The 144,179-nt window shown below is 36.4% G+C and overlaps 1 protein-coding gene across 1 annotated transcript; it reads left to right on the top strand.

The window, feature by feature from the left end:
• The first annotated feature begins 52,626 nt into the window (after positions 1 to 52,626).
• Positions 52,627 to 132,856, top strand: TUSC3 (tumor suppressor candidate 3). Its single transcript, XM_075709103.1, has 8 exons — positions 52,627 to 52,796; positions 64,067 to 64,184; positions 66,587 to 66,727; positions 67,321 to 67,461; positions 77,321 to 77,410; positions 113,052 to 113,115; positions 130,325 to 130,399; positions 132,762 to 132,856. The coding sequence occupies exons 1-8, from the start codon at positions 52,657 to 52,659 to the stop codon at positions 132,854 to 132,856; spliced, it is 864 nt and encodes a 287-aa protein (XP_075565218.1). The 5' UTR covers positions 52,627 to 52,656.
• Positions 132,857 to 144,179: the final 11,323 nt, after the last annotated feature.

Genomic DNA, 144,179 nt, shown 5'->3' with positions numbered 1-144,179 from the left:
GTCTTTCTTCTGGTGTCTGGTGACAGGGCTCGAGGGAATGGCTTAAAGCTGGGAAGTTCAGATTGGATATTAGGAAAAAGTTTTTCACTGAGAGGGTGGTCAAGCACTGGAACAAGCTCCCCAGAGAAGTGGTCATGGCCTCAAGCCTGTTGGTATTAAGAAGTGCTTGGACAACGGTCTTGGATTTAACTTTTAGGTTGCCCTATGTGGAGCCAGGGGCTGGACTTGATGATCCTCGTGTGTCCCTTCCAACTCAGGGATATTCTATGTTCTAAAAGCCCAAAGTTAATATGTTATATCCTTATTTAAGTATCTCAATAGTGGTCTGACTTTGTGGTCTTACCAAGTTAAATAATAGTTTGATCATTGAAATAAATCCCTTGGGCATCAATGTAAAAAACAAACACCTTCACTCTCGGCATTCTCTTTTTCCCTCTTTCTGGAAAGAGTAGGCATTAATGTGTTGCTCTTCTGCTGCTATAATTAACTTCTTTTCAAAACTTTAACTTATTAGGGTTTGGGTTTTTTTTAATAAAACGTGTTTAATGTTTGACACTCTGGATTCTCTCTTGCTGTGATGTGCTGGCATTGCAACTTTTGTTGACACTTTCATGTGGAGTGCCAGCTGTGCTACTAAGATAGCTGAAATAATCTTTATTTCTTTTTAAATGGAATCCTTTCCTAACAAGTAAATAATGGCAAATTAAAATGGACATCTACGATTACTTTCTATAAAGTTTCCCAGTTCTACTGCAGAAGTTGTACATAACAGGATTGGAGTGGATATATTTTGCCTAGCCATTCGATATTACAGTTCAAGCTGTTTTTTCTCCTTTGTACAGCTTGTTATTCATTTTTTTCCTTTTTAACTGATTTAATTGATTAACTAACACTTCTCAGTCTTCTACATCTTTTACCTCCCTTCTTCATTCCTGTTTAATATTTTTCTGTTAATGCAATGGACTAAATACTGCTCACACAGACAAAATACTGGGTTTATGTAGGCATACTGTATCTACAACTGCATCTTTACAGAAACTAGTGCAACATTGTAAGTGCTTGCTTCACTTCAAATGCAAGCTTAAAGGAAAGTGTAATTTACTGGTTTCCAGGGTTTTATACATTGTATGTATGTTTTGAATATTGCTTTGTATTTGTCAGTGTTGTATATGTTACAGCTAAAGTCTGGCTCCTATTCTTGCCCTACTAACCTCATGTTGAAAACTATAATAGTTTGCCCAGTATATATGGGGGATAAACATCTGTATGCGAAAGATGAAACTTTAACTTGCTTATAGTAAGCAGTTTGGAAATAACATTTTTAAAGTGTTCTGAGGAAAATTACATTAATTGAAAGAGCACAGGATCTTGTGCTGTGGGAGGTTCCTGTTCACAGTACTGTCCAGAAGCACAGCGGTGAAAGGCAAAGATGGAGGAGTTTAAATGTGTAAAGTGAACCTGTTTTTCTATACAGAGACTGATAAGATTGCCATAGCTTTTATGGAAGTTGGGAAAATGGTTGAACATACAGTGAACTGTTTCAAAGTGAATACTGCAAGAGAGAAATTAATGTAGTAGGGTTAAAATATATATCTCATGAAATGAAGTCACATCTCAGTTTCCTCTTTCCTACTTGCTTTGTGTGTGTCTGTTGCGGTGATTGTATGGAAAAAGAGGCTAAGGACTAGAGAAGGAAACTTCTTTCCCGATCAACTTTTTTGAAAACCTTGAGTCCTTGAAAAGTACTTCAAAATGAGGAGAACTTGCGATGTTGGAATTGGAGCTTAAGGAAGGAAAGTATCCTTGGTGAAGACAGTGATTTTTCTTTTTTCTTTTTCTTTTAATGTATTGACTACATAGAAGAGTATGCATAACGTCTGAATGATTAGAGGTGTCTGGATTGGTTGTATGAACCTGGAAGATGGAAATAATGACTTTGCAGAAAGGACAGGGCAGAGTTAAGGTTTTAGATGTTTTTCAAGGACTTATTGCTAGCAGAGAAAGATGAATGGGTAAACTAGAGAACATTGGCATAACTTTCTGTGTTGATTGTGAAGTACTGTTATAGCTGTTTAGAGTGGAAAATATGTAAGTTTGTAAATTACTAAAATGCATTGTCCTATGCAGTAAAACATTCTTAATGATAACAAAAGAAACTTTCTTCTGTGGCAAGTTACTGAAAAGTGCTGAGGTCCATCTTAACTTTGATTAAATTTGTAAAAATTTTAAAAAAACCTATTAGAGCATGGATTTGCATTAGTTGATAATTAGTCCTCTGGTGTCATGGAAGCTATTTCTAGAATGGCAGCATGAATATGTAAACATACAAACATTCCTATTGCTTCTCTTTAATCCTGCTCTTCACTTTTCTGTATTGTGACACCCATGACAGCCTTTGCCATTGAGGAGATAAATAGAAAACATTGGACTGTCTTAAAATGGCCACAGATAAAATGTAGTAATTTGGAAATTAGATTGAGAGCAACACCATAACTTTCTTCTATGGCTCACACATAAGGGCTAGCTAGATTTGAAAAGACTGCTTTTATGATTTTAATTCTGGTGCTGAACAGTACCTTTAAATAAAGTGAAGTAAAAAAAAAAAAGTTCCTGGTTATGGAAATAGCAGCAAGTAACTGAAGAAGGACTGTTCTCTTGGAAACTCTATTCATAATGGGAGAAAATAATAATTGACTGTTTCCACAGTGTCTGAGATAAATATATTTGTATTAACATACATGCATTTTCAGTAAGGCAGGTTCCCAATCCTTTTGATGCTTTCTATATATCTTGTAAAAATTCTAAGCAGGTAAAACTATTAAAAATTAAATGCAATCAGAATGAGAATATTGCGCTTTGAAATATACCGCTTAGCTTTTTATTACAAATTGGTTTGCATGAGCAATTTATATTATATTTATGTAGATAAATAAGATTTTTTTTTGACTGAAATGCATAGGAGGAGAATGTTGGTTTCGCAGTATTAAAAGCATTTCTCATAGAGGGTAAAGTTTATTTTTGAGCTTTCAGGTGGATGATTCAGAAGCTTAGTTAAACCACTGATATAGAATTGCAGAAGCTATTTTTCTGTAGGCAAGTTTGTCATTAGTGCTAAATCTGGCACCGGGAAGCTGTCTGTGTAGACCAACATTTGTTCAAGTGGAAGTATCTTATTGAGCTTAAATCTACTCAGAAAGACACTGCTGACGTGTAACAACACTGTAGTAGTCTTCTGTAATGCAAGCTTCTGTAATGTCTTATTTTTCCTGAGTATTTTTGAAGTATTTCAAGACTGGTATCCCTGTCACTATTCCTTATTATTTCCTCCCTGTGTCTCTCACCCTTTCCCCAAATGGGTGTGTAAGTTGCAGCAATTGTGAGAAACTGTAGAAGATAGGGTTGGAAGGACAATCTAATTGATCCATTATCCCAAAGCTCAGTTATGCTTTTATTGTTCCTGACAAACGTCTGTCTGATGTGCCCTTAGAAGCCTTTAGGGGTGGTGACTCTACAACTTCCTTAGGTTACCTATTACTGTGTCTTTCTGCTAAAAGGATTTTTTTTCCTAAAGATCTAACCTAAATTTCTGTGTGTTCAATCCCCACATTTTTTAGCCTGTTATTTCTTGTCCTCATCGTGACTGTAAAGAACAGATTATTCTTTGATGCATAGTCTTTTCCATTTAGACAGGGACTGAAGGTAGCATTTGACAGTTTTTTCCAGTTGTTTTTTGTTTGTTCAGGGTTTTTTTCTTATAAATAGAATGAGTATTTTTTTTTTTAAGGCTTTGAGTATTAAATGTGATAATTTTCCTGAGAGACCCTTCAGTCCTGAACGTATTTTCCTCTGTTTTATGTGAAATTAACTGGGATAGATTGGCAGGATCGTCTTGTTTCTGTACCATGTGTTCTTGTTTTCCTGTTGGGTTTACCTATTGAGTCCATCTTGTTTATTCAAGGTTATTGATGGTTATTACCATGTTCCTTCCCTTGCAGACCGGATGGTACCTTCTGCTTTAAAATTCCTTTCCTAGTCTCATTCGTGGTGGTGTTTTACCATAAATGTAGCAATTCTCACCCTTCCAGAGCTAGGGCCCGCAAAACGTGCAGCAAAGCCTGCAGCCCTTGGTCTCTGTTGCTCCAAAATGGAAAGGGCACTACTTAGTTTCTTCCTCTGTTTCCTGATGCTGTTTTCAATGATCTGTAGCATTCTTTCCTTCTGATCAATGTTCTGCCTGCATATTTAATTTAAAGAAAGAAATTGTGAGAAACGTGGTAGAGTGAGTGGAGAAAAAGAAAAAAAGATGTATGATGAATGAGGAGTGTTCAGCATAGGTTCAGTGGCACGTGTAGTATAAGAGACAGCTTCTTGATCTCTCGGGATCCCTGATACTATTTCAACAAAATAGTGATAATTAAAACTTAAGTTTCTTCACTTTATCTCTTGAAATTTTGTTTAATATTAAACTTGAATATGAAACATTTTTGGTCTTCTAATCATTAAAATCTTGGGTTTGGTATCCAGGCTGTGGAGCACGGAACGTTCTTGCTTTTAAAACAGCATGCAGGAAAATGTTTGGCAGTTATACAAATATAGACTCCTCTTTAGAAAGTTTATGAAAAATTGAGGTGTGGCAAAGGTTGAATCTTTGAAGGGAAACTTGGTCCTGACTATAGATTCAGCTTCAAGCAATTTTAAAGATGTATTTTAAGTGGAGGGTTTATATCCATTTGTGTAACTTGGCATTTTATCTATTGTTGCAGTAGAGAGAGAAGAGGGTTTTTTCAATCAATGTTTAAAGTTTTAAAATAAATGTCCTGGGTTTGAAGTGAAATAACAGCGATAATCATGCCTGAAAATGTAAAATTCTTTAAATACAATTCTAAATGTTTTTCTCTACTCTGTCCTAAAAAGAATGGGAGAAAAGTGTTTGCAAGAATTCTTTATTTTCTGCTGATTTTTACAAGCAGCAAAAACCTTTATGTCCCTTCCTCTTCTATTCCTAATTAACTAAAGATTTGGAGAAACTTGACAAAATTAACTAGCAGTTCTTATTTTAAACAAATATGTATAGAAAACCTTGATGTCTCCAGTGATTGCATACAATAAGTGAAATAAAGGATGTTTACAGCAGCCTGATAGCATTTTGTAGTTGGATTACTGAAACTTTTCTGTCCCAGATGTCTCTGTTTGGCATCCTTGCTGTCATAAGACAGATCAGTGGTGTAATTGATCTTTTCCCCTGTTCTGTTCTATAACCATTTATACAGCACATCCTGTGCAACCACATGGAAAATACAGATTGTATCTGCTTGAGTTCTAAGTGCTCTGGAAAAATCAGTCAGTGCAATTAGAGTAGGAAAGCATTGGGGGTTTTTGATATTGTTTTGGATCTTCAGATTTATTCTCTTCATTTTTAAAAGTATTTTGAAGGTCACATTTTATTGGCTAAGCTGATGATCAGAACTAAAAAAGGAACTTTACCTGGTATTTGTTTTAGGCGTCTTGCTCTAATAAATCTAAAAGCAGGCATAATAAAGAAGTATTATTATCTTTTCATCTAGTGCTATGAGATATTGTAATATATGTAAAATAATATCTTCTTTAATGTTTGGTCTGTATATCAAATGTAATAAACATTCTTTTTTTTTTTTTTTTTTTACTTTTTTTAGAACTGTCAATAATGAGGGATTGCCATGAAATAATTGAAAGATATTTTATAGTGATCCTCAAAGCTGCATTTCAGGTAGAGAAACTCATATTTGTATATGCTATTATCACAAGTTCTTCACATTCTAAGAAAGATAAGTGAATTGATACTTGCATTGAATGAGTTGCTTCTGTTATGACAGAATTAAAAAATAAAAAAAGAAAACTGGCAATATTTTGGTGACAGAAAATAATCGCAGAAACTTGAGATGGAAAAGATTTTCACCCTTGCCAGTGCAGACTTCTTCGGGACAACACTCTTCTTCATGATTGCTAAAGTGGTGGCAGGACTTTTATCATTTCTCTGGGGAGACTGTTCTCTCGCCTAATAGGATTTACTGTTAGGATTTTATTTTCTTCTATTGATTGTATCTGACAATACCATTTTGGAATACCCCAAGTTCTTAATTTTCCTCTTAAGCAGTTGCTGTCCTTAGCCTGATTATGCCATTCCGACTTTTTCTTGTTCTTTTCTTCTGAATCTAAAGCAACTTAATTTTGAATTTCAGACATACTGGTTGTTAAGCTTAGCAGAGTTTGGCTATGTTGCATAAAAATTTATATATCAAGTTTATAACATAAGTGGTAATTACAGTTGTGCAGTCCCTTTGTGGAATGACATTTTGAGCTCACAGAGTTGCTCAAGGTTATAGGCTACATCATCTGCTGCTTGAAGGATAACAACTATTTTCTGCTCTACTTCTAGTTTGGCTTTTTAATTATTTCATATCACTGCTGCTGTCTCTTCTACTATTACAAAATTAGCATGTTCAGTTATTTTCCTTATCTAGTTGCCTTACATAGGCCAACTAAGGGTCTAATCCTGACTCTTGCATTACATTTCATGTTAACTTTCCTAGATTTTGATGTGTATGTGTTCATGTCTGAGCCATGTAAAATCTTCAGTGACGATTTTTGAGCTTGCAAAGCAAAAGTGTAGGTAATGTAGTAAAAAAAACCTACTTAAAGTATAAGGTTCATTTCTGGGTTTTGTTTTATAACTTCTGCTAAATGTTTTTGTAAGCTTGATTGTTTTATGAAGTCCTTTGACACTTAGGCTGTTTTTCATGACTCATGAAAAAAATTGACAGTTGTTCAGCTAATTAATTAGCTAATTCCCTTAATACTGCATATTATCAGGTCCTGCTGACTACACATTCAGGCTTTTTCACATATTTTGGTTCTTAGATCTTGTCAGTGGCAGAGGTGCATTCTGAATCTGAAGTTAAGCCTTTAACTCAGAATTGTACTATCCTCCAAGAGTCTGTTTGTTTAGAATAATGAATTGTTATATTTATATTGCAGTGTTTTTTCTTCACTATGCTGAAGAATATGGTTATTTTAACAATAAAGTGTGAGAGGTATCTTTTTGGTTGGTGCTGCTTAAATTTTTCTTGGTAATTGTAGCTGCTTTGTCTTCGTTTACTTCAGTGGTTCAAATTATTGCTTAAAACATATTGTTCTTTTTCCTTCTTTTAGTTATCATCAACTCCATACGACCCTCCTCTACTTTTAGCAGTAAACTAGAGTGAAATCTAAATTGCATTTAATCCATAATTGCTAAATTCACTGAGGTACTAATATACTAAAAATACGAAATTTAAAATAATTTTTATTTTTAATCCTATTATTTTAATGTGAATCTTCATCTTTCTATAAAAGACATAACTAGAGACTCAGATTCTGCAAAGGAGATTAATGTAAGGGATGGTAAAACTGAGCAGACAGGATGCTTTGAAATACAGCTTCATTCTATACTCTATTTTTTCAAGATTATCTAACAGTACAAAGAAGGTATTTGAATACAAATAGAAATCTGTTTTGACTGACAGAGGTAATATATATTTTTCTAGATACCCTAACAGTTGCAGGGCTAGGGCTACATACAGTGAAGGAATAAATTAGCTATACCAATATATGTTTAGGTGTTTCTCCAAAGAGAGGAATTCAAGCTACAATTAGGTGAGGCAATCATAGAACAACTTTGTAACGGAAGGAGTAGGGCACTTATGGTTTAGCCCCAGCCAGCAACTAAGCACCACGCAGCTGCTCGCTCACTCCCCCTGCCCCGGTGGGATGGGGGAGGGAATTGGAGGAGTAACAGTGAAAAAACACTCCTGGGTTGCGATAAGAACAATTTAATAATTGAAATAAAGTAAAATAGTAATGATAATAATAATAACAATATAATAATAATAATAATATACAAAGCAAGTGATGCACAATGCAATTGCTCACCACCCACCGACCGATACCCAGACAGCTCCCGAGCAGCGATCGCTGCCCCCCGGCCAACCCCCCCCAGTTTCTATACTGAGCATGATGTCATATGGTATGGAATAGCCCTTTGGTCAGTTTGGATCAACTATTCTGGCTGTGCCCCCTCCCAGTTTCTTGTGCACCTGGCAGAGCATGGGAAGCTGAAAAGTCCTTGACTAGCATAAGCAGTACTTAGCAACAACTAAAAACATCAGTGTGTTATCAACATTCTTCTCCTACTAAATCCAAACCACAGCACTGTGCCTTCTACTAGGAAGAAAATTAACTCTATCCCAGCCGAAACTAGGACAGCACTTCATCATAGGTTGCAGTACTAGCACTCTGTACTGTCAGTGATACTGAACCAGGGAATAAGAAATGAAAAAGGATGTTTCTGAAATCTGGTTCTTCTCTAGAGTTTGGATGCTGAAGTCAGAACTGTAAGGCTGTGCTGTCCACTCTGTGCTGTCCAGAATTTGGTATAATTCCCTAATGTAGAAGACATCTTGGTAAAGTATTGCACAGACTTCAGCTACAGGAGGAGACAGTGGTGATGACTGTATACTGATTCTTCAATGAGGACTATGTACATGGTCCTTAAAAATGATAACAGTAAAAAAAGTAAAATAAGAATGCAATCACTCAATTAGAGTATTGCTTTCTTTTTTTCTTTCTCCACATGGTGATGCATTTATGGTTAAGGTGGTATATACTCTGGTTTCTATTCAGATCGTGTAAGGTGGTGCAAGCATGCCCATTGATTGAGGTTTATAGCATATGGTATCAGGGATTTCTCCTGAGACATGGGACTTGAATACATCCAGGTTGAAGAAGATCACATTGAAGCCACTTCTTACTTGGCCAAACACTAAAATTTAGAAGAGTGCACAAATGCACACAGCAGTAAGTGGGTTTTGTTTTCAAGCATGTTTTTAAAGTAAATCCTCTGTGATGTCTTTTACTGAGATGTTTTTGGGTATTAATTAGATATTCTCAGATTGTGCTTAAGATCAGATGCCTAGCGGAATTAATGTACTTGCTGCCTACTTTATCAGTCTTTTTAGTGGAGCTGTGCACTTCATCTCACTGCAAAGTCTGGCATGTTCAAGTGTAGGGCATGTTCAGAGGCCTAGAGAGCATTGAGAATTCTTCCTTCTTTACGACTGTGCTTGAGTATTTTTTTTATATGCAGGCTACGTAACTTGGTAGTTGGATATGAAGTAGAATTACTACAAGTTGCAGACACCTGTGGTTAATCAACTTTATTACCTTCTATCCACGGATCTAGCCAGTGAAAACCAGATTATCTAAACATGCAAACCTCATGTCCAGTGTAACATTACACATCCTGGTGACTTAAATGGAAATCCTATCATGTGTTTCCCTGAAGAGTGTGTTTTGGAAAACAAAGATGACTTGCTGAAGTTAACTTCTTTGATAAAGCTGGGTTTTTTTTATTATTATTGGGCTGGAGGATAGAAAAAGTACATACAGGAAAATAGAAACTATTAAAACCTGTCTTGAAATGAAGAGGGCATGAATTGCCACGGATTTATGTTTATTCTAGCTTTATTGTATTCAGTGATCTCTTTGAGATGCTACCTTGCCTTACTTTTTTGAAATAGTCCTAGAAGATTTTTTTTTTTTACTACAATAACTAGACTAGCAGAATTAATGGGATATATAAATAGGTTAAAATAACACTAAACACAATGTTTTACTGTAAAAGCATGAAGAAGTGAGACTTTTTATTTGGTCTTATGCTTGTACCTTTCTGTCCTCATTTCCAAAAAATGGTTTAGATTTTCATCGACCATGAATGTTGCCATTACACTGTAAGAAGGCTTTCAGGCTATCTATGAATCTAGTAGTAGAGTATTGCAAAAATCAGTTCAAAGTGGATCAGTCTTTATGGTGATGGATGCCTGAAGTTGATAAGATTTCTTCTTGTCAGCTACCAGCCATATGCCTTAAATGGAATTGCTGTTACTGGCACATAAAACTTTGTTAGTAGCCAGATTCCTCCTGCGTGTTCTCTCAGCAAGTCTTGGATTCTTCTAACTTATCTCATGCCGAAATGTGACTGGCTCAATGAGTGGCCTGATCAGGTAGCTGAATCTGATCAACTTTTTCTCTTCTATGAGCAGAACGCCTGTGAAATATGATGCCGCAAAAATGGCATGTAAATATATTAAAAAGCACACAGTAAACATGCATTTCTTAAAAAGACAAGTTGTGATCATCCAAACAAATACTGTTTTGATCTGGCAGCAATATTTTGGTCACGCTATTTAGATGTGTCCTTTTATTACAATTGTCCTGGTTTCGGCTGGGATAGAGTTAATTTTCTTCCTAACAGCAGGCATAGTGCTGTGTTTTGGATTTAGTAGCAGAAGAATGTTGATAACATGCTGATGTTTTTAGTTGTTGCTAAGTACTGCTTATGCTAGTAAAGGACTTTTTCAGCTTCCCATGCTCTGCCAGGCGCACAAGAAACTGGGAGGGGGCACAGCCAGAATAGTTGATCCAAACTGACCAGAGGGCTATTCCATACCATATGACGTCATGCTCAGTATATAAACTGGGGCGGGGGGGGGGGTGGCCAGGGAGCAGCGATCGCTGCTCGGGAACTGTCTGGGTATCGGTCGGCGGGTGGTGAGCAATTGCATTGTGCATCACTTGCTTCGTGTATCATTATTATTATTATCATTATTATACTGTTACTATTATCATTACTATTTTACTTTATTTCAATTATTAAACTGTTCTTATCTCAACCCAGGAGTGTTTCTCACTCTTACTCGTCCGATTCTCTCCCCCATCCCATCGGGGTAGGGGGAGTGAGCGAGCGGCTGCGTGGTGCTTAGTTGCTGGCTGGGGCTAAACCACGACACAATTAAACAGTAATTGTTATCACAAAATCCAGATGGTGGTATTTGGCAATTTCGTTCAGGAAATCATTCTAACAGTATTCTTTTTCTTTAAGGAAACATGACATGACCATGCATTAAAAGACAGTAAAAATGTTTACCAGGTTTAACTATTTAAGATTTAAGAGAAGCCGAGTGCAATGATAAAATGTATACAGAAGTGAGGGTCCTTAAATCTTTTAGAAATCTGTTAGAGGATAGAAAGTGGTAGTGCTAATTTGTCCGAATTGTATATTATTTTTGCATCACACTTCTAAATATTTTAGTCATAGTTTGTACTCTTGTTAACCATATGATGGCTCAGGTTTAATGCATTTCACTGGGAACTGTTTCATCTTTCAGTTCTATGCCTGATTTCTACCAAAGCTTCTAACTGAAGTGGAAAGTGAATGGCAGAATTTTAATTGGAATTTCAAGGAGGATGTCAGTCTTAGGAAGCTTAATCCAAATTCAAGACATAGGATTGTTATGCCTCTTATTTGTCCACAGCAGGTGGATTCAGTTATTGACAATGTGACAGTGCTTTGAGTGGGTGAGGCAGAAATTGTTAAGAAGTTGACAGGAATGGTGCATACTAATGCTGAACTGAAGTTGCTGTGTAAATGTTTTCCTTCTGTTGTGCCACACTTTCTGTTCTAAGCTAGGTGTGGATAGAAGCTCTTGCCTATATTTGTAAGTTTTCTTCAAATCTCTGTTTATTGATAGCAGTGCACTAACTTCTTTAGTGGGTAATTTGTTTAGAAACTAAGATAAAACATTATTAATATCCTCTGGACAGGGTCCAGTTATTATGATTGTTTTTCATTTCCTTTATGCTTTTTTGGTTTGGGGTATTGCTAATAATTTTCCACTTAAAATGCATGGTAGGCTTTCTCATTTTTCTATTTGTTTCCTCTAAGGTGGATAAATCAGTCAATACAGATAGATTTTTTTTTTAAAATATATTTATATATTTGTACGCACAAACATGAGTACACACATGCACTGGTTTGCCCTGGTCTATATGAAATAGCATTTACCTTTGTGTTGACAGCTGTGAGTCTTTGTCGTCTTATAACTCTAAACCTAGATCCTATAAATGATCAAAGTGCTTTAACCAGATTTCATGGATAATGTAGCTTTCAGAGTAAAATTTTCATTTAAAATGCTCTTGTGTAGCTGCATATTGGTTCTGGAGGCTGCCAACATTATTCAATTTCTTTAAAAGTAATTGGCTCTTGAAGTTCTGCTTTTGTACATACAGAGGACAATCCTCATCTGATTTGGTGTCTTGTATTTCAGTCCAGTCTGTGCATGGACACTAGGCATTCTTAAGTCATTGTTTGCTATGAACTTGTAACGTTCACAGTAAGATTTAATTTGTCAATGAAATGTGACATCTTAACCTTTTATACAGTAGTGTTTGTGGTTAGAGCACGTCTGGGAAACTAAAAGAGTGGGAGCTGTTGATATTCGTTTGATTTCTGGGAAATGATACTGTGCTTCACATAACCCTGAAGACTTGGCTGTGTGCTGCTCTGGATGCTTAGATCCTTTTAAGGTGTCCTGGATTATTGGTTTAATTCAAAAAGCAGGCTCCTGTTCTGAAGTGAATCAGTTGTTTTCCCCCTGCAATGCATTGTTTGTGCTCTGAAATGGTCTCTTGAGTGTGTGAACTGGATTCTATTTCTGAAATTAAAGTGAAGCATGCACTCCAGAAATGCAGGTAATGCACTCGAATTGCTAATCCACATTCAGTCCTTGAAACCAGTTTAGAATTAGTTTGAAGCAAAATCCTGCAGTGTGTGGGTATTAAGGTTTCAGCACCAGCTATTTTGTTCTACAGACATATTTGTTCTCGCTCTACTACTTGCTGATATTGATATAGTCAAACTGTCCTCTTGCACAGGCACAGAGCTTCAGAGAAGGTTGCAGGATTCACTGGGCCACAACGGAGCAACAAGAGGGAAGATGATTTTCTAGCTCAATGATGATCACTTGGAAGAGGGGAGTCCCAGGTTCCCACAACTATTTATACGTTTAATCTAATAACTGTTTAGTGTAAAACATTGTAATACAATCTGTTCAAGTAGATTTACTTGTCGACCATCTGGACGTGAATGCTGCCTGCCAAACCTTTAAGTTGGGGACCACATGGAGGGCAGTGAAAGAAATCAAGGTTACTTTTAAGTAGTAAGAGTCAGGATAACCTCTGTGCACTCACTTTCTCCATTTAAGCTGCTATCACCTTCTTGGTTGTAACTGCCTTTGTCAGTGCAGGTGGCTGAAGGAAGTAAGTGTGGAGTGCACTATGTCCAGTGCTCGAAGTGCCAGCTCCTGAATATTTAGAAGTAATGGGACCCTTGCTGGGAACATAAAGATGCTAAAATAAGCATTTTTATTTTGCTGTTCTAGACTTTCTATATTACAAGAGTGTGGAGGAGGGGGAGATTACACAAAATCTGAGCTATAAGTACCCAGCGGCAGGCAGGAGAAGGCTGTTTAAATCTGGAGTTTCTAGCTCTGGTCTCAGTTCCTGTTTGTTGTAGATTGAGATTCCTCAGTTAACTGCCTCTTTGTGGCTCAGTTAAACTAAGTACAGTGTTACACCTACAGATACCAAGCAAAAGAGAGTATAGCACAAGATTATAGCTGTGTTTGATTTAGTTTATAGGTGGTCAAATACCACCATATTTGACTTGATTTTAATGGAATGCTAGGTGGGGGAGAGGCACTAAAGTTGAGAAGTTTATTTTAGTGCAAAATATTTTATACTGTAGAAAACATATTAGTAAGTGGGCTACACCAGAAAACAATGAGGCCTGAAGTCATGCCACTCTGGGCTTTTTGTTGAGATACTGTTACTGGAGGTTTAGCAACCTTTAGTACCATCAGTGGTGGTACTGATGGAGATGGTTCCACCTATATAAGAACTGAATGATATTGCCATCCTCAGCCTCTTAATAAATTTAGGACAAATAAGATGATGCCTTAGGTGAGCTATGTTGGCAAGATTGTAAGTCCACGTATATACTGCATATTCAGATGACATGTAGTTTCATAGAAAGTAGAACCTTCATCTTTAATTGCATTTTTCTTGTCCCTCTGCGTGCAAGTGATATAATTATGGTTGTGTAAGTGTATTAGTCTATTGGCATGTGTCTTAAGTGATTCAAAAATCTAGCTGAAGCTGTTCAGTTATAGGAACATCAATTTTTTGAGCAATGAATGCATTGTGCTCTCATGCAGAACTCATGCTCGCTTGGCTGTGAGAGAGAAAATTACAAGTTCGTTAGCTGATACAGCAGCTTTGTTTTCCAAAGTAATTTCAAGTCTGTACTTCTCCCAAGAAATGAAAATGGAACTTTTCCTGAATTTAATTAACTGTTTTGATACTAAAAATGTTCTGGAAGAAACGTATTTTTACTCAAGTCATTACAGTGAATCTTGAGTCTACAAAGAGTTAAAAGAGTGTGCCTCAAAAATGAGCTTAGGGAGACACTTTCAGCTGGTTTTCGTCATTAAATCTATAGTCACTTTTTCTAAGAGTGAAAAACACATAGACCTTTAATAATTTGATTTCAGGTTAATTTTGGAAGTTCATTTCAGAAGGTCAAAATTTAGATTTCATGGTATGTCTGTGTATTTATGAGAACACAAAGTTATTTTAGTAAACACTCACATCAAATTTTTACTTTTCTAATGTAGATATTAATTCCACTTCCAATTTCCTCAGTGTGAGTTATTGAGTTATCCACTCTAAAGTACCTGAAGTTTTAATATTCAACACAGAAATTAATGAGCAATATGGGTGTTTTAAACAGCTGTTTCTTAACATATTTAAACCATTAGGTTTTGCATTAAAGCTTCCTGACCACTTGTACAGTCTTGATTTAACATTCAATAATGAACTTCTGCTTTAGTCTTATTAATTGCACTTTTTTTTATTTAGGTCAAAATTATGTGCTGGCATCTATGAATAGTCTTTCCTTAAACTGCTCAGAAATAGATCTGAAACTACAAAGTAATTATTTTATGTTAGAAGGATTAAGGGCTTTTTCTATCACTAGAGATTGTCTACCTCCTGTTGCACCACAGAATCGTTTCATTAATTTAGCACCATGCTGTGTCATTTGTCTTCTAATGAATGACTTACCAGTGTAGGTAGTATTCCGATGAAGGGAACTCCTGTTCAAGGAACTGCATAATAGTTCTGTCCGTTAATGTACTGGTAATTTCAAGTATGCAAGAACTTAATCTGGCTGGCTGACAGAGGAAAAAGGAAAGCTTTGTAAAAGGTTTTGTTGCTTGAAAATGTTGAGGTACTAGTTACAGAGAAGAATGCTAAATTTAATGGTTCTGTCATATTTTTGTGTGGTTTTTTTCCTCCCGAGAAGTAGAAATTGCTAGGAAACTCTGACAATAAAGTGACCAATAAAAGGATGGCATAATAGAATAAAACTATGGAGAATAAATGTCAGAGTTTGCAAAGAATGTATGAGTAACTATTAGTAATAAAATGACTGTGAAATAATGTAAGTGAGGATAGATGAAGATTTTTCTCACACGATCATTAGTCATGATCAAAACAAGTTTGAAAAAAGTATTAGGAGACATACTACTCTGAAACATACATTAACACAGGGGTAATGGGTACAATAGACAAATTGCCTAATTTTTAAAAGTGGAGCTTACACTCAATTAATTTTGATGCTTTCAAGACTTTATTGCCTAGTATTTCTGACTTTGTTTAATTGCTTGCAGAATCTTTCTACTGAAATGTTTTACTGAAAGAAAAAGAAGAAAAAGGATTGCTTTGCATATGATGAAAGGAGAGAAAGAAAAATCAGCAGTCTGAACTTGCATCCAAACTTTGTGATTAGGTCATTGTGTCATCTGAACCCTTCTGTATTACAATTTGTCATTTCTAGCAAAGGAGAAAATTGTGAATTTTCCTTTATATGAAGTAGGATTTTTATTAATTTGTTTGGGGTTTTTTTGGTTTGTTTTTTTTTTTTTTTTTTAGATGGCAAGTCATGCAAAGCAATGCTGTGCTTTGGAACCTTTCCTTTCCTGTTTAACAGTAGATTGTCCATTAAATTGACTATAGATAATGTTGCTGCTGTTATCCATGAAAAGTGCTGTAGATATTTGTGATTGTATTGCATAGGTATTGTTAATGCCCTTAAGATGCATGTCTGTTCAGAGAGGCAGGTTGACTGATATTTGGGGGAAAAAAAAGAAAGCTCATAATTAATTTCTTCACCCTGAGAACAATTTGACCTTGAAACTGAAGTGAGCTTTCACTAATTTCAAGTGAAGTAATGAAACAAGGTACTACTTTCTAATACCCTCTTAGAAAAAGGAAATTTGCTATCTTACCTTCTCTACTTGAGAGAGAGTCATTGCTAAGGCTGACCCTAAATGTTATAGCATCATCTGGAGACTTGAGGTATTTGAACTCAATTGTTAGTTGTGTAACTGGTTTCCTGTGTAACTGCCCAATCTTCTTTTGTTACTTGTCCATTTTGTAAAATGGAAAGGTCACTACTTCCCTTTGTTCCTGCTTTTTCCTCTTCATAGCCAAGAAAAGGATGTGTTGAGCAAATAAATTCCTTCTTTTGTTTTTGAGGTATGGCAGCCCAAATTATTTTTAATTCTTTTTGGAAAAAGTAACAGTCCTTTTTTTGGTATGTGCTCTGTGCTATGTAATTCTTCTCTAAATTCAGAAGCTTTAGAAGCTGTCAGTTTAAAAACAAACAAACAAACAAAACTACTTGAAAAGCCCACCTTTTGGCCAGTTCAGCTTGCTAATGTTAATGACTTTGATATTTTAATGCCTTTCGTAGTAGCATGCAATAAGTGTCAAGTTAATTTAATTTTGAAAAAAAAAAAGTGAGAATCAAATTTTTGAGTCAGATTTTGCTTCCATCTCAGTTATGGCTTTGTTGGAGTTCAGTTTCAACAAATGTTAATTTTTCTTTCCTGCTCATCTGTTTGAAAGCGCAGGAGCAGGCTGTCCCCATGTGCCCTAAGACAAACCGGCGGGGAAGACAACCGTCCTGGCTGAACAGGGAGCTTTTCCTGGGACTCAGGAAAAAAAGGAGAGTTTACCACTTTTGAAAGAAGGGGCAGGCCACTCAAGAAGAGTACAGGGATCTCGTTAGGTCATGCAAAGAGAAAATTAGAAAGGCAAAAGCCCAGCTAGAACTTAATCTGGCCACTGTTGTAAGAGAAGATAATGTGTCTACAAATATATTAACAACAAAAAGAGAGCCAAAGAGAATCTCCATCCTTTATTGGATGTGAGGGGAACATTGCCACCAAGGATGAGGAAAAGGCTGAGGTGTTTAATGCCTTCTTTGCCTCAGTCTTTAATAGCCAGACCAGTTGTCCCCAGGGTATTCAACCCCCTGAGCTGGAAGACAGGGATGGGGAGCAGAGTGAAGGAGGTTGTTAATGACCTGCTATGCCACCTGGACACTCACAAGTCTATGGGGCCGGATGGGATCCACCCGAGAGTACTGAGGGAGCTGGCAGAGGAGCTTTCCAAGCCACTTTCCATCATCTATCAGCAGTCCTGGTTAACAGGGGAGGTCCCTGATGACTGGAGGCTTGCCAATGTGACGCCCATCTACAAGAAGGGCCGAAAGGAGGATCCAGGGAACTACAGGCCTGCCAGCCTGACCTCGGTACTGGGGAAGATTATGGAGTGGTTCATATCGAGTAAGCTCAGAAGGCATGTGCAGGTCAACCAGGGGATCAGGCCCAGGCTGCAAGGGTTCATGAAAGGCAGGTCCTGCTTGACCAACCTGATCTCCTTCTATGACCTGGTGACCCATCTGGTGGATGGAGGAAAGGCTGTGGATGCCACCTTCCTGGACTTTAGTAAAGCCTTTGACACCGTCTCCCATAGCATTCTCCTAGGGAAGCTGGCAGCTTATGGCTTAGGCAGGTGTACCCTTTGCTGGGTAAAGAACTGGGTGGATGGCCAAGCCCAGAGAGTTGTGGTGAATGGACTTAAATCCAGTTGGCGACTGGTCACGAGTGGTGTTCCCCAGCACTCTGTTTTGGGGCCAGTTCTGTTTAAAATCTTTATCAATGATCTGGATGAGGGGATTGAGTGCACCCTCAGTAAGTTTGCAGATGACACCAAACTGGGTGGGAATGTCAATCTGCTGGAGGGTAGGATGTCCCTGCAGAGGGACCTGGACAGGCTGGATCGATGGGCCGAGGCCAACTGTATGAGGTTCAACAAGGCCAAGTGCCAGGTCCTGCACTTTGGTCACAACAACCCCATGCAACGCTACAGACTTGGGGAAGAGTGGATGGAAAGATGCCTGGCTGAAAAGGACCTGGGGGTGCTGGTTGGCAAGCTGCCTGAACATGAGCGAGCGGTGTGCCCAGGTGTCCAAGAAGGCCAACAGCATCCTGGCTTGTATCAGGAATAGTGTGGCCAGCAGGAGCAGGGAGGTGATTGTCTCCCTGTACTCGGCACTGGTGAGGCCGCACCTGGAATACTGTGTCCAGTTTTGGGCCCCTCAATACATGAAAGACATTGAGGTGCTGGAGTATGTCCAGAGAAGGGCAACAAGGCTGGTGAAGGGTCTGGAGCACAGGTCTTATGAGGAGCCGCTGAAGGAACTGGGATTGTTTAGTGTGGAGAAGAGGAGGCTGAGGGGAGACCTTCTTGCTTTCTACAACCACCTGAAAGGAGGTTGTTAGTGAGGTGGGTGTTGGTCTCTTTTCCGAAGTAATTAGCGATCGGACAAGAGGAAATGGGCTCAAGCTGTGGCAGGGGAGGTTTAGATTGGATAGTAGGAAAAATTTCTTCATGGAAAGGGTGGTCAAGCATTGGAACAGGCTGCCCAGAGAGGTGGTGGAGTCACCATCCCTGGAGGTGTTCAAAAAACAGCAGACGTGGCACTTTGGGACATGGTTTAGTGGGCATGGTGGTGTTGGGTTGATGGTTGGACTGATGATCTTAGAGATCCTTTCCAACCTTAGTGATTCCTAGTTTTACTTTCATTAAAAAATGATCCAGCCACCAATCCAGGAAACATGAAATTAAGTATTACTCTACCCTTAGTTGGTTTAGTGGTGGAGTTGGTAGTGTTAGGCTAATGGTTGGACTGGATGATCTTAAAGGTCTTTTCCAACCTAAACAATTCTGTGATTCTAAGTGGAAAAAATAATGTGCAGAATGTAAACTTTGACACTATCAGATTATTTCATATGGTCTCCAAAATGTATTGATGCGAGGATGCTTATTTTTGTATTTCTATCTAACTCTAACCATAGTGTTCACTTTCTTTTATAACATGGTTTACATGTAGTCTAAGCCACTTATTGGAATCTCTTTGGGCTACGTAGTATATCATCTCTTGATTAGTCAATTCAATTATATGAAGTAGATTACCGGGGGAGTTCACCATAATGGAGAATTCATGTACCAATATAAGCCCAGTGGATTTTGACTGCATATCTGCCATGGGTCAAATATGGTTATGTTCCTGATAAGCATATGGATGAAAGAGGAGGGAAATACTTGTTATTTCTACCAACTATCCGTCTTGCCTAGAGGGCTGCTGCCAGAGATGTGAACAAGAAAATTGAAATGATGCTTGAAAAGTAGGAAGTGGTATGTTTTCCAAATTAAAAAAAAAAAAAAAGAAAATGCTGATGTAGGACTGAAGAATGATTGCCTGTCCAAATCGTACCCACTATCTCACCCTGCCTTTCAAAGTGACCAGACTAATTTGCGACCTCCTTTCGAAGCATTATTATTTCTCAGAGCTAGGAATAGAATCTAGGCTTTCTGACTATCAATATTCTCCTTTCAATAGCAAAGAAAGGGGGGGGGGGGGGGAAGTAACTTAAGAGAAATGTTTCATTTCCTCTGGAGGCTGGGCTGTGTAGAAATGGCTACTTACAACTTGTGTTGCTCAATAGCATCTAACATTTAGGGGTTTTTTTATCTAGGTCATTCATATTGAGGTCAAGATATTCAAGACTTCGCAGTTATGAAGTTAGAATTATGATTTGAATCTGTGTGGAAGTGTGGAATTCACTCAGTGCAAGATAAAAGAACATGTTTTTGTTTTCATCACAGGCTTTTTAGGACAGTTCATTGGTTGATGCTTTTAACACAATTTATGGGTATAGAGTATACAACAGATCTCAAGATTAGAACTGTCTGATTAGCAAAAAGCTGTAAGGGTTGAGCCTTTAATTGTGAATTTGAGTGATGGCCAAAATACAGCTGTCCCATATACATAAATGTGCATTGTCAACATAAGATACATTTTCCCCTTTTTTACATACTAGTATTGATGGAAAGTATACCATGCTTGTCCTAGGCAGACTTTTACATCAGCAGCTGCTGCTTTCCAGATATCTATGAGTGGTGTTTTAGAAAGTGAAGATATAGTAACAGTCAAACTCCACTTGGTCAGTGGCATCATATTTTCTAATTACATGAGTTTAATTTTACTGTCATTAATTTCTCATTCAAAGGTCAATACTGGTATTATTATAATTCATACTATAGAATACAAATATTATAAGAAAAGTGTCTCAGCATTCTTCAAAAGTTTGGTGTAATGCCAGGAATAACTTTTCTCTTTAATTCCACTGCAGGTGTAGATTTTTATGAATTTCTTCTTCAGCTAGAAATACTGCTACACTGCAGTACTGAATTTTTATTTAAATGAATAACAGTAGGTTTTTTTTGTCTTTATGTTCACAAGAGGATGTTATGTTTACACAGATTCTTATCAGTATAAATATAGATGAGCAGAAAGGTGTGAGTGCTCTCTTCCAATTTCATATGGCCTGTATTTTTCCTTGTTTCCGTTATTTTCAAGTTTGGCATAGATGCCAAGTCTTGTGTCAGTAGAAATAACTGCTGTATATAGTGTGCCTCCAGAAGTCATAAGGTAGTCATATAAACAGCCATAACCAATAGCAAAAAGTCATTCTGAGCTGTAAGCTCTGTTATAGACAGCTTAGACAAGGTTTCTACACTTCACTGATGCATATTTTTGGGAATGCATCTATTGCAGTCCTGTCCCAAAAACTATGGTTGGTGGGTGGATAGCCATGAGTTTTCCACTTAATATTATATAAAAAAATTCTCAGATACTCAATGCATCCCCCCTTAAACAAAAGTGCACCCTTGAGTTTCTGTTTTTAGAAGGTATATGCTAGGCTGTTTCAAATTTCTCTTTGTAAATGTTTTAGTATTCATAGCTGTATTGAGTTGGCTGAGAATTTCAGCAAAACGATTCTGAAACAAGATGAGAAATTCTCCAAACCTCTCAACATTCAGTTTACTCTGTGATGTATTTTACTGTTGTCTTAGGTCAAGGGCTGCTGTTTGTTCCTTTTCCTCTGCATTTCCAATGTCTTCCTGGTTGGATTTTTGGATACACTCCAAATGCATATTATTTAGCTTACCACTGTGCATTCCTGGTTGTTGATTTGCCTCTTTCCCTGGTAACTCTGCATGCTGAGCAACGGTGTCTGTGTGTCTTGCAGCTGCCCTTGCTACAGAGCAGGCAGCCAGCTTACACTTGACTGCATTGGAAATAATTTCTCCTTTTAATTTCTTTGTCCATAAAAATATGGCCATCATTTTACAAGACCCTTGAGGTAGCATGTGCACCAAAATTAGAGAGTTATTTCTTTCAGATTCAGCTGTTTGAGTGCATGGACTATGTATATTTAACCCTGAAAAATGGATTAAAGTCTTCAGTCTTGCACACTTATACACTGATGAAAATAATGTGCAAATTGTTGCTGTAGCAGTATGAGGACTATAAAATTACAATGCAAAACCTAAAATACACAATTTGTAAAAATTGTACAATTTGATAATTTAGGTGAAGGCTTCTAATTCATTGAAATTTGTGGGGTCATAAATTACATTAGCAGATCACTTCTGAACTCTTGTAGGAATTTTGAAGTCCAGTTCTTCATAAAATTATAATCAAATCATTTTTGCTGGAAAGTACTGTATGTTGTAAAACTAATGACGATACATATAGCTCTAGGTGTTTATTATTAACAAGACACTATGTATTATATCTGGCAAAGAGCTAATCTGCTAAAGTCATACACCAAAATGTAAATGGGTTGGTCCAGATCATTGCCTTCAATACTCTGTTCACTTTGGTGATGGCAGATATCTAGAAACCAATAAAGTTGTCAAAATAGTGCAGTGTGAACAGATCTAGGGTATCATGCTGTATTTGGTTTGTGTGGCAAGGTTTTGGTAGCAGGGGGGCTACAGGGGTGGCTTCTGTGGGAAGCTGCTAGAAGCTTCCCCAATGTCCAATAGAGCCAATGCCAGCCGGCTCCAAGATAGACCCACCGCTGGCCAAGGCCAAACCAATCAGTGACAGTGGTAGCGCCTCTGTAATAACATATTTAAGAAGGGAAAAAGATAAACCCTAAAACACAGGGACACAAAGTGCAGCTGGAGTGAGGAGTGAGAATACGTGAGAGGAACGACTCTGCAGACGCCAAGGTCACTGAAGAAGGAGGGGCAGGAGGTGCTCCAGGCACCAGAGCAGAGATTCTCCTACAGCCTGTGGTGAAGACCATGGTGAAGCACAGTATCCCCCTGCAGCACATGGAGGTCCCACAGTGGAGCAGATATCCACCTACAGCCCATGGAAAACCCCACGCCTGAGCAGGTGGGTGCACCTGATGGGGGCTGTGACCCTGTGGGAAGCCCATGCCAGAGCAGGCTCCTGGCAGGACCCATGGAGAGAGGAGCCCACGCTGGAGCAGGTTTGCTGGCAGGACTTGTGACCCCATGGGTCACCCATGCTGGAGCAGTCCGCTCCTGAAGGACCCATGCTGGAGAAGTTTGTGAAGAACTGTAGCCTGTGGGAAGGACCCACGTTGGAGAAGTTCGTGAAGAACTGTCTCTTGTGGGAGGGACCCCATGCTGGAGCAGGGTAAGAGTGTGAGGAGTCCTCCCCTGAGGAGGAAGGAGACGATGAGTGGTGAACTGACTGCAGCCCCCATTCCCCATACCCCTGCGCTGCTTGGGGAGGGAGGAGGTGGAGAAACACTGTGAGTGAAGTTGAGCCCGGGAGGAAGGGAGGGGTGTGGGGAAGGTGTTGTAAGATTTGGTTTTATTTCTCATTACCCTACTCAGTTTTGATTGGCAAAAAATTAAACTGATTTTCCCCAAGTCCTGTTTTGCCCGTGATGGTAATTGGCGAGTGATCTCCTTGTCCTTATCTCGACCCATGAGCTTTTTCATTATATTTTCTCTCCCCTGTCCAGTTTAGAAGGGGAGTGATGGAGCGGCTTTGGTGGGCACTTGGCATCCAGCCAGGGTCAAACCACCACACGTGCAGTTATGCAGGCTACCTTTTTATTCTTAAGAGTTTCTCAGGGAAAAGCAGCATCACTTTTACATTAAGGTTACTGGGTGCTGAAATGGTCTCTTGGTGATAAAGAGTTAGACATCCTGTGTTTTGCAGGCTGAATCTGACCTGTTAGAACAAATCCATCCAGTTCCACTGGCACTATCTCCATTAGCCTTTCTTGCAGTTCCTATGACTCTACTATACTGTGCTCAGATGTCTTTATACTGCTGAAATGCACATCTTGCCACATGAAAGGTAAGCTGGATCGCATAACAAGTATTTGAAATAATTTAACCTAAACTTGCTGTTTACGAAAACTTACCAAATTAGGTAGCACAGTGGTATTAATTTTTGAGTATATGACAATAATATGTGTGTTAGGTATGTGCAGTAGATATATACCTACCTGAAACAATATGTTATAATGTTCTTTCAGTAACGGGTGACAAAACTAGTGCGCTATTACTGGTTCATGTAAAGAATGCTCTTTTCAAGGAAAATTAATCCTGTGCTTCAATTTTGGACTTCTGAGAACAACTGTCTAAACTAAAAGAAATATTCTTTATGGCTTCCCCACTTGGTGTCTCCCAGAAAGACTGCCATCTTAGGTGTAGTCAGCTACATTATACTTAGCATTTTCCACAAAAAAAATCTTTTATAAGGCAGATATGAAATGGAAATAAACCAATTATAATCTCTCCCTCATATTTCAGGTTGGCTTCTTTTGCATTCGGGGTATATCCTTGTCCTTTCCTTGCTTTAGTCTCTCTAGTCATCCCTTTCTCCTGTTAAAACTGTATGAAAGTTTTAGTTTCTTAACCATCGTCTCTTGGGTTAATTTTTCAAAAAGGGTGAGTAGTTTTCTAAGGGTTCTCCTATTTTTTTTTTTTAATTACTATGTAGAAAGGGGAAATTTAGACCACTGAGAATATTGCTTAGGAATATGTCTGTGTATCTTCCAGAGAGAGATGGCCTAACAGTTACCCACATAACACTATGCATTTGATAGGGAGAGAAGATGTGCCTTATTTTTAATGGCACCATACGGACAGCAAAAAGCAGCACTATATAGTGAGGGTTCCCAAGGAAGCCTGAATAAAATGGGTGTGGGGTGGGGTTTTTTTGTCTGATTTTCTCTTAACCTGCTACACATCCTTGCATAGTCTCAATTATTGGATGATCATTCTTAATAAACAAATTAAGGAATCATCCAATTAGTAGGTTACTCCTGTGGTAACTAAAGTAACTTAAGTGGAACTGGAGGTATGTAATGAGTGCATCTTAGATGTTTTTCTGTGATACAGAATGGCATTTCCAAGTTCAAGTTACTTCATCCTCTAGGAAAGATTTAGATCTTTTAATAAATTTGCCATCTCAGCAGATACTCTTCTTCGTGTATCCAGTAGTCATCCTGACCTGTCATTTCTCCTTGAAATTCCCCTATGTACTCAGAATAAATTCTTTCCTGAATTTATGATAGGGAATGCAGCTATTTTATAATAGCTGTTGCTTGTTGCATTGGCTTTAAATGGCTTCAGATCAGAAAAGTATTTATCTTTTCAGTATTTGGACCGTTTTTATTTGCTATCTTCCTTTTGTTTGTGGTATCCCTTTCTTTGTAATTCTCTTGGGGAGCAGTTTAGTATCCGTGTTGTCCTTTGATATTTGTATATAAAACCTGTAAATAAGTAAAAAGCGTAATAGTAGGTCAGTCTCTTATAACCTTATTTTTTCCTCTGATATGAATTTTGCAGATATTTGACATTTCTAGAAATAACTTTCAACTCTTCTAATACAGTTCTCTATTGCCTTTTTTCCCTGTTTTTTCTTTTGTTTTTCAAGGTATAGCTTGTCTTCCAAACCCTCAGAGATTCTACAAAATGCACAGTCATCAGCTGCAGTCTCAAGTCATCACAGAAAAAGTTACTTTTTCCTTCCTGTGACTATACTCATATTCTGCTTAATCAAAAAGTCTACTTATTTCCTTCCTGTATCCTAACTGGTGTGGGGTTTTTGTGTCTGGATTGCTTCCTACCATTTAGTTCCTCTTTCTTTTATTTTTTGTTATTATCTTAGTTATTTTGTTTTCTCTAGAAATTGAATATTCACATATTATGATGGACACGTGATGCCCGCTCAACTCAGAGAGCAAACTCCATCCTGGAACAATTGTGGCTGCCCTGGGGAAAGTTACTCTTGTATTTTCTGCCAAAAATTGTTCTCTAGGTCTGTTCAAAGTCAAATTTCAGACTGCCTCCATTCACTTCCTGTGTTATGTTGTATTTTTCTTCCCTTTAGTGTTAGAGTGTATTATTTTCCTTCCATTCTGTTTCTTCATGTTATAACTTCCAATGGTTCTACTTTTTTCTTCATATGATGTTTTTCCTTTGTATGTTTTTTGTCATTATACTTCTTGCTTACTGTCACATTTTTGTGATTATCTGGATATTTTTCCTTATAGGCTTTGGTTTCATCTTTCCTATGTTTTTCTGGAATATTTTCAATGTTTTCTCAAGAATTTTAATCTTTTTTCCTTTTTGATATTTTGCTTTTCTTGGTATGTACAGATGGATTTTAAAAGTCATTCCCACAATCTGTTTTGTATCTGTTGTTCTAAGATAGATTGTCACATTTTGCTCTCCTTTAAGGAGAGAACTGAATGAAATAACAAGGTACGATGAGTCAAATGTTGATGTACCTGAAGAAATCTGTATTGTTTGGAATTTTTTCTTTTTTTCTTTCCCCCAAAATCTCTGTATCAACCCTCTGGATTTGTTTGGAGTGAGGGAGGAGGGCACATCTGTAATCATTATGGTATCTGGAGACAAATGTGGCAAGGAATCAAGGGTTTGATTTCATTATTTGGTACTCTTCTTTTCTCTCACCCTCTGATTTGCATGATCTATTCTAAGATCAGAGACCATGTGCACATTAGTGCTGGTATGTATGCAAATACATCCTGTCGGTCAGGACCCAAACAGGGTCAGTTTACAGCATTCAGGAAAGAGTAGCTCACGTTATATCGTTCTGCTGGTTTCCATCAGCAGATGCCTGCCGCTATTTGAGTTACTCCCCATTGCTGAGTTGACGCTGAATGTTGCATTGTCTCTTACTTCTGTTATTTGTTTCTGCCTCACATCAGCTTTCCTTCAAAGTCCATACCCCTTGCAAGTGAAGACAGAAGTTTAAGGATTCTTTCTTTTTTTATTTATTTCTGGGCTTTTAAGGAGTCAACTTTCCCTAAAATCAACACATCCATTTGCTTCTAGGTTGATCAAATCATCATCTTAGAAAGCTAGCTTGCGGCTTGCACTGCAGAAAGAAATACTCAAAATCTGCTTTCCAGTTGCTATCTGGTGTGATTCAGGTTTACTCTGTGAAAATTCCTTGTAATACTAAGCTGATTGTTAGCATATGCTTGTGTGTCATGTGCTCTCCTGGTGTTTCCAAACACTGCAAAGTCAGAAAAAGGATAAATCCTTCAAGTACCACTATTACTGTCTCTAACTGTAAGATACTAAAGGACTTTTAGCTTTACAGATAGTCGACTGAGATTGTTAATCTGGAAGATAAAATGGTTTGTTAATTCTGTTGGACCAGGCTTTTCTAATCATGACATAAAGTTCTCAGAGTTTCGGCACAATTCTGTTTCTCTGTGACCTATATACTTCTGTCTTCAAGATTTGTTAGGTTCCTCATTTTTGGCTTGAATGTCTTCATTGTGACTCACAGGTCTTGAGTTTGTATTTCTTCCCTGAAAATTCAAAGTAGGCTGCACGAATTAGCTCTATAAACTCTTTTTTCTTTGCTATACTTGGAGAATAAAAATAACTGGGATGACATGGTGTGAAATGCTATCAAAATAAATGTGATCTTTGTTAGATGCTTTTATTTTTCCCTCTTCAGTCCTTGTTGCAGTTCCCTGATATGCGCAAGGCTAGTAATGGATTCTGATCTCATCATGATCACTTGCTGCACTAATCTATAAAAGGGATGATTCTCATTCATTAAGTTCTAATCGCTGCCTCTCGTGTTACCCATCTATTGACAGGAGCCCTCAGGGAAGTGATTTTTGTCCTGTTGCTGTGTTCTGTTGAGTGAAAATGGCTCAGATGGTATCTCTTTCCAGAACAGCAAACTGTGCGCCATATTGTGATAATCAGAAGAAATCTTTTCTTTTGCTTCCTTCCTGAGCAGTGGTGAAAAACTACCTTGTGCGTTGAATATTTTATAACATCAAATCAGCTAGGATCTCAATACAAGATGGATAAGAATGGCTTAATTCATTCAGGCTGAGTTCACCTATTCCCAATATTGCTTTCTCAAACAACTTCTGCAAATGGATGTCTAGGGGGGAAGCATTACCCCCTCACCAACCCATAATCTCCCATCCTTTAGCTGTTTTCAGCTCTGGTTTTCTTGAGTCTAATATTTTCAACTAATGGATTTCTCTATGAGAAATGCTCAGTCATGATTAATTCAGTAATCCTAGATGTCACACCTTTCTCTCTATGCTTTACAGAATGAGGCTGTTAAGGAATCTAGATCTGTAGTTACAACTGTATCTGGAGAGGATTGACCTGGCCCCAAACTGAGAGTATTTTATCAGATGTAAATTCTGCCGTTGTGTGCCTTCTGCTTCAGGAATGTGGTGTTCTTAATCCAGAGATTGGTAAAACCATGCGCGAAATAGTTTGTTTAGTTTTTATGTTCATTCAGCAGCTCTCAGATGCTAACACAAAGAAACTCAATTTCAAATCTTACAAGCTTGTCTGAGGAGCTCAGGCAAGTCTTCTGGCTCACGCCTTGTAATTTTACTACTCTGTCTTTGCCAAGTATTTTGGTGTCAAAGAAAGTGAGTGCTTTGCTTTTCTCCTACCATCTAGGGTAGGATTGTCCATTAGACATCCCTCTGAATTTACTGAATAGAGTTATGGTTCAAAACACCTTACAGCTACCTTGCTCCATAGCTAATTTGTTATTTACAAGAACCTGTTCTGGCAGGAAGTAGGGTTTCATTTCTTCTCTCTCTCTTAGCCTGGAGTACTGAATGAAGTGAAACTGCCAAATCAGCCTGGACTCAAACTTGTGTTTTACCATGCACAAATTTGATTGCAATGATGACTTTACCACCTCTGTTGAGGGCGTTTGTTGACATCTTTAGAATACTTGCTTTCACATCTTAATCAGTGTTGCATGGAAATATATTCTTCACAGAAAAGGTATTGTCCACAGAGAGTCAGCGTTCGTAAGAGTAAGGTTCTTTTTCCACTATACACTGCACCAAGACTCTACCAAAAGGTTGGCCTCTCTACTTAAGATGCAAAAGAGCCCATTCTCTTGCTGAAGGGTATATTTCTTTCAGGATAATTGGGTTGATATTTGGACCTTTTATTGATGATGTTCTTAGACTGTGAACACAGTCTTTCAGCTTTCTAGGACTGAGAGTAAATAAGTAAGATTGAGCTGGGAATAAATTCGTGGTCATTTGGCCTTTGAATTGGGCACTGCCCTTTTGTCTTGACATAGATTCAAAATTGCAAAACTCAACTGCATTTTACTGTTATGATAAAGGTATGTTTGGTTCTTTCTGTGCAATATACTGACATACAGATAGCTGATATGGCATGTCAGACTCAGCCAGTTTTTCAGACGGTGTAAGTTTTATACCATACATGCTCTGAGCAGGGATTCTTCCCTCCTGTGGATAGCTGTCCTTCTGCAAGTCATGCAGTTTCTGAATTGGTGAATGATCAGAACTTTTAATTCTTTTTTTCTTTTTTCTTATTTTTTTCTGAAGAAACGTGAGGTATGGACATGTTATCCATTATCTAGTAGTTTGCATAGTGAAAGGACAAGCAGTGAGGGCCACAAGAAGGAAATTTTCACTGGATGTTGAAGGGAAAAAAGAATTCATAATGAAGAGTATGCCCAGAGAGGTTGCAGAATCTTCATCCTTGGGGTCTTTCAAAACTCTGCTGGACAAGGCCCTCAGCAACCCAGTGTAACTCCTGAAGTTAGCCATTATTTGAGGAGGAAGTTGAATGGGATGACCTCTGGTGATCCCTTCCTACCACATTTTTTACCATGATTATATAATAAATAGGATAATCTTGGTTCTTAAGGAAAGATTGAGCTACTTATACTCATTTTCAATAATGAGTACTTTATGCAAAGAGGAGGATTTTGTTTTATGAGTATTAAAGATAAGATAGGTTTTGTTTTTCAACATTGCAACTATATGACTAAAATTAATTCTTCTTACAACTTAAATGAAAGTCATTACTTACCACAAAAACTTTTAATGAGAATAACTGAATAAAAATTTTATGCATTTGAAAAGCATGATATATTCTGATATATTAAATACTGATACATTGACTTTTTTGAAGAAGGAATAACACCCTCCCTCAGCCTGCCTGTGGTGCTGTTCCTACTGCAGGACAGGATGCTGCTTTGCCACTAGGGCTCATTGCTGGCTCAGTGTTCAATTTGTTGTCTGCCAGGACCTCCAGATCCTTTTCTTTCCAGCTGGTGGTCCCGTAGGATATGCTGAGGCATGGGGGTTTTTCCTCCCCAGATTTAGAAGTGTGCATTTTCCATTGTTGAACTTGAGATTTCTGTTGGCCCATTTCTCCAGCCTGTTGAAGTTCTTCTGATGGGCAGCACAATCATCTGGTGTATCAACTACTCCTCTGAGTCTTGTGTCATCTGGAGTTTTTGTTCTCAAAGTTCAAGATTTTCTGTAGCAAGTGTCCTGGTTTTGGCTGGGATAGAGTTAATTTTCTTCCTAGTAGCAGGCCCAAACTGACCAAGGGGCTGTTCCATACCATATGACATCATGCTCAGTGTATAAACTGGGGGGAGTTGGCTGGGGGGCAGCGATCGCTGCTCAGGAACTGTCTGGGTATTGGTTGGTGGGTGGTGAGCAATTGCATTGTGCATCACTTGCTTTGTATATTATTATTACTGTTATTATTATATTGTTATTATTATTACTACTATTGTACTTTATTTTATTTCAATTCTTAAACTGTTCTTATCTCAACCCAGGAGTGTTTCTCACTCTCAATCTTCCGATTCTCTCCCCCATCCCATTGGGGCAGGGGGAGTAGAGCGAGTGGCTGCATGGTGCTTAGTTGCTGGCTGGGGTTAAACCACAACACAAATATGAGATTCTTAAAAAAATCACAATATAAAACTTATAATCATAATACCAAACCTATGCTTATTTTTCTTGATTCTGAATTGACCATTTCTGTTTGCATGGCTCTTATGCATTTTTTTCCAAGACTTTTATAAGATAGTGCTGGATTACTGTGGCTATGGGGGAAAAATAATCAGATAATAAGAATATAAGGAGACAAGATATAATATTTGATAATATGTACTCCTGTGAAGTGTATGTCTGTGTAGAACACTGCAGTTTGTATCTATCAGAACATTAGCACTCTAACAGTTGATTTAAACCTAATTAGCAGATGTGTTCTAATGATAAAAATCATAATGACTGCATTCCCTGAATAGATTATCTGTGATACACTTCTTAATTTTAGATGGACTTTTCATTTGCTTGTAAACTGAAGAGAGGCCATTTTCATTTCACATTTTTTATAACTGTGTAAAAGTGTACTTTCTAGATGCAGTACTGCAGTACAGTTATTCATTAGAAATTCCATACTGAACGTATATGCAATGGATATATGAACCGTGCATTGGATCTGTGTATGCTAAGTGAATGTACCTGGGATTCCAGGTTGTATTGAGTAGTTCTGAAGGGTCCAAAATGTAAATAAATGTGAAAAATCCTCAATCTACCTGGACCAAATTTCCAGGAAAAAACATTTTTGGAGAAATGTCACTGTTTTGTGGTTTTTGTCCAAAAGCTGTTAAGTGCACAACTGTATACTTTAATAGGTAACCATGAAGGAACTGTAGCAGAAAGTGCCTGATAGGAGTGACTTAAATATATGGGGGGGGGACGGGGGGGAAATTAAGCCTAATATGGTCAATTGGTAAAGAGATGACAGTTGTCACTTACAAGGTAATCACCTGCCATCTGTTGTGAAGCTTTATTAAAAAAAAAAAATACAGTTCCTTGACCAAGCAGCAAGATATGATCTTTGTTTTGCCTGTACAGTCACAGTACATTTTATTGTTTAGGATGGCCTGTGTGAGGGCATGAGATACTGCTTTCAATGGTAGTCCTTCGAATGTGGAATGAACTTGTGATGGAGATCAACCCAGTATAAAAACCTGACTGCTTTTGAAGTACATTAGCAGTTTTTCTTGAAAAATTGAACTAAACCCATGATCATATAACAGTAGTTTACATTAACAACAACACAAAATATGGTTTTATGTTTTGAATGGGAGAACCTTGTCCTGGTTCCCAAATCATAATTTAGCTCTGAACCTGCCTTAGTAACAAAAATGAACTTTAATTATTTTGAAGTAGTAGTTCTCTATATTGTATTTTTATTAAAGATGAAGTCTTGGAGTAGAAAAAAAACATGTGGAGTAGGTCTTACACATCCAGAGGAAAGATGCTGACTATCAGAGGCACGAAACTCAAAGTATCATTCCTTGTGTAAAATCTCCACCATGACAACAGATCAAGTGAAACACCAAGAACAGTACAAATGAGAAGGTCCAACTCAAAGTTCGTGGCACTCGTGGTTAACATTGTAGAAGCAATAAGTATCAAGAACATATGATTTTTAAAAAGCATTGTATTTGAATCTATATTACATCTTGATAGAAGGGATGGTGCTGTGGTGAGTGGTAGGCTACACAGGTCATAACATCTTGAAGTAGCTAAGAAAAAGAAATGCTAATTTCACATTACTGTTTTGAATGAGATGATTCTAGAAGTCTTTTTTCAGTCTAATATATTGGTCATCTTCCATCAGTCATTTGGAGAGAGACAGGTAGGTTTATACATGACATGGGCTGTTTCCTGTGATTAAAAACTAACTGGGCAGTAGTTTTCGTTGAACTCACCCACCTGATTGCTCTGTGTGACTGGGAACAAAGTATGAAGGTCGCTTGCACAAGATGGTCCTGGAATACTGTGGCAATGGGAAGGGGGGTGGAAATAATGTCAGCCATTTGAAAGTGAATACCAATTCTAAGCTGTTGTGGAGAGGGCAAGTATGATTTCTGAATAAACAGGTGAGGAAATAATTACCTGATTATATTATTGCATATGCATATAGTACTGGCATGGATGAGACCATTGATAGGGTATTGTAGCCAGTTCTGATATCAATGCCAAAGAATATGTTTGACAAATAGTGAAGTATTTAGGAAAGAATTACAACAAATATTTGTAATCTGGCTGGAAGGGAAAGGCTTGAATTCAGTCCTTGGCTAAAACCAAGCATTAAGGTTGGCCTTGACCACAATCTAAAACTACGTATATGAAGAAAGATCTGTTAAGAAAGGTGTCTGTCTTCTATCAGAAAATTTCATATTTGGTTTGACAGCTGAAAGCTGAAGCTCAAGCAAAGTGAGGTAAGAGATTAGGTGCAAATTTTGTATTGTAAGATACTTCATTAACTTCTTGTTAATTTACTTGGGGATTTAATTTATTTTGTATTTTTTGTCATCTAGATTTAGCGATTGTAACGCTTCTTTTTGGCTTAAGCTATGAAAGCTACCTATAACCAACACAATTTATGTAACTGATTTTTGTTTTGTGGTTCATTATGTATGCTGCGTTGTCTTTCTGTATGCCACATACTTGTATCAACAAAGTATAACTGCACTGCTGAGTGACAAACTAGATATACTGTTATCTTTGTTAATCATCGGGTTTTGGGTATTTGAAAGTTGGTTGGATACAGTTTGTTAGAATACTAGCTGAATGTTTTTATCAGAGTACTCAGCACTGAAGCTAAGTGCTGACATTCTAAATGCCGAAAGTCAGAGCAGATGAATAATGCAAGTCATTCTTTCATAGCTGTTGAGTTTTCCACAACCTGAGGAAATCAACAGTGCGCTGATGTCTAATCAATCAATTCATTTGTAGGGTTTTCATCACAAGCCTTAGAGCTGGAATTAAGATTGGGTTTGGGGTTTTTTTTGTTAAAAAAGTTAATATAATTTCTCAAAAACCAGTGCAGTTTTTCACTTCTTTAGAACATTTCAACATTGTTTTGTCCTGTCTGCTCCTCCCTCCTCCTTTGTCCCCCGGATGACTTGAATATGCTAGTATTATGTGAAAGTAACATTTGCTTGTTAGGACAAGTTTACTTGCATATATGCAACCCTCAGTATTCAGTTCAGTGATCTGTCATATCTATCTTACCATCTTTGCTTGTCAAAAGAGGTCTAATGAATTACCTGAAGTAAATTTATTGGATTAAGTATTTTTAGAAATTGCATTTACACTATCACCAGTTTCAACGTGAGATCTCATATCTATATGGTGGTAACACCACTTGAATGTCATTGCTAACTTCCTCAATGATCTTAGGCTACTTTATATGCTAGTGTTTGAGCAAGAATATGACAACAAGGCTGTCCACTTGCTGAGGGTGGGTAGATTTCATGCTTAATTTCACACAATGATTAGAACAGCATTATTTTAATCAATTACCTGAGGAAGTGATCAGCTGTGATTTAAGCTGTAGGGATGATACTGAGTTCTGGAGACTATATCCAGACAGTATTTAGTAATAAGGTCCCTGTCATGAGAACTAACAGATGGAATTACTACAAGAAAATAAATTGGCAGGTAAACTGAAATAAATTTTTTCCATACCATTAATTTGGGGAGAAATGCTTTAGGGTTTGCAGAAATTTAATAAATATGCATAAGGTGATATTTTGTGTTCCACATTCTTTACATTTATACTGGCTTATTAAAGATTTAATTAAGTTTTCTAAAAAGGGAGAGGATGCAGTCTTGCAAAAAAATGTAGATGACAGTGTGGGTTCAGAATAATTAGGGCTTCGGGGATAAAATAAAGGGTCTCTACAGTTAATGAATATTAAAACAACATCTGCTTTGAAACCTTACAAAAATGACAGCGTTTTACTTACCACATCTGCCTTCTGTTTGTATTGTAGCCCTGGTCCTTCAATATTTGTGACAAATGACATACCATTTACTTCTGCAGCTATGGATAGTAAACAAAAATTACAGAAGATATTTTGCTTTACTCTTTTTTTATGCGTAAGCAATTTTTTTTTTTTACCAACTTGCTACTCTTCATTATCCTGCAGTGTTGTTGTTGTCCATCCATTTAAATCTTAAATGAGTATCTCTGGATGAAATTTATTAAAATTTTCCTATTGAAACAGCACCTCACAAAGCATTGCAAACAATTCTGTTCTTTTAAATCCCTCTTTAAGTCTGTTTAGCTGTAAAGGTTCTAAATCCTTGACAGTGGCTAGACAATAAATGTGGTTTAAATTTAAAAGAATCATAGAATCTTTTAGGTTGGAAAAGACCTTTAATATCATCCAGTCTAACCATTAACTCAGCATTACCAAGTCCACCACCAAACCAACCAAGGGTAGAGTAGCAACCTCGTGCCTCACCATCCCTGGAGGTGTTCAAAAAACGGGTAGACGTGGCACTTTGGGACATGGTTTAGTCTAGTCTACCCTTAATTAGTTTAGTGTGGACTTGGTAATGTTAGGTTAATGGTTGGACTGGATGATCTTAAAGGTCTTTTCCAACCTAAACGATTCTATGATTCTATGAAAGGACCTCTAAGATCATCAGTCCTACCATCAACCCAACACCACCATGTCCACTAAACCATGTTCTGCAGTTTAAAAGGTGTGTTCAGTTGTGAGTTCAATACAGCTGCCACGGATTCTTTTACAGGTTTTTGTTTAAGGCCTTGAATGTTAACTTCTTGCTTCTTTACACTGTATAGTACGTATTCAAGTATACTATTCAACCATATGATGTGGGTATGGCAGAAGCTTGCATCCTTTATGCTTATACCTTCTTGACCATTTTCCAGGTCTGCTTTCCTCCTTCTATTCTTCAGGACAAGGAGTAATGGATTTAAACTAAAGAAGTATAGATTTAGACTAGACATAAGAAAGACATTTTTTACCATGAGGGTGGTCAAGCACTGGAACAGGTTGCCCAGAGAGGTAGTGGAGGCCCCATCCCTAGAAACATTCAAGGTCAGGTTGGATGGGGCTCTGAGCAACCTGATCTGGTTAAAGCTGTCCCTGCTCACTGCAGGGGGGTTGGGCCAGATGACCTCTAAAGGTCCCTTCCAACACAAAGCATTCTATGATTCTATTGTTGTTGATCCTGTGTTACTTTTAGAATATCTTCTGGAGATCTTATGGATCTTGTCTTTCTAGAAGAAGAAATTCAATAGCTTTCTGAATCTTTCTTTTCTTGTTCTCTGTGCTCCACTTAAAATTCTGGTGGCCCAATCTGCTGGCAGTAAGTCAGTCAGTAGTCCTTTCTTCTCATTCATTTCCGTGAGAAAAGGCGGTACTTTCATGTCAATGAGTGATGGAAAAGAGAAAAAGGAGCTGTTAAAGGTAGTATGGACTGTGAGGAAAGATCAGCAGGTAGTGGAGCTTTCTCTAAGTGGTTTCCACAGTTGATACAGGAGCTGAATTCTCTCCAGCACAATGTTCCTTTAAAATCCGCAGCCTCTGTGAAAGCATTGGCTTGCCTCTGGTACCTAGCTTTTTGCATTAATGTTTTCAAAATATACCCTTTCCTGAAATTTCTTGTGTGTGTTTGAAATTTGCAGTTTTAATTATCTGAACACTGCTTTATTTGCATCTTGTTACTTCTCCCTGCCAGTCTATTTAAATGCCATTTAGAAGTAACAGTAGAGTAAATTTTCCTCTTATGTTAACTGTTAAGTGGAAACTGTTACATGCCTCAAACAGGGTATTTGTTTTTGTATAAATATGAAGTTTTATTTTAGTGTTACAGATTCTGGTAACTTACCCTGAAGACAGAACTGTGTATATGCAAAGTGACTTAGTCACACCACAGATTACTTCTCCCCACCCCCTTTTACAAAGAGCTGGTAAAAAGCCATCTGGCCCACAAGCCATGTCTGTTCTCTTTTATGGGATCTTTAAATACTGGCATTTCTGTACTCTTATTTGTCTTTTGAACCATATGTTTGCATAGCTTTTGTCAAAGCAGTATTTTTTCAGAAAAATATTGTCTCTTCCCATCTTGTACCACAAAACATTAAATTATTGGATATTTGGCCAAACCCAGAGAGCCAAACTAAAAATATGTCAGTTAGGCAATCAGGTGATTTCAGTCAAGTCAGAATGCTCTCTGGATTGTGTGTATAAAGCAACCCATTTGTATGGTTGATTAGTATTCATCCAGTTTCGGTCCTGAATATGTAACTCCATGTCTATATATAGAGCAGAATATTTAACTACATTATTTTTAATTTTTATATTCATTGTGTCCTATATACATTTCATAATTTTATACATTTTATAAATGTTTTTGTTATTAGAATTGTATTGTTCTGCAGAGTAAATTCAATTCAGTTGAACTATGTTCTTGGGAGTGGGAGATAAGTACTTATGTACTAGGAAAGTAAATTGTAAAGTAATGCCTCGTACTTATTTTTAAATGTGATTCAGACCTAAAAGTTTATAGCAAATCATGTGGTATTCTTGTAAAAGGGTAGGTTTCTGTCAAACGGAGATAAAGTATATTCTCTGTCTTTGTGTCTGTAGGGATTAGGACAGTAATTGCATCTAATTTCTGGTGATGCTTTCCCCTCCCTGTGGTCACTGATGTATTATTTCACTGAAAATGAAGGAGGAGTTGAAGTGTCTGCAGTGGATTTCTTAAATCTGAATGTAATTCCTGTTACTTTACGTTTCATCTCTAGGCTTGTCAGAATGAGAGTTTTTTTTCCTATAATTGTTTTCTTCTAAATATAGAGGGGGAAAAATTGATTGTGTTAGTTGAGAATTTTATTTAGGGATGTCCACATGTGTAAGGCTCATATTGATCTTTCTCCCCTCCCTCCCCACCCCCCCAAAGTGGGAAGGAAATTTTGTCACAATAAATAGTAGAGTTCTGTAGGAAATATATTTTTTCTGTGTCCAGTTCATGAAATAGGAAACCCTGACTCCCTTGAACAACATGGAGTGTAAACTGTGCCAGACTAAAACTGGAATGAGCTGATAGGTGGTATCTACTTTTTCTCTGACATCTTTTTAAGACTGCAATAAGTTTCAATGATGAAAATCTCCTTAATTGACTATATTTAAAGTAGTGCAACTGATGTGAATATTCCTGATTGGCATTTTTCCTCTTAGTGAGGTGATTTATTGTTTATTCTTGCATGTTCAATGGATATCCACCAATTTTGTTGCTAAACATATTGATAAGCTTTGCATTTATTTATCAGATCTTAGAATTGTTTTCAGGCCTCTGTAATCTTCCTCTCAATAGCAATTATTGTTAATCTATCAAAGGTATCAACCTCTTACTCCCCTCCTGCTCCCTAAAGTAGAGAAAGCTTATCAAAGATTTTTTTTTCTTACTTGATCTTTGACTAGTTAGTTAACTCATGTCTTAGGTCATCTTTGTAAATGAGTTTGTAATGTTAAATTGAAAAATGAATAGATCAGAACTGTTCTGTGCTTTTTGGTCAGTTACTGCTTCAGTTTTCATGGGTTTTCCTTCCAATAGGAAAGTATGACTATTCTAGCTTAGACCATTGTGCTATTGTAAAAAATAATGATGGCAACGTATCCTATCTTTTAACTAAAATTATTTAGTTTCACTTCCTGTCTGGATCTATTGGTTAGCTAACTTTGCTAGTTCATTATCATGGCAAATGGAATAGCATTTGTGGGGGAACCAGGGAAGTGTATCAGGAATAGTGTGGCCAGCAGGAGCAGGGAGGTGATTATCCCCCTGTACTCGGTGCTGGTGAGGCCGCACATGGAATACTGTGTCCACTTTTGGGCCCCTCAACACAAGAAAAACATTGAGGTGCTGGAGCGTGTTCAGAGAATGGCAACAAAGCTGGTGAAGGGTCTGGAGCACAGGCCTTATGAAGAGCGGCTGAGGGAATTGGGATTGTTTAGTCTGGAGAAGAGGAGGCTGAGGGGAGACCTTATCACTCTCTACAACTACCTGACAGAAGGTTGTAGTGAGGTGGGTGTTGGTCTCTTCTCCCACGTAATTAGCGATCGGACAAGAGTAAATGGACTCAAGCTGTGCCAGGGGAGGTTTAGGTTGCAAATTAGGAAAAATTTCTTCATGGAAAGGGTAGTCAAGCATTGGAACAGGCTGCCCAGAGAGGTGGTGGAGTCCCCATCCCTGGAGGTGTTCAAAAAACAGGTAGATGTGGCACTTCGGGACATGGTTTAGTCTAGTCTAGCCTTGATTGGTTTAGTGTGGACTTGGTAGTGTAGGTTAATGGTTGGACTGGATGATCTCAAAGGTCTTTTCCAACCTAAACGATTCTATGATTCTAAGTAGCTGTCTTAACGGTTGCATGGGAGAAAGTGCAATACTGAAGACCTTCTCACTCATAAAGGCAAACTTTCTGTAGGGAAACTGTTTATGCAGATTCCTCAGGCTATAAAATAGGGTTTCTGAGGTGCATTTTTTTTTTTTTTCCCCCATGCTGATTTTTAAAAACTAGGTTGAGTGGGAGGTGAAAGTCACATACTGGAAGGTGGCGTGGTTAACTAGTGTACTAATATTGGCCTTAAAGGGTGCAGATTTCAAAACTAGAATATTTAAATGTGAGATAATAAGTTGAATTAGCTGGAGTGTATCTTTTCAGCTGGCTGCGAACCAGGACAAGACAAGAAGCTGCATGAATTTTATTTATATATGAACGGATGTGTTCTTTAAAGATAATGCAGCCTTTGACTTCAGTAATTTTTCAGTGTTTATCCTTTGTGGAGTTATTTTAAATACAAAGAAAGCATTTCCTACCTCAGGATGTCCCTGAGATGCGAATGGGGAAGGCTGGGAGAATATCTGCTAGGATATATAATATGTTTGCTCACTTCCCACAATGTTTTGTAGGAGTCCGCTATTGGATTTGGACTAGGCTGACTTTTGGCCTGAGCAGGTACAGCCTCTGTTAAGTCCTTATGGTGACTTGGAATCTACAGAGGACTTAAAAATATATCTGAGTGCATTTAGGTAATCAGGAACAGTGATGTCTCTTCTTCAGCTGAAAAAAAAAAATAGGGAAAATGCTTCACAGAATTATTCTTCTAATTGCTTTGAAAATAAATCTCTCTGATAGGTCTGTGGAACATCAAATTTTACAGTCATGCTTCTTTTCTCCCTTTATATTTTTCATTTTTCTACATCAACAAGCTTCTTAAAATCAACCGCAAAAACCAAACTGCCAAATAATTTTTTTCTTTCCCTTTCTACTCTGTCTTTAAACACCTTACACTTCAAAAGCACAAGTATTCTTTCTATTTTCCTTAACTGTAGATGCAGAATAATCACTGGTCTGTACTGGGTCTGTTACAGAATTGAAACAATATTTCTTGACTTGTTTCAGTCTTGAAATTGGCATTTTCCTCTTTAGCAAAAGAATAATCTAGTATTTTTTGTGGAAAATGCACAGTTACTTTTAACCTTCATAACTCCAGACTTAGCATGTGTAAGAGCTATCATTTTTGTGTAGTGAGAATAGTAATGATATTTTATGTAACATATTTCTCTTCTACCATGTTTGTACATTGGAGGCTTAATCATATGAGTAGTTGGGTTTGAGTAAAACATGAAGAACACCTGGAATTTTAAGGACAAAATGCAACTCGTATGTGTGGTAGGTAGTTAAAAGATGTTTCAGTGTCTTTGGTAATAATAATAACAACTTTTTCTACTGTAAAGATTGATAACTATTTTGCCTGCAACTTTTTGATTATAATCTTTGAAAGTCTTAATTTGTACATGGACTAGTTTGTGCATAGTTAGTTATCTTATTTCAGAAAGTACCTAATTGGCTTGTCTCAAGATAGAAAGTGTTTATTGCTTATGACCACCACATCTTTCCTCTGCCATTAGTCTTTTAATTTGCTTATTATTCAGTTGCTGTGAAGAAGCAGATGAGAAATTTAATTCTATTTTTTAGTTTCCCAGTGTACTAATCAGCAAGGTAACCTTTCTTATTAATAGTACAGGTGCCTATAAGGAATAGGTACTTGAGAATCCTGTCGGTAATACCAAAAAGGCAAATCCATGACCTCTGCCTATGTGGTGTGGTTTGGTTTTTTTGAGGGGATTTTTTTGGTTGTTTTGTTTTAAGTTTTGGGAGATGAAGTAGCCAGAGTACACATACCCAGAATGCTTTTCAACTAGATGCTTTATGTGGCCTCTAGATCAACTTAACTGGTCTTTCTATGCTTGTCTGGAGCAACTTATAAGAACTCTGCTGATTTGTTGATTTAGTTAAAGGTCACTTAGCTTCCTCTAAAATTCTTTTATGTTATATACCTTCATTTTAACTGTCTGTTATATAATAACAAAGTAAGGTAAAGTACTGTTATATTCCTTGATGGAGCAATTTAAAAGAAAATAAAATTTTTTCATTCATTATTCTTAAGGGGGTTCTGTCAAAATTATTTTAGTATGTTTGATTGAGGTCTCATTGTTTCCCTGCTCAAGCAGTTATATTTCTGATTACCAAACAGCGCTTAAGTGGCCTTATAACAATTTAATTTCTGCCCTTTCATTCTTCTTCATTCCCGTGTGTTTTCACTCATTTATAGAACCAAAATATCTCTGATTTGTATTGTATTTAAAGTGCATTTTAAATGGTTGTTGAATTCATTTGTTCTTAGCATTCTTCCTTTTAACAGGACATGCTCCTGCCCCTTCCCAGTCTTCCTTTATAATCTAATTCACTGTAAAGTCTTGGCGCTTTTTCCATAGCTAGCAGTTCATAAGCTTCTTTTTTTAAATAAAACTTGTTTTTATTGTAGCAGTTTAGTCATCTATTCTGTACATCCAGTGATTGAAAATATAGCATCTGTATTTTAACCTGGTGTTTGAAATAGCTTAGAAAATTGAAGAGGAGGAAGAAAGTTCTTTTTTTAACATTACCCATAGTTTGGTTGTCTGGCTTCATTGCTGGGTAATTCTTCAGTGGTAGTACAGTACTTCAGAGCTTTGAGGGATTAGTCTCTATGTGGTGATTCCACAGCGAAGAGAACTCAGATATCAATGGCTTTGTAAAACGTCTCTCTAGAATCCCTGTTTACAGAGAGCAAAAAGATCCAGATGCCATTTAATTCTTCTAAATTTTCAGAGAGAAAATCCAGTAATACCCTGAACTTTTGTTGCTCTTTTGGCTTTTTGCCCCCTTTCAAATTGTGATTTGTTGCCAGCATTCCACCAAACAAAGCAACCTCAAATTTCTAAAGTGATTTACTTCTATGTGGTGTTACCATCGTCATTGCTATATCAACTTTCAACATAAAATCTTGTTGTTCCACAGGTACGTGGAGGAATGTGCAGGTAAGGAGTGTGGTGGGAAGAGGAGTGGCAGTACACTAATTCAACAGCACTGTGTACATATCACTAGGAAAGGAAGGGTCTTTCCAGTAATGAGAATTTCTGAATTGCTCTATCATGAAACAGGGAACAAATACACTTTGAACAAAAGGGCAATTTTGTTGGTGTCTATGCTAGTTCAAGTCCCCTTTGCTCCATGCTTGTTCAAGTCCCCTTTCCTCTAGATGCTGCTTGCTCTATAGAGTAGAACTTGGTTTACACTCACGAAGAACAAAAAATAGAGTGGAACTACCATTTACTAAAGCGATGTCTTGTCATGCACATCCTTTAAATATCATGCTTTCCATCTAATGTTCTGAAATTGAAAATGTTCTGAGGAAGGGCTGGAAGAGCTGGACTGTTTACCCTAGAGAAGGCTCAGGAGGGATCTTACCGATGTATATAAATACCTGAAGGGTAAAATGTAAAGACAGAGCCAGACTCTTTTCAGTGGTGCCCACTGACAGGGCCAGAGGCAATTGGCACACACTGAAACACAGGAGGTTCTGTCTGAACAGCAGGAAACACTTTTTCACTGTGAAGATGACTGAGCACTAGCAAGGGTTGCCCAGGGAGGTTGTGGAGTCTTCCTCCTTGGAAATATTCAAAAGCTGTCTGGATGTGGTCCTGGGCCACCAGCTCTAGGTGGCCCTGCTTGAGCACTCAGGTTAGACTAGGTGACTTCCAGATCTCCCTTCCAATCTCAACCATTCAGTGATTCTGTGAAATTGCTCTAGAGTTGTAAACTGAACCTACAACCAGACTAGATAAGAAATGCAGACTGTTTTCTTCATGTTCAGACTTGAAATCAGTATTCTGGTAGCCTGTATTGTATGCCAGAGAAACAGCAAATTCAAGTTAATGTCTTTTTTATTTTCTTCCAGTCTTTCTCTTATGGATACAGAAAGTATTACAGGACAAATTACTCAGAAGAGTTTTTTTTAAAAGGATCATACTATGTAAGTTACTTGCATTTCTCCCTATGCAGCATCTCCTCATTCTATATAAAGTACATGAGCTACCTGCTCTGATATGTACAAAACTATTTAGTATATGAGCAACCTGATCCTGGATTACTGGGTTCTTATGGCTTGCTCTGTAATGCTATTTTTTTTTAATAGATCTTTTATTTTAAAGAGATTCAGCTGAACAAAATAATTTGCAATAAAGTTGACAGGGTATTGTTGGTTATGTAGCACTGTTTGGAGAAATGTTCAACTTATCTTCACAAATAGTGCTTGAGAGTAGTTAAACAGGTATATAATTCAAGAAAGAGAGACCTCACTTTCATGTTTTCAAAGACACTTTGGACTCTAGCTTCAGAAAACAACAGAAAAATGACATTTTGGGGAAAAAGGGAGAAATGGCTTGTGTCTTTCTGTACTGTTGAGCTTTTGCTTTTAGTAGAGTAATGCCATTTCTTCAAATGATCTAGATAGTTTAAATAAGGCTGCCTACTGATTTCAGCAAACACTAAAGAAGTGAAGGGAAAAGAATGGGATCAAAAGTTACTTATTTTTAAAAATAAGCACAATGTTAATAATATGTCCGAGAAGTCAATATTTTTTGTAACAAGGGAGAGGTACACAAAGTATATAATAGTCCTTGAATGGCTTTCAGTAGTTAATTTATAATTCTCCACTGTAAATCCAGTCAGGCTGCTGAATGCTTTGCAATGAGTATTGCAGGAAGCTGAACTTAATAAAAAAATCCTGGGGGATGTGTGGAAGAATTTCTGAAACTCAGAATGGCAATATAAAGAGCAATTAGTTTAAAAGGCTGTCTTAGCTAAGTTTAGTCTTACCTAAAAGTCAGAAATATTTGAAAATAGCAGGCTGAATGGGTATATTAATGTCACAAATGCCTTGATAATCTGTAACTGTGAGATGTGTTCCTTGATTTAGAAAGAGTTTTTATTTGTGAAACAATTGTTCATAGAATCAACTTGAAGTATCTGCTTAAAAATCATAGACCTACGTAATCTAAAAGGTATGGTCATGTCCAGTTCCCAAGAATCTGAAGGTTCTGAATACTGAAAAAATTAGTCATTTAGAATTAGGAGGTCGATCATCTTACTATTGAATTGAAATGATTCAAAATGCAGAGTGATGTTAGGTTTTAACTTTTTTGCATCATTTTAATATTTTGCTAAGGATTTTTTCCCATCTTTTAATCAAGAACTTTAGCAATATTTTTGCTAGGTGACCCTGAAGTGTTTTCCACTGAGAATAAATGGAACTTTTTTAGCATTTCTGTATAACAAGTACTCTCGGAATCATCCTGGTTGTCCTATATTATGCTCTCCCGAGACTAATATCCTTTCACTGTAAAGGTGACCTAAGCAAAATGTACTTTGAGGTTTAGCTGATGCTTTTGTTGTAGTATCTTTTCTCTAATTCGTAATTCATCCTTTTGATATTTCTCATTATGTTTTTAATTACTTCCATGCTTGTAAAAAAATAGTAAAAATAAAACAATAGGCAAAAAGCCTGTAGTTGTATAAGGCATCCTACCTAGGCTTATTTCTATAAACTCTTAAATGGTTTAACTTGTGTTTATTTCATGCAGTACAGTAGGGATTCTCTTTCCTGAAGTAAACTGTGTGCTTGTTTACAGTACTGGAGTCCTACTCTGTAATTAATATTGTTGACTTTACAGACTTTATTTAAATTAGGTGAACTTTGTGAATAGTTACATTCATTAAAAAATAAAACTTCTGACAAATTATGACAATTTTGAAGTGTTAATTACAAAAAAGTATGAATTTCCTATATTTTGAAAGAAATTGTCGATTGTACTCCATGGAAATTAAGGATCTTTTTTAAGTCAATGGGACAAAATAGATCTATAGAAACCATTACGCAGGTTACTTTCTATCTTGTGTTTTCTACATTGGGAAAAATATTAATGTTATTACTTTCTTGTACAATGATCAGAAAATGACAGCTCTGTGTAATAGGAAATCAACCAGATTTTTCTCAAATTGCTAATAGAGTAACTTACGGGCTACAATAAAAACCTCAGTACTTTTAGTTCTCTGTTCATTTATCTACTCAGCCTTAAAAGGACATTTTTAGGCTTAATACCACAAAATGTAGGCTGTTTTGCATAAAGATGAAAATCGGTGTCTGATTCCAAGAGGCAAATCCTCAGTCACAGCTAAATGACTTCAAGTCAATGGAGCATAATATCAAGTCAGTCATGCTGTGCCAGCTTACATGGCTTCTCAGTTATGTTCAGGCAATGGCTTTTTGTAAATAAATAAATTCTCTGAAAGGGAAAAATGTATCCTAACAGATTTCTTATATACTAGTGGTTAGTAATATTTGCATTAACTCATGCTCTTTTTTTTGTTTTGGGTTTCTTTGTTAAATTAAAGAAGCAGCCTTTGAAAGATCATGGAAAGCTACAGAAGAGAGGACAGGGAAGGAAATATTTGCAGTACTGATACAGCCATTCTCAACAGAAGAATTAGTTTATGACCTTATGACTTCTAGAACAGATTGTACTGTGCTTCCAGTCCCTCCAGAATTTGATGTAAATGTTGCTAATTTCTGCTGCAGAAAAGTATGTTGCTCACTGGAATATCTAGATACTTAATCCTGGAGTTCCCCATTAGACCTAGGGTTTCTTGTGTTGTGAATCAAGAAATTACATTTAACAAAGCTTGTAAATTTGACATGACCTGTGGTTTCTATTCCTGATTATAGACAAGTTCAAAATAGGAAATAAATCTTTTGGATAAAGCTACTGATGCTGCATGTCTTACTTTGAAGAGGAATAAACTTTTATTAAAGTGAAATAGGTTTAAATTTTTTGCCAGGTTCCAGAATAACCTAGGAAATGTTGGGGAGAAGAGGGAAGATCTAGACAGATCAGAGAAATTAGTCTTTAGCACCTTCAAGTCCATGAGCTATGTGAGGTCTTGTTTAGAAGGCTTGTGCAGGAAAGTAGTCATCTATCTTCTCCCTTTTTAGCGTGTAGGGAATGATATAAGTGCATAAAGTTAACCTGAGTATATGCAAGTCTTGTTTGTCAAGGTTTACAAATGCTAAAACTATTTTTCGTATGTTCAAGGATACTGATATATTGGTAGCATAAATTACATTTATGTGCAGGCATCAGGTGAACAAGGGACAACAGGAGGAATGAATGACTGTAAATTTAAATAGGTGGTAACAACACTTATGTTAATTCCATTGTCTTTCTGCCATTAATGTAATGGAGTCAGTAATTACATATCTGTGAATATTTATCAGACATTTTTAGACGAGTTAACTATTCTTACAACATACTGCTGAAATGCATTTATTAGTTCAGTTAGTTTCTCTATATTATTATTCTTAGTGTAACTAAAGACTAAAAAAGAAGATTGTAAACAAGTTGGAGTTTAAGCCATATACATCAGATTGAGCAATTTATGAGGTACTTTACATGCCTTATGAGCGCAACCTTGTGTTTTTTTACAATGAGTGTTGTCCTGAAAAAATTACGTACAAAGCTAATGTTTCTTGGGGATTTGATGCACCTAAGTGAACAAAGCAGGGTCTTCATCAAGGGTGGTCATTCAGTCTACATTAACTGGTTTTAGTAAGATACACATAAAGGAAACACGGAACTCAAGCCACCTCAATTTTTTATTATTTGCAACATCATAATTTAAGAAATACACAACAAAATCTGTAGTTAATTTACCTCCAGTAGCAAATATAGTATCAAATCATTAATTAGAAACTTCTTGCTTTATTTCTTTCACTACAGAAGCTGTGAAATTTGAGCTACTGGACTGAATTTGAGTTTTTCATTAGGAAAGGAGAATGGCTTGGTAATAACCAATGCCTCAGCCTTACTAGTAGTTTACAGTAGATTGAGTCCCTGCATAATTTTTTTGAGGACTTTTCCTAGTACCTGTTATCTCATGTTTATAGATTTTGACCTCACCTTTCTAGAGCTGAGGTCTTCCATGTTCATATATCTAGTAGTATTCAGGAGGCACCCTCTCACATCAGAAAGAGCTGAAACCTCTTCTGAAACCTGAAAGAAGCAAATTGGTAGACCCAGTGTGTTTCAAATAAAAGGAGGCTAGTTTAGACACTGAAACATTGAGTAGCGTCGTTGGGACTTTGGTTTTTTTAATAGCCCTTTATGCCTTAAGTTACCTGTGTGGTGATGTTCTGACTGAAGGCAAAGTAAATGAAAGGAGGTCCAAAGAAGAAACTTAATCCAAAATACATTTTCAGTAATGTAAACCATTGAAATATGTTTATATGATAAAGACAATCTGATAATTTTTTTTTTGTGAGAACCAAGGAGAAACTTCCCTTTGCCATATTCCAGCTATTTTGCTATGAAGTATATTTCCCAGGTCAACAAATCTAAATCAACGAGTATTTAAATCTTAATCTTTTTTTGTTTTGTTCTAAAAATAAGAGGTTTGTTTTGAAAATGTCAGTGCCATCCATTGGACAGAGAGAGCAAGCAGCATTTAGGAAAATCTGGGTGGGTGGGGTTTTTTTTGTTTGTGGTGTGTTCGTGTGTGTGTGTCCCCCGCCTTCCAGAGAGGTACTGTTTTATTTGGACCAAAAGAAATGCAGAAAATCTGGCCAAGCAAGATTAACAGTCAAGTGAGGCAAAATGTGTGTATACAGGGTGGTTGTTATTGTTGTTTATGCTTTGTCTTCTAGGCACTGTGTCTTGGGAGAGTGAATAAATAAAGCTCTCTTTTGAGTAGCTAATCTGCTAGTCACAGAGTATGAAAGGGAAGGCTTGTAGATGCCATGCTCTGTTGGGTTAAGAAGCAGAGAGGAGATATGGGGGATCACTGGGAAGCAATCCCTAATGGGGAATTGCTTCAGGTGCATATGCCAGACGCTGGGCCTGCCAGTGTCTTCTGTTTCATAACTTGTCACAGTTTGCCTACATTTTTGATAGCTGGCGTAGTTGTTCCCTCACATCAATGGAAACAGATCTGTAATAGATGAACTTTATTCTTTTGCTTTGTTCTTGATTCAATGATAAGGACAACTGCAAATGGAAAAATCTTTTGCTAACGATAGGGACAAAAGCAGTATTATTTAGAATTGCTGTCCCAGGCAGCTTATTTCAGTGGGAACTGCTCATCTGCTTAGCAGGATTGAGGCCAAAATACCATTGACTCTGCCCCTGCTCCAGCAACAAAAATAATTTTCATAGGTGATCTCTTTATGGAGAAATCCCTGTCCTAAATAAAGAACTGCTTTCGTTGTTGCATCAGAAAATTCCTGGATTCTGAATTTTCTCAGTTATCTTTTTAAGGGTTATTTAGTTTTGAAAAAATGCTGTTGTGGTATTTTCACTTATTGCAAAATAGTGTAGGAACAGCAAGTAATATTACAGTTCTGTTTGTTTTACAGATATTAGCATTCATGTTGTTTCCACACATAGATCATACATGTTGTTTTATTCTGCTTGCGACATCAGCTAATGAAAATAAATAAATTATACATGGCTGCCTTTTCACTACATTTAAATGTTCTCTATGCTTTTATCAGTAGACTGTTATCTGTTGACCCTTTTGTAGTTATTTGCACCAAAAAAACTGCAATTTTCTTCGTAAAGGAAGAATTTCCCTTCTCAGATTTATGCTTGTGTTTTTTTTTTTCTTCCCTGTGTTTCAACTAAAACAGTCCCCTTGAATTACCAGCATAAAGCTAGTAAATGCTCAGAGGAATTCTGTAAACAGGTTTAAACAAATGTAGGGTCTTTTACCGGTATAGACTGTGGAGCGGAGCAGAAAATGAGCAGTTTAGAGCAAAAATGAGATGGTGTCTCTCATTTTCTGGACATGAGTAGCAATTATTCATGTGTCTCATTCATCACTGGATGTGTTTTGTCTAGTGGGTCTAATTTAGCCATTCTCTCCTATTTCTAGATTTTCTCTGGCAGAAAAGTTTCCCCAGGGGGTGGAAAGAGGCGAGTTAATAAAATTTTTGCAAATGTCTAGAATCCTAAGGGGGATTCACTTTGGTGACAGTTTTATGTATGGTTTGTATAGTTGGATGGTAACTGGTACAATAAAAATACTGGAGGACATGTTCAGTTTTAGTACCTTCATGGCAAGAATAATTTGGGATAGATCATTGTTTTTTCTAACAATGCTTTCCTGGGTATTAATAGATTATTATTTTTATTATTATTCCATTAGGGTAATAGGGAAAATGCTGCGTTTTGTTTCTAAATGTTTTCTGTCAAATTTTCTTCACTTTTCAACACTGGTTTTTTACAAAGGGGAACTGGAGTGCCTCATGCAAAACTAGTGAATCTTTTGAAATGAACAGAAAGACTTAATCGAGGCACTGCTAATCCAAGAAAATCTTACAAATGAATAGGCTTCATTTCTATGTAATTTGCTTTATGATTCTTTTTAAAGAAAACAACTTACATAATATCTTTTTGAAGCAAAACTACCAAAAACTTAGTATGTCTTTTACCGTAAGAGAAAGTGTACTATTAATTGATTCATTGCTATTCTCATGATAAACAGAGTTGTAATCTCTCCTTCACATTTGTGGTTACAAATCTCAGCTAAATTCTGAGAATAGGAATGAAAATCTAAAGGCTTTTTATTTTTTAAAAGGCTTTATAGGGTCAAATAAATGTGGCTATCTTGAAACTGTTCATGATTTACACTGATCAAAGCTTCTTTAGGACTCAAAACTTCTGATGACTAGCTGTGCCTTATAAAGAGCTCCAAGGGGCATCTTCTGCTAATTTTTAAGTTGGAAGATCTGACAAGCAAAATGTAATTTTCCTTTATCATTGTAGTTCACTCTTTCCCTCCCCTCGTATATCTGTCTCTACTCTTCTTTATAGCCTTACTGATTTGTCAAAATGTGACTAGATGAGCTAATTTTTCTATTTCATTCTGGGTTTTGTTAAATTCCTAGAAAAGCCACCTTGTCTCCTTACTCAGTTGTTCCTGCACAGTATTTGAGTTTTATCCTTGTCTTGCCTGTCTTTGTGTTCTCTTTTCTCAGAGCATCCCTATTTCAATATGTTTTCTTCAAGCTAGTTTTTTCTTCCCTTCCACAGTGGACCCCCATCAGTGTGTATACCCTTTCACTAACTCATGCATATTTTATCAGAGGTCTCATACCTTCCAGTTTTCTGAAATTTGTTTCTCTTTTGTTTAGTGCTCCTTCTTCCTTTTCTGTCTCTGTTTCTGTCTGTCCTCCTCTGTCCTTCCCACCTTCTCTTAGCACTCAGCTTCTGTGCAAGTAATCATTTTCTAGTTTTCTCCACATTTTTTAGCTCTTATTTGATATAGGCAGCTTCCACAGTGTCTGTGAGCAGGGAACTGAAGACTTAAAACAAGATGGATTGTTGCATTGATCCTGATACGCTGTAGGTGTAACAATCCACCTAGAGCATGGTCCTTGAAACCTCACTGAAACCAGGTAACTTAGGAGACTAAAAAGTATCTGCTGAGCATGTGTGACATCAGGCTTACTTGATTAAAAAAAAAAATCAAAATAGATTTTCATAGGAATAGTTAGATGAATGTATTTAACTTTAGAGCCATCTCCTAATATGTCTCATATCCTGCTTTTAAATCATTCATGTGATGGAATGCTTTCATGCAAAAGAAAAGCCACACACAAGTAATTTTTTTTTTTCTTATACACTTACAGTTCAGCCAAAATATTTTGGGGTTCTCAATCTTGAAAGCAACTAAAAATGTTGATCTCATAACAGAATGTACCTAGTCGGGTTTATAAGACAGTGCGCTCCTGTCTGTATCAAAATATAAAACAGATTAATTTAAATTCAATATGATACATATTGGTAAGGAAATTCTGAACATAATAACTATTTCTCTCTCTTTGTAGCTACATTTTTCTTTCATCTTAATATTTGAGGGACTGACAATATCCTGCTGTGATTTTTACTGAACAGAATAAATATAATGCTGCATTTTCTAAAGCTTCCAATTTTTAATGGAAGTTTAATGACTGCTGTACTGGTATCTTATATTTAGACATTCAGCCTTATTCTACTCCTTTGCCTTCAGTAGCAACCTGTTTGATTTCATTTTACGTATCCTTTCTGTTTAAGACCACACTGAGTTATTTTTTTTAAATACTTAAAATCTACTTGTTTACGTAGAAGACAAATTGTGCTATAAGCTATATAGATGTGCCCCCAACCGCCCGCTTAAGTCCATAGGAGCCCTGAGGATGCAAAGGCAGAATATAGAATAGAATCATAGAATTGTTTAGGTTGGAAAAGACCTTTAAGATCATCAAGTCCAACTATTAACCTACCACTGCCAAGTCCACCACTAAACCATGCCCCTAAGCACCTCATCTACATGTCTGTTAAATACCTCCAGGGACTGGGACTCAAACACTTCTCTCGGCAGCGTGTTCCAATGCTTGACAACTCTTTTGGTGAAGAAATTTCTCCTAATATCCAATCTAAACCTCCCCTGGTTACACGTGAGGCCATTTCCTCTTGTCCTATCACTTGTTACTTGGGAGATGAAACCAACATCCACCTCGCTACAACCTACTGTCAGGTAGTTGTAAAGAGCGAGAAGGTCTCCCCTCAGCCTCCTCTTCTCCACACTAAACAATCCCAGTTCCCTCAGCCACTCCTCACAAGACTTGCTCTCTAGACCCTTCACCAGCTTTGTTGCCCTTCTCTGGACATGCTCCAGCAACTCAATGTCTCTCTTGTAGTGAGGGGTCCAAAACTGGACACAGTATTCCAGGTGCAGCCTCACCAGTGCCAAGTACAGGGGACAATCAATTCCCTGCTCCTGCTGGCCACACTATTCCTGATACAAGCCAGGATGCTGTTGGCCTTCTTGGCCACCTGGGCACACCGCTCGCTCATGTTCAGGCAGCTTGCCAACCAGCACCCCCAGGTCCTTTTCAGCCAGGCATCTTTCCATCCACTCTTCCCCAAGCCTGTAGCGTTGCATGGGGTGGTTGTGATGCAAGTGCAGGACCTGGCACTTGGCCTTGTTGAACCTCATACAGTTGGCCTCGGCCCATCGATCCAGCCTGTCCAGGTCCCTCTGCAGGGACATCCTACCCTCCAGCAGATTGACACTCCCACCCAGTTTGGTGTCATCTGCAAACTTACTGAGGGTGCACTCAATCCCCTCATCCAGATCATTGATAAAGATTTTAAACAGAACTGGCCCCAAAACAGAGCCCTGGGGAACACCACTTGTGACCAGTCGCCAACTGGATTTAAGTCCGTTCACCACAACTCTCTGGGCTTGGCCATCCACCCAGTTCTTTACCCAGCAAAGGGTACACCTGCCTAAGCCATAAGCTGCCAGCTTCCCTAGGAGAATGCTATGGGAGACGGTGTCAAAGGCTTTACTAAAGTCCAGGAAGGTGACATCCACAGCCTTTCCCTCATCCACTAGGTGGGTCGGCAGGTCATAGAGATCAGGTTGGTCAAGCAGGACCTGCCCTTCATAAACCCTTGCAGCCTGGGCCTGATCCCCTCGTTGTCCTGTACATGTCACGTGATGGCACTCAAGATGATCTGCTCCATTGCCTTCCCTGGTACTGAGGTCAGACTGACAGGCCTGTAGTTCCCTGGATCCTCCTTCGAGCCCTTCTTGTAGATCGGCATCATATTTGCTAACCTCCAGTCAACTGGGACGTTACCGGTTAGCCAGGACTGCTGATAAATGATTGAAAGTGGCTTGGTGAGCACTTCTGCCAGCTCCTTCAGTACCCTTGGGTGGATCCTTTCTGGCCCCATAGACTTGTGTGTGTCAATATAGGTACAAAGTACCTGAAGTTTAAGCTTAAACATTCCTCATCCTTGTCCTCTATTACAGAATCTTTTGGCTGAGAAGGTGGAACAGTTGATGGAGTGGAGCTCAAGGCGCTCAGTCATCCGCATGAATGGAGACAAATTCCGAAGATTTGTGAAGGCTCCACCTCGTAACTACTCTGTGATAGTGATGTTCACTGCTCTCCAGCCACAGCGGCAGTGCTCTGTTTGCAGGTAATTTATACCTTAGTGATCTTTTTCATCTTCCTTACCACAGTTTTCAAGTGAATGTTTTAATCAGTGTGCAATATACACTGAGTAGGGTTGTTCTTTGCATGGAATAGATGCTTACTATTTAAAAGGCTCATGTGTTTGTTACAGCATCTATTCAACGGCCTTTTAATTTATATGTTAAATTTAGAAGTCTTCCTAGTTTTGGGTTTTATTAAATTACAGTTGAATAAAATGTACGCAACTGAGGAAGACTTCTCTTTATGAAATTGGCTTTGCTTTATTATCAGTTGACCGTGGTGTTTCCAAAGACATTTTGTGACAGAAGTGATTCATTACCATTTAATAATATGACACTTCACTGATTTCTTCAGTTAAGAGATGTCCAAGGCTCTGATGCAGATGTCAGTTACCCTGTGATTTCACAGCTTTCGACAGTTCTTACATGCAAGCACCTGTTCCACAAGGGCATGCTTATTGTGGAATACTGTCTGGCACTGCACTTGGATATGTTCTGGTGGCTCCTTTTAGAATATGTATTAGAGTGGCTCTGGTATTATTCTAAGTTCAAGATCTTTCTCTGCAAGTTCCTAGTTCAATAAGTTAATCCAAAAATGACTAATGATAGACATGGAAATAGAACCAAGGGACTGAAAGGTAGTCATGTACTTAATTACCTTGCTAAATCAGAAACTGAGCTAATAAAACCTTCTTCAGCCAAAATATGCATTAGAAATTACTGTGTTTAGTAATAGATGGGATTATTGTGGAGGGAGTTCTAAACAGTATTTAAATAGGCAGCAAAATACTCTGTAGAACTATGAAATACACAAGTTGTATATGAAGAAATATTAATTCTTTGTTTTAAATAGGTGCACTTTAAACAGTACAGAAAGTTGTTAAATGTAGCAGCTTGTTAGATTTCTTAGGTTTTGGAATGCAACATTTACAATAGAAACTTTAACTTGTGTACCTGTAGTCATATGCGGGTTTTATTAGATTTTTTTTTTAGATTAATTTTTTTTGTCATTGGAGTCAGTTGGCCAATTTTGACAGAGAGAATATAAATTGCATTCCAGTGAGTTCACCCTCCACATCTGAACTGTGAAGGTGAAGGAGTAGGTACAGAAGCTTTCCAACATTCTGAAGGCAAAGGAATTTTTTCTTTAAAACTTCCAGCACTTGGTTGCTATTATTTCTTCTTTGTGTTGCCAGAGTTCAAATTTAGGACACGAAATAGGAGTTGAAAGTTTACCATATTGTTTTAAATCATTCCTTGTTTTCCTACCCAGTAGGTAAAGCTACAGGAGATGCACTAAGTTCAGCTTTATAAGGGTCAGTGTATTCATCATTATAATGGCCAGAGCAAATTATTTCCCCGCGTTATGTACAGCTTTTTTGTAGGGCATATGAAAACAACATAAATATTGCCGTTATTAAGGAAGTTAATTTTGCTTACAACTGTATATTGTTTACTATACTGAAAAAGAGCTTATAAACTTCATCCTGTAATATGCCAGGCTAGCCATTTGTGTAGAGAAGCAACTGAAAATCTTTAAGCATAAAATGAAGGAAAAAATCAACATACTGCTTTCAGTTGGGTTTGTTTAAATAAATGTGAAGTTGAGATCCACTTTTTCATGTGAAATAAAAGGAATTTAATGAGGTTGATCATACTGCACATAAAACCATTATCAGGAAAATCGACATTTTCAAATCAATGGCTAATTAATGGACAGGAGCACTGAAAGGATATACAGAACTGAAATGCAGGCATTACTTTGTTGTTAGCTATTCACTAGCCACTTTGCCTAAAGGAAAAATAGATTTTTAACTTAATCTGTAATGTTCTGTGAGGATGCTTTTGTCCAAGACTTAAGTTAACTGTTGCTCATCAGAATATTTTCAGAACAATTGCATACAAAAAATCAATGTTATATTTCAAATACAAAAATGCACATAGACTGAAATCTTTGACTTTGAATAACTTTGTCACAAGTATTAGTACTTTTTTTCTCCCCCCCTTGATTTGAACCTGGTTAGTTCATGCATCACAGGATTTTTTTTTTTTTTTAGAAAAAAAGGTTTTGTCTTTTCCCTTTGGTGGCTAGATTTGACATTTCAGTATTTTATCTCTTCTAAATGTCCAGCTTATAAAGAACAGAGGTGTATTATTTCAAAAGGGAAGAAAAGATGTTTGTGCTGCTGTTGCATAGAGCTACATCAAATGCTAAGCATGAAAAATACATCATTATGCAAAAAAAAAAAAAAGATAAATAACAGGACAGGGAGCAGTGGTAGGAAGTGGGGTCCTCTTCTGGAGAAGAGCAGTGAAAGCTGATCATCATTAGAGCAGGCCTTTGCAGATTTGCACTTTTGAGGCCAGAAGGGATCATGTGTGTCCTATGTTGTTAAAATAAACTATATTCTTTGTGTATGTGATCTTACATTTTGTTATATTTAGAATTTTTGTTGTTAAAATGAGCCCCTGCTTACATTAAAATCAGTATGACTTTTCTGGCAGGTGTTTTGAATGATTGTGCCACCAAAGATGGAGAGGTAGTTTCTTGCATTCAGAAAGCTAGTGTCACATTTGGCACTCTTCAAAGTGAATGCAAAGTCAGTTTGGTTGTCCAAGTTCTCTACCAGACTAAGGACTGTTGTGCGTGTCCATTGCTGAAAAGTGCTCTAGTTTGAAGGTTGTCTAGAAAGGTATGCAGGAAGGATTCTCCCCCTGCTGCTTCCCTCCTCTCCCCATCCTTTTTAACACTGGTGGGCTTCCAAATTTTGATAAACCTTGGTTGAGGTGATCTTAGCCAGGTCTTAAAGCGCTTGGGGGCATGATATTTAAGCATTTTTAAAAAGTCTTACCTATCCATATAGCAAGGACCTACATGTGGAAAGCTGACCAAATTTGTCTCAGAAAATCCAAGGCTTTTCTGTGCATGGCAAGGAGGACATTGTAGCACCAATTATGTAAATCACTGTCCTGGTTTCAGCTGGGATAGAGTTAATTTTCTTCCTAGTAGCAGGCATAGTGCTGTGGTTTGGATTTAGTAGGAGAAGAACGTTGATAACACGCTGATGTTTTTAGTTGTTGCTAAGTACTGCTTATGCTAGTCAAGGACTTTTCAGCTTCCCATGCTCTGCCAGGTGCACAAGAAACTGGGAGGGGGCACAGCCAGAATAGTTGATCCAAACTGACCGAAGGGCTATTCCATACCATATGATGTCATGCTCAGTATAGAAACTGGGGGGGGTTGGCCGGGGAGCAGCGATCGCTTCTTGGGAGCTGTCTGGGTATCGGTTGGCGGGTGGTGAGCAATTGCATTGTGCATCACTTGCTTTGTATATTATTATTATTATCATTATTATATTGTTATTATTATCATTACTATTTCACTTCATCTCAATTCTTAAACTGTTCTTATCTCAACCCAGGAGTGTTTTTTCAGTCTTACTCCTCCGAATCTCTCCCCCATGCCATTGGGGTAGGGGGAATGAGTGAGCAGCTGTGTGGTGCTTAGTTGCTGGCTGGGGCTAAACCACGGCAATCACTTAACAGTTAATGACTTGTGGAAGGATATGGAAATAGTACCAACTTACTCTTAAAATGCCACATACAAAGAAGTCTCTGGGACTCCAGATATTTAGATGAAACTTTTGTATGCAAAAAATATCCTTTCAGTCAAAGGAGCTGATCTTTTTTCAGTAAAACCAAAGCATATTGTGTGTTTTGTAGGTATACTCTAGCAAAAGTTACTTAACATAAGATCTTTTTTTCCAGTGAAATGAGAAGGGTTTCTTTATGTATTCAGCTCCTGCAATGATAATCTTATGTATCGTCTTGAAAAGGATTAATCAGAAATTTTTTTTTAATACTTTGCCAATTTTTTGAAACTTACCTGGTCATCCAATGCGAGGCTTGTTTGTTCCTGATATACATTATATCATTGTATTTAATGCTTTCCCTTTACTTAATTCTGTTTGTTTTGTTTTGACATTATCTATTTTCAATACATACTTTTAAAAGTTAGAAATCATATGTCTGCATTACTGATTGGAACTTATTCTGTGCCTAGAACAAATTAGGTGGATTTGTAGGTGTTTCTAAAAGACAACTACCAGTTTGTTGTCTTTGAGACAGAGACTGGTTCTGTGTTCCTCTTAATGAAATATTTTCACAGATTGTGGACTGGAAAATATATCCGTAGGCTACCTGAATCAATCCAGTCCTAACACATGAAGGCTTCTGTAAACCAGCAGCTCTGTATACATGTTTGTAGTGCCTCTAGTCATGGCTATAGAGTGTTTTTCAAGGAAATTCTGTCTTTATCTTAAAGCAGGGTTTGGAGTACAACATTTCCATCTAGCTTTGTGGACAAGAAAGTTTCAATTTTCTGGTCCAAAACACTATTGAAAGCCATCAGATGCCTTCAGAACTGTGTAAGTGGTAGCATAAATGTCAGTTTTCCTGTTGACACAATTGTTTAGGCTCAATATGACATAGCTGGTATTGAGAGATGAATTAACCATATCAGATTAGATATCCTATGTGCTCTTGAATGTGAAGTCATCGATGGGAGTGGGATGTGTTTCTAAAAATTGAAGATGTGGGGTTTTTTCCATCATGTTTGGAAATGTGTTTGATTAAACAATTTTGGTCTCAGGAAATTAAACTTGGTTAGTCTTAATTGACTTTACATGTTATTACTATTCTTGGTTTATATACTCTGCAACAGCACATTGGAAGCAGATACTAAAGGGCTCTTTGATGCACTGTGATAATGAATTAGTGTCAGGGTTTAACCCTAGCCAGCAACTAAACACCACACAGCCTCTTGCTCACTCCCCAAGCCCTGGTGGGGGAGAGAATAGGAAAAGTAAAAGCGAGAAAACTCATGGGTTGAGATAAGAATGGTTTAATAATTGAAATAAAATAAAGTAAAATAATAGTAGTAATAACAGTAGTATACAAAGCAAGTGATGCACCATGCAATTGCTCACCACCCGACAACCAATGCCCATCCAGTCCCTGAGCAGCGATTGCTGCCCCCTGGCCCACTCCCCCCCAGCTTATATACTGAGCATGGCATCATATGGTATGGAATATCCCTGTAGCCAGTTTGGGTCAGCTGTCCTGGCTGTGCCCGCTCATAGCTTCTTGGTGGCAGGGCACAAGAAGCTGAAAAATCCTTGACTCGTGTAAGCACTAGTTTAGCAACAACTAAAACATCAGTGTGTTATCAACATTATTCTCGTGCTAAATCCAAAACACAGCACTATGCCAGCTACTAGGAAGAAAATTAACTTTATCCCAGCTGAAACCAGGACAATCAGTTTGGATTTTTTTGATTTGGATAAACAGTCAGAAAGAATCTAACTCTAAACAGTGACTCCTCAGGATGTAAGACCAGCTTCCATTTTCACTTTGTGCTTAGGTATTCACTCAACTAGATAGTTTCAGTCATGCTACTGAAAAAAACTACTTATGTATGTAAGGAGAACGGAAGAACAGTCACTCTGACAACAGCATCTTCATAGAGATGAAGGGAGTGTTTCTCAGCCTGTACTTTGTATTGCATCCAGGCAAATGGTAACTACTACCCTGACTTGAATGCATTTTGGGGTGAAAATTCTCTTCCAGCTTCTCTGCTCTTCATTTTCTTGCCTCTTGCAATCTGTTCCCCATTCTATTATCACTATGTTTTCCCAAAGGGATCAGCACCATTTTATCAACCATACTTCAATGACTCCCCCCGCTCCACTTGATTATTAGTGCTTTGATTTTCAGCTGCACATGGGCTTTAGCTCTAGCCTGCTGAAACCATCACTGACTGCTCCTTTGCATCTTTCATTGCTATCATTAACTCATTCTTTTTTGCTTGTTGCTGTACCATCTAATCACCCCGTAAGCAAATTATAGGCAGTCTTTTATTTTACTTTGTAGCTCTGCTTCTGTCATCTCAGTGGCAGAAGCAACCATCTCTGCTTTGCAGACAGGTGCATATCAGAGATGTCTTGTCTGTTGTCAAACAGTTCACATTTTTCACATTCATTGCTGGGTAATGTTCATTTAGAAGGGGATATCTGGGTCAGAGAAATTAAATTGATCACCTGAGTTTTTTTTTCCCCAACAGCTGAAACCCATCAGCAAGAAGATGCATATTTTGTTTCCTTAGTGTAGTGTTCCTTCAAAAGATCAGAGCAGTGTCACAGGCTAAAGATACTGAGTTTCAGTGGATAGGGTCTATACCTTGACCTGTGCCACTAGTTTGCTATGTGATAATGGTTAGAACATGTAAATTAGATATGTACAACTCTCTGTGAATTTCAAGCTACATGAAATAAATGGATTTTGTTTTGCATACTTTCTACTCTGCTTGTTTATGCCTGTGAATTCCCAAATGTTTCTTTTAAAGATGTAACTGAGCCTATTTGAATCATTGCAAATCAAGATTAAAGCCTAGAATTAGCATCATAAATGATCAGAAGAAAAATGGGGAAATGCAACAGAGGAAGACGATAGTAATGGTAGGCAACCACTTGTAGAGACAAACTTGTAAACTGCAAATTGTGTTGTTCCAGTCCTGGATGATGTTTAATAGTGTTTTGCTGTGGAAGTAACAAACCTGCTTCCAGATTCTTGGAAAACACAGTTTTGCAAAGACAGTATTTATGAAGACAAAGCTAGAAATGGCTGGTAATGCAAACGAGTGTGTGTAGCCAATAGTTTTCTTCACCCTCATGTTAACCAGAGTATTGCATTTTTAAAAGTGTGAGAAGTTTCATTATATGGAAAGGAGCACTGTTTACTCGCATTAGCTGAAGCTGTGTGTGTGACTATAAATACATATGTGTGTGTAAATATACATACAAAGTATATACATAAAATATGTATGTAGGACATGAGGGAGATGGGTCTATTTTGCAGGTGTTGCACATGTTTTCTAAAGACTTGCTTTGTTTCATTTGAGTGACAAGGCTGAATTCTGTCAGAAATTATTAATGGCATCTATTGGAACAAACTTGTAGTTACTGCAAAAAGCCTGCTGCAGAATAAGCTCAAAGTCAAACTGCTTAAGTTATTCCTTCTGTATTTCTTACAGGATTATATAAAAGGTAAGTTATAATTTGACATGTAGTTCATGTATTTTTAAGTTTTGGACTTAATGTAGTATGTGTTTCATAAAGGGCTCTGAATGTAGCTGCCTTCTGCTGTTGACTCAATGTACAGAAGGAAATGACAAAATACATGAGACAAGAGATTCCACATAATTTTATTAACATCTACCCTACCAATGAGACCTCCAAGAGGAGTTTTTTAATCTAGAAAAGAGAGGAGTTCTATTGGTTTCCCTGTTCAAGAAGATATCTCAGAAAATTGTTTTCAAGTAGCCGATCAAAGAGTAGGTCAACAGCAAAAAGAATTCTGACAGTCAAGGAGGTGTCATCAGAAAGAAAAAACAGGATCCTCTGCCTTTCAGGTTTTGCTGGTTTATCAGCAACGGGTAGTGAGAAAATAATTGACAGGTCTCTTAACTGTACTGAGAGGGAATTATCTTTTGAACTTTTGTTCAAAGAAGGAACACGAAATCTGGAAGGAGCTGTTGCAAGTTCTGCGATTGCTTTTCCAGTGCACTTAAGGATCTTGATAGAAGTATTGATGAGTCCTGTTTAACAGGGCAGTTATTTTATACTTAGATCATAGGAGAATCCTTATTTTTCCTGTGGTCACAAATGTTGTGGTTTGGTTTTTTTTTATTTATTACTTTGCAACTTCTACAAAGTATGATCTCACAGCTTCTTTTCATCTGCAGAATATTGGAAATTTCATGGGATGCTGTAAATCTCATGGATTTTAGCTTGCTTTCTTCTATTATCTAGATTGCATAAGCAGTGTAGTTTTCAACTAGTGTCTATACTCTCTTCATTTCATCATGTGGTGAATTTTCTGGACACATTTGTAGATTTTTCAGCGCTTTTCATTGTGACATTGAGTCACCCTAAACAAAAATAAAAGCAAATAAGCATTCTGAATATATTGTCTTCTCGATACTGAGAAGTCATCAAAATAGGCACTTAGTCCTTTTTCTTCATTTTGGGAAAACAATTCCAAATAAAACCCAAAAGTTGTTTTGGAGGTAAATTGCAGCACTGATCACAGTTTACTTTAAACAGATGGATAAGAACGGGTAGGTGACCTGCTACTGCATTCTTTGCCAATTGTACATTTGTAAGTGTTTTGTACAGTCCATAGTGTGCCAAAAAAATAATGCTTTACTGCTTTCTTTGGCAAATAATTCCACAGTGTCTTTTATTCTTTTCCTAATATTCCATTTGTGTTTTCCTTGCTGTAATGTTGGACTAATAGACTAAAATTAATCTAATTTCATACAGCTCAAGCTATACAAATCTGATTATCTGCCATAGACACCCACATAATTAATCTTTTTAAATACAACTTTTAATATTTCATGAGTACCTCTTGCGTAATGGAAGAAATTTTTGTAGAGCATTTGCTTAGCATCTTACTTTTTGGTATGTTGAATTTTCTAGGTAAAGCTAATAGTAGCATTCCCTTTTGATCTGGCTACTATTTTCTAGTAGCTGGTTAATATTACTGTTGTTGCTAGTTCCTGTGTTGCTGTTATGATGAAATTCTTAAGAGATGACTGTAGCAGCAATAACATTCAAATCTTCTCCATCTATCAAAAAATCCTGTCAAGCTAACAAGAGCAGCGCTAACATTATTATTCTGATGAGTTCATGCCAAGTGTAATTCTGCCCTATGCCTTTATATTATTTCATATAATTATTATAATAATTTCATACAATTGACATTACTTCATAGAAACAAACTGATAGAATTGATATTAACTAATGATAGAGACAGGTAGATAAGAAGTGATGGAGTTGATACTGCCTGGTGTTAATTGGAAGCCGAATTTTTTTCAGCCAAGTGCTTATGCTTTTTACTGTGTCTGAAAAGGAGCAACCAACGCTACAAAAAGTTACTAATTTGATTGTATCAGCATTGTATCCATTGGAAATTATATAGTGGACTGTAGGATGTTCCTCAGTTCTGTATGTAGTAATCCTTGTAACTTTGTATTCCTGCTCCTCCTTGTTTCATTCTTGCTTCTCCACGCACCTCAAGAGCTGCTATGAGGATGTATTATAGAATGCTTTGCTATCTTCAGTGTGAGGATGAAATTGTGCTTTGAATCTGTTATAGAAAGTCTAAGACAACCTTTTGCAAAATGATGCTTTCTGAAGTGTACTTACAACCTATTATATTCATTCAAAATAGTTCAAAGATGCAAAATACATGGAGATCAACAGGAACAAGAGTCTTCTCTCAAATAGTGGGGGCATAAATGGAGTTTCTGAATTTCCCAGAAATACTGTTTCATGACAAGTGAAAGGTAGACTAAGAAGTATGATGGCATCAAGGTGAAGTGATTTGTATCTTGTTCTTATAATAAAAATAGTCCAGCTTTAATGTAGCAGGTTTAACAGAACAGTGCCCTACAGATACTACTTAAGATTTTACAGCATTCCTTTGATGTTGTCTAACTGCCCTCTTCAGGATGACAGCGAATATGTTAGTGTCCTTAATGTTAGTATCTGTTTCTAGAAATAACCAATCTAATGCCTGAACCACATTTTTTTTTATAATTGCAAACTTTGCCTGTTGAGCAAGTGTGTTAAGTAACAAATTTTACTCAATCAGGTAATAAGGGTGAAAGTTGAGTTTTGTTGTGCTTCATAAGATATATTCTTTGGGTGGGTAAGAAATCATAAAAGTTCATTTTAACATCTTTTTTTTTTGTGATAGATTTTTTTTGTGTGCAATATATTCCTTGATACAACACAACTCTGCTGGAGTTGTATGTAATATATTTCATGCCCAAGGCTGATCTCAGTTATGAGGAAATGGGGAGGGTCTTACAACATCTGTGGTCCTGTCATCCTTTTCCCCCTCTTTGCTATCTCAAAATACAATATGTATTATGTGTGTTTAGTGCAGAGTTTCTCTTGCAACAAACAGATTTTTGCATCTACAGCTTTTAAATAAACAGCATTCTGCACCATCAAATACATGGAACTGGTTTTATAGCAACACTGTTTTGAGAAAAACTGCAGAATACATTTATTTATACTACTTCTGCATCTTACCGCATGCAAAGATAAGTTACCAAGTGGTAGAACCTTGGTTTGGACTCTACAGCAGATATGATTAATTAGTAATTTGGAAATAATTAGCAAAGGAGCCTGTGTACAGCCAAAAGTACTGCAAAGATCCTTTCAGGGTTTTTTTCTTTTTTTTTTTCTGAATTATTCATTGATATTGATTTGTTCTGTGGAAGAACCTGTGGTTTTATGGTTCTGTGATTGTGTGTTTAGAGAACGTCTCTGCTGGTAGCGATCCCAGAATTACTCTCCTGGAATTACTTTTTTCCTTTCCTCTCAGTGGACAGGGCAAAGTTATTTGTTTTGGTTTGTTCAGGTTCTTTTTTTTTTCTTTTAAAATTATAAAACAAACAAAACCCACCCAACCAAAAAAACCTCACCTGAATATAGAACCCTGAATAAAGCTAAGAGGAGGCTTTCTGACAAATTTGAGTAGTAGCAACATGACTTTATAGTGATGACAGAAAAGATTATTTAACCCTATATATTGTGCAAAATTATCCTTTATCACTTTTAAAACAAGGTTTATAGAAATAAGCTTGAGTGTATTACGCTACTTAAAAGCCTACTGTTCATTTAGTTAGTGTCATTTCCCCAGTGCTTAGCAGTTTCTATGGCTCTGCTATTTTAGGAAGATTACTACTGTCACATTTCTGTGTTATTTTTCCGCTAGTTTCAGAATTCCTTATGTTCAGCTGTCTTCAGCAAGTAAATCCTGATATCGTACTCCTGGGCCACGTAAGCATCTCCTGGCATGGAGTGTTAGCAGATTTGAGTGATACTTGCCACTCAGACCACTCCTGTTTTCTGAGACATTTAAATATGGAAAACATTAGTATTTGTTAACATGGTCTTGGGTTTTCTCTGGTATAGTTAGACTTAACACATTTCTAATTTTGAAGAAGGCAAGTTTGAAGCAAAGAGTTGCATAACTAGCTGAAACTTTTTTTAGTTGATAGTATGGGTCTTGAGAATGGTACTGCAAGTGTAATTCATCTAACCACTGCAGCTGGTTATAGAATCTTTTTTGCCAGCAAATGCCACATGGATGTACGTTTGTTTCTTTTCCTTAACAGGCAAGCTAATGAAGAATATCAAGTGCTGGCTAATTCATGGCGCTATTCTTCTGCTTTTTCAAACAAACTGTTTTTCACAATAGTGGATTATGATGAAGGGGCAGATGTTTTTCAACAGGTAAATGCTGGATACTGTAAAACATTCTTAATTTTTAGAACTACATGTTGATTTGCCAAATGATACAAGACAAATTATTTTCTGTGGGTAGGTGTGTACCTCTGTGTTTTGTATACAAATTCTTCCTGGTTAAAAACACCATGCACTGCAGTTTCTACGACATTAGCAAAGACAGCTTATACCAGTAGCCACTTCTAGTTTTTTTTCCAAGTGTAGTTTATAATGTTTCCTTGTAGATTACATTATATCTATGCAAATTTTTTTCAACCCATTGTTAATGTCATTTTTTTAGAATTAAGCGCAATGCAACTAACATTTGCATTTAAAGATTTCCTTTATCTTTAGGAGGAAAAAGCTCTTAACTAAAAGAGCCTTTTAATTGCTTTTATGTAATACAATATTCTTCAACTCCAGTAATATTTGTTTTAGTCTGGAAGTTCTTCAGGGAAAAAGAGAAGAGACTGGTTTAGATTTTATATATTGGCTATGAAGAGTGAAAAATCAGTTGTTGGAGAACAGTCTAAAGCTCCCTCTTAAATCGAGCAGTCAAGGCAAAACACATCCCTTGAAAATTAATACTAAATACTGACATGGTTTTCTCTAATATTTATCCATTGATTGAAGCTAAACATGCACATTAAGAGAAGTGACAAGTTTTGAAGTTCTCTGTATATTTAGACACCTTTTGGTGAAGTGCATGATTTAAAATTTTCAGGGGAAAATTTTAAAATTTATTCTTAAAATATTTAATAATTTAAAATGTTTAATTACTGTGTTTAGTAAATATTTTTGCTTCCAATTGACATCTTGGAATGTATTGTGTAAGGAATGGTTATTAATGGCTTAAGATTTTGCTTTAAAAATTATAGTGCAAATAGGCTTTAAAATCATCTTACATTACCCTACACGGTTACAATAATACAAAATATATTGTTTGATCTTACCTTAAGCCCAATCAATACATATTAGAATAGTCCAGTCCAACTTATTCCTTGTGTAGCAGGGCACAGATTGAGTTTATTTCAGGTGGTATGCATTTAAAGTAATGTAAAAGTTAGACCAAATGAGATACAATAGGTAAGTTTTTGACTGTCTTTGAGAAATAGAGTGTTAAGAATAAGTGATACAAATGACTATTTTAAGGTGGATTTGGGGGAAGTGTAGTTCTGACCTTATGTTTATGTGTGCAAACAAGTTATGTAATACTGATGCCATAGCAAAAAAACCCCAAAAGTCATGTGACTTTGATTTGGAGAAATGACAAAGCAGTTGCAGACCAACTGCCCCCAACCTCTGTACAATGTCAGAAGGTTTCTGTATCTCAGAACGTTTCTGTATCTTCTAAAATATTTTATTAAGCTATTTCACAACATTTGTCTTAGCCTTTCTCAGAATATTTTTAATTTCCAAATCACTTCACTAAAGAGGAGGGCTATTTTTTGCTTAGCTGGAAAATATGAAATAGCTGACAATTTCTATTGATAAATTTAGTTCTGTACTTGATTAAATATTTTGTTTTGGTAATACGACAAAACTCATTTTGCAGAAATGAAACAAACAAGTTTACTCTCCATTTGTTATTTAAAGATCTCCATATTGCACATGTTTAAGTATTTCCCCTGATTTTGTTTATGTTAATTTTCATTTTTTCAAGTGTTTTATTGCACTATTTCTGAGATGGACTGAATATGAGTGAATTTTATATAGTAGAATTATATTATCCTATACCACCTTGCAAAGTTGAAGTAAAAATTTAAAGTGACAAATGTAAATCAATTTGTTTATCACCTTTGAGTTTTTTGATATACTGTGAATAATGCCAGTGACATTAACGCATGGATTAACAGTCATGTAATTTCTAGGGCAAGTTATGTAGTCTAAGCTAGTTATCTTGGCCTTTCTGGATTCAAAAAAGGCTACTCACTAGTGGATAGTCTGTCTTGAAGCCAGTGGAAGGCTAGATGTATAGTTTAGTCTAGTTAACTTTGAATTGCTGAGAGCTAGGCAAGAGAAACAATGTCACGGTATTTGAACACTTTTTCCCTCCCCTAGAATTATAACCTAATATACTTTAATAGATTGGGTGGGTGTGGCATCTCTGTTTTACTAATTACAGGAAAGTTCTTACAGTGTATAAGAACTTTAAAGCATAAGACACCCATACTCAGAAAAGCTTGTGGGTGAAATACTCTGAATAAGTAAACATCCCAAAGAATCTATGGGAAAGAATATTCTGAGCACTCTTTTTGCAGGACTATACACGAAGATGTATAAAAAAGAGTAACATATGGAGGCAAATAATATTTTTCATGCTAGACTTGTGTTGTCTTATACATAAAAGGTAAACATTTTTGAGGATAGAGTTACTAATTTTTTTTCTGCTCTTTTTCCTGGTTTTGTAGCTGAATATGAACTCTGCTCCGACTTTCATGCATTTTCCTCCAAAAGGTAAACCCAAGAGAGCTGACACATTTGACCTACAGAGAATCGGATTTGCAGCTGAGCAGCTAGCTAAATGGATAGCTGACAGAACAGATGTTCATGTAAGTCTTTCGACAATTTTAAAAGTTGAAGCCAAATGCATCTTTGTAGTCTGACACAGGCTGATGACAAATTCCCTCTTTCCTTAATACTTTTTTTCCTTAATACTTTTTTTCCTCAAGTGCGGGTTCTAGAACACATTAAAAAAAAAAAATGTAGTCATGGTACTTGTGGTAGCTTCTGCAGTTCGTAGATTATATTCCATTTTTGCTTTGTTAAATTTTATGTAGTCTTATTCTGGAGGAAAACAAGCAGTGATATTGTGATAATTAGTTGTTAATAAGTAAAATGTGCTTTGCAAAGCTATACACAAAACAGATAGATCCAAAGGTAGCTGCTCCTAATTCAGGCACAACCGGCAAATCTGTTGAAGAAATAATGTTTTGGAGTTGAACAGTTCAAAATGATGCTTAAAACTTTTTTCATATTATGTGCTTATTAAAGAAGTACAATTTTTTCTTATTTAAGTATACCTTTAGGGATTAGTCTTTCTGATTCTGAAACCAGATCTCAGATATTCCCTGTTGGTTTATATGGAAGGTGATCTGTATGTATGCATTTATTTGCGATCTGTATTTGCATTTATCTTTTCCAGATTAGAGTGTTCAGGCCTCCTAACTATTCTGGTACAATTGCACTGGCTCTTCTGGTATCTCTTGTTGGTGGCTTGTTATACCTGCGAAGAAATAATTTAGAGTTCATCTACAACAAAACTGGCTGGGCCATGGCAGCTCTGGTATGCAGATTTTTCTTACTAATATGCTTTTTATTAGTTTTTTTGTTAGCATATGTGTCTTCATTACTGGCACAGTAAATTAAAAACCATTGCATTAATACATTGTTCAGAAAGGTAGTATCAGAAAAAGACTCATAATCTAGATTTTGGGGCTAATTCTCATAAGCAATGATTATCAGTTACTACGAGTGATTCACTGAAAATAGGCAAATTCTCTGATAGCTGCAGATTTTTGTTTTAACTTTAACAAGAAAATATTTCTAGTAAAAAGTGTTACTAATGTTCACTGCTATTGTTAAACTTTCCTTTTTGTGTAAAAGCAGTAATGTCATGATTGGTTTAGTGTGGATATTAATGTCAGACTGTATCGCTTTAGAGTAATGGAAGGTTAAGAAAAGTAACAAAGGCTTTTATATGTTTGTAAGAAAATGATAAAAGAACTAAGAAACAAAGAAAAAGGTGGAATTCTTTCCAAAACTGGTTTCAGTAGTACTGACCTTAACATTCCGCTGTTAACCTAAATGAGAATAGGACAATCTTATAGGGTTAATTCTGAGGAAATTCTAAAACTAGTCAATAGTCTGTTTGAAATATTAGTCAACTAAACCCTCAAGGCCATAAATAATGAATTAACGTTTAACGTGCTTAATAGTGTATTGCAGTGTGTTTGTTTATATCATAGTTTTCAAATAACTGAATAGACTGATGAAAAATACGGACTGTGCCGCATAGTCAGCTGTCTCAGTTTTAGATAGGAAATATCATGCAAGGATGGTAGATGATGGTTAAGGTGTATCAGTAAGTACTCGTTACTCTGCCATGATTGTGACTGACAGAAGAGGAAGAATCTGAGAAGCAGCATCTAAGGCTTAATTTTCAGGGACGCGGAGGTAGGAGCATGGTTATCAACACCAGAAGAGTGTCTAGGGTTATCAAATCCAAGCCAACATTTTACAGCTTAATAGAGCTCCTTCCTTCTGTATTAGCAATATATTAATTGAGAACAGTACTTTTCAAAAATTTGTCCATGTATTTTGTACAACATAAGCCAAGCTTTTTCTTCTTTTTCCATGTAAATGGTTATTTATTCACTTAATCATTTTAAAGACTTTTTCTTAACTTGCATCAATATGAATTAACCTTTCTTGAAAGCACGTGGCTAGGATTGTAGATGGAATTATGAGTTTACTTGTGTAGCAACATTCATATTTTATTTTTCATCTAGGCTCCCTTTCCCACAAAAGCTCGGACCAGGTGGTCTTTTGAGGTCCCTTCCAACCTGGGACCTGTTCTATGATTCTGTGGATTTTAGCTCTGCTAGAACTAGGTTACTGATGTATCCTATAATTGTTTTTTCCTTTTCAAAGCCACATCATATTGATGGTTTGCTATTCTGCTCCGATTCAACAATATGAGAAGATACCTTCTTTTGTGACACTTTCAGCTGATGGACCTACTGGCAGCTTTTAATTACATCAGTTCAAAGATGAAGTTACCTAGTACCTGTTGGGTTCTAATTCATTTTTATATCTAAATGATTAACAAGATCTTAAAGCAAGCTCTTTGTTCAGATATTTGTTAATATTTGGCATTACTCTTGAATAATGGCTACTGATAATGCTGTTTTCTCTCATGTGCTATTGTAGCATTTCCTACTAGTGTACATGGCATGCATTCTTTTTTAAGCAGTTTGTTTATCTACCCTGTACGTTGAAGAAGGAATAAAGAACAAGATTTCAAACAAACCACCTACAGGACTAGATTTCAAGTAGAATGATGCTTAGTTTTGATCTAGAGAGCCAGGGCCAGAATGTCTTTTTTGTTCCAGGATGTCAGTTGGAGCATCCTGAGTTCTAGCGCAGAGTTTTGACAGTTCTCTTCCAAAGTCAGTCTGTCATATTTAGTTCCATATATTTTTCTAGATTACCAGTATTTTTCAATGATAATACTTTTTAAAGATACACTACCACCAGAAAACTCAAATTTGATAGGTATTAGTCTAACTTTTTTTTTGGACTCCTAAACAAATATCTTTAGACATCACCTGAGTAAAACAATAATTAGCACACCAAAATAGATGTTTGAGTCAAAAATCAAATAAAGATATGTAATCAGTGGTATTTCCTTTGCTTAGCCATGCAGTGTATCTCTGGAGACAGCAATTTCATTCCAATTTCAAACCTCACGGTTTCAGATCAGAAGTTTAATGTTTGAATTTTTTGGGGAATAGTGTTTTTTGTCTTGCAGAGGTTAAAAATAAGTTCTTCAAATCAAGAATCATTCTGTTACAGTCTGCATTCAATAAATAGTTGAAGACATAATTAACTTCCTAGTTAAATTAAGAAAATTAACACATCAATTCTTTCTTAAAATATTTGCAGTTCTTAGCAGCAGCTGGACATTTTACATCTGAATGTAACTGGAAATTACAATGTAGAAAACTTACAATCACATTCAACTCAACCCCTGTGGACAGAGTCAATGTCCAAATGTAATCAAACACTTAAAGAAATTGTATTAATGCCATTCAGTAATTGTCATCCTGCTGATTGTATTGACAAGCCATAATAGAGTTAAAAGGAATTAAAATGACATTAACACCATTTATTGTTGTTGCTAGTAGTATTTCCTGTAAAATTTTGTTTACTCTAAAAATGAATAGCACTTAGAGGATCTTTTAGAAAAAGGTCTTATATCTGAAAGTATATGGCAATTAATCATGGTGTTGAGCCGATGCTTCCCTTTTTTAATCATTACTGTTGTTTTGCCTTCGCAACGTTGTCAAAGCCCCATACTGCAAAATGATGCTTTAGCAAAGATCATGCAGTTACCAGAAGTCCTTTTGGTTTTATTCAGATCTACACGGACATACAAGTTAATGTTATAAGTTCTTTTTGGTGGATTGCACCAAAATTGGGATTGCAGGCTCTTGCACAGATGACCTTAGTTCTGTAAAATGACTAGAATATGTCAAGATCCATACAGTAAAATGGACAGTCATTAATATATCCATTCTAAGGTATTGTGTGGCTATGATTCTCTTACATGGTGCTTTTTTCTACCAGTAAAACTTAGAGCTTATTTTTTTCATAAAAGCTCATTAAAAGGAAAAATGGAGAATATGGTGTCTAGTTAAGGGGAGCGAGTCATGCCTAATAAAATGCTTTTATGAAGTGTATAAATAACTAATAAATACTTAATTTTAAAGAAGTATATTCTTCATTAATATTTTTTCCTTTTTGAACTTTAGAAAACAAATTAAACAGGGAAAGGCTGTTTAGATTCATAAAAACTACAGGAAGCCCATGTTTTTGACAGGAGTATGGGCAATTATTTTTTTCCTTATTGGCAGTTCTTTCTACAGATGTTTCCGAACTGAGAAAGCAGAGGAGCTTTTTTCTAAAAGCTGTAGTTTTGGGTTTTGATTGTGTTTCGGAGGTGGTGTAATGCTAGGTAGCTAGCATTCATTAACCATATGGAAAATAACGTTTTTAATTTCAGGTGAAACACTTTCATAGGTATCCTGGAATTCAGTAACTGAAAACTGTATCATTGCAAACAGACAAGTCTCTTGTTTTCTTTTCCTTGTTTTTCAGAGCTTCTTAGTTTGTTTTGAAGAGCTTTTATGCTCCAAAATATTAGATACTTTTTATTTAATTGAAAATGGACAGTGCCTCTCTGCCTGATTGAATGATCTGTTCCTAAAAATTAGAAAAAAAATTCTCAGCATAAAGTTCCTCTGCTGTTACTACTAGCAGGAGAACAGAGGATCCCAGAAATGTTGACTGAATTTTTATTTGATATCTCCATTGATACCAGAAAGTTGTGTCTCATAGGTAATATGTCCAGCACTGTTTTAGGAGAATATTTAGTAATGCAATTTTTAGTGATCCATCTAATGGCTTTGATAGACTTTCAGAAGCAAGACCAGAACTTTCATCTCACACATTGATTCCAATGCCAATTCAGGCAAGACTGTTGAATTGGTTTTGGCCTCAACATTAGATTGCGCAACAGCAATGCTATTAGCAGTTTCATCCCCTCATTGAAGCACTGCAGACTCTGGAAGGATCTTGTATGCCTTAGGCATTTTTACTTGCAACATTACCCAGAAGACTTTTAGAATGGCAAACTATGATGATTAAGTCACAGTACATAATATCCCAAAAGATGTCTTTTGCGATCACATCCAAACTTTATCCCCTAGATTATTTTAAACTTTAATTCAAATCCTACTATTCATCTATGGATATTTTTCCCTCTGACATGCTAGCACAAAGATGAGGAAGGGCTTCAGTCCTTAGATATTTGCAGAGTCCTGTCCTTTTATACTGATAACAAGAAGCAATTCAGATTCTTGTCAAGACTCTTCATTTCTTAAGCAGAGAGAATAAAGGGTCGGATGGTATAAACTGGGCATATTTCTAACATTTTAGATAAGGAATTGCTACATTTTAGACAACAGTACTCCTGCTGAGAGTTTATTTGTTCAGCTGGCTAGAATGTGGGCTACTACGGGGCTTTTTAAAGCATTTTCTTTACCAGGCTGCCACTGTGGTTTTCTGCATGTAATTTTCAGTTTTATTTTATGTGTATAATATAGATTTGCCTGTATACCTGTGGAATCTGGGAAGTCAAAGTCTGTGCTCAGATTCAAAGGCAGCTGCCTGGGAGTTGACTCTATTGGGCCAAATATGTCAAGTCACTTGAATGAGGAGACAAAGCATGTGTTTACTGTTGTCGTAACAGTTAATGGTTATGAGAAATGTGTTCTGTGCTGATGCACTCCACAGTACCTATACCATACAGTACATTCATCATCAGTTATTGCTCCAAAAGAGCTTGAAGGGTATCATGGCTACTAGTGGCTTCTTTACCCCCTTCTGGGAACGAGAATAAAAAAAATAATGTGTTTTATTCAAAGATACAGCTAGAAAAAGTCAGGCTCCTCTATGTGAGTATAGGCACCTCAAAAGAAAAGCAATAAATGCAGCTTATCAATTTCCTTTTCTTCCCGTAGTTAGAGGTTTTAGAGATGCACAGCACGTTTTAAAGATACAGAAACCCATTCTCTTTCATTCTGTTGTACTCCCTGTCCTTGAATGGTATATCTCTTATTGGAGATTCTAATAAGTGATGGATTGTTATTTAAAAATTGAGTACGGATTTTGCAGCTCTGTAGCCTTCATTGAGCACAAAAGCAAAGTTAAACTGGATGGAAAGGATTACATTTCTTTAAAACAATAATTGTGAAATGGCTGAAACTTACATATACAGAACAGTATAGAAATTAAGTACAGAACTGCCTGCCTCTGTCTCCCCTTTTTTTGAAACCATGCATGAATTTAACTATATTCATAAATGAATATAGAATTTCATTATTTTTCTTATGTTACAAAGTATTTGCCATGTTCTGGGGTCTAAACTTGCAGAGAGAAATCTAATGATCTGCTTTGTATAGTATCTGCTAGTAGGAAGCTTCACTTCGAAATGCATACCAAATGCCTTTTTAAGTCTTTAGTAATTTTGTTTAATAAACTGGCAGATAGTGCTAAACAAAACTTATGCCTTTGAGAACGTGATGTATTAAACCCAAATCATTTGACAAAGCTTGCAAAACCAAGAACAGTCGTGAAATTCTGCCCATGTACCTGTAAAGTTGTGCGTTGCTAGCAATTCGGTGTTCTGGTGGCACTCTTGGTGCTTATTTATGTTGCATCTGTTCTTAGGAGCCTTGTGGTACACAAACAAGTGCATCACAGGTGAGCTCAAAGCAGTGTCCCTCTTAGCAGAGCTAAGGCTGAAGTCATGCACTGTGAAGTCATCAAGAAAGTACCACTTGCAATTTGTTAACAAGGTCCTTGAGCAGTCCTGTCTACGCATACAGTGTACTCACTCAGGATTGGTAATAGGGGTGAACTTCATTGCCACTGAAGACATCCTGTGGACATTTGGTCCTGGAACCATGATATATTGTAACAAATCATTGTTCCTTCCCTCTCTGTATTACACCAGTCAATAATGTAGATCTACTCCAATTGCTTTTATCATTTGGATGCAGAATAAGCTACTTAAATCTGGAAGCTCTTAAAATAGCTAAACCCTGAACTCCGCTGATAATTCAGGTGGCATGCAGCAGTTAAAGTGTTGTTCTTGGAGTCTGACAATGAGAAAGAAGGGAGCAGGTGGGTAAAAGAGGGGTGTCCTTAGTAAGGGGGTGAAATCTTCTCATGGTACTCTTCTCTGCAGAACTACTGAAGTACAGACTCTACTCTGGATAAGTGGAGTTGAAAATCTTTCTAGGTGCTCAGATAAAAGTGCCTTAGCTTGAATCTTCTCCTGTTCTCCAGTTTTCATCCTTTGTACATTGGCAAGGTCCAAGAAAACTGCAGAAAGGGGCAATTTCTCTGCATACGAATTGTTCCATTGAAATAAATACAATACCCTTAATTGGTTTAGTGGTGGACTTGGTACTGTTAGGTTAATGGTTGGACTGGATGATCTTAAAGGTCTTTTCCAACCTAAACGATTCTATCATTCTATGATTCTATGATAAACCCATAAGGTAACTATGAAGTCATTAATCACATGTTTCAAGTTGCTCATTCATAGGAATAAATTTGGCAAAGCTTTATCCTGGGAAACACCAACTCACAGTAATGGTAGTGAACTAGGTGTTTTGGAAATTTTGGATCCCAAAATATGCGATCCTATAGAAACGATGGGATTAGGAATGGTAACCATTGTGTATAGTGTGATATATAATGTAACATAGATGCATGCATCTGTTCTACAAATAATGGTGTGTATTTCAAGTGTATACAGTAGAAGTCTGTAGTTTCCAATGTGGGGGTTTTTTGGGGTTTTTTTGTTTGTTTGTTTGGTTGGTTTTTTACCTGGATGATTGTAACAGGAGGATATGGAACACAGCAAAATGAGCTTGAATGTCAAGTGCTATCTGTAGCATACCAAATGCTTGCTTAAGGGATATGATGGAAATACTCTCTTCTTAGGATACTTAAAATAGATGAAGAGTGGAAGAGGGCAAGGCAGAAGCTGGAGAATGTTTCTTGGCTCCTGAAAAGATAATTTTGAAATATGCAGTAAAGAGGTGCATGACAGAAGCAAATCATGGCAGATCTAGGATGTGGTGTACTGAGTTAGTTTTCTTGGTCACTAACAGTCTGAACTGGAAGAATATGAAAGATGCCTTCAGGATAAGCAAACATATTGTTAACTCTTTCCTTTTCAATAATATTAATACTTGGAATTTGTTTCTCCCGCTATTGTGTCTCCTAGATATTTTTTGTTAGATGTTACCGAGTTGTGAGACTGTATTTGTATTGGCAAGCATTAAAGATCTTCAATAATTTATCTGTTGTAAAGTATATGACTGGGGTGGGTTTTTTCATCATTCCATATGGAAGCAGATTTGGTCCTAGAGAATGTAAATTAAATACAGTCATTTAAGAATGAATAAAATTACTTTTTATAGAAAACTCACTTTCAGAGAGTCACAGTTTGTGCACTCTATGCATCTGTTCTCTTTTGATATTTTACTTTTCAGCTAATTTTTGGCCTTTCAAAATATCTTTCACCTCACTTTTGTTACCCACATTTTCAATTGCTACACTTTTGTACTTTCACATAAGCTGTCTCCTGTGTGATTCATCACCAAAACTGCAGTATAAATTTCTCTGCTAAAACAATCTGCAAGGTATAGAAATAACTGTTACCCTTTTCCAGTAATGGAAGCATATACTCTCTTCATTTCTTTGCATATTATTAATTAAAACATAATCCATTTGCTAATAATCACTACCAGTATGCTTTCATCTGCCATATTAATTACTATACTGTTACATTCCAAATCCTGTTAAGGGCAAAGTGAAACACATATTTAAAGCCAAGAATCTGTTCTTAGTGTAATTGAAATCTTAACACTACAACAAAGAGTTATTATTAAACTGGACATGAAAATGTATTGTGTCATTATTTTCTTTTTCTTTCTGTTAAGGACAAAAAGTCTCAATAACAACACCACAATTTAAAAATTGTTGTGCACACACTTCCTAGTATCTTTCCCTTTCTCTGATGTCATGGTTACTCTTCCACTGTTTCTGGATCTTGAGATCATTCACTGGCTTCAGTTTGGGGGTGCTGTGGTGAGCTGTCAGCATTCCAGGTTCTTTGCTGAGAGGAGTATGATGCTGCTACTTTCTTCCTCCTTGTTCTAGGGTCCACTTGGGCTACTTTTACACTTTGTCCTTCCTTCACTGATCTGCAACTACATTTTATGTCAAAATTTACTGGGTGAACGGGGATTGCCTTACATACGTTGGATGCTTGTCCTTTGTTTTCTCTGTTACCCCTAAAACTGGTTTTGACCAGCTCCCATGTCTGTGTTTCTTCATTGGCGAAATTTTTACAGGCTTGGGTGTCCAGTGTAATCCTGTGCCCCCTTTCTTATCATTCCATACTGCTATACTGCATTCTGTGTTTCCACTTTTGTTGTCTTTGCTATCATGCCATGCCTACATGACATCATTATGGTAGTCATAATTACTTCATCCAAAACCGAATAGAAAAAAAAAAATACTTTGCCATACAAAGATAAGCAAAAGTAATGTAAACAAGGCATAGCCACCTGGTCTTTGGAAAAATTGCCGTTTCAGCTAAACAAGTTAAAAAAATCCAGGAAAGCCAAGACAGATTTGGATAAAGCCTGACAAGATTCAGTCCTAAAGCCTTCCAAAGTTTGTTCAAATCTTATTGCTAGAGGTACCAATGCTGCATTTGTGGGGATGCAGAGCTACACTAACTTACATTTATTTCACAAATGTGTTACTAAACATTCTTCAAAGAAAACCCTTTAAAGGGTTTTAGTAAACCCTGGTTTAGCTAACCATCATGGTATGAATTTTTACATTTGTGATCCATCTGCTTAAATCACTATGACTATACTGTGCTGGTGGGTATGTTGATGTACTGTAAAAATGAGCATATATGTAAAAATTGTACTTAAATTATCTTGGCGTTTTTGTAAGGATTATCTGTACTGGTAAGTCAAAGATGTATTTAGATGATCCCTTTTCTGTTTTTCTCATTTGGTAATCAAACGATACTATATTTTTGTATTTAAGATAGTCATAATGACTCTTGCTATGACTATGATGTCTGTTGTGTAGATTCTGTAATATGACCCTCTGCAAGAATTAATGTCCGTTTTTACAGTTTTCATACTTTCCTAACCTAAAGGCACACATCTTCCCATAGGGAATTCCACTTTTCTACCAACTCAACCATTGTTATTTGTCATACCTAAAATGAATCACAGTCATATAGGACACACAATGAGAATTTCATAAAATGGGACAGACATTTTTTTGATAATTGGATTTTTTTTTCCTTATGGTTTTATATATCATTTTGTACACCTGAAATCAAACAGTTAAGGTAAATATTTATATTGGATTAGAGGCAGAAATATCTTCATGAAAGGTTATATAAATCTTAAACACTAGTTTGCAGAATACTTGAAATGAGTACCTTCTACTGCTGTGAGTGCTTTTTGCCATATAGATGTGTAAATGTGGCAATTCCAAGTGCACATAAAGACAGGATTATTTCAAGTGAGATTCTCAAAATCTCTGTCTTGAGCTAACTCATTTTCTAACAGAAGTCGTTAAGAATTTTATGAGAGCAACGCATCTGAAAACCCTATTCTAAAAATCAAAGAGGTAGATACTGTATCTGGTTAGGTAAACAATTATGTATCTAAAACATCACCAGCAGAATGGATTTCTATTCAAGTCTTCTGGGTAAATAAATGAGTATATTGTTTTTCTATTTTTTCTAGTGTGTTGTATTTGCTATGACATCTGGTCAGATGTGGAATCACATCCGTGGACCCCCATATGCACATAAAAATCCTCAGAATGGACAAGTGGTGAGTTGATTCTTTTAATTTTACTTTGAGGGGAAATATTTATAGTCACTCCCTACAGTGAGTCTACAATAGCAAATAATTGCAGTTCCATAGCACTGTGTAACAGTGTGCCAGAGTCTTAAGTCTCCAGTGGCAAGCAGGGTCTGTTTTGGAATTGCAGATGTTTAGAAATTTTCACCATCTTTGATTTGAGCAATGAAACGAGTGGCCATGTTTTTCAAAATTCTCTCTATGAGGCTCCCAGCTGTAGTGAATGTGCTGTAAAATGTTCCATACCACACAATTTCTGCTGCCCAAAGATAAATGGATATTGTGTCTTTTTGTAGAAATGTGCTTCTTCACAAGGTGAAAAGCAAGTTTGTTGTTTCTCTTCTTTTCAGGCTCTACTTACACAAACCTTTGAGGTCTGTAACGTCTTCCTCTTTCTTGAGCATTTTAGTTAGAAAAGGAGATGGCAAATATTTTCATGTGCTTCATATTTTTCACGTGCTTTTTTCCATCATGCCTGTAACTATTCCACTCAACTGTACGGAATGCTTTTTCCTATATCTCTTTACTCCTTCAATTTAAATTCTTTATCAGCTTTACTAAGAAGTTACCACTAGCTGATTACTGCCAAAATTACTGTTATATCCTGCTACTGCTGTCTTTGAAGGAATTCTTTTACTTGCTCCTTCCTGTTCACAAATTAGCAAACGTTCATCAGAGTTCAGAAGGAGAAGTTCTCTTTGCCTACTGGGAAGGTAAAGAGGACCTTGGCCAGTTTCTACCACTCTTTGTTATTTACCACTTTTCAAGCAAGTTGTTGGGATGGATCTACAAAACTTGCTGTGAACTTAGTGGTCAGGAAGCTTTTTCATGACTAGTGGCCTGTGAAGCTATTTTCAGCTTTGACCATCACTGGTTAAAGGAGACTGGCTAATGTCCTAAAGAAAAAAAAAATTATTCAAAGCTCCCTTTGTGTCATATCTTAATTGCAGTAGCAAAAAAATGATGGTTTGAATTTGATTACCAATTTGCTTTGTATCAGGAATGTAGCAGTATATTAATGTCATAAAATGACATGATTCCATCTGTCAACTTTGTTATGCAGAACTGATAATGTAATAAATAATCTCTGTAAAACACTGTTTATAAAAAAATTAGAGTTTTTCATTACTGCCTTGCAGTGTTAAATTTATGTTGCTTTCCTACAGAGTGACAGAGAGGAGAAATACTGCATAGAAAAAGTACCGTTCATGACAAACTAGTTTTTACCATATGCAGTTTCAAACACATTGCCCTTCTTAAAGACCTGTTTCTGAAGTATTGACTACGTTAAATCATTTAAAAATATCCCCTTAATTGTTCCTGAATTTGAGCCACCTTGTCTCAGTTTTCAGAGTGTGAACTCCTCATATCCTATCTCAGTGTATGAAAAGCTACTAGTTTGGGAGTGTTAACATACACAGCTAAATAATGAAAGTAATGGTAGAGGTGGTTTTAAGTTCTAGTTACTAACCTACTGTATTAGTCAACACACATACCTTCCTTTCTGGTTTTGCTCCATTACATGACTTCAGGTAAGTTATTTTGTGCCTCTGATTCACCTGTCTCTCCTTCTTCATGTGTGTCACTACTTTCACCTCCTGGGAGTTATGTCTGTGTCAGTAAGTAAAACCAGTCAGATTCTAAGAATTAAAAAAAGCATAGATGCAGGATCACCAAGTGCCTGATTTATTTAAGGTATCACTGACCATGATAGTTGTAACTTAAAGCTCTGGTTTTTACCAGTGTTAGAAGCTTAATAAGTATTCTGTAAACCTTTACCTATTTTACATTGTATTTTTTTTTCAAATAGCATTATTGAACATTTTCCTGTTTCATTTTTCTAGCACTTATCTATGTTCCTGTGAATTTGAAGTCATAGAAGTTCTTATCTAACACTTCTGTGAGATTCATTCAACCATGATAATTCACTGTAACACTGTTCTGCATTAACAACTGCTCTCTTTACATCTGGATGAAATTTAACTCATTACTTTCTTTCAATGTCCAAATTTCCATGCTAATTTTGTGCAAGGATTACTTGCATGTTACACTCTGAAACATTGTTATTGGTCTTACCACGTAAAATTCTGGTTTTAAGAGGAGGCATAGAATAGCTCATTAAGCTTAATTGTTTTATTGTTAGGTTCAAATTTACTAATTCTTAACTTTTCTTATTTCATAGGAGTTAGTGGTTCAGTTCTGTATTAGCTGTAGAGCGTGATATGCCACCAGACTTTGAAAGTGATAATATTCTGTCTTCGTAAACTGTTCCTTGCCTCAGATATCTCCTATTATTTGCTTTGTTCATGTCATAATTTTAGATGACACTTCATTTTTCTTCCATAAATTCCTATTTTTCCAAAATATGAGAAGATACGTGTTTGCTTTGCTTAAACAACACTACTTTCTAGTGCCAATATCTTGTAAAAGTAATGTTAGCAGTTCTTAAAATTTTTGGGTTGTGCACTGCATTTATAATTCTTTGCTTGATTACCTAAATTACTTTAGTTCTATGATTGTATTCTTTGAATGAAGCTTTTAAACCCTATTTTTGTAATTCTGTGTGAGTCTATTCTGTGAAGTTTGTGTGCTCTCTTATTGAGGTTGTTGCAGTTACTTCCTTTATTCCCCATTGCCGTCAGCTAATTTCAGTGTTTGGGTCCACGTGAAAGCAGTATCAATTTTAATTTCGAAAGCTGAATCGCACAGTACTGCTGTTTGATATTTCAGTTCTGGTTTAGGTTGATGAAACTGGTGCTAGTCTTCTATCTTGACACGTTCTTTATCTCTGTTGTATTTTTTTGAGTTCTTCATCTTTTGCATAATAATTTTGTTAGAATTAGGCCCTTACTGACTGTGTGACACTAAAATCTGTACCTATTTTACCAGAGTTGAGAGTGAAAACTAAACATCCCATTGGTGTCTGTATATAAACACTCTTGGGAGAGTTCTGATTTTTATTCCGAGCTTGATCTGTATAGAGCTGGTGGTGAGACGAGTAGAGAGCTGGAGAAAGCAATTACATATTTTTGAGCCTTCTGCAGAGGTAGTTCTGTAGCTGTTTAATTGACCTAATAGCAAAGAATTCTCATTAGATTTTCATCAGCTTTTAATCAAATAGCAGCAATGGGTACAAAAGCATTTATGTATGTCTATCCAGAGATTAGCAGCCATTTTTTTTATTTGGATACAAATTCTACAATTTTTATTGTGCAGTATGCTCAAGACTGCATCTTTAAAATGGTTGAAAGTTTGCTATAAATGAGGACAGGGCAAAGGATAAGCTTGATCTAAAATACTGAATTAAGGTGATTTTCAAAGCTCATAATTTTCTTTCCTTCTCTGAGAAGAAATTATTAGAAGTTGGAAAAGTTTTTGTGTGAAGAGGGAAATATCATATTTTTATTGTCAGATATTAGGTGGTTTTCATACATAAGATGGTGCTTTGTGAAACGGGTAATGGTATTATTTGCCACTATATTAACTGGATTTTTTTTTTTACATGTCATATTTTAAAAGCTTGTTAAAATTGCTTAAGCATAACACAAATTATGTCCTTAGGAAGCAATTTATATCTGTTTAGCAGATCTTTGAGATAGAACACCTTGCAATATCAGATCACATATAAATATTTGTTGAACTGTGGAGTTTATTCAGCCTTTTTTTTCCCTACTTACCTTTCACAGTTTTATAACCACTCATCTTTATTCAGGAGCTGTCTCTAAAATACCACTTTTCAAATGGTCTAGCTGATATGGGTGTCTGGTAATCTGTATGTTTCTGAAGTTACATGAAATTTAACTGCATGAATTTGTCAATGCAAAATTAAGGTACTCTGTGTGAAAATTTTGTGCTTAGAATATCAAGATTCTTAATTCACAGTAGTCCTCTACTGACAAAATGTCATTTATTAAAGTATATTCTTCTGTGTTTTCTGACATGACTTTTTCATATCAGTCTAATTAAAATAAATGGAACTTTCTTGGAACAGTTTTAAAGAACAACTCTCCCTTTCAAGTTCAGTAAGTCACAGTAAATACATTGTCCTTTTGCCTTCTATCTGGAAGCATGTTTGAAGTACAGTTTGCCAAGACTGTATGTGTAATGCCCAACTTTTCTGAAAGTGGCCAGATTGCTTGGTAGCAGTTTTGATATATAAAGTAGTCACTTTTCTGTATGGTATATTATCATATATTTGTCTTGCTTTGGGATAAAAAAAAGTTCATACAGGTTATTATATCAGTGTCTAACATAAGGTATCCAGATTGGTGTCAGTAGTACCACAGCAATATTTTGGTGCATCTATCAACAATAATCACATCCATAGTGCTATTGAAAATACTTCTTAATATTTTATTGGAATAGCCAATAATTTATGTTAATATGTTTGATAGAATGAGAAGTAGGTTATTTATTTTATGAGTGTATTTAATGAAAAGGCTTTCCTGTGGTCATCAAAGCAGTAAGTCTACTCAGAAGCTGCAACAAGTAAAGGGTTTCTCAAGCCTTTAGTTTAAATTTCTGTCTTGATTTAGTTAAAAAACTTAACAATTGGCAGTGTAACATGTAGTAACATGTTACACTGCCAATTGTTAAGTCTTTTGACTAAAATTAAAATAATTAAAATAATCTTAATTCTGTTAACAGACCAGCACATTAACAAATGGGCAACATCATTTCTAAACTAGTGTTGTTTATTATCCTGTATAAGACATCTGTCCTAATTTTTGAGATTGCAAGGGTGATCGTAGCTGGCATTTCAATAACTTTCTGTATAACGTGTTTCTACCTTGATATTAGAAAAAAGAAACCTTACACGATAGTTTGTACCCTTTTTTATTGTGGGAAGAAAAGGAGGTAGGGAAATGGTCATGACAGAAGGGTTGCTCAGATGAGGTATTAGAACCTCCAAATTCTAAAAACGGTAAATTCTTGAAGCATACATGCTGTAAAAGTTCAGGTAGCGCCATTGTGTTGCAAGTACTGTAGTTTTGGCTGAGTAAAGATGGAACATGTTCCCATCAAGTAAAACTGGATTTTAAACAAGTAATCAGGCAGCAAGTAGTCTGTGATGATAAAATCCAATAAAATAAAAAAAGCATTAGATGTTCATTGCTGCTTCTAACAACAGAAATCCGATTGTAATTGACTGATACCACTTTCAAGTAACAAACACTCCTCCTCCCCCCACCCACCTTTTGCTAAGTGTAGATGGGCTCCTGGAAGCAATTTAGTTTCATTTGAAAGAACTGTTTTGTACAGAACAGTTCTTTTTATGTCAGAAGTCAGAGAGACCTCAAATATATGAAGTTATGAAGTATCTGAAGATAGAATGATAATGTAATACAGAAAAATATACTTTTTTAAGACAGAAAAATAGAATAACACAAGGGAAAACCTGTTCATGTTGTTCTGTTACTACTAGAACAAGAGCCATTTTCTTAAACCCAGCTTGAGTGCCAGGTAGGAATCTAGTTTTTCCTGTCTTCCTGGACTTTACTGGTTGTGTAGATGTTAAAAGGTAAGAGCTTTCTCTAATAAAATAGTTTTGATTGGAAGGTACCTCTGAAGATCATCTAGTCTAGCTGCTTGCTCAAAGCTGGTCAGGTTGCTCAGAACTTTGTCTAAGCAAATTCTGAATGTCTCCATGGCTAGAGATTCCCCAGCCTGTTCCAGTGTTTGACCATCCACATCATTCTTTTAATTTTACCTTTTAATTTATTTTTATCTTTATTTCCCTCAGCAACACTCAAGGTAAATTTTATCCTTCTCTTCAGTAAAAGCTGATTTAGCTGGGTTCTTAATTAGAATTTAGCACTGACTTTAATAAAATTAGACTTAGCTAGCAGTACACCCTTTTAGAGCTCCTGACAGCATACCTTTGTTTAAGTGGCACTAGGCCTATTACAATGCCAATAGAATATCCACACTGGAAACTAGAAAACATTAAGCCTGGAGTAGTCATAGAGATTTTTCTCTGTATAGATTCTGTTCTCTGGATAGAGCTGTGCAGACATTCTTCCTGTAGCTATTAAACTTAAGCATGTCTGTTTTCTTCTAAAATCTTACAAGTTTTCAACAATTTTGAGAAAGTGAGGAAGGGAGAAGAGAGGACGGAACTCTACTATATTTTCCCTGTTGCACAACACAGTCTTCCACTGCTTTAGATGGATTATTTTGTGAATCTTTCCTCTTCCCTGCAGGAAGATAATCTATAGTACAAGGGTGCAGATGTTCCTTCTGCTGAGGTAAAATTTCAGCAGTCGGGAATTGTCTTGTGAGTTACTAAGCAAGTATCAAAATATTTTCTGTCCTGCAGAGCCTTCTAGAGTTATAGACCTGGTGCATTTTTCCATTGGAGAGCTCTTGCCTCTCCATATAGCTCTGCTAGTAAGCTCTAATGCTGTCATTTCAGTGTAACAAATTAGCTTTCTCTTATGCCTGTGAACAATGTCAAGAGAAGGAACATGCATTTGAGTGTGTTAATGTAAATGAAGCAGCATACTTCAGACAGTCCTTCATGGACTAATTCACCCATAATCTCCGGTTCAGAGAGATTCCTTTTTATTGTGGTTGTTCTTTTTTATGGTTGTTATTTTTTTATTGAACATAAGGAACTTTTGATACCTTTTTTTTTTTTTTTTTTTTTTAATCTGCAAGGCAACAGTTATTTGCTACTTGGTATTTTGATGAATATAAAATGCTTTTTGTATGTTTTCATGGAAACAAAAATTAAATTATTCTGACCTTTTTTTTGTCTGGTGCCAACATTAATTTGTTTCTTTGGCTAACCTTTCATGTTTACTGTCTGTTCCTGAAGGAAGAAGACATAAAGACTAAATTAAAAGGTAAACTTAAAAGTTTTATTGTACATGCAGATTGTTCTTCTGAGCCTCTACAAAGCAGTAGGGTAGTACTATACATCACACCTTTCAGATATCAAGTATTTTTCAGAGTTCCTGGACATTAAATGGCAGGATATCTGTGGTTTTTGGTTTTCTGTTCTTTGAATAATTCATAATAATTCCTTTTTTTTAATATATATATGTTGACACCCAGATCTTGTAGATAATACAGTGAGGGACAGGCACACAGACGTGTTTTCATTATTTTCCTTACATATTCTTTTGAAGCATTATGAACATTCGCAAGGTTAATGATGCCACCACTACTGTTCTTTGTACCTTTCATTTTGAGACTTAAAGTATCCTATTTCCACACCCCACCCCCACCCCCCCCCAACTGCCTAGCAGCATACTTACATAGGAATTCAACAGAGCCTGAACCCAGGTTGCTGAGGAACCAGTTTTGGCTTCAGATAGAGTACTCAGATAGGCAAAACCTATTCCTCTACTAAAATCAAAATAGAATAAAGCGGTATTTGGGAAGGTTATACATATGATCAGAATGTGAGAGTAGGTGCTCTGGTAAAGGCAAGGGTTGACTACTGGGTTAAACAGGGTTTTTTGTTTGTTTGTTTGTTCCCCCATCCCCTCCCCACCCGTCAGTGGTAAAATTACCACTGAATTTTATAACAGTAGACCTATTCAAAGCACCATTGAAAATCATATCCAAGGAACATGTATGTATGCATTTTTCTTTCTGCACAGTAATGCTTCAATAGCAGAAATGAAATTTGGTCTAGCTTTAGAACAAACAATGAGAATCTCTAAATGAAGGTCCTTGTTTCCTGATTTTTTGCGTTTCTCATTAATTTATACAGTTTATTTATCTAATGTTCATTGGTTGGTATTGTACTTCTGTTTGTTACAATGGCTGTACTTATAAAAGAATTGTAATGTATGTATATACTTTCATCTTCTCAATACTCCTCATTGCGATATATTTTGAAAATACAAAAGCTATTTCAAAATTGTTAGAAGAATATACTCACTGAATCTATAATGCTTATGTTGTCAGAAATGCCATAGAACATGTGTTGTTAATATTAAAGCTTTCTGCTATTCTGTTATGTCCAAAGGACAAATTCAATCTAAACTGTTGGGATTCTCTAGAATATACTCTAATATGCTAACTGAAGTCTTATAATTTAGGCTCCTGGTAAAAAGTTTGATTTATTTAATTATTTTTATAGTAGTTTAATTAGATTTTGCTTACAAGGATAGCTTACGTGGCTGTTACATTACAAATGCTTATATGTAGAAGCGGACAGTGCTAAGTCAATTGTATTGCTGTGGCTATGTAAGGGTAAGCTATATTTATCAAAAAAGTCACCAAAACTGTTTGAAAGGGAATTACTATTTTCCAGCTTCTCCATCCATCTTCCTTGGAGGATGAGGAGGAGAGAATTTAATTTCTATCCTGATTGTTGGTCAGGATTCAAACTTTCTTTATGTCTACATTGTTGAGAAACAAGTTCACAAAAGGAGTGGGCTTTACACAAGCTCTAGAACAAGGAATTATTTTCATTTTGCACTGCCCTTAGACAAGTACACTCCTGTCTGCCACTTAAAAAGCCACTGTAGAACTGCCACAAGTATTGGTTAGAAAAGTTGGTCTAGAGCCCTTCTTAGGATAGTTTACTTCTGCATAACACAACTGAGATTGATCTGCTCTTTAAATGTTTTAAGGGCATCTTGCATCAAGCTAATATGATGCCCAGAAGTGAGTTGAGGAACAGATTTAATGTACATCACATTTTCTTAGTATTCAGTAGTTACAGAATTAAACTTTCATATTTATTAGAAATAGACTGTAGTTCTTCTGTACATGTTTGTATGGAAAAGAGGAGGCATTTTTCCCTGTTCTCCTTAAATGTCTATCATTAATATTTCTATGAAAGCTGTTAAAGGCTGGAGTGCTTTAACTTTAGGTGCAGTGCAAATTAAAAAGAGTTTTTTACTGAAGGTCTTGCAAATCTAGGTTTTGAGCAATAAACAAAAACATGAAACAACCCCCTTCATGTTCACAGGTCCTGAAGTCACTTAGCATAGTACAACGCTCTACATGAAGAGAAAATCATATTATCATTTAAAAGAGGGAATTTGCCTGCATTTACCAGCCCTTCGCACTTCTAATACGGGTCAGTGGAATGAAGAATTTGGTCTATGATTTTTTTTATAATCACTGTTCTAAAAACATTCCAAACAAAAAAATATTCATGTGCCTTTTGCACATCCATAATTCTGTAGTTCACATTAATCAGACCAAGTAATCCCTGTCAGATAAAAGAAGGAATTCTCCCATAGCCTTCTCTGTAGCTAAATACCAGAGCCATAAAGATAAACTGAAAAGTTTTTTTTTTTCCAATTATTGGTGTTTTATTTGCCTATAAACAGAGAACACTTCAATGGATGGTATAATGAATGAATAAACACCATCTAATCTTGTCCAGTGCTGTCATTTAAGTTATTATTAATGCTGGAAATGGGGGAAAAAAGACATAGATTGTCTTTAGAACACAAGTAGGTATACTGCTATTGAAATGCTTTGTGTGTAAAAACAAAACTTTAAAACTGAGCTCTGGAAATGTACGGAAATATTTGCATAGTAGTACTCACAGCCCTTTTGTGTGGCACTGTAAAGAATTGGAGAGAGCTTTGTCAATGTTAGCTACTTCACCTTCTGAATGTGCATTTAACTAGAAGTATGCTGCAGTAAGTGGAAATAATGCAAGCGTTGGATCAGCTACACAGTTTAAAAATGGATTTTAAGAATCGATTTAAGAACCAAATTGAAATAAATTCATGCTGTTCATCATTTAATATCCCAATAATTGATCACTTGCATTATTATTAATTATCTCTGGAAAATACAGAACCACAAGGACATGATGTGAATGTATATGCCACTTCAGGTAGTGCTTACAGAGGGACCATAGTGTGTTTCCTACTGTGGTCTTTCCACTATATCCCTCTCATCCCTTAAAAGCACTATATTAAATTCAGGCCTACAAATATTTTGCAAACCTTGAGTAACTGGAAAAGTAGAAACAGTGCACAGACTTTAATTTGTATTTCTTCTGGCTTTTTTCTCCTATTTGTTTAATTTTCTGTTTCCCTAACCCTACTAAAATATTGGAAAGCTTCATTTACCTAAGAATAAACAATTGAAACCCTCCAAACAAGCCTCTTTTAAAGCTGAGGAAAAAAATCTAGAAGAAACAGATTAGAGAGACATTTAAACCACTGTTACTCAGAGGATTATTTTCTGTATAAATTGAAGAACATACCTTCCAAAAAAGATAGCAGATATAGCATGGGGTAGAATGAATCCGGAAAATAGACAGCACAACTGAAATAGTAAACACACAACAGCAATTTGAAAAAGAAAAGGACAACTGGGGAAAAAAAAACCAAAACCAGAAACAAATTCCAGCAGAGTCCTGGATTTTACTGGTATAGGTGACCAGTACACGTTTGCTGCTGATATATTTGATGTCTTTAAAATGAGCCTCTTTTCTATGGAACTTAATCCCTTTGAGAGTTAAAGAATACTGTAAGGTTGGGTTATTAACATAAGTATACTACCGAGTTAAAAACTTCAGTCCAAATGCATAATACAGGCTTGAGGTTTTTTCCTTCTCCTTTGCCCCTTAATTTTTTTTTTTTCATTTGACCGTCTACACTGTTTCATATAGCTCTGATCCAGCAAATAACTTTAATGCTTAATTCATAGTGCGTGAGTACACAGTAGTGGGAGGGCCCTTGTACATTGTCCAGTCATGGGCAAGCGCATCTTACCAAAATCTTTGACTGTAATTAAAATTCTGCTACCAGACTTGTTTTACAGTGCTGTTGTACCACGTTTTGTATTCAAATGAAACTTCTGTTAATTGTTGGGTAGATTGCAGGTGCAATGCTTTGTACCTTGATTTTGACTTAATTTTTTAATAGGCAGATCACATTAGTGAATCATATTCAGCCTGTACTTATATAGTGGATACTTTTTTTCTAGCTTAGTTCTTTTCAGGTAATGAGAACATAGTTTGTGGGAATCTTTCTGACATTTGAAACATATAACCTTCATTTCTTCCCATGTAATGTAGTGGGTTTTCCTTGGTTCCTTTCTGTCATCAGCTGAATTCATTAGTACCTATTTTTGCACTCAAGTCATCTACTTGAAACTTAATAAATTATTCCCAACATCTAGAGTTCCTCTATGTGTTTTTAAACAGCCTATTCTGTCTCCCATTGAGCCAGTTATTCAACCTGCTTATAGTGTTTGTTCCTAACCCATTTTTTTCCAGCTTTACATGTAACAGAATGAATTGCCAAAGTCCAGATAAATAGTAGCACATTTTCTTTGTCAAGAGGATTAATTACCTTAAGAGATTGTGCCTGATGAATCTGGTGCCTATTTCTCTGGAATAAGTCTGCTGTATTTCATCTCATTTTTCATGTTCCTTCATATGTTTAATTGTTCTTTATTTAAAAAATTATTCAGAAGCTTTTCATGTTATTGAAATCTAACTTCCTTCCTTCCAGAATGTGTTTAGTTTCTATGTATGCTGTTCTATAGATTTACACTAACATGCTCAGATAGACTTGGCTAGAATACATACATAAAAAATAAAATTGCTACTAGGCTTTAAGATTTATGTACTAGTTTTGGAATTCTGCATTTTGAGTTTTTCTTCAACTTTTTATGTGGTATAGATGCATTGGACCCTTGTAACCCTTTTATGCATCATAAGCGTTGCTGAAAACAGAATTCAGAAATTGAGTCATTACCACCCTTTACTGCATATTCACTTTGCCTGTTCTGTTTTAATGGCTGAAATATGATCTGTTTTCATTTCATTTGCAGAGCCACCTCAGCTTACCTCCTGACAACATTCATTTTATTGCTAAGCTTCTTGACCTTTTAAGAGGGAAATGTGTTTGCTAGTCAGTCTCTTTCCATTCTTTCTAAGCTCTGGTTGTTCATTGTATTCCATTTGGGATTACTAACCAATTAGGTCTGGAATCCTTCCCTGAAAGGTCACTTATTTATTTATTTATTCATTTTTAAGATGTGTGGGATACACATTCAAGATAGCTTAAGAAACTTAAACTGTTAGTCTCTGAATCATACAAAAATCAATTTTTGTAGTGTAGCTTGCTTACCTCATTAATTTTTCATTTCAGTTGAACTCTTTTGAAATGTGAAAATCTTAAATTGAAAGTTTTAAATGTGTTACTATTAATATTTCAGTTTAATTTACTGAATCAACTCAGGTGATTTTGTCTGAAATTATTTTACACTTCCTGTGTCTTTATAGTGCCTTTTTTTCTGTGAAAAATGTGCTTAAAATATTATTGCTTCTTTTTGAACCAGTGGGTAACTGAGGATAGAATCTGCCAGGTGTCACATACTGATCATTGAGGTCTGCTGTTAGTAGTATCTGCTTCAATTCTATTTAGAAAATTAGTCTCCAGTCTACCATGAGGAGTTCTTTTTCTGAGTGCTTTTCAGTTCTTCAGCTTTGTAATATGCTTCTCTGTGAGTGGAGTCTGAATTATCTCTTGACCTTGTTGTCCTCCTCCAAAGCCTGAAATGTTCTGCTAAGGCTCAGCTTATCTTTTCATTTCCATTTTTCTGTGAGTTCACCTGCCCCACTGCTTAGGTTCAGATAAGGGGTACTCTTTTGAAGCCCATGCCACCTTCATTCCCACCTTCTATACTTTGGTTCACATTACACAGGGCACATCGACTATGGTCCTTTTGGATCAGGTGAAACCAGAAGGTGGACTCCAGGAGTTCAGCCAGTATACTCCAGCTGCTATTGGTTTGTTCAGTCCATTGAACCAAAGAGGAACTAGTGTGAAGTAGAACCACTTGAGATGTGTGTAGTGTGGGTATTGGGTTTGAAGAATTAATATGCACTACTTGCTAATACAAACATAGCCTTTGTGTCCTCAGCAGCTCAACATAAGCATCTTTACATCAGTAATGGTGGTATTTTTCCAGTCAAATTTTGAAATTTGTTCTTATATGAAGGGTGATGTTGAGCAGGAGGCTCTGCTTCCATGAAGACATTTCAATTGCAGATTTGTATCTGGTATCCCTGTTCCTAGGAGAAGCTGTGGCTTACGTTTTACCAGTTATATTCTGGTAATGGATCATCAAATGAATGTATATCTATTTCCTGCTAATATATGTATATATGAACAAAAGCTAGATAGAGCTTTGGGTCATGTCTGCTTTTATCTTAGCAGCTCTGTGCTGGTCTTTTCTTTATTGCTTGAAAAGACCAAACCTCAGTAGGCTCCTCAGAATCTTGACTTAAATGCTTTGCTACCTGCTTTGCTTTTTACTTTTAAGACTTTGCTAGACTGTATGTCAGATAAGAAAATATATTTTCTGAAGAGTCTACTTAAGTTAAAGTTCTTTCCTCTTCAGTCTTGTAATTTTCTATTGACAGTCAAAATGCCTCTTTGAATGAATGTTTTGAAAATATGACTACCAAAGGGTAAACTGTTTTTTTCATTCCAGAGTTGTAAAACAATTTTGGTGTTGAGAAGAGATCCTAAATAATGTGTTATTGGGGCGGTCTGTATGTAATTAATAGCTAACTCAAATTCACAAAAATTTTAATGAATTATTCAGTTTTACATCTTGATTTACTTTAGGTCTTGTAGAGATAAGGTTGATACAATTTTTGTTTAATTACCAAATCAAGATTTTCTCAACTGAGAAAAGTAACTTAATACCTATATGCTATTAACGTGTGATTATAAAAAATTTAAAATAGATTGTGTCCTTTGTACATAACAAACTTTTCAATTTGGATTTTCTATCATATTTTTAAGTATTACAGTGGGTGAATCCTGGCACCTTTTGTGATATCTTTATTTTTAATAAGCTATGAGGATAATTTTCTTTCTTAATACACTATGAATATAATTTTCCTGTATTTAACGGGTCATACTATAGAAATATTTTTATATCCTCTTATTTATGGCTTTCAAACACAACATTCAGTCCTTTAACATATTTACAATTCTCTACAACTCTTTTGAAATTTTAGTAAAAATACATATTCAGGTTGATATTTAGATCCTAGACATAAACAATTAAAAAAGCTCAATCTTTTAACAGAACTAACAATTACCTTGGTGTGTATAGATATATTTCCTAATTGCAATGCTTCCTCTTTTTATTTTTAATGTCAGTTCTATTATTCCTGATGATTTTATTTTAATTTGGCAAGCTAAAAAAAAAAGGAAGTAGAACACTTTCAAACATACAGAAGTTGCATTTTAATATCTACCCAAAAATAGTGCATTTCTCAACAGAGAGTTAGCCAGAAAAGGGTTGCTAGATGGTATTAAAAATACCAGTTTCAAGGGAGACAAAAGAGTAACCTTCAAACTTTTTCTGACTTTGTCTCTTATCAGTCATGCAAGTGTCAGAGTCATAATGTGAATACTCAAGAAGTCTTTGAATTGTCAATAGAGGAAGCTTCCTCTTTGAGGTTGTATTCACTGGAACAGAAGAGATAACACTATTATCAGTGTTTTTATAGTGTAGCCAATTTCTCATTGCATGTACTGAAATGCAGTTTTTAATACAGTTTAGATATTAGTATAATGGTAAATATGTCAGACTTTTAAACTAAATTCTGAATGTTTCTGTCAGTCCTGATATAGTATGAAATTCCACTCTGGTCTCTTCAGAGATTTTTATGAGCTTTTTTCTGGAAAAAAAGTAATTTTCAAACACATTTCTAACCTCCTGTTTAGGAAATTGACATTAAATATGCATTTATTTCTGGGATGTGTGTTGGATTGTCAGCCAGTTGGAACTCCAAAGTTTAGCACTGGACTGTAAACATGCAGAATAAAAGCTAGCTTGTTGCAAGAGTTTAAGTACCGCATTATACTAAAGTTCCATTGTATGGAATGGACAAGGCACACATTTAATGGATTAAAAACTTGCTCACTACTTAAAAGGTGAAAAAAACAGGGAGAGATCAATAAGGAAGACTTTTGGGACACCAGTAATCTAGACACTAGTGTTCTATGTCATTAAAAGAGTTTCAAATAGAATAAGAGAGGTAGTGTTGGCACTGGAGGACTGTGAATGTAGTTAATGTGATGTCAGTTTTTAAAGAAGGTGTGGGGGTGCTTCCAAGGCCCACACTGAACAAAATGCTCTAGATAACAGCTGTTAAGATAGGAATATGTGTGTGAATAATGTGTGTGAATGGAGTACCAAAACTAAGTGGGAAGGTATTTGCCCTAATGCTTTGTTAAAGAGGGTAGCAACCGTCAGATGGAGTAAACAGTAACCAGGGAATTACGACGAGACTTTTGAAATAAAAGAAAGAATCAGTTTGAAAATAAGTGTAAAGGAAGAATGAGAATTTGTACCAATGGGGAAGTACCTTGGAGGGAGAACAGAGCAGCAGTAGCAACTAGCTTTCTCACTGCTGGAAGTGACCCCACTGGCAGTGTGGCACTGCCTGGGCCTGACAGAGCAGAATCCCCCTCAGATGCTGGGCGTAGTCTGTGTCTAGCTAGTAGGCTGATAGTATAGGATGCAGTAAGGAGGGACTCGCACATCGGGCGTGTGGGATGCTTTTACTGATGTATGCATTAGTGGATTGTGGGGAGCTTCATTGATACACATAAAGTGAGAGCACAGTGGAGGAGATATGTATGAGCAGGGGAAACTGTGCTTCTGGAATCCCTGATTTGGATAAAATTGTGTGAACTGAGCAGTTTTTTTCATCAAGGTTCTTGAGAACTAAAAACTAGTAAGCATATTTCTGTATTGGGCAAACTAATAGATACAGGATTAAATATGACACATTGGGGAGAGCAGCATGGCAATAGAAGGAAGCCTTGCCTCATGTATCTACTCAAGTTCCTTGAAAGCATCAAGAGGAATGAGAGAGCTACTGCTGACAGTCCACTTGAACTGACGGAAGTTTTGTCATCAAATAGATTTGAAGAAGATACAGAATGAGGTTTAATAAGTTGTTCTCATGAATGAATAAGGAACTGATAGGTGTAAATTATCACTTTTCAAGGTGAAAGGAATGGTAACAAGCTGATTTGAGTGAGGCACATTGAATAATGACTGACATGGAGAGAAGCGTGAAGGGAATAATTTTCAATTCTAATTAAATTTGAAGGTGACATTTTCAAATAAAATGTTTCTACATGTTACACAGCTGTGGAAGTCTGTGCTGCAGGTTATTGCACATATTAAAAGTTTACAGCTTTCAAAAAGCTACTGTACAAACTTATAGCTATAAAAACGCCTTTAAAATGGTAGTTTCGATGTAGTCTGCCTAAAAATCAGGAGTATGTCTTGGGAGGCAGTGTCTCAGGGAGAGACTTAAATGGACCATTCTAGATCATAATCTCAACATAAACATTACACTGTAGTGTCATTAATAGTGTCTATCTTTGAGTATGTGAAAAGACGACTATCAAGTGCAAAGTTATTCTTTCTTTGTCCACAGCATTTAATAAAATAATAGAATAAAATTTGACTGCCAGTGATTCAAGTGTGTGTACTTCAAGAGATGTGAAAATACTGGAAGTATTGTCACAAGAATAAAGATTTTTCAGTAGTTGGTCATTAAAAAGAAACTAGTGGATTTTTAGTGTTACACTGCAAGATTGAAGAGTCTTCTGTGCAGTCGTGCTAGAGCTGTCTTTGTGTCACACCAGAATACCCTCATCATTCACGTGGTGTATATACTAATTCACATCCTTTGAAGTTAGCCAGATTTAAAGAGGAAGGGAAAATGAGATGTGGACTGGTAGGGAGCAATACATAGTTCTGCTAATATATGCAGTCACAATGCATGCCAGCTGTTCAGATTAGCTTTTGAGAGAATATGGATCACTGGAGACAGATACTTAAAAACAGAAAAGATGTTCACTAGTAGGGGGCTTTTATACTGCTTAGGCAAAGAGATAAAAATGTACTTCCTAGTTTTGAAAATAACTTACATTTTGGAGTACTTTATCAAGGCAGATGCTGCATTCCCTATTACTTGAAGGAGTTTTAGGAAATGTAAAAATGCTTACATTGAACTGGGGGAAACTTACCTGCTTGTAAGAGAAGTTGAGAGGTAGTAGAGGTAGTCCTTAGAAGACTGTGACTGTCTGTTCTCATCTTGATGTGTGATCAAATCCTCTTCCCTTCATAATTTTGCAGAGTGAGCACATACGTACATTACATACAGTAGCTTCTAGCCATCACAGTTCCTTCTTGAGATAGATGTTGCAGTAGAAATCAGTGCTTCATCTGTTGCCTTTTGGAGTAAGCAAGGAGTAGTTGCTTCATGGTGAAAAAAATACAAAAATGTATTCTGGTAAGGGGCAGAGAAAAGAGCTCACCCCAGAGAAACTTCAAATGCTAAATAGGGGATACGAGGCTGGATGTAGAGCACTACTGTGAGGATGTCATAGAATCATAGAATCATAGAATCATTTAGGTTGGAAAAGACCTTTAAGATCATCCAGTCCAACCATTAACCTACACTACCAAGTCCACTCTAAACCAATCAAGGGTAGACTAGACTAAACCATGTCCCGAAGTGCCACATCTACCCATTTTTTGAACGTAGTGAAGTGTCCCCTAGATGTTTTTTCTTGTTCAAGCGCTTAGTGTTAGCCATATTTTTGTTCCCTAAATAATTCACTACCCATGTCAGTTTAGAAGGAACTCGGGAGAGAAGCGTTTCTAACCTCCAAAAACACGTGGGTGACAGTTTACCTGCTGAATCTCTTGCCTGAGGTTATTTGCAGGACCTTTTCTTTTATATTGGAAGCTTGCTTTTTTTTCTTGTGGCAGCCAGTGTAGTCTTCTGCAGCTAAACGTTACGTAGAAATAAATACATTAGATTGAAATTCTTCAATATATAGAGTAAATGGGTTTACTTTATAGTTTGTTCTATGCAATTATGTGGCTTATTGTATACTATATATCTTTCTAAATATTGACGTTCTGAAATTCTATCACCAATAAGCCATCAGAATGAAATATTGGCTCTGTTGAAATCAATAGCAAAATACTTATTGACTTCCTTTGAATCAGCATTTCACTCAAATTATTTTAGGTACAGAGAAGAAACTTCTGTGCTCTTCCACAAATATCATGGGACTGGAAATCTGCTTAGGTCAAAGTCACTGTGAGGTTTTGTAACTAGAGCTTCATACCATGTATAAACTAAAGAGGTAGGTGTGTGGAGAAAACTTTTTTCTTTTTTTTTTTTTTTTTTCCAATAAAAGATACCTTGAGAAATCACCTGTTGTGTTAAAATAGTTGCCTAATTAGTCTATAAGAACTGAAAGGAATCTTGAAATTCCAGAGAGGTGAAAGGGGGCAAAATTCGTTACAAAGCCTACAACTGCTCCTCCAACACTGGGAACAACACTTCGTACTAAAGTGGGGGGATGTGTGGAGAAACAGTCTTCAGATTACATGTTCATGTTGTTAAAGACAAACCTGCCTGTATAGATGAGTTTTGAAAACTGACAAAACCACTGAGGTTTCTTGGAATTGTTGACTGGAGTTTTGTTGTAATTCATTTAGAGAAAACACGAAAGACCACACTAGAACTTGCCTGTCTCAGTCAGCAGTAAATTAGTGAATTAATTAAATTTGGAGAAATACAGGAGGTTGAAGCAGTGTTCTGCCTGTCAGACCCTGATTCAGGCTCAGCTAGCGAACAAGCTTCACTCCAGCACACATCTAAAATGCAAACTTGGAGTTTTTGCTTAGTTTCAGTGGGATGCAAGTACTCTGAAAGTATTAAGAAAATACTATTATATTGTAAAAGCCTTAAATTTTAATCGGATTTGACATGCTGTCTTGAAATTCTGTTGTGACAAAAGTATCAATGACAGATATTTTTAAAATGCTATGTATTTATGTACAATGTCCAAGTTGATGTACAGTGGGACTAAATTTAAGGAACACAATGAGTAAGCAAACAGTTCTTTGCCATCACATATGTGAAGGCTGTGTTTTTCATCTGTACTTTATGCTAACTTTGTAAGCCCAGAAGTCCATGCTCTTTTCTGCCACTTTGCTAGAGAACCATATCTTAGGTTCAGCAGTGTGCCCAGGTGGCCAAGAAGGCCAACAGCATCCTGGCTTGTATCAGGAATGCTGTGGCCAGCAGGAGCAGGGAGGTGATTGTCCCCCTGTACTCGGCGCTGGTGAGGCCGCACCTGGAATACTGTGTCCAGTTTTGGGCCCCTCACTACAAGAAAGACATTGAGGTGCTGGAGCGTGTTCAGAGGCGGGCAACGAAGCTGGTGAAGGGTCTGGAGAACAAGTCTTATGAGGAGCGGCTGAGGGAACTGGGGTTGTTTAGCCTGGAAAAGAGGAGGCTGAGGGGAGACCTTATCGCTCTCTACAACTACCTGAAAGGAGGTTGTAGTGAGGTGGGTGTTGGTCTCTTCTCCCAAGTAGCTAGCGATAGGACAAGAGGAAATGGGCTTAAGCTGCGCCAGGGGAGGTTTAGACTGGAAATTAGGAAAAATTTCTTTACGGAAAGGGTGGTCAGGCATTGGAACAGGCTGCCCAGAGAGGTGGTGGAGTCACCATCCCTGGAGGCGTTTAAAAAACGGGTAGATGTGGCACTTCGGGACATGGTTTAGTCTGGTCTACCCTTGATTAGTCTAGAGTGGGCTTGGTAGTGTAGGTTAATGGTTGGACTGGATGATCTTAAAGGTCTTTTCCAACCTAGATGATTCTATGATTCTATGATTCTATATATGCAATAGGTGTTCCTATACTAGATGTTTCTGTTTGTTATTAATTTTCAGTTAGCTGCTATGGGTACCACAATAGAGTACAAAAGTTTTTGGCTTGGAACAAACACTTGGGGAAAAAATCTGCTTTTAACAGAAAAATTAAACTATAGTAGTTCAGCTGTAATGTAGATATTTTAAAAGCCTAGAAGTTTGGATCCTTCTGGATGCCAAGAAAGGAGGAAAATAATATTTAATGACCTCAAATTGTGTGGTTTCTGAATGTTCTCAAAGCATTCAGTCATCTGGTACTGCAATGCATTTACGTATCTGAATGTGAAATTTGTATCTACTTAAGCCACCTGAAAAATGACACAATGGTTCATAACTAGAACATTTTTAAAAATCTACTTGAACGCAGATCTGTCTGACAGTGCATCCAGATCTTTGATCAGTTTGTCAGGCTGTTTTCTTGTGTGTTAACTTTAATTTGAACAATTATTTTATGTTAATTTACTAGACAACATACAGCCCTTAACTTGTTCAGTTTTTCCCCTTCACCTAGAATCTTCATCTCTTACTCTTTTTTTGCCTTCGTGGTTATTTTTGTCTTAAGAATGAAAACTATTGACTTATCCTTGCAGTTCCTCACATGATGAAGTAACCCACACACTATATGCATACTTAAAATTGCTGAGAAAATTGTTGTCTCTTAAAGCCTCCCAGGCTTTCCTTTTCTACCCTATGTTATAGCATTTCACAGGTAAGATACTAGTACTAACTTTGTTTGCCCCTTTCTAGACAGCAGATCACTCTGATGTTTTTATACCTGCAACTTTGCAGCAGACTATTCAATGTAATGCCAGGGTTCAATATAGTATATAGAAATCCCATGTTGACCATTGCTAAGTGTCACCAAATGAAATGCCCCTAGTGAGGTACAAAGAATGTTTTAATTCTTGTATAATGTTTTTTGGGTGTTTTTGTTATGGTCCTGAGGCTTGCTACATCTTTGGCCGCCTCAGTTTTTTTCATTCTCACTGTTCAATTAATATTTCTGGTTTTATTGTTTCATAAATTCTTTTCACCACCTTCAACATAAAACACTAAATACAAGACACTAAAAGAACATTCTGTAATTTGTAAATTCTCTTCACCTACTGCTGTTCTTGGGAGGCATATCAGTTTTCTCCAGATATCTAGGCTGCACGGACTGAAAGCATGCTTTCACTGCCATTCAGGCTGAGGAGACTCAGAAACATTTTTCAGACCTGGAGCTTTTCTGTTCTTGATTTAATTTGGAGAACAGTATTATATGTGCTTTGTTTTCTGTATTATTTCTGTTTATATTTCACTGTGATATTCTTTAACCTGCTTCATCGGTATCATGTAGTGCGATTCTTCTTTGTATGGTTTCTTATGGAGTTATTTCCATTCTAATCCATGTCTGTCTCTCTCTCTCTCTCTCTCCCCCCCCCCCCCCCCCCCCCCCCCAAGTAGTAATTTGCAGTTTAACCCATAAAAGCCCTCGAAATCTTAAACGTCTCATTGGATTTTCTCACTTTGTTGCCATCTCCTTCATGGTATATCAGCTTTTCAGAAATTCATGTGAGCAATTTAACTTCTGGATTTTTCTTTTTTTTTTTTTTTTTTTTTTTAAATTTAGTATTGTCCTGTCATTTTTGCCTATTCAAGGTGCCCTTCTCAGACAAGATGTAGATCTTTCTCTTTCCCCTCTCTTACTCTTCTCATCTACCTCTTTCGGGCATCATGGTGCTTTCACATTGAACATATGAATGCTATTACATAAAATTTGATGTTGATGTCAGTATTGTGCCTTTTTCTGGGTAAATTAATACACTATTCTAAAAAGTAAATCATCTAAGGTTTTTGCTTTTCAACAACTTTGCCCAAATTAATAGTTCTTACTTGCAAACTGCCTCTATGCCTGCAAAGCTGTGATCTACTAAAGGAAAGTTATTTCTTCTCTGTTCCTTACCACAAAGAAAGGAAAATCATTTATCATGAGGTATTGTATCTGTTTTTTCAGATATCTACTTTGTATTTCAGTCCACTTTGTTAATGAAATTCATTATATGGCCTTTGCCTTTGACCGAAAAGCTTATTTGTCCACAGTGGCCTGTTTATTGGGTTTTTTTATTTCAAAACACTAAATGTGTCATGAAAGTACAACTTTGTTATTTTATTAACTTAGGCACAATAATTGAGCTTTGAACAACTCTGAGTTCTGATATTTGACTCATATTGTCTCCTTTCTGAGCTGAAAACATACTGGAATTTCACAACTCAGTACTTGTAATATTCTTTTAACTTCCTTGCATACTGTAGTACAAGTGTGGAAGTCTCACATGAGCAAGCACTTACTACACCTTAAGAGAATTTTTCATTTGGCCTCAAATAATTCCCAGGTTTCTTTGTTCCAAATACATGGGCATTCAATGTTCTATTGATTTTTCCTCTTCTAGGTATTAATTTTTATGACTTCTTTAGTAGAGCTAGCATTTTAAATATTTCTATATAAGCTTGAATGTAATGGTCATTCTGAATGTCTATAAGACTTGTGTTGTTTTTTGCAGCCCTGGAACTTTTTGGTTCTTGACTCTTTAGGTGTTTTTTTCGGAGACAGCTGACAGAAGGAACTTGAAATGCACTTGTCTTACAGCAGTATTTGATTTGTATTCATTGCAGGCTGGAATACTTGCTAGGGATAGCACAGCAAATAGGTCTGAGGTTTTGTGTCGTAACATAAAATTTTTACCTACTGGCTTTTATGGTATATTAAGTTAATGGCTGCCATCCTAAACAGAACTTTATAAAATACATCATCACAAATTTGATAGTTGCTGAAGTAAAAGATGTTTAATGGCATAGCACATCCATTGAAAAAAATGTTCTCACTCTTATATTCTAATAATTAGGAAGCACCTGCCAGTGCATTAAACAATGAATTTAAGTGACTCCCATAGCTGCCTTTATAAATCATGGATTCAAAGCATTTGTTATTGTGAAATAAATTCCTATTTGTCAAATGTATCTACTTTCAAATTTTATATTCTGAACAGAGTGATTCCTTTGTTCTCAATTTGTCCTGCTAAAGGCTTCATTTTGCTCAGTTTGTATGTCGTGTCAGCAGTACTTCTTCCAATGTGCTAACTAGACCTAATATACCATGCAAAAATTTGCTCTGGGCAACACAGAACAATTTTTTTTCATGACTCAGCTGTACAATTCTGAAACATATAGGCTTACTAGAATATTGATATGAAGATTAAAAACAGTACTGGGAAGAAGATAACAAGCATATACCTCTTCCATTGAGAAAATTCAGCTGTAGATTTGAGTTTTCCATCATAATGGAAGTTACTGTGTTAGCTTGTAGAGGAATAAGGAGAAGAAAAGAGAGATTAAATACCAAAAAAAATGTTTTGGAAAAGAAGAATTAGAGAAGGAGTGTAAATAATTTTTCTTCAAGTAACGTGTGCCAGCCTGAATTCCATTTTCTTAAAAATTGGATGAGATGTTCTCTTTATCCCAAGAATAATGTTAATATGTAATGCTGTGCAGCGATAGTATGTAATGAACTTAAAATGTCAGTATGTAGAGCTTTAGATCATTGAAATGATATCTTATTATAACCACATCAGATGATGAGTTACACCTAAATCTGAACAGAACAATAAAACTCTTGCTGTAGTGGAAATACACTTCCCCCTTTTTACTGACTTAAATGTTGATACTTTATGTACTTGCATAGTTTGGTACGTAAAATTGTTTTTAATAAAGAATATACATTTTTAAGGTTTTATTCTGGTTCACTGTCACATAATGACAAAATTCCAGAGGGTATAAAATCCTAGGACATGCGTGTATATATGTGACTGTATGTGCTATATGACATGTTGTAAAAATTGGTTATAGAACTGCGTTGACAAAACTCCAGAGTATTTGAAACAGTTACATTTTTCATACAAGTATAATTTTCTTTTTGCTACTATAAAAAAAAATCCTGAAATACAAATAGCTGAAAGCAAATACATTACTACAAATATGACTTCTTGTTCCTTAATGGCAGCTGCAGCTCCATTCCCTTGTGTTCATGTTTTGTCAGTTAGCTGTCAATCTTCCTTCAAGAATAATCCACTGTTTACTGAAAAGTGTAATTTGAAAGGGGATCAGAGACCCATAGATGTACTCAAGAAATAAACTTTTTAATTCATGAATCTTTTAGTTTATACAGTGTTCACTCAGATACCTCTTTCTAAAGTAAGTGTTAAGGTTTATAAATTGATGTACAGACTTCAGATGGTACCAAAAATTACTTTAGCAAGAAAGAGTACCATGGTTTTCCTCTCTGGCATGTATCTAATTACTCAATCATATAGACTAATTTTTCATGCTCAATTTTGCATGTCCAGACATGCCTGCCTAGTATGTCTCACCTTCCTAGTTAATTAGCATTTAAAAAGCAGCATTCCAAATATACAAATATTTCCCCTATACTCAACAAGTTTCTCCTGCTATTGCAAATCCAAAAAATTACTTAACCTACTATGGAACTTGCAGTTAGTGGTCATCTGCGAAACCTGTAGTTGGAGTAACTTAATATATGTCTCCACACTCTTTGTGGCTGAATTAGGGGCAGCATCCAATTGTTTTGGAGTAGGTAACTACATCAAACACAGGATTATTCTCACATTCTCCTATTTTTGTTAATTGGATTGTGGCTTTGGGGTAATTTGGGATTTACACTGCCCCTTGCTTCTTCTACAAAGTAAACTTTGTTTGTTTGTGTTTTTCACAGCTGTTTTGAATTCAGCCAAGTTTGTTTTGGGAGTTAGTGTTGTAGTAAAGCTTCTCTATCTTCACTTCTGCTTCCAGCACTAGCATTCAGGTCAAACTACCTTTTTTGCCTCACAGCTTGGAAACCAATTGAAAGAACACTTTGAAATTTCAAACATGTTGTAGGAACATATTGTAGGTCCTGACTAAGAAATTAAAAACATCTCTGAGTTCATAAATATTACCCAAAGGAATAGGTTATTATGGTGAAGGCTATGTCCAACATGGCTGTAATTTCTTTGTCAAAAGAAGATGTTACTACAGACCCAGAAAAAAATGGGAAACTTAAAGGTATAGATATTTTCTGGACAACTACAATTACATGACACCTCATTAGCCTTAAATTCTAAACCACAATTTAAATAACAGCAACAAAATGAGCTTGGCTGGATGGCTATTTCAGCTCTTCCATCTCTATAATCTATAAGGAAAACTTTCTCTGAGTCTCCTATATGGTGGCTGTCTTTCCTGTGTTACGCCATGACCAGTCTTTGTCAGCACACCAATGGTGTGAAGATCATCACACTTCCACACTATCTTGGACAAAAGGATTCAGCAGATGGGGTGAGGAAGAAGAGTTCCCACCCTACAACTTGCCAAGGGGAAAAGTAAAGTTATTAAACCATGGTCTTATCTGATTGTCTGAACTTGTGTCATCAGTGCTGCCTCATCCTTATATTGAAAGTAATTAGGTATATAGCAGCATCTAGGTGAATATTTGATCTTTGACTATTATTTTAGCTAAAGGACCAATGAGATACATCCCATATCATGGTTAGTATCAGAATGAGGGCAAAAAGTGCAGGGATGTTTTAGAGTCCAGAAAATAGTTCTTATTAATAATGTGATTGTGTTTTTAGGGGAATGCGGTTCATGAAAAACATCTCAAAATCTCTTTTGTTTCCTAATTAGAAGTCGTATTGTATTTTGGCTTCCATGGGTTAAGCAAGATGTTCATGCTCCAAAACAACTATTAACAGTTGAACTTTTAATTGCAGCTTTTCTTTCATTAGAATCACTAATTTGGTTTGGTTGTTTGACTGTAATGAAATGTGTAGGAATGTCAGTTGTCTCTGAGATTTTTTTTGCCCTCTTTCTTAAGTTGATTAAAAAGTTGTCATGTTGTTAATCAAAGCATCACAGTTGCAAAACTTTCCTTTCCTTAGGCAGCTAGGCTAAGCTGTGTCATGTAAACTTCCCGAAACTACCAGAATGTTGTTTCAGAGATCCTGGAAATCATACCTTCATCTCTGTTAAAGTCTCTCATGTGGGTACTGTGTGTCATAATGCCCATTAAGAGGGAAGACATTTTTTGCATGTCAATCTGCTAGGTAACTTGGGAATTAAGTGCTATAAGGATAGTAATGTTTTATTCCTAATGAGAGGTTAAGTTCTGTTTTTTTTCTGAAAGCCACAAGGTAATGATTCATCGAAGGATTGCTGTATCTTCTGTCGTCTTATTATTTAGTAATTAATAAATGTGGGAGGAGTCCCTCAAAATAAATTCTTATTCAGCCAGTGGTGTCAAAGCCTCTGTGTATAGCTGAGCAGAGTGTTCACAGTTTCTGGATATGTAAGATCACCTCTACTAACTAATTCCTTTGATAGCACTTTTAGGTACCCTAAATAATGCAGTATAGCTATAAAAACTGTCTAGGGACAACCAAAGTAGCAGCATAAACTCAGATTTGTATACTGTTTTAAATTATACCAGCTACCCATTTCCAGCCAGCTAGTCTGCGAAAGTAGGCAGCATTTCTCCACTTTTGCTCTAGGGCTGGGAACCTAGATCATATTCCGTGCTCAGTGCCAGATGGACTTTGTGGAAGACAGCCAGCACAGCCTGTTTCAGCCAGCCAGTCCTGTGAAAACCGGCTGCTGTCTCTGGACTCTGTTTTGGTTTGGGGCAACAGTGAACGCAGCAGTGAGCACACGGAAGATGTAACTCATATTCATTGAATTAATATATGAGTGAATCAAGGAGAGTCTGTATGAGACTGTTGTGTGTATCTGGATTATATAAATTTTTAAAAAATTCAAAATTAAATATTTCTTAAATAGGGTAAAATTTATCCATAGCTATTAAACTCTGCCATCAAAAGTGCCTGACATGTTTTATGGTCATGCTCAGTATGTGGGAGTCTGAACACCTGCACTAAGTTACACCATGGATGCTGAGACCGGTGTAAATACATGGAGTTTTATTTGTGGGGTCCAATGTTGATTTTCTAGATTATGCTATTACTTTTTACAGCGAAGCACTTGACTGTAAGCTGAACAAAATCGCTGTGCATAGTCACCACCTCTAGTGATTCTGTCAATTCCTCACCAGTTTGTGTGGGCACCTTGGCTGTTTTCTTAGTCCTGGTCTTGTTGGCCTGTAACTGAGCTGGACTGGATTTCATGTAGAGACATTGCTTGGAGCTGTTGCTTGCTAGGAAAATAATAAATGAAATTTTCACCAGAGTGGCATTCTGTTGGCTTACATTTGAGTTGGAGATGTTCACAGAGCTAATAACTGTCTAAAAGAAAGTGTTTATTTCAAGTGGGTTAGGGCTAAACTAAAACAATGCTATTTCATTGTTAAATAAAATTAAGATCCCTGAAAAAACTATTGGCTCAAACAGCTGGCTGCTGCACATTTCTTACTATAGTCATATGTGGTCTTCATTTTGCCAGAAACACAAATTCAGTAATTCAGGATTTGTCTTAGCAGTGAATGAGTTTAGATTTATTTTGTGTTTAATACTATGTTAAATTTTGAAGCAGTTAAGCATCATTTGCAGATATGCCCTTTTATAACTGGGTATCTATAATAAAAGAAATTGTGCTATTAAACACGTGCACATTATCCTAAGTGTTGGAAATTAACATGTGGTTAGAATAGTCAGAGGTTTCTGATCTGTTTAGTAAATGAACTGGAGTTAAGACATTTTGTATTTCTTCAGTTTTTGAGATGTTACTTCATATATTATTATATATGAAGTACATATATATACACTGAGTAGTTTATATATACTTCATATATATTATTACTTATTTTACATATATAAATTACTCAGTTTTGTGTTGTTTAAGTTCTTTAAAATAAACTCATACCCACATTACATACCCTGTCTAAAAAAAGGTTTAAAATTATTTTGGCAAATCATGTCCATACTCTAACAGATGTTCTAAGTTGGTAGATTAGTAGCCATTCACATACGTGTGGAACAACTTACGCCCAAAACAACATCATCTCATGTTTTTCACATCAGTGGTCATGATAAGAGCTTTTGAGGACTGGCTGCTACAGGGAAAATAGGCTACTGTCATGTACTATCCCCAGCAGATAATAGTATCTTCTATGATGGAAAGAAAACAGGGAATTACATTAGGTTTCTATTTTCAGATTTTCACAGACCTGCCTAGGCTAATAACTTCATATGCAGTCCCCTATTGGGTTCTTAAGCAAGTTAAAACTCTGATCTGCCTGTATGAACTGAACAGATACTACTAGGTAGTAATCAAATAAGCATATTTGGAGAGCATTGCTTCAAGTGAAGCTATGTGAAACTGCTGTTCCTTAGAAAACATAATATTTAAACAGGTGTAAAAGAGTAAAGAGTCTGAAAGCTAGTGGGTTTTGAGCTCTATAAGATTTTACTTTTAATCTTGCTGGGCAGGATGCTGCTTTTGAAGTGTTGCATAGTTAACATGGAAGAAAACTTGTCTGGAGAAATATGCATATGATCATGAAAACACACAATAAAACATTAAATTAATATACCTTAGTGTTTGGTCTCGAAGTGTTTGCTTTACTGAATAAACTATTTGTTCTCCATAACATGTTTAACCTCTTTCTGAATTCACACTTACAATAGTAAGGTGTATAAATGGGATTGTGAGAGATTGTTTTAGATTTTTTGCTTTTTAAACACTTAAATACTCATGAAAGTCATGCTACTCCTGGACATTAATTTGAAAACACATAAAACTCTAATGTGATAATGTTGTGGGGTTCTTTTTTCCCCTCCAAATTCAGAGAAAAGAACAAATTCTTGTAGCTAATATACATTCTTGGCAAAATTGATGGACTTTAATTGAAATAGGCCATTCTGAAGGCTTAGTCATAATTAAGTAATCCATGGCCTTCCGTAATGTTCCTCTCTCTGATGAACTTCACCCTGAATGTTAATGTAGTAAAGGAAGCAAATTAATAGTGTTTCTCCTATTTGTGTGGATTTCATCACTCTCTCTTTGGTGGCAGTTAACTAGTGTGTTGCTTCACCTCTTTCCATGTATATTAGCTTGAATTTGGACTGTCATCTCCTTGAGGGGATAGTCTCTATCTAGAGGTTTCTTCAACATGCAGTCCAAATTCAGCTTATCATTAAGAAGGATAATTATTATCAAAAATGTCTGCTTTTGACTGGTTTCCAATACACTTTATTAGATGTGTGTCATGTCTTGTAAACTCAGGACAAGTTATTTCTTAGTTATCCAAAATGATAATACTTCATAGAATCACAGAATCGTTTAGGTTGGAAAAGACCTTTAAGATCATCAAGTCCAGCCGTTAGCCTAGCACTGCCAAGTCCAACATTAAACCATGTCCCTAAGCACCCCATCTGCATGTCTTTTAAATACCTCCAGGGATGGGGACTCAACCACTTCTCTCGGCAGCCTGTTCCAATGCTTCACAACCCTTCTGGTGAAGAAATTTTTCCTAGTATCCAATCGAAACCTCCCCTGACACAACTTGAGGCCATTTCCTCTTGTCCTATAGCTTGTTACTTGGGAGAAGAGACTGACACCCACTCCGCTACTACATGAAGTAGCTTTATATGGCATGCTATTACTAAACCCAACTCAGTTTAATCCAGTCCCTGTACCCCAGCATCCATCATTCACATACTCATAAAAAATAAACATAATTATGTTTATTTTAGGAAAGAGTACTGGAGCACCTGAAATCATGTTTCAGTTTTGATCTTGGGTACTCCACAAGTTAATTGTATTGCCTTAAGAATTAACATATAACTCACAGAGGCCTTATTTCCAATTAGTTCATTTCTGTTTTACTTACTTACATTGCATTAACAGAAAGGAAGGAAAGAGCACAGATTACACTTAACTCAAGTATTTTACTGAACCATGACAACTCTCAGTCTTGAAGGGAAATCACAAGCATATGCTGTATTTAGGGAAATTTAAAAATATATTACATTGTTGTTATCCTTGACTATCCTAGTGAAGGGTTATATATATGTGCCATCTGCAGTGCAATAACACGAAATATTTCATGACTTTATGAATACTAGATAAATATTTAACACAGCTTTGTAGAAATTTGCATGCATTGAACAATTGTTTGTCACTGCCAAAGAAAATGGCCTGATCTGGGGACATGATGATTTCAGTTAGCAATTCAAATTGCTTCTGTGGAATCAGACCTGAGACAGGAGAATGTTAAAGTTGGAAAAGGACCCCTTGTTCAAAATGTCAGTCACTCATGCTTTGGTTCCCCTATTAGTCCTACCAGCGTGGCATTTGCTGTTACATCCGTTGTGTGGCTGCGGTAATTGTGTGGCTGTACAGCTCTTCTGCTCAAACCATGGTTGCATCTCTTCTGATGGATTTTAGCTTTGCATCTTACATGGTACTCCCCCCAGATGCCTCTAAAATGAAAGGGAAATACTGAGTTTGTTCATGAATTTATTTAAAGCATTTGCCTAGAGCATTTGCAGCCAGATAAACTTCACAGAGCTTCCAAATATTAAATGGATTCAGTGTCAAAAAGTAGAATAGATAGCAAAAACAGAGATCTTACTTCTCAGTCCCTTAATAGTTTGTAGCCTCAAATAAAATTTCATGAGAATATGTGCCTTGGATGTAGGTCATTCAGCAATCTTCTTATAGAGGGAAAGAAGTATGAAAATAAAGAAACCTCACATGTGACCAGATCTTTTATTTTGGTTATATGGATATAATTTCCAGAACTTTACCCAATTAAAAGCTGCTGTGGAACCACAGAAAAGTATGGAGAAAACTGTTTGCAAACTGTTGCAAAGCTAATTTGTCAAAATTCCTTAAAAAAATATTGTCTTTAAATGTATTCTATTTTAGGTGAGTATGGGCCACAGATGGTCATGAATTTCAAAATTTGATGAGTCGATGGCAACTGCAGTGTACAAAACTGAGAGGTGTGGGTACATTTGCATAAATATGTATCCATACAAGTATAATCTATGCTTTGAGTGGCCTCACAGTGTCATCATATGCCTGTAGGGAAAGACACAAGGACAAATGCCACACAGTTCTCACTGTTTTCTCTTCAAGAAAAGCTGCTTGCCATCATTTTTTCATTAAGTACTGGTCTTCTGTCTTCTGAAAACTTCTACTCTGATTATTGCCTGTTGTTTAGAACATAGGTCTGAAAGTTCATTGTGGAAAAAACACAACCTGTAATTCCTTCATGAAGTGATGATTCATTCCTCATTAGAAATGGGGTGAGGTACTGTTGCAAACTGACGTGATTCACATTATATTGTTGAATACATATTATTTTGGTTATCCTTCATCACTGGAACAGTCTCTCACTTTCTTCACTTCTTTACTACCATCGCCCTGACTGGCCCACAGCTATGAAGGAGATACACCATGCTGCTGTTTTGAGTATTTGGAGAACAATGTCTCGGGGAAGCAATTTGAGGAGCCTATTGATCACACACAGTTTTATTACTAGGTAACTTTAAAGAATAATCTACCTAAGGACATATGTAATAAAACAAAGAAGGTAATAATTAAAATGAGTGGGTTTTTTTTCTTTTTTTAAAGACAATACCTGACAGTAAACATCTGCCTTATTTAACATTTTAACTAACTGGATTTCAACTAGCCCTCTAACTCTCTCTAACCTGAAATCTCTTGCCCTCTCAAATAAAGATGAAGTTAGTTTTTTTTCATTTAAGGTGGCTACTCACTTTGGTTTTATCCATTTCTGTCCCCTCTTTAGAGACAGAGCAACAATTGTCTCTTAACAGAGTTAACAATTGTCTCTTACTAGCTTTTTAATATACACATAGAACTAAATCAAAGAACTTCCACTTCCTTGCAAGCAAGCCTATGCCTGTAGCAACTCACATTTAAAGAAGTATAGTTACAACATTAATCACTATGAGGCGTTTAGCCCAAAATTCATATTCATCAGCTAGTTTTCACATTACAGTCTCTGATTCAGGTCTTCTAGGCAGGTTTTGTTTCTGGCAGGTTTTGTTTTTTTCAGATTTCAGTTTGTTTGGTTTTGGTTGGTTCAAGTTTCAGCATTTGCAAATAAACTATCTGGTCCATGTTTTTATCTTTATAGTGAGTATCAGGTGGTAACTAGGACTCTGTCAGTCACCTATTTAATAGTGATAATGAAAATATCTTTGTTTTCATGATTTTGTCTTCTTAAGGACTTAATCTTTTGAGAGACTTGTCTGATGATGCATTTCATACCCTGAAAGCTTCTCAAACAGCTCCTAGAAAAGCCTCAAATGAAAAAAATCCTGAGAAATGTACATATTTTACATCATCCAATAAAACTAATTACTTTGGGAATTTAACAAACAGGCAGGCAAAGATTTCTGATTGAGAATGTCTTTCCAATAGCCTTATCCTTGTTATATCATTGTAATAGCAGCCCTGCTAGTAGATTAGATCAAATAACCATACCACTGCTGTAACATATAAAAACTTGCCTTCTCAGGTAGACAAGACTTGAGGGTTTTTGATCAGAATATGATTAAAAAAACATTAACAATCTAATTAGTATTTATAGCTTTTACTCTTTTCCTTTTGTTGTTTCAACTTTGCATTGTAAATAGTCTACATGTACAGCATTGCAAACTGGATTTACTTGTTGCGAACTCTAATCATCCTCAGATTGAGAGAGAATTTTTCAGTCAATTTTTCAAGTATGAATAACTAATGAAAAATCATGCTTGAAATTTTCAGGGTTGAGGGCATATTTGCTGTCATTTTTACAAACGTCATTAATGTACAGGTGTCGTGGTTTAGCCCCAGCCAGCAACTAAGCACCATGCAGCCGCTCGCTCACTCCCCCTACCCCAAAGGGATGGGGAGAGAACAGAGGAGTAACAGTGAAAAAACACTCCTGCGTTGAGATAAGAACAGTTTAAGAATTGAAATAAAGTAAAATAGTAGTAGTAATAATAATAATAACACTAATAATAATATACAAAGCAAGTGATGCATAATGCAATTGCTCACCACCCGCCGACCGATACCCAGACAGTTCCCAAGAAGCGATCGCTGCTCCCTGGCCACCCCCCCCCAGTTTCTATACTGAGCATGACGTCATATGGTATGGAATAGCCCTTTGGTCAGTTTGGATCAACTATTCTGGCTGTGCCCCCTCCCAGTTTCTTGTGCACCTGGCAGAGCATGGGAAGCTGCAAAGTCCTTGACTAGCATAAGCAGTACTTAGCAACAACTAAAAACATCAGCATGTTATCAACATTCTTCTCTTACTAAATCCAAACCACAGCACTGTGCCTGCTACTAGGAAGAAAATTAACTCTATCCCAGCCAAAACCAGGACAACGGGTTTGACAGCTAGATAGTTATGGAACTGTCCTGTTTCATTAACAAAATTCTTTGTAGTTATTTGATAATCCCAGCTGAAACCAGAAGTCACATGAACTTTAGTGATATTTTTAAACAAAGTTACTACGCTGGGTGTAGCAACTAAAATGTGATTCCTTCCCAGTGTGGGACAGATTTATGTCATCAGAAGCAGTAGGATAAAATTTACTTTTTTTGGAGGTGAGACTCTTCCTATTAGGATGAAAGCTAAACAATTTAATGTCAGTAAACTATTTTGAGGAAAGGAGTAATTTCTCTATATAGTCTCTGCATGTGTATGTGTTTATGTACATACTTCAGATTCTGTTCCTTCAGTGGTGTTATCGTGAATTAAATTGCTACCATAAAGAAAAAGGGAAAAATAATTTAACAAAGTATAAAGCATATCAATCAAAATGACATCTCTCTTCTAAATGTTTTATAAATACAGAACTCATTTATAGTCTTAGGAGTCATGTGACAACCAGTTTTATTAATCGGTGATAATAATGTCTCTTCAACATAGAGGGTATTTCTTTAGTTCTCAATCTGCATTTTTATACAATTTAGCATGTGTTTAGAGAAAGAGTAGTGGGATTATGTATAAATGCGTATAGGTATTTAATAACTAAATAGTGCTACTAGACCCTGTTACACTGTTCTGATGAAAAGCCCATTTTTTATTTCAGTTCACATTGTATTAACAAATACAGTATATATTGTAATCATTGTAAGTTTTAGGCTATAACTTGGTGCTAGGATTGTAAGAAGAAATAGATGTTTACTATCTGTTAGGCACACTTGAATCCAGATCCTGCAAGCGTATGTGTATGCCTGCATGTATATATATTGCTTTAGCTGCATGAGGAATAATGACAGAGGGTCACTATTTGCAGGACTGTGGTCACAACTGAGTCAGAGTACACAATCTATTAAGCATTTTAACTTCATCATTAATTTTTGTTAAAGTGAAATATTTCTATTTCCTTCCTTTGTTTTATATATATATGTGTGTGTGTGTGTACACATATATATAGCTTTAGTAAGATTTATAAGGGGCCCTGCAAAAAATCAAGAAATACAGATTGTCTTGTCATCGTATCATACTGCAATGAGATTTTCTTATGAGATCAGTGATTTTTATCTTGTTAAAGAAAAAAGATGTCTTCTTTGAGAGGTGGAATCTTTAGATACATGAAGTTTTTGCCTGGTTTAGTTTTGAATTGGTTATTTGAATGAGCATAATATAATTGAATTTTGAAAACAATAGATAACCATCTACTGAGTAAAAACTTTTATCATATCTTATGAACTGTACGTTTTGACGATGCATCAACCAGAATTTAACCAGTGTGGATGAAGGTATTCTTTTGTATGCTGAAGCTTCAGAGTATTTCAAATCTGAATTGTTCTGAATCTTGACAAGGATGGCATTCAGTCAGAATTATTCAGAGTAAAATGAAGTAAAGCAAGGGTATAAGTTAAAAAATAAACAGACTAACAGAACCCTGAATCCCTAAGGAGGGCAAAAGGTTTCCTTTTTCTTTACCTTAATAGGAGTGAGCATTTTTCTTTCTATTTAATTGGGATGAAAACTGTATCTATGCCTAGGAAGAATACATGCAAATAATACCTTGAGAACATGGATATGTTTAATTTCACATAGAATAGTATGACAAGCTATATTTGATGTTTGTAATTGATGTAGTGGAGGAAGAGAGAGAATCTCCTTCATTCTGTGCATGTTTGCAGCCCTTCAAATTTTTGCTTCCTTTTTTGCTATCATAGCTAGTTAACAATAAACAGTAACGACTTCTGAATACTATGCTATATGTTCTTCATACCAAATGTACAAAATTAGCCCATTAACAATAATTATTTTGGGGGGAAAAAAGTAGACTGTGTTAGGTTTGCATTTAGTATTAACATCTGTGGTTGCATTTACTGCAATTCCATATAAACAAGACATTTTATGAATTAGGATTTTTTTGTGGACACAATTGTACCTTCTAGGAGAAAGATGAAATAGGCTTTATATGAAGAAACTTCACTCAATCTGACTAAGACTAAAGTAGAATGATTTTTTAAACTCAAGGGTTTTTTTTCACTTTTGTAAAAACAGTGCTAAGGCATGTCCTTGATTTCCTCACCTCCATTCTCAAAAATTCTATCTCCTGAGCAAATAAATGCATGTTGTTTATTCCATGCTAGCAGCAGTGTGAAAGAGTCCAGCATAATGCACTTGTGTACGAAACGTTACATTTACTGTACATATATGCTTTGCTTAAATATGCTATTTTTAGCACTCCTTTTTACTAAACACACGTACATAAACTGTGCTGTTAACTTGTAGCTGTTGCGGTCTGTGTTTTTCTGTAAAACAGGTTTACTTTTTATTCTCACATATCCAGTTGTGCCATTTTCAATGGATTTCTTTGTTTTTAAGAGGATTGTTTTTCATTTTTATTTTACAGAGTTACATACATGGAAGCAGTCAGGCTCAGTTTGTTGCAGAATCACATATTATTCTTCTCCTGAGTATCCTTCAAACTGAATGGTGATGAACAGAAAAAAAGCAAGCTGAGGCACAGTGTGCTGTTAAATGAAATTGGTCTGACAGTGAATATCATTGAACTTTTGAGCAGGTATTGTATTTTGGCTTACTTACTCTATGTTTAAATAAACATTCAACGTTGTTGCTATTTACTGCCAAGTAAAGTTGGCATTGCTTTTCACTAATATATGCCTTATTATCTCCTTTGTTACTCTTATGCCTGGTTGCTAATCTTAATGTTTTTCCTTTCAATATTACCTTTTCAGTAGCAGAACCTAATTGTCTTCTTTTTTTCACTCTTTATTATAAAAGTTAAAAATTTGATGTTAAAAATTGTTTTATTTCTTTTAACTGACAAGGAAAGCATATGAAACTTTCTAATCATGCATGAAGATGATTTGTCCTCCAGTAGTCTTTGGTTTTGTTTTTTTCCCCCAACTGATCTCAACAGTTTACTACTACTTCTTGAAACAAATAACTCAGACCCATTTGTTCTGACATAATTTCCTCACAGAAAGAGTCTGAGACCTACTTTTACTCTTTCATTCTTACTGAGTCAGAGCAAGTTAAATTAGGGGGTTTTTTTTGTGAGTATGTCTTAATAATCTGTAAGAAAAACTCATACTATCTGGTTTCTTTAAACCCTGCTTCTAATCAGCTTTGTTCATGGAGTGAAAACTCTAGTCACCATTAACCACTATTAAAATACAGTTGTTCCATCACAAATACCTTCCTCTAAGGAGAACAAGAGGAAGAAAATAACATTTCCCAATTTGAAGTAATAGTCAGATCTGAGTTTGATGATCGTAGCTGCTCTCTTGTTCTCTTTCTGAAGTTATGCTGGCTTAGATCCTGCCCTTCCTCTGACTTCCCTGTCTACATTCATCTTTGGCACTTACTATCCAAAGAGAACACCATCATTTCATCTTTTTGATTCATTACATTAATTTGCCTGGCATCAATTTTGCTACCTGTGAAACCTTATTTGCTCTGTTCATAGCCATTACAAATTTAATTTCAAAGTTGTTATATTTTGCAGAGTAGATGCAATATTCACAACTGAACTGGAATAGTGTGTCTAGTTCTGGGTCCCCCAGTACAGGAAAGATGCAGACTTACTTAAGCAGGTCAAGCAAAGGGCCGTAAAGATGATTAAGGGACTGGAACTCTCTTCTATGAGGAGAGGCTGAGAGAGCTGGTACTGTTTAACCTGGAGAAGAGAAGGCTCTCAGGGGGATGTTATCAATGCATACGCGATGGGAGGATATGAAGAAGGAGACAGACTTTCTTAGTAGTGCCCTCTGACAGGACAAGAAGCAGTGGGCCCAATTTGAAAGATAGGAAATTCAGTCTGAAGACAAGAAGACACTTCTTGTTTAGTCTACTCTACCCTTAATTGGTTTAGTGTGGACTTGGTAATGTTAGGTTAATGGTTGGACCGGATGATCTTAAAGGTCTTAAACGATTCTATGATTCTATTGCGAGGGTGGTCAGACTCTGGAACAGGTTGCCCAGAGGGGCTGTAGAGTCTCCACCTGTTAAGATATTCAAAACCTGACTGAACATGGTTCTGGTCAACCTGCTTTAGCAGGTTGCTTGAGCCTAGGAGTTGGATTAGATGATCTCAAGAGGTCCCTTCCAATCTCAACCATTCTGTGATTCTGTCAATTCTCCAGGTTTTATATCATACCCTAATTAATGTTATGTCAAAGCACATTGTATTTGTTAAAGTTTTGGAAGCATGTTTATTTGTTCATTATTTCTAAATTTGTGCTCCTTTTCTTGGGAAGAGAGAGTTAAAAATAAATAGCTTTACCAAAAAACAGCCAAGTCAAAACTCAGTGATTATTAGTTTAATTGCTACATTTTTTTAAAAGTACAGAGACAGCTATTATGCTTCAGATTAAAATTTTCTTGTATAATAGATAGTATGCATCTTATTAGTGTCATGTTTATGCTTTGTTTTGTATAGCCACTATTTATTTTTTAATGTTTTTTGCTTTTCCCAAACTGCCACAACTTAAACAAATCCGTTATCTAAAACAAATCCTATTGTCTGCTTGAGAATGGGAAAAATAAACCCAAAAACCAGCTAAGAGTAAAACTTGAACAAAAAAGTTTTGTTCATGACATATTTTGTTTGTCTGACTCAGGCATGAAAGTGATATCTTTTTGTTGGCAGAGACTGTCTTTAAACTGGGAAGTTGGCTAACTACATTAAAGCAGCTGGCTGAAAGAATCCTTTCAGTGAGGTTGTTCATTGCCACTTGCGAAAAGAATTCTCTAAGGTTTCATTTCATGGCTCAATACTGTTGAGCTGAGTTTTTGGTCACACAAATTTCACAAGTGATATGAAATCTTGACAGATTTTAACAGTTATGCATGAAAGAATTAGTATTTCTTTATCCTTTCAATGTTGGTAGTAATTATTATATGCTTCATTGCTTCTTCATTATTTGTTTATTCAGGAAATGTTGATAGAAAGTGTGGGAATTAGGAAAAAAGTATGCCAGATTGATAAACAGTAGTACATTCACTTTATCCTTTACAGTTTAATAGATGCATTGAATTTTAAAACAAGACATTACTATGCTGGTAATGTACATGTTTCATTTGGTTGATTCTTTTCACTTTGTAGTAGTAAGAACAAGGACAAGATTTTTACTTCTTGCTAGATGTTGAAATGCAATGTTGTGTTTCTGTGTGAAGTGAATTTTTAACACCTGTGATGAGAAAAATATAAGTTTCCATTGTATTTCTATACTTACTTTCAGACAGTGATTCTACCCAGTCTGCTAGATTATTTCCATATAAGGATGCTGGTTTTTCCAGAGCTGTAGCTTGATGATTAGGACATGGGTAAGAAGGACTTGTGAAAATGTCAGATATTCAGTTTCAATTATATTATAAAGCAAAATTAAATTCAGTAAAATCTGTGCAATGTTACTGATTCCATACTAGGTACATGCCCAATTTTTTTTATAATATTTTAAACAAGTAGTTTTAGTCCTAACAGATGGTTCCTACATCTTAGTAGTAACACAGTGGAAGTCACTGTAATAATACAGCATGTACAATGTTACATCACTAAAACAGGGAGATCACTCAGCACTTGCCATCACGGGCAAACCAGACTTGACTTGGGGAAATTAGTTTAATTTACTACCAATCAAAATCAGAGTAGGATAATAAGAAATAAAAACTAAATCTTAAGACACCTCCCCCCTCACCTCTCCCTTCTTCCTGGGCTTAACTTTACTCCCGATTTTCTCTACCTCCTCCTCACCAAGCAGCACAGGGGGACGGGGAATGGGGGTTGCGGTCTATAGGTGACTATAAGAAAATCCAATAAATAAAAACCCCAGAATCCTCCTTCCTCAGTGCACATACAGGCTGCTGGTGGCCACCTTGCTGTCCAGATCTGACTAGCACATTCATTGACCTTGTCAGAAAGCCAAAAAACTACTGCGATGGAACTTTGTAAGGCAGGCAGCTGAATATGTTTATTCTTCCAGCCTGCATTCATTTTTCAGTTAACCCTTTTGACATAATTGTTTTCATCTTTTTTTATAAAGGCTAATTATTAGTAGTAATAGCATAATACTAGTCACCCTAACTACTTGTCTCATGAAAATGCAAAGATTTTGTCAGACTAGTGGATGCAGTGTAGCTCATTTTCTATACTTGCTCCAGGTATGTGTGTGTGTGTATATATATATATATACTTTCTATACTAGCTTCTTGATAGCAAAAACTTCATTTTTAAGAATATTCTCTGGCCCACTCAACAGTTTTGAGTTTTACCACATTCCTAATATTCTGAGCATCTGACTCTTTCTGATAAGCAAATGCTACTTACACTGACACCAGTACTACTTAATAAAACCAACAGGTGGTGAACTTGTCATTTTAGCCAATAGCATGTGTTAAACTGAGAAACACCTATCAGAGAAGAGGTGAGTTTATAGGCATTGTTAATCCAAGCTTTATATTGGTTGAAAGCCATGCATCTAGAAAGCCTTAGGGCTTTTTTATTTACAGGAAAATGTAGAGAAACAGGGCATGAGAGTGCATAATCTCCAATGTGCATATACAGCAATATGCAAGCAAACTGTGGGTGGCCCACTGAGGAGTAACAGAGGCACAGATGAATGAAATGTCAGCAGCCATAGTGCTGTGGTTTCAGCTGGGTGAGTATAGGCTGATACTGCAATGGCTTGCTCAGCTTGCTTTCTGCAATTTTAATGATGGCTGATCCCTACAGTTTCTTCACCAGAAGCAAAATTCAGCTGAAGTATAACACAAGAATGTTCGCAGAGACTACGCACAGCTTGTTCAGATTTCTCCTTCCCTTTGATTTTCATGCCTGTTTACTGGTAGTATAAGCAGCTGATTACATATCTTATTTAGACTTTAATAAACTTAGTATTAGATGACAGCTCTAACAGACACAAGATGCTTCATGGACCTGTGCATCTTTTCCACTTAGAAAAAGAGGACCTGCAGGAATAGAAACATTTAAGTTGATAATTAGCTAAACAGAGTCACTCAGGGAGAGGGTTCCTTTCCTTCCAGAACAGGGAAAGAAATAGCTTCTAAACTTTACTGAGTACTTATTGCTTGTGGTGGGTTGACCCTGGCTGGATGCCAGGTGCCAGCCAAGCTGCTCTATCACTCCCCTCCTCAGCTGCACAGGGGAGAGAAAATATAATGAAAGGCTCATGGGTCAAGATAAAGACAGGGAGAGATCATTCACCAATTACTGTCACAGGCAAAACAGGCTCAACTTCGGGAAATTAACTTAATTACCAGCCAAATCAGAATAGGATAATGCAAAATAAAACCAAATCTTAAAAACACCTTTCCCCCAGCCCTCCCTTCTTCCCAGGCTTAACTTTACTCCCAGTTTTCTCTGCCTCCTCCCTCCCCGAGCAGCACAGGGGATGGGGAATGGGGGCTGCAGTCATTTCATCACACATTGTCCCTGCTGCTTCCTCCTCAGGGGAGGACTCCTCACGCTCTTCCCCTGTTCCGGCATGGGGTCCCTCCCGCAAGAGACAGACCTTCATGGACTTCTCCAGCATGAGTCCTTCCCACAGGCTACAGTTCTTCACAAACTGTTCCAGCATGGATCCTTCCCATGGGGTGCAGTCCTTCAGAAGCAGACTGCTCCAGCATGGGTCCCCACAGGGTCACAAGTCCTGCCAGCAAACCTGCTCCAGGGTGTGCTTCCTATGGGGTCACAGCCTCCTTTGGCCACATCCACCTGCTCCAGCATGGGGTCCTCTACAGGCTGCAGGTGGATATCTGCTCCAGTGTTAACCTTCATGGGCTGCAGGTGGCCAGCCTGCCTCACCATGGTCTTCACCACAGGCTGTAGGAGAATCTCTGCTCTGGCACCTGGAGCACCTTCTGCCCCTCCTTCTTCAGTGACCTTGGTGTCTGCAGAGTTGTTTCTCTCACGTATTCTCCCTCCTCTCTCTTCTGACTGCTGCTAGTGTTGCTGATTTTTTTTCACCCTTCTTAAATATGCTATCCCAGAGGCACTGCCACCATCACTGATGGGCTCTGCCTTGGACAGCAGCGGGTCCATCTTGGAGCTGGCTGGCACTGACTCTGTCAGACATAAGGGAAGCTTCTAGCAGCTTCTCACAGAAGCCACCCTCATAGCCACCCTGCTTCCAAAACCTGGCCACGCAAACCCAGTACACTGAGAAACAGTCCTTTATGTAAGAAGTAGCCCCCATAATTCTGATATTCTTTTTACCTTATGAAATGAGGATTTGTAGATCTTTCAGGCTCACTTGCCCAAGCTAGTTCTAGACTACATTGTTTGAGGTGAAATGGTTGTGTGGTCCAGGGCATGTGGAGACACCAAGCTAGCTGAGTACAGAGGCAACTTCAGTCAAATTCCAGCATAACATGGCATCACTGCCTTTGTGCTTGTTCGAGGAGCATTTTAGTCCAGAACAGTTTAGCTCCACCCTGCCAAGACAGACACCTCATCTATCTAAACTGTAATATATCCAAATCCACAGAGTTGGCTTGGCATCCCAATGCAATTTTCCTGTTAGTAGGAATGCAATACAAAGTGCCTGGTTGTGCGTGCTCAAGCTGATCCAGAGTTGATAAGCTTTGCTGCACACACAGTGATGCCTGCTCAGTCACTCAGGTGGCACTCAGGAACAGGCTGTTTTCTCGGGTATGGCGCAAACACATAGAGCTGACAACCAAAACTGTGCCTGAGCTAGTAAAAGTCCTTGTGGGTGAGCACCTAGCAGAGAACAGTGAAAGAACATGGTTGGATATGATTGTACTTGTTATATTATATGCTTCAGTGACTTTCAGGCTATTACTACTCTGAAACTTTGAGGGGTTTATGTTATGGTGATAACATGACTGTTATTCAGTTTTGTTGTTATTTGGCTCCCCTTTCTCTTATGTTGGAGAGTTAACTTCAAGAAATAATCTTCTTTCCTTGAAGAAGAAACTTCAAGGTTGAAAGGGACTTCTGAAGATCACATGCTCCAATCTTCCTCTTAAAGCAAGATTATCACCAACACTGGATCTGGTCTTCCATATCTGTCTAGTGCAAGTGTTTAAAAACTCCAAGGATGGGGATTACATAATCTCTCTGGGCAGTTACAGAAATGAAGTTGTTCTAATGTCCAGTTTGAACCTCCCAAGCTGCAATTCATGGCTCGTGCTGTTGTGTATAACAATCTTGTATGCCGTAAGGTTTGGGCTTCCCTTTGGATTTTTTGCCAGTCTTGTAGAATTAGTGGAGTCTTCAGTGATGTTTTCATTCAAAAATTAACAGAACGTTCTATGGGGTTCTCCTGGTTTCAGCTGGGATGGAGTTAATAATTTCTAGTAACTGGCATAGGGCTGTGTTTTGGATTTAGTATGAGAATGATGTTGATAACACACTGACATTTTAGTTGTTGCTAAGCAGTGCTTACGCTAGATTTGCTTTTATTCATGCTACTTTTAGCTCATTCCTAGACATAGATTGCCAGGTAATTTTTCTTTTTTTTTTTTTTTTTTTTGGCACAGAGAGAATGCTTTGATTTTTTTTTCCAGAGAAAAAGTAATCCTGAATAACAGTTAGGTATAAATTTAATTTGAGGTTGCATTTAATCATCCATAAAAATATGCTGGTCTCTTAAATATCCACTTTCAGTTTTCTTTGAAATTGACCAACTTTGATTTCCTTCCCAGGAGCAACAGAACCTTGTTATCATTTGCAATTGAGAAGGAAGTTTTATGTAATATATAATGGTATTTAGCCCCACATCAGCCTGATGATCACTGCTTCAAGCAACTGGGTGTAATTTACACACATAATAATTTGGGGGTTTATATAGAATTATATCAATATTGGGACTTTCCTGTGAAGTAGAAAAGTTATCAAAAAGTCGTCACAGAAATGGACATATAACTGCTGTAGAATAAATATGGCAGACTGCACAAAGAAAAATTATTTAAAATAAGAGCATGGAATAGATTTTATTTAAACAGAAATCTTATTAAATGGGTGTGAAAGCAGTAACTTATGTGGAGCTATCAACATGCTAGGCATTGTGCAGCCTGTAATGCAAGGGTTTTGCTTCTGAAGACTTTGAATATGTCTGAGGACCCTAGGACTGCATAATTTACACAGATGAATAACTTTGTTCACATGAGTAATCCTGGTAAGACAATCTATTTGTTGGCTAGATATCTAATTCTACCACATAAAAAGAGCATATATCTAAACACATTATGATTTAACAATAAAGTTTAGTGTCTTCTCAAGTTATCATCACAGTTCACATCCATGTGTATAACTGCAGCAATGACCGTTAGGAAGATAGAGAAGGATTGTGCAAAACAAAACATCCAACCGTGATCAATGATTTAAATAAATTAAATAAAACTTTATCTAATAAGTCATGGGAAATAGTCCTTTCTCTTCCCCCTCCCCCCTCCCTTTTTCCTTCTATTTGGGGCTTTATAGAATTTACCGTATAGATTTCTCTTTCTTTTCTCCTTTCCAAGTTGAAAAATTCTACTCTTTCCTCATGCAGAAGATGTTCCAGGCTGCTTGTGTCTATTCTTGCAACCCTTTCCTGACAGAAATGGGAATATAGATAATAAGAGTCAGCAGAAATGATCAGGTATTTATAAAGAAAAAAAAAGTGCAGGGTAGTTCAACATTCTTGGAGAGACAAGGAAGAGGAACTAAAGACAAGGATATTGAAGTACTGTTGCTAGAGTTAGGGAGGATAGAGTTATTAAGAAGACATAGAGGAAGAAGAGATATAACTGTGGAATTAAGAGCTGCCATTTTCTAAGAGAAACTGTGAAGTAAACTGCACAATCAGTATTATTGTTGTAATTAACTATAGTTGAATACAGATAGAGTATGTTGACTGTTGTAAAAGGAACAGCCATTGGAGTATGCAGTGTTGAGCTGTAAATACGGCTCTGGGTGTGCAGATACAGAAAGAAAGATAAGGAATATTAAGGTTGGATAGGCTATGTTGAAAGATTTCTTCAGTTCTTTCATTTCTCCCTTTGGTAGACACTAATGAGTACTTCTAATGAATGTCCATTTTCATCAAGTTTTTATGTCATTCCCTGGAGAAATGAAACTGATTTGAATGTAATGTGTCATATTTTTTTCCTTTTGCAATAACCGTGAATCTTTATTACACAGAGCAAGTTTAGAAGCTAACAGTAAATATTTTCATTATCAAAAGAGTTTCAAGTATTAAGCAAATTATTTGTTGTACAGCAGATAAATCTAAACCATTATTATAGGAATTAGCAGTTACTGTTAACCTGATAATTTTTTCTCATTATTACTATTAAACTTAGTTAACTTTGATGCTGATAAAACACATGCACCTAAGTAAACTGGAAATGTCTTTTCAGCTTGTTAATTTGAATTCCCAAGGCAGAGTTTCATGTGACAGCTGTGTAGGTGGATATGAGATGTTGATTGAGAAGAAAAATGAAATTTCATTGGTTACAAAGAAAAAGAAAAATCTTTTCTGTAGCATTAAAATTACACCTATTATGAAAGACATTTCCTGTCCTATAGAGTGAATTTGAATAAAGTATATTAAATGCCTCTTTGGTGTAAGGCAACTTAACCACAGAATTAATTTAAATGGGAGATGTCTTTCTGTGTGTCAGTAGGGCTCATGCAAAGTCATTGAGCATAAGAACCTGAAATTTTGAGTCAAAGTCAGTAGAACAATACTCATTTAGCTCTTGGTAGTAAGACTTTGTCAGTCATGCATAATGGAATCAAACTGTGTTCCCTAGAGATTATGTAAAAGTGAATGATGATGACAACTAAAGCAGTGAAATAAAGTTTTTATATGCTTGATCTTAAGGATAAGAAAAAAAGAAGGAACACCACAGTGGAAAAAGATAGAACTAAAAGCACAAAATTATAACATATTTAAGCATGTTTCTTAATTAACTATGGAAATCAATTTCCAAAGCAGCAAAACATACTGCACGTTTTCTATTCTTTACTTGTGTTATCCACCAATACTGTCTGTTAACCTTCTGGCTCTTCTGGAGGCTGCCTGACTCCTCCTAACTGTAACAAAGCATAAGCAGATGACAGCTAGAAAAATCAAGAAATTTCCTTTCATTACCTCATTCTCCTACTGCTTGACCTTCAAATAATTCATAACATGACCTTTTAAGAAAGATACTAAAGTCTGTTTGTCATGGTTTAGCCCCAGCTAGCAATGAAGCACCAAGCAGCCGCTCACTCACTCCCCCTACCCCGATGGGATGGGGAGAGAATCGGAGGAGTAAGAGGGAGAAAACTTCTGGGATGAGATAAGAACAGTTTAATAATTGAAATAAAATAAAATAGTAATGATAATAATAACAATGTAATAATATAATAACAATAATAATATACAAAGCAAGTGATGCACAATGCAATTGCTCACCACCCGCCGACCAATACCCAGACAGTTCCCAAGCAGCGATCGCTGCTCCCCGGCTAACCCCCCCCATTTATATACTGAGCATGATGCCATATGGTATGGAATAGCCCTTTAGTCAGTTTGGGTCAGCTGTCCTGGCTGTGCCCCCTCCCAGTCTCTTGTGCGCCTGGCAGAGCATGGGAAGCTGCAAAGTCCTTGACTAGCATAAGCAGTACTTAGCAACAACTAAAACATCAGTGTGTTATCAACATTCTTCTGCTACTAAATCCAAAACACAGCACTATGCCTGCTACTAGGAAGAAAATTAACTCTATTCCAGCTGAAACCAGGACCTTAAATTTACAGCTGGGCATTTGTCAATGCAACATACAACATAATTCTCTTCAATCAGCTAATTAAATGATACTGGATTTGGTGAACTACCTTCAAATATGGTGTGTCCCCTCTGTATAAAATTACCAACTCTGTAGTTCAGTGATTTTCAACCATTTTCAATTTCTGGCTCTAAAATTTTCAAATGGAAGTGCAGTCCCCTGCAAAGCAAATTTAGCTGTCGGCTGCTCTGGCAATTGCCCCATTTCCATTTGCCTTTTGCAAATACCTGTCTACTAGTCTACAGACCAAGAAGCATTCATTGACCACAGGCTGAAGACAACAGCATTTTTAAGGGTTTCTTTAGGCATCAATTAATAATTCTGATGGTTGTTTCAATTGTTAAGAAACATATTTGTTTGAGTGGCTAAAAGATGCAGAAACATAGTTCAAAGTTAAATGCTTTGTCTTTTGGATCCACACATAGCTTTTACTAAATTGAGTGCATTCAGCTAAGAATAAACTGTGTCTGTTAAGATACTGCACAGGACTTTAACGATGAAGGAAAGTATAATGCCAGCCTAGAGTCATTGATGATGATTTATGATATAGAAAAAGAATGTCTGATATTCTTAAAAAGATTTATAGGTTCTTAGAGAAAGCCAGAGAGATAGTGTGCATGCATGCTGAAGGATCAAGTGTGTACTAACAAACAGATGAGACAACATACTAAACCAAGTCTAGTGTCTGAAACAAAGTGCTTGAAAATAAGGTAGATGTTTGGAATAAAGTGTTAGAATAGTGAGAGAAAATGATATAGTGTCATGAATACTTATAAATAGCTCAAATAAAGGTTGTTTTAGGCAATGTATTTGTTTAAAAGTTAAGAAATGAAGCTATTAAGAAAAATTCATTCAATTATTTTAATCTCTGGTATGCTTAACATTAAGGAAACTAAAGTACTGTTATACATCTACCAGTTCTGGAGATGTGTATACTTCTGTGATTTAGAATCATAGAATGGTTTGGGTTGGAAGGGATCTTAAAGATCATCTAGTTCCAAGCCCCCTGCCATGGGCAGGGACACCTTCCACTAGACCAGGTTGCTCAAAGGCCCGTCCAGCCTGGCCTTGAACTCTTCCAGGGATGGGGCATCCACAGCTTCTCTGGGCAGCCTGTTCCAGTGCCTCACCACCCTCATAGTGAAGAATTTCTTCCTTATATCTAATCTAAATCTACCCTCTTTCAGTTTAAAGCCATTATCGCTTCTCCTATGACTACATGCCCTTGTAAAAAGTCCCTCTCCAGCTTTCTTGTAGGCCCCCTTTAGGTACTGGAAGGCTGCTATAAGGTCTCCCGGAGCCTTCTCTTCTCCAGGCTGAACAACCCCAGCTCTCTCAGCCTTTCTTCATAGGAGAGGTGCTCCAGCCCTCTGATCATCTTCGTGACCATGCTCTGGACTCGCTCCAACAGGTCCCCATGTCCTTCTTGTGTTGGTGGCCCCAGAGCTGGATGCAGTACTCCAGGTACTCTCACAAGAGCAGAGTAGAGAGGAAGAATCGCCTCCCTTGACCTGCTGGTCAGCCTGCTGATTTGTATGTCTCCAGGCAAGAAAATTTGTAGAGACAAATTATAAAATGTAAATAAAGTTAGAAAAAAATATTTATTTTCTACAGTGGCAAACCACACTATAAGAATTTGCGAGATGGACAGGACTAACCCTGAAGCTCCATCAGATGTAATTTGCAAACCCAAAAAGGTCATAAATAATAAATGTAAAAATCATCTCCCCAGAGTTAATTTGAGGTGATCCTAAAAGACGACACCAATATGAATAATTGGGATGTAAATCAGGCTGAAAACCCCTGAACGTTTGATTAGTGATTTAGCACAAACTTAGGTATCTTTATTCTACATTGTTGCAGTTGAATTAAAATGGTTTCCAGTGTCTTTCTTTTCTGAAGCTTTTATATGGTCTTTCCATTCCCAAGTGTCTAACAGCATCACAAGAGGGACAGTTCCATCAGATTATCTGTGGATTAGACAGTCTCATAAATTGAAGCTGAAACTGATCGAATGAATAATAAAGAAACTTTTTCACTATAGGAGATTCTGCATTAATATCAGATTCTCTGCTCTGTTAAAATGATGAAAAAGCATCAGAAAGGAAAGTGGTGTTGTTTGGTTGGCATTTAAATAGTTGAAATGCAAACTTCCAGCTACTTCGCTGTTGTGAATTGCATATTTCAAGGAGTTGAGGGGAACTCCAGTGCCAAGATTCATGTAACAATTCCTAAAACTCTTGAAAAGCCATTTGGTGTAGCTGAAGCCAGAATGTTTTAAGCTGAAAGAATGTTCAGGGTTATTGTGAGTATCAGTACAACTAGATTTCAGGCCATTAAAAAATACTGAAGTACATCTTGATTGTGTACAATTCATGCTTAAATTAAATTCATATTCAAATAAATAATTTTCAGACTATGCTCCACTTTTTCAACTTCTGAGTTAGGAGTCATCCTTCTTCACTGAGACGAGACATAGTGATTGGTATCTTAAACATGCCCGTTGAATCATCTACTGGGATAGTTATGGTCTAATTGAGAATTGATTGCACATTGAATAGCATAAGTGGAATATTAGAATCATTGCTCATTGTTTGCTAAACTGAAGCAACAATGTCTTGAAAGAAAACATGAGACCTGTTTCATTACAGAACCATACTTTTTGTCTTGATTATTTTCTTCAACCTATGATAAAAAAAAAAGATCCTCGAGCTAGGAAAAGTGGCTAACATCTTCTTTTCAAGAACTGCACATAGCTGAAGAATATTTCCTAAATAGGGTGACTGGAATGCATGTTACATTTGGATTTTTCAAATATAAGTTGAAAGTCAAATCCAACCTGAAATGGTTCAGATAAAGAATTCTGTAATGTGGTCAGTATTTCTGAAATTAGAGCAGGTATTTTAGGGTTTAATTATTAATAGGAAAAAGTTAAGACAAATATCTCTCTCAACAAAGTATGCACCCCAGGGACCAGCAAATAATTTCTCATGTTCTAATTGTAACCCCCCAGCCAAAAAAAAATCTAACAAAAGATAAAAGAGAAGACAAAACACCACAGATTTTCCTGTTAATCATATTACTCCCTCACAAAAAATGTGTGTGCTTTTCTTTGTCCCCTGCATGATAAAATGAACCAGAAGGTTTTAAAGTTTGTGTGGTAATCTGTCCCCATTTAAGTTAACAGTAAACTGAGCACAGACTCAAGTGGATTAATATTTTGCTCCCTAGTTTTTCTTGTTCATGTGTTATTAAGCAACTGCATGATCCGCAACTAAAGGTCATTGTTTCTTTATGTGTATAATACTAATGCCAGATTTTATACCCTTGGCAGCAATCCAGCAGAATATGAATGACACCACCAAACTTTTTTCACAAAAGTAACAGAGTGTTAGTCAGTGTATTTTCTCTCCTTCTTTTATTCCCCACTCACTACTAATTAGGACTGAATTTGTGAAGTAAAGATATAAGTTATATATCACATTAATAAACTTAGGAACTATCAGGTTTTCTTCCTTTCGGGCATTCTGGCTGGAATTAACAGTGATTAAATTTTCTGTTAAAGTATGCTAACAAAAAGTATCCAGAATTTACTAGTAATCACTTTCATTTTGTAGGGTATCTATCATTCTGGAGTTTATTGATCCAATCTTTTTTTTTTTTTTGTTTGGGTTTGGTGTTGTGGAGTTTTTTAATACTTCTGATCAGACATCTTGATTTTTGCAGGGCTAAATATTATGCTCTGTTACAGCTGATCATTTTCTGAATAATCTTATGAATTTTGATGATAACTGTGTTTTTCATCCTACTTTAAAACTGTTCTTCTGCAGGTATCAAAACATTCAGAACCTTTTCAAAAGCACTAACTAAATAATATATGTTGTCAACTTCTATGAAAAGCATGTACCAGCTGGGAAAAGGAGGAGCAGAAGTTTAATATGTAAAAGTGAAATAATTTCAAATTTGAGAAGACATATAACTGGATTTACACAGAAAAAAAAATTGCTACAGAGCGATACATTTATCAGAATGCATGAGCGTCTGAATTTAAAACATTTGGTAGCTGTGATTTATCTGAGCACCACATTCCCCTCACCTTTTCAGAATAGTTTTGTAATGCATAGTGAGGGAGATAAAGAGGAATTAGAAAATAAGTACATTTTTTGATGCTGTTTCATTTTTTGCAGATGGAAAACTGTCCAAGTAACCACTTGCCAAAATTTTACATTCTGCACTGCTAGAGAAATATGATACTGTAAAAGATTATTTTCAGAGCTAGGACTGTTGCTTTCTTTTGTAGAATATCAAAATAATGTAAAATCATAACATACAATGTTAGAAACAGGAGCGAAAAATAATAAGCTAAGTATTCTGTGGTAAAAAGCTAATGATGGCATTGAAATCAACTCAGTAAGATTGAATTTTCACTTCAATGTCACAGAGCTGAGGCAAGTGACATGCTCAGTGTTAGAGTGTGAAGTTATGAAGCTGATGTCATTGAAGCTAAAAGGCAACCAGTGAGGCTGAAAGCTCAACAATGATGACTAAAGTTAGAAAGCAACAACTGAAGCGAAAATAGTGACAATGTGAGGGAAGCTTTAGGGGTAATGATGTGAGACTCCAAAAGAGAGGAGAAAAAAAAATCAGCTGGTTACACATCTAAAATTCTCAGTTACAAAGAGTTACTTTTGTGAGACTGTTCTTCCTGATGGTGAGAAAAGTGAGTTAAAACTCATGGTCTGGTAAGAAAATAGAAACTCAGTTACAGAATGGTTGTCTGCCAAATGGCTTTTTAGTGTGTGGTTGGTTGGTTCATTTCTCAGAAGCAACCAGGTAAGGGAAATCGCAAAGGACCACATTATGTGCAACATCACAATAATCAAGCAAATAAAGTCCATTTACAAAGCAGTCCAAAACCTTTGCAAAAAGTAGCTCTTCCCTGAGAGGCTCTGGTGAGTTACTCTCACATCTTGTAGCTGCTTTTTTCCCATGACTCAGTTAAACCAAGAACACAAACACTACTATAAACCTAAGCAAGGGACGGGTAAAATAAAGTTGTTATTAGATAATGCTACATTAGGCGCTTTTCTTAATAGGGTAGAAATATATGTGGAGTTGTTTTTTCTCAGCCCTTCTTCTTGCAGCTTCCTCAATTACTTAATTTTTATGCATTTGTAAATTTTGAAAGCAGAGAACTGAATGATTCTCTTGACATTCTTTCCAATTTTTTTTCCTACTTGAAGCATAGCAGTAGCACAGGAGATTTCCAGTCTCTTATGCTCATGAATCTGAATCTTAACAGGCAAAATTTTTAGAAGGTAATTTTTGCCTTCCCTTCAACTTTGCGTAGTCTCATGGATTGAAGGGTTGGTTTTTTCTCCAATATTTTGTGATTTTTTATTTCATTATTTTGTCAAATCCATTAATAAGCTTCTGGAAAACTTGAATATAACCATTTATTCATAAGAGTGACCCTATACATTATACCTTGTGTGCATGTATGAGGAATTAATTTGGGCTACTAATGTGTTTCTAATAAGTGTCTAATTTAGGACTGTAGGTAGATGTCTGTATAAACAGAGGGTGCTAAAACTTACATTTTCTTGACTTTGCCTATTGGGTGAGGTGGGTATCTGCCTCCTTTCACCATTGGTGTTTGCTTTTGTTAATCCTGTTATTCTTCATTAGACTTTTGTCATTCTACATATATGAAATTTGGAAGTCTCAAACCTGAATCAGGCTGCTAATCTGTTAGCATTGGCATTTCTAAATCCTTTTGCTCAGGCTCAGCTTAACTGAAATTGTATAACTGAAATTTCAGATGTCTTTGAGCATTTTGGTCTAATTTTGAATATTTCTAACATGAAAAATGTTAATACGAATATTGATACGATTAGTGTAAGTATAATGTTACAGGATGCAGAAATTGTTTATGGATGTAGCATGTTTGAAGTATCTCCCGTGCATTATGTGTGCATAAATAGAAACATCTTCTCATTCTTAAAGTTTGTAGTCATCTTGCTACCTAGCAGGTAAGTAGTACTTAAAAATCCAACCTTATTCAAGAATTGGTTAAATCCGGTGAAGTTTGTATTTCCTGAAATTGTGAGATATAGCCCCATGATGCACTCCTGCTTCAGTATGGCATTCAGGCATGCCTCCTCTTCAGAACAGATGTTATGCACAGTAGTAACCATTCCTTTTTGTTTATACAATTTCAAATAAACAATTAAGTGAATGGTTTAAGATCTTGCTAAATTAGTTAAATTGTTTTATCATTATGTACTTGTTCACATTTGTAACAGTTATAATGAGACAATAAAACACTGAAAGTGACTGAGGACTTTGCCTCTGAGATGTTTCTCTGCTGAACTATTAAGCAATATGACACTAAAGAGGGAGCTAATGTCTTATCTAAAAGCAGAGGAAGATAAAGCAGTCCAACTGCTTCAGTTTGCATCAAATAACCAATGACTTGTGTGCAATAACACTGAATCATTTCTGGGTTTAGTTTTCATTTTTTAAAATCCTTTACTTCCAATATAGAGAATATTGGAAGATATTGGGGAATAGCTATTTTCATAACTGTCCAAAATTTGTGTGTCCTACTTGATGACTTATCCTTCAAAGCTTTTTGAACCTTCTTTCCTTTTTTATGTAGAATGCACAAAGGAAAATCTTACTACACATTTTTTTGCCACAGGTGAGTGTATTGGTACAGTACAGATTGTGGTATGCAGTTTTATGTATAAATACTTTCTTTCATTTTATGAACTTTAAAGCTTTAGTTCATAGAAGTACATTTGTGGCTTTCTGAGGTATCCACACATCTGCTGTTTTCCTTGACAATGGCGATACAGATGCTGCTATCACCATGGGAATGGTACTTCTGAATGAAGCTGCTACCTCCAAAGGGGATGTTGGAAAAAGGAGAAGTAAGTTACTTAGTTCAATTAAGACAATGTTTAGACAATTAGAAGACATTGAGAAATTACAAATGAATATCTGATTTAAGTTTTCAGAACGTCTCCACCTTAAACTGATTTTTACCTTTTGTGGGGTGGAGAAGAGGGGAGTGTAAAAATTCTATTGATAAAACGGCATTCACGTGAAGTTGTAACAGTAAAAAAATGTTTTGAGCATACTCAGCCAAGCTACAGCTTGACTCAGTATCTCCACTAGGTAGTACTGCATCATATAAATGCATTTTGGCTCTTGAATTATATTGAAAGTCAGCAAGATAAAGAACAAGAGTTTCAAAACATCATTTTCAAAATGAATTTAGGCATTTAAGATGATAACATTCAAAGGAGTGTGAAAATTCTTTTACTTGGTACACTTTGCCAGTATCATGTCTCCCGGGGAAGGTGAAAGCCCAACAGTAGATATAGTACAGAACATATCCTAATATGTAATGTCTAAAGTTTCTTAGCCTGAAGTGCAAGTTTTATGTTTTTCTGAATGTTGTTGTTGTTATTCAGAATATTTGAAAGATTTTTGGCAATGAATTACATAAACATACAATATGAAAGTGTTTTATCCACATTTAAACTTCCTGTTATGTCGAACAAACTCTTACTGAGTATGACATAGGTTGAAACAAATATGCCCATCTGCCTTTGTACCTTTTATAATAGGTTTTTTTCATATCCCTTGCCACTTACTCTTTTTCTCATATAAGGCGTTGAAGACCTCTGAAAGATACCAGACTTCCTACGCTGCTTCCCCTTTCTTTCTAGATCAGTTTTTTAGCTTATTCTATGTAATACACAGTAATGCAGATAAGGCTGGCCAACTGTTTTCTATAAAAGCATTCTATAATTCTTCATAATACCTGAATGTTGGCTGGAGATCTCTGTAGTGATTTGTGGGTCTCCTTCAATGAGCTGTAGATGTATAATTTAATTCTGAATATCTTTTACTGTATCTAGCTTTAATACTGATGTCAAAAGAGACAGTGACATGAGTTTAATTGGAATATGATCTTAGATCACGATTGAGATCTGGGTCTGTGAACATGGAAACAGCAAAATAACAGCGGGCTGCAGTACATATTCAGACTGTCTTCTGCTCGTGGCCGTTATGTGAATGCTTTCCTTGTACCTGCCTTGCATTGTTCAGGCTTTGCAATTTATTCATCCATGCTTTGAAATCATATTTGTGAGTGGTGATTTCTTTATAATGAAGTATGTTCGTAAAATTTGTACATGGCTAGGTTTCTCAAAATAACTGCAGGAATGTTATATTTCAATTGATGTGTGTCAGTTTCCACATGGTCAGTTTTAATGAAAAAATGTGTCATTGTCAGTTTCCCCAGCTTCATGGTTGCTCGTCCTTCGCTCAAAGCCAGCACATTTTAGAAGCATGAATATTGCAATTAAATTGCAAAGGTTTGGCTACAGTAGCAATAGTGTAAGAAGAGAAGCTTTTAAAATCAAAGTAGCTCACTAGAACCAAAACATTATCTAATGTAGATGAGCTGCATCTCAATTATGTGCATCAGCTTGTAACATGCTGCCTTTTTTGTTTGTTTGTTTGTTTACATGCGGTTGAGCAAGCTATCATGATCAAAAAGGTTTTATGCTATTAGTACACAGGTGCCAACTGGTGTTCCAAATTTTGTTTGTTAATTTAAGCATTTACTTTGCTAATTCATTCTTTGCTTTGGAAAGGGTCAAAGCACTTGCATCTGGATGCTGTTGGAAGGTCTGTGTCCTTGTTATTTATCTTCAAAACCCAAAGATTTATATTGCTATCAAGTTAAGAGTAAAAAGTAATTTGGCTGCCAGCCTTGGAACTTACTACAGTGAAATGTTTTAGCCAGTAAGAACTAGATAAAGTAGTTACTAAACTGCCTTTGCTGTTACTTCAGCTTTAGATGGTTGAGAACATGATTCCATTAGTCAAGCAATATTTTTCTAAACATGTTTTCCACAAAGAACAAGGAAATACCTGAAACTACATTGCTTGATACATATAATTTACAGGGTTATTAAATCCATTATCAGCAGTAAGGTGTTTGCATCCACATACATTTGAGTTGCAAATTGCTGCTCTTTTTTCTTGAAAATACATTCACCCTGACAAGTTATTTTTTCTTAATAACCATAAATATTATTTCCATATGTGTTTGAAATACTGTCAGAAGATAGTGGGCATTAATAGTCAAGGCAGTAACATTTTTGTATTTAACAGTGTCAAAATTCTCCATAAATGATTGACATAAATAATATTCTTTGTAGAGATTCCAGTGTTAAATCTTTTATATGCTAATAAACAAAGTCATTTTCTTTCCAGTAATATGCCTGGTAGGCCTGGGTCTGGTGGTCTTTTTCTTCAGCTTCCTGTTGTCGATATTCCGCTCCAAATACCATGGCTACCCATACAGGTAATGTCTCGTTAAATTCTCATCTTATAGATTTTAATAGCTTTGTATAAGTTTAAGAATAGCTGTCAGGTAAGCAATCTTTAAATTTTACCACTGAAGTCTATGGGAGCTGGAAGAAGCAGGAAGAATGGTGATTAATTCAAGCAAACCAAAAAAGGCTGGAAAGCTACTGTTGTTAACATGACCGTTAATGCAGACAAGTTAAATGGGTTTGAGTACAGACGTTGAGTTTATAAACCTTTATTAGATATTTATTTGTGTATCTTTATAACTAAAATGTGCATAAGACAAGGCAGAACACCACCAAACCAATGTACAGTGCTAAGCTATGATTTATCACTAAAAGTACCCTCTTCTTCTGTCAGTCACACCAAAGAGGAACAAAAGGGTTATGGTCACTCATAATTATATATACAGCTATCAATAAAACAATTATAATTTGCCTGACAAGCAGAAAAAGTGGAAAAATAGTAAAGGAAGTACAGTTCTTGCCTTTTGTAGGTGGATGCTTTCAGCTGGGAAATCACCTACAAAGGTAGTCTAGACTTCTGATTCACATCTTCTTGCTGATCTGTTACATATTTTCTTAGTGGCCTGCCAGGAACAGATGGCCCATATAATTTTCTTTTGGTCTTGGTACCATTTTCAGATGTGCGTGAAAAAGCATAGCTAGAAGAAAGGGAAAGGTGCAATTAAGCAAAGCCTTCAGTGCTATAGTAAAGATACACCGGCCTACTGAGGTAAAAGCAATACAGTGACATTTTCCAAGTCATCATTTGTGGAACGAAACAGAGACTTCTTGATTTTCTGTCCCAAAGCTTTGTTTTGTAGGACAGCTAAATATTTTTAGTGAAGAAGAGTATTTTTCCGGTTGTCCTTATTCTCCCAGATTAGCAATTTTGTTCCATTGACTTTTGATCCTATTTGAAACTATGCTGTTCATCCTTTTGCTTCAGTCTTTGCTCCTTTTTAACTTTTTTCCTGTAGATATATATATAAAAATATCTATCTATATATATGTACAGAGTTTGACATAGCCTTAGCATGCTATGCGAGGCTCTACAATACAGATAGTATCCATGAGTGTGGTTCTCCCCCCTCTAGTTGGTCACAATGTGGTTAAAAAGATGAGATTTTCCTTATTTCCAGTGCAATTGGTTTCTATAATCTAGTAGACTAATCCTTCACAGATTAATCTACATTACTATTACCATGGATGGAAGAGTAAGTGGATGACGTGTGTTGCAATGTAGATATAGTAACATTTTGCTGAAAGATCTGGCATGATGAAATATCAACTAATACATTTACAAATATATACGTAAGGGAAACATTAGTACAACAGATTCAGAAAGTTATATTTTGAAGTAAGTAGAGAACAAAAGAACTGTATTAATGTTAACGGTTCTGTTGTTTTTACAGCCACTGTTAATGAATCATATGAGGAATACTTCTACAGTTTTTCTCAGATACTTCTTAGTGTTGATTTCTATGACTAGGTCTTGTGATTAGTGTAGCAGCAAGCTTTATATTCTGTGTTATGTTCCACTAGTAAGGACTGAGCCTTACAAAGCCAACTTAGATCTGACATTTGAGCTAATACATAAAATTTTTGTATTAGTTTTTGCTGTAAGACCTTAGAACTATTTTCTTGTTTACTGAGCTTGGTCTCGTTATGCAGATTAAGGGACATTTAGTTTATATCACCTCAGATTAGTTTTAGCATTCAATAACATCATAGTCAAGACAAAGAAACTCTTCCATTTGCAATATGCACAGGAGGACTACTCCTGCTTTTTACTCATCCTTCCTACTAAGGGAAGAGGTCTATAAAGGGCCCAGTAGTATAATATTGCAAGATTTCATCAGCATGGAGTTAGCAATTTGCCATCTGGGATAGTCTGCGCAGCCTCTCAGCACCCTCTCTGGAGACTACCTTCTAGCTCAACTTACTTGGGGTAAAAGACCAGATCCAGGTTTTCTAAGTGTGAGGTATTCTTACTTCCCATTAAGCACTTAAGTCTTAAACTTAAAAGGAGGAGGAATTATATGTTTGATCTGCAGCTCATAAGCTCACTTGAGAAGCACTGCCAAAGAACGTCAACCCATGGTCTGAGCTTACTTGCATCTTCTCATAACAAGTTTACTAAAATGAAAAAAGCAATTGCTGCTGTTGTGTTCCTTGCCATGCAGTTTAACAGCCACTAAAAAAAACCTGACAGTTGTCTTAGTTTCATTTTTAGTCCTTTCATCTTAGGAATGTTCTTTTCAACTATTAACAACATGCTTATATGACTGTGCCAATTTCCAGGCCTTGTGTGGCTTTTGTTTTCACTAGGGTTTTTTGACTGCTGTATGATACCTAGGATGTCTGAGGTTGAACAGTACCTTGTGAACATGACTATGCTCTGCCAGTTGGCATGCCTACACAGTGCCTTTGATGTTATTGCAGGCCCAATTGCTCAGGTCTACTACATATCTGACTGTAGTGTAAGCTTTAAGAATCTTAAGTAATGTAGGGGTTTCCCCTCTTTTCTTGCTAATCTGTTTGCTATAAATTTTGGATGGGATGGATTCCCTCCCCCCCGCCTGTATTATATGAACCTGTATTTAGTGAAATATCAGACATCTTTGGGATACCTAGAAGAAGTTGGAGCCCTATGTAGATTTCATACTCCTCTGTTAGTATCCAAGCTAAGAATAAAGGACATCAAGAACCAAGGGGGGGGGGCGGGGTGGGTGGGAAGAGGAAGAGAAGAACTTCTGAATTCTATTAAAAGTTTAAGTTCAAGTAATTTAATTTGATATGCAATGCATGTGGGAAAAAAGTACACCTGTTAGTATGTTAAAGCTGGTGAAGAAAGAAATAAAAGAAATCCAGGATAGTGCTGAAAAGAATGATTCATCGCAATCCTGTTAAAATGAGATAGTGCCGCATCATGTTGTTACTATGAAGGAGTTATTAGATCCATAAACCAAATTCTGTCTTAAGGAGCTAAGTAGATTCAGTATTGCAGCTTACTAATCAGTAACACCCATCAAGTAAATTCATAAAAGAATGAACCCTGTGGATACATAAGTACATGAGAAACATTTAATAGCTAGCTAAGTGTTATGCAGTTTTCTTCATTTTTTTTTTTTTTATAATGTTGCTGCTCCTGCAGAATTAAGCAAGATCTTACAGGCTTACTTGGACTGTCCTAGATTCTTCATGTTTTCATGGGAATAGTTAATCATTCAATCTTAAATCCTCGCTCTATGCAGAATTACTGGAAAACATTACTAGAACTGATCCTTCTGCTCTGCTATTATCAAATTTCATTTGCTAGTTTCCCGAATGTGTAATTTACTTATCTGGTCCTTTCCAGTGTTAAATCTTTCAGGTTTCTGTTGGCCTCTTGGGTAGCTCTGACCCCATTTTCTGTTGCGTTATTTTAAATAAACATACTATTGATTCTTTGACACTTCAGAGATCTCAACCATGTCATCTTCATGACAATGCCGTAGTGTTTCTTAAGAGAAGTCTCTTTGGTTTATGTGCATAGTTCTTATGAATTTTAATGAAGTGAACATGCGAAGGAAGGAGGACCAAGTATATAAACTGTTATTTTCTCTTTCCCCTTTAATTTAATATCCTACATTTTAAGTTCAGTCATATATGCTGATATACATTAATCTTTTGTCTGAATTTCTTAGGATCTTCCAAGGAGTTCTGTGTCCCATCAGTTGATCCCAGTGTAGATACATCTTAGATGTGAAATATGTCTGTCTTTTTACTTGCACTGGTTGTAGATTTCACCTTGAAGCTATCAGTCTTTATGTGATAAATTGTCCTCAGGCTAGTAAAGCTTTGCCTTTAACAATACTAACAACAATGCATACTAATTATCTGTCACAAAAAAGAAAGAATGTTTATGTTGGCATTCCTAAAACAACAGTTAAAGAAAACTGAAATTGTTTTAATGATATACGCACAATCTCAGGCATCAACTTCACTGTCCTACTTAAAAAAAAAAGTCTAATACTAAATTGTTTCTGTTCTCTGGCACTGAACAACCAAATAAGTCCTCTATGAAGCAGCACGCATCAATAAAAACTGGAACAGTAACACAGCGTGCTGTGCACCCTCTTTCTCTCCAGTGACCTCCATGTAGTGAAGATAAATCAAAACGGAGGTGGATAAACATAAAGCAGGAGTCAAAAACTGGAAAAAGACTGTTATTTCCTTTTCTAATGTGCATAAATAAAAGTACTGGGAATGCTGTTATTTCTTTGACCCTGACAATGCCACTGTCATTGTTAATTTCTGTGACAAACAGAAAAGTGTCCAGAGGAGTGCTAGATAAGACCACAGGTCTTTAAGTGTGTTCTTTAGAGGGCATGTATGTAGGAAGGGAGAGTAACATTTTGTTTTCATTTTCTTCATCCACTTCAGACATTTTGCAATTAAGTGTTTGATTCTTCCTTCCACAGAATTTTCTTCTTGAAGGCTAGGGTTGGGGGAAAAAGCGGTTTAATTAATATGTTGATAAAATACCATTATACAATAAAGCATTGGAATGGAAGAGGTGATGCAAAATGGAGGTCATCGTGAAGGTTACTTACTAAGCGAACACAATCGTGATGGATGAGCTAGCATGTAACAAATCTCTCTGCTAGAGGCATTTTTACCATGGCAAGCCATTTTCATGCCTGTACTAATCCACCTTTTTATGGGAACTAGATGAAATTTTTCATTTTGCTAAAACTTTTATTTTAATTGCTGTCATTAACTGCTGAAAGTTAATGCAATAATTTTATTTTACACTGTTGAACATTTTCCCCTTTATAATGCTCTCTGGATAAGAGTGTTGATGTACCTGAGAGAATCTTTTTTGGAAGCCTTCTCACCCTAATATTTAAAGTGAATAAGTGATATATTAAGTATTAGACTCAGTGATTGAGCAATAGAATTTTGTTATATCAACACAGAATTTTATCTCAACTAATACACATGGGAATGACAGAGATACTATTCTTAACTGTAAGCATGAACTCTGAGTTAGCTTTGCTAGTCAGGAAAGAGCTTAGAGGGTTCTCTGGAAACCTTACTTTAGGCAGTTTCAGTCCAAAAAGCACACAGAATATTAAAAAGAATGAGGAAGGACAGTAAGAACAAAACAGAATGCATCAGTACACTAGCACAGTAGTGTATTACTGGGAATTTTAGGAATGTAAATATTTGTAACACTGGTTTCTTCAAGAGGACAGACAGACAAAAGTCTTATCCACCATTAAAAAAAGTTTCTCAATTATCTTTTTTTAGCTTTGGCTGAAAGTTATTAACTGTCCTGTGTTGTCTTTTCTGCTTTGCTTTCTGGATGAAACTTTTAGCACAGTCTCATTATTGTTGACACTTTCAATTGTCCTTTCAAGTCTTTTCAAATTTTATCATTTGCTGTTGTTTTAATCTGAATTTAAATGATATGAACACCTGAAAATTCAAAGTTTTCATTAAGTTTTCATTAACTAGCTTGCATTAGGTAGCTTTTTAAAGAATTTTTTGGTAGCTGAAGTTGAGTGTTTCTTTATCAAATTATCCTTTATAGCCACTGTATTTAGGTATTATTGAAAAGAGTAATGTGAAGAATTTTTAGTTAAACCATAAAAAATAATCAGCCTTCAGAACTATGTATTGGCAGAATGGAAAAAACACATATTCTGTACTGACTAGCAGAGAAAATGAACTAAGCTGCGAGAAAGCATGATAAATAAAAGATGCCTTATTTTCATCCAAAGCCATAAATGTTGTCAGACATGAAGTATTCATTCATTGCTTAGAGAAAAACAGTCAATGCAACAAGAACAGACAAATTGAAAGATGCCCCAGAGCTTGAAAACTCCTTGCATTCACTATATACACCATATAAGAAATGTCTACCCCCATTGTAATTAAATTAGTTTCATTAAAGAAATCCTGTATAATATTGAGCAAGTGAATAAAATGGAATAGTTATTTCTTGGAAACATACTGATAAAATATTAGTAAGTAGAACAAAGTATTTACAGACATATAAAATTAAATTTATTAATAAACATGAGCACTACTAAAAACTGTTCAGATGTTCCATGTTGACTTCATGCATAATTAAATCGATTCACCTAAAACTTATGAACTGGTAAATCTTCTGATAAACACCAAGACTCACATTCAGGTCTATAGTGCTCAGCAAAATAGGTTACTTAAAACATCAGAAGTCAGGATTATTTTAAAAGACAGGGAAACAATAAGACATGGTTGTCAAAACAAAGCATCTTACATTTAGCATTTTCTATACTACTTCTCTTAATGTGGCTAGACACCATGTTCTTCAGAAAGAAGCTGCCCATTGAAAGGGAAGGCAAAACAGCTCAGTTTCCTCTGTTCATCCAACAGCACACTGAACTCATGAATATCCACAGACCTCCACATTCCTCTCTATGCGAAGTGTCCACATTCAGTGCCAGTTCCTAGTCCTTTAAAGAATGGGAGATCTGAATTCCAGGTGTCTAGCCCCATAGCAGATCTCTTAAGAAGGGCATGCTTCTTCCTGTGTCAAACAGTTTGTATGCTCCTCTATGAGTAGGGCCTTCCTTCTGTGATTGCCACCATTAAGCATGCCTCTTTTTGCTTTTATGGCTTTCCTGTAAGTCTTATAGTTTACCATTTACTCCTACCTATTCTACCCATTTCCAGCTAGTTAATGTCTCGAAGGGCACAGTTTGGCCATCCTTCTCTGTTCTGTTTTCCCCTGCTCTGCGTAAGGGGACATGGTTTCTTTTTTCTTTTTGCAGATCTATCCCAACAGATGTTGTCCAATTTGTTATTGTAGATTTTTCAGAAAACCTGTCCACCCCCCACTCCCCTTCTTTTTGCCGACTCTCTGGTTTATGATTTTTTTTGGTGTTTCGGCTTTTTATGGTTTTCTGCCATAGACTTGTTCCATCTTTGTATATCTAGCCCCTTAAACTTGCTTTATAACTTCCATGTAACTTTCAGTGTTTACCTTATCCATTTTCTCCATCATGTCTCTTAGCTGCTAAAGATGCAGTTTGCTTGCAGACAGAAAGAACAATAGATATGGTAGTGGCATATTTAACCAAAATGACACTGCTGTATTTGTATTTCCTACAGTTATATCATTTAGTCTTTTACCCCTCCTGAGCCTATCAACACTACCTCCCTGATTATTGTAATCTTCAACCCTTCCCACTCTTCCGCCCAAACTTTTTCACTACCAGTATTCCTCCTCTCTCTTCTCCTCTTAGTTCCTTCTTTTCTATATATCACCTTACACAGCTATCCTAGACCTGGGTTAGTCACATGTGCTCAGCATTCTCTTCACTCAGCACCCTACAATTCACCTCTTCATGCAGTTGTTCTTGCTAGCTTTTCCCTTTCAATAATCACTTCACCCTCCAGCAACCAGCCAGTTGCCATCTGTTTTGCCTAGGTTTGCATGTCTTGCCTAATGAGTTTGTAAGCTTTTTGCAGCAGGGAACATCTTTATATTGGTACAGTCTTTTAAGCTTATGGCACCTATATTTATGTTTTGCAATAATTAATTAATTATGCCATGAATGGAAAACTGATGAAATTACTACAATATGTGCATGCTTGAGCACACTGCATATCTGTAAGGAGATGAAAGACCTTCCATGTGAAGCTAGAGGCAGTGAAGAAACGCTTCCATTCAGTAGTTCATTGCTTTTGTGTTTGTACAGTTAACTCAGTCTACAGTCATGCACAAGTCTGTTTCTATGTTCTCATTTCCCAGTTTATGAGATACCTTTCTAAGTACTTTACCAAAGAACAGTTATGACATGCAATATATATATCTACTTTTTAAAAAATACAAAGTTGCATTCCAGGGGTAAAGAAACAGCAACGTCATCTGAAACTTCTTCATTTTTTAAAATATTAAGAATTTAGAGTCCACAACCCTACATAGCCTTGCCAAGTCCTCTATACCTTCCCTGCTCCGGGACTACTTCAACAGTAAAAGAAGAATGTTTTAAATAAATCTGAAACATCCTGGGAGAGGTAGTTCTCACTTTAAGTAGTAAGAGCAGATGCAGAACTTGATTAAAGAGAACAGATGTTTGAAGTGCATTTAGCTTTTTAATTTTTTTAAATAGGCCAATTTAAGTTACAGTCACTCAAGTTTTATTTGATAACTTTCATGCTTGGTTAGTAATTACTAAATGGGATATAAAAACTTAAGAGATTATTACACAAATGTCAAATGACTTTTCAAATGAATGTTTTGAAGTCTTTGTTTATTCTTCTCAAATAATTGTGATGCTATGTTTTATATGCATTTTTCAGCATTTAATCATGTTTTCTTTCTTTTCAGCTTCTTAATTAAATGAATTCAAGAGGGATTCATTTAGAGCTGCTTACCATGAAGATAAGCTATTACTGATATTATCTGCCCACCAATGTTACCTGTATTCAAGAATCTTTTGTTGGTTCATCTGGTTTTGTGATAATTTATATAGAATGCTGATAGAGAAATGAATGCAGTTTTATGCAATGAATGTGTAATTTATGGAAACATACAGTAAACACCTCATTGGGAAGTGCTAAAAAGTTATGAATATAGCGTACTCAAGAATTTAAATAAATTTCATTATAATGGGCTTCTGTTTAAGGCTTCCTCATTAACTTTAGTACATGAATCCAATGGGTATTGCCAAGATTTTTCACCTGAAGTTTGATGTAAGATTTTGAGGTGTGTTTTAGAACTAACAAAGTATCATTGTTTTTTCAACTCCTCTTAGGAGAAATACCATGGTGGAAACTAATGACCGCATGCACCTTGCCACCACTTTGCTTTGAAACAGTATATGTATGTATAGTCTCCGATCACCTCAGACATGGTGCGCCATTAATATAAAATTGTATTCTACATATTTTCACTCTGGAGTTGTTCTTTTTCTGGCTCTGCAGTATTTGGAGTACATACATTGCCTGTTCATCTCTCTTTCATGCCAAAGGATGCAATTCAAAATGGTTTGTGGAATCTTGAAGGCAAGACGACTTAGATCAGTCAGAACTCAGATCCTTTTAAGCTGATGGCAAAATGGGAGGGTGAGGGGCAACAATATTTTGTAATCCACAACATGCTTTTTTTCTTAAGTAGCAGCAGAAGGAATGTATCATCCTGAATGCTGTTTATAAAGCAATATCATGAGTCTATTGAAACAGGAGTTGCAGCAGTTGCCAGTTTTCTGTGTTCACCCAGCTTTGTGAAAAGCTTATGTAGGAATTTGTAATGCCATTTAAAAATGCCATTTTTGTAGCTGCTTACATCTCATATTATATGAATTGCTCATAAACCTTTGCATATGCCTACATAGCATATTCTGTGTGGCTCAAGGTCAAACAAGAAGAATCACATGATGCTCTACCTCAGTCCTGGAGCTTCTTTTCCTCTCTACTGGTACCTTCCAAGTACAAGTTCACTGTCACTGGCATTGCAGGAATGAAATCAAGTTGGAATTTCTTCATTCATGATACAGGAATGCCTCTGAATATGAGGATAAGATTGACTTTACAAAACTCACTTTACCTAATGCTATAGTTATTCTTTCTCCAGAAAATACCAGTATGTTAAGAACTGGGAAACATTTTAGGACAAGAAAAACAAGGAAGGACAGGTTGTATCTTACACAAAAACAGAGCAAGGCTGCAGTTGTAGAAATGCTGGAAGGTTGTAGGTCAGCATTTAAACTAGAAGCTGGGGAAAAACTGACAAACCCAAAACACCAGGTTCACTATGGACTGTGAAGGGGGATGCAGCCTTTTCAGAGGTGCATCAGCTGTTAGCTAGGAAGGCACATCACATTGTGTAGGGATGGCAAATCAGACTGCCCACGATGCCAGTTGACTGGCATATGCCAGTGTGGTGAAGCTAGGACAGAATTTGCAAAAGTGTTATGTCAGTGCTCAAAGCTTGAGAAATGGGTGGAGGAATTAGAATGTGTGGTATCAAACAACAGCCCTAGTATAACAGGAATTCAGAGACCTGGTGGGGGAAAAAATAATCAGTAGGACACTATTGCCAGGCTACTGACTTGAGAAGGGCATAGCAGGATATGTGGGTGACAAAGTGACACCATATGTGAAAGACTACATAGAGTACAACAGCATGGACATATTTCAGGAAAAAAAGAAGCATTGCAGTAGGTCTCCATGGTTGGAAGTCTGTACTGACCTAATTAAAAAAAAAATCTAATTCTAAAAAAGAATTAGAACTGTGCTAGCAACCCCTGGTCAAGATGACAATAGTAGTGATCAGGAAGTGAGACTAGAGAAACTGCAAGTTTCAGACAGGTAGTAGTAGTGAAAGATCTCAAGACCACATCCTAATGAGATCAAGTATTTCAGCTTGTGATGAGGTATAAAGTATTCAAGTGATACATGACTGCCTCCTGGAACAACTAACAGATCTCAAATAATAACCAACTAACAGATCTCAAATAATAACCAACTAGCAGATCTCAAATAATAACCAAATCAAAAGTAGCAGCTTAAGTAGTGCATGGGTACTAGCATAAGAGGTATTCATGGGAGAGCTACTCTATAACAGCAACCACAACACAGTAGGGTTAATACTGTTGCAAGAGAGGACAGTCAAAGTGAAATCTGAACTAATAAGTTAGAGCAGTGTAGAAATAAATGCAGTTAATAAAACAAACAAAAACCCCACAAACAACAACAACAAAAAGGAACAGTCCAAATAGCAAGATGCCTACAACCAGCCTGGGGGCTGTTAAATACTGTATTGGAAGCCTGGGTAAAACATGTGCCGCAACTCAAAAAGAAATTAAAAAAAAATACTTACATGGCTCAATAGGAAAGTTACTCAGAGGGAGTTCTGTGTTTTGAATGCTGGCTAGAGGAACAGGAAAACTCACAACACATCTCAGGTCAACTGTAAACATAACAGGTCTAAAAAAATAATCTGAAGATGATGCTCAAGGTGGTAGCATGGTAGCACAGAATTCTTTAAATATATCAAAAGCAGGGGACCAGGTATGGAGCTAGTGAGAGTGCTGATGACAAAGGTTTAAGAAGGGGCACCCACTGATAAAGACTGTGATGGAGAAACCAAATGCTCTGTAGCAGCTAGGCCAGAAGATCTAGATCAACATGGTCTAACACCTTCTTTGTAATTGCTTCAAATAGATAAGGTACATGCTGGTAAGATCTCAGGACCAAATGGCATTTATCAAAGAGCTCTGAAGGAAATCAGATGTGAGGTTGCAGAACTGCTGAGCAAGATGCCTTCACCTATCATTAC

Source organism: Pelecanus crispus, chromosome 4 (assembly GCF_030463565.1).
Source record: "Pelecanus crispus isolate bPelCri1 chromosome 4, bPelCri1.pri, whole genome shotgun sequence".
Taxonomy (NCBI): Eukaryota; Metazoa; Chordata; class Aves; order Pelecaniformes; family Pelecanidae; genus Pelecanus; species Pelecanus crispus.
This window is presented reverse-complemented; position numbering and strand designations above follow the sequence as displayed.

Bases quoted from the DNA above. Each gene is read 5' to 3' on its own strand.
- TUSC3 (XM_075709103.1), top strand. From the start codon at position 52,657: ATGGAGTGGAGCTCAAGGCGCTCAGTCATCCGCATGAATGGAGACAAA. The intron at 52,797-64,066 runs GTAATTTATACC...TTTCCTTAACAG, and splicing joins CGGCAGTGCTCTGTTTGCAG to GCAAGCTAATGAAGAATATC. The intron at 130,400-132,761 runs GTAAGTTACTTA...TTTTCTTTCCAG, and splicing joins GGATGTTGGAAAAAGGAGAA to TAATATGCCTGGTAGGCCTG.